Raw genomic sequence first — 119,000 nt, forward strand, 5'->3', positions numbered from 1 at the left:
CTGGACGTTCCCTCCCTGGGCAGCGTGGGCGTTTGCCAGCTGCTGATACTGAGCTGCTGCATGGAGTACAATGCTTATCAGCTTGTAGCGCGGGCTGTGAGCTGCGACTCCCTAGGGAGGAACCTACACTCCCGAGCAATTCCCAGAACAGGCTGCTGACAGGCTGCAATCTGCTTCTCACAGGCTGTGGTGCCAAAACAGGGTGAGCTACTCTTTTTAAGGTTTAACATAAGCACAAGCATCTGTTGAACTCCTTATGCAGATGCCAACGGCATTCTTATAACTGCGTTGCCATCCTGAGGTACACATATCACATCAGGGGTGAGGTTAAAGGATTCTTTCTACAGTGCTCCAAGCAGCACCTGACAGCCTGATCTAACTGCCATTGTAATTTCTCACCCTGACCCAAACATAGCGTCACTCTGGCATTCTGGGAAATTAAAACGGCACACGCACACACACCCAGCCCCCTGGCACTATTTGGAGTGTCATGGCTTCCAGGCAAGTCCATCAAGGCCCATCAAGAGAGGAGGGGCCCTATGCCTTGTCGATGGCCCCCACGAACCTGGAGGCAGCCCCCACTTGAGAGCCAGTGAGGTATAGTGGTTAGAGGGTTGGACTGAGATTGGGGAGACCCGGGTTGTAGTCCCCACTCAGCCATGAAGGTCACTGGGAGACTTTGGGCCTGTCATTGACTCTCAGCCTAGCCTACCTCACAGGGCTGTTGTGAGGATGAAATGGAGAGGAGGAGGACCATGTGCGCTGCCTTGGGTTCCTTGCAAGAGGAAAAAAGGTGACATAGATAACCATCTGTGAGTATTTGCAGCCTTGCCTCATTGGGGTGTCCCAGTGGCTCTGTTCCTTCCTAAAGGGTCAGTCCCAGAAGGTGATGCTAGGGGCCTGTAGTTCCACCCCATAGCCATTTTCCTGGGACGGGGGGGGGGGGCATCTTTATAACATCTACATAAAACCCACTGGGGGAGATCATCCAGAGATCTGGGTTGACATGTCACGCATATGCTGGAGAGACGGTCATGAGCCCTGGTCCCTGGACCTTCCTATGTACAGCAAAGAACTCTGATGAGGCACAGGCTGCTTCCTTGGGGGTAGAACAATAAATTCAGGGCCCTCCTGGCCACAGGATACAGCCCTACCGCCTTCCTTGGACTCTGAGAAAGAGTCCCCACAGAACTTCCATCTCCCAGCCTCACACAAGTCTAAAACTGCAAAATCAGGCGAGGGTCTCTAGGCAGATGGGCTCTGTGGACTGAGCTTCATGGACCAAGGGCTGACTCAGTATAAGTCAGTTTCCTATGTCCCTCTCCAAATTCATAAGTCAAAGCAATATAACAGGAAAGCAAGCAACAATAAAAGATGTATCACACATTATTGGTTTCAATGAGAAAAGCAGCAACAGAGTACTCCAAACGCTTTTTGAAAGAGCAGGAGCCCTGGAAAGTTTTTTCAAAGTGGGGTGTGTGTGTGTGTGTGTGTGTGTAGCTTGAGGTGATCAGGGTCTGATGAACATGGCCTACTTTTCAGGCAGGTTTTGACATCTGTGTATTTAATGGTCAAATAATCAAGTTATAAGCTGTAGCATCCAATATTGTTGAAATGGGTTTCTCACATTCACAATCGTATATATACTTGAATAAAGACAGACAGTAATCAATACAAGAGCAACTAATTGGTCAAAGGGAAAATAACAGTGTATCAGTCAGACTTGATTACAACAGCACTCTTTTGTTCTTGCCGCCCTTGCACAGTCAGCCCTGGTGGGGGGCACCGCTAGGAATGCTCTAGGATTATGTTTGGTAAGTGAGTTGAGCTGGTTTACCCTTCCCAGATGAAGGGCGCAATCCTATGCATGTTTAGACAGGGGCATGGAGGGAGTCGTAGAATCTTTTTCTGTCTAAACATGCATAGGATTGCACTCTAATGTGCAGATCAGAATACACATTAATCCTTCAGTTTTTGCACTTCTCTGAATTTTGCAACGCAGTTCTCCACTCAAAAAACATACGTGTATTAAAATGAGCTATTTTAGGATAAAATACATACAAGAATATATATTTTCGGGTAAAACGCATACAACAATATAGATTTTGCAAAAAAAGAAGAAAAAAGATCAAGTGTGAATTTTGTCTGCGTTAAAAAGACTCCAGAGATAGATGCGGAAACAGGATGGAAAAGATGGATGAATGAACAGATATGACATTGACATGGACTGGAAACAGAATGTTCCATCTACACATAGACACAGTCCCTCCCACCCCCAAGGCAATTGTAGGGTGGTCTCCAACCTCTTCTGCCCCTCCCCGCCTTCTGTAATCCAAGTGAAAGAGGAATGGTTTTACAGTCTTCCAAGTTTCCAAGCTACACAAGAGATTGAACCAAATGGACCAGAGATGATGGCACATGGAGAAAAACATTCCCAGAGTCTTGGGGTGAGTTACATGGAAATAGAATAAGAAGCGCTTCCGGTATTATATGGATTTCCATGAAATCGCTTTTGGTCCATCTGAGGCACATGAAGCAAAAAATGCAGAGTAAATGCTACCTTAAAACCCGCTTTTCACAGGTCAAACTGCACTTTAATCCGCCTTACCTTGCGGTTGGATGGGCGGGGTCCCGCTATTTATTTATTTATTTATTTATTTCTATTTCATTTCTATACCGCCCAATAGCCGAAGCTGTCTGGGCGGTACAGACGCTAGCTGGGCGGTATTCCACCGCTAGTAGAAGTGAACGTCATCCACCCCATAGATGCCGCTCAGCCAATGAGAGAGGCTTGCTCCCGCCCCTGTCCGTGCTCCACCACTCAGGGACGTTTAATGGAAGAGATGAGTAACGTGGGATGGTTTACCCTACACCTCTCCCCCTCACATCCACCGACTGCAAACCCGCAACGTTGAAGCCCAGGGACAGACCGATGGGCAGGCAGGCAGGAGGCACCTGGGTCCTGCACAGAGGGAAGGGCTGGAATTGCCTCCCTCCGCTAGCGCTCTGGAGTCAGCAGCGGGGGCTCCTGCTGCTGCCCCCTCCACTATCCCGACTGGAACTACGCCTCCTCCTCCCCGCAAACTCACAGGGAGATCACACACACAGGGGACTATTCTGAAGGGGAGACATGAATGAATCAGAGGCTGCTATTCGTGAATGGAAACCGTAAACTGCTGCATTACTCTGAAGGGGCGCCCTGGAGGGATTCCACGATTGGGGCAGCTTGTTCCCAGCCCCGTCCATGCTCCCTTGCTGCACTGGCAGCCCTTTCTCCTTCCTGTCGGGGTATTCCTTAGTTGAAGGTGTATCGCGCGACCGCAAAGTTGCGGGTCTATCGCAACTGCGAAATACTGAGGCTGGCCGCCCTCTCTCCGTCACTTCTGGACATTCCTTAGTTGTAGGTGTTTCGCCACTGCGAAGTTGTAGTGTATCGCAATAATGCACTGTGAAATACTTCGGCTGCATGCTCCTGCTCCTAGCTGCCCTTTCTCCTCCTGCTCTGTGTATTCTTTATTGTGCACTACATATAAACAGGCTTCTCCACTATTGTGAATGAAACAGAGCTACTGCTATTATGAATGGGAAAAGGAGGCTACTTATTGTGAAAGCAGCACTACTGCAAATGGGGAAAAAACAGGAATGGGGGAGAGGGGAGGACCTACCTCTTGACCACGTCAGTGGCAGGTCACAGCCAGGTCACAGAGGCATGCCCAGGATTTAATGCGGGGGGATGGAGCACACTGCTATGGAACCACTCTGGAGCCACCTTTAAGGAAAACCACAGAGTAAAAAGACTTTCTGAAAATGCACATTTGGGAAATGGATGCTGCGGGATGGTGGCAGATTGCTGACAGCGTCATCTGTCGCAAACAACCCCAATGTGATCTCCCGCCTCATTAAATGGGCCATATAGATTGGCTCTTGGAAAGGAGCAAACTATATGTTTGTGTGAACATCACTACAGTGGAGCCGTTCAGATTCCACTGAAGATGTGGCCAGAGTTTGTACTGGGTACAATTCTGGCCACTGTATTTTAAAAAGGATATTGTAGAGTTGGAAAAAGTGCAGAAAAGGGCAACTAAAATGATCAAGGGGCTGGAGCAACACCCCTACGAGGAAAGGCTGCAACATCTGGGGCTGTTTAGCTTAGAAAAAAGGTGAGTGAGGGGAGTCATGATAGAGGTATATAAAATTATGCACGGTGTGGAGAAAGTGGATAGGAAGACATTTTTCTCCCTCCCGCATAATACTAGAGCCCAATGGGGTCCTCCCATGAAGCTGATGGGTGGGAGATTCAGGACAGATAAAAAGGAGGGCTTCTTCACACAGTGCATAATTAAACTATGGAATTCACTTCCACGTGGTATAGTGATGGACACCCATTTGGATGGCTTTAAAAGGGGATTGGACAAATTCATGAATTGCAGGCCATGGTTTCATGGAAATTCAGGCCAGCAATAGCTACTAGTCTTGATGGCTATGTGTTACCTCTAGCAGTGCCTATGTACATCAGTTGCTGGGAACATGGGTGGGAGGGAGCTGTTGCACTCATGTCCTGCTTGTGGGTGTCTCACAAGCAGCTGGTTGGCCACTGTGTAAAGAGAATGCTGAACAAAATGGAGCCTTGGTCTGATCCAGCAGGGCTCGTCCGATGTTCTTATGCCTCCCCCCCGCCAATTCCAGCCAGTTCATGGCAAGATGTATTTGCTGACAAGAATGAGGACCACACCATGAGAATGGAATGGCCTTGTTTCTCTGTCTCTCTTTTAAGTAAAAGAAATAAGAGATGAATCGGCGGTGAACAAGTAATAAAAGATTATGCTCGTAATATTAACACAAAGCTTGCAGGGAACTGAAACAGCTTCCCGGAATTAGAAGCTGTCAGTAATTATAACCTAGCTCAATGTGGGTGCTATTTAAAGATAATATGTTAAAAGTGCCTTTGATAGAAATCACTTGATTGTGCAATTGGGGCCCCCAGGAGGCCTGCTCCATGTAGAAGCCACGAGCCTTGCTTTGGTGGCAGCGTGGCATGCATTTTCTTAAGGAAACAGTTGGGTAAGATTATCAGCAGATTTGGATTGTCCTATGATTAGCCCCCTGGGTCAGTGTTTGCCAGCCATCTGACTGCTGGGACGCCCTATTTGTCTGAGTTAAAATTGGGCAAACACTTCCATTCTGACACATAGGTGTGCAGGGATAGTTGACTTCTTCAGGAGTAAAAAGAATTACTCGGGGGAGTCCACTCCTGATGTTTCTTTGTGAATCACTGGTTACGCACAGCAAGATGGCCTCCCCCCAAGCTGAGGCCAATTTGAAGGAGGTATGGTGTGGTGTAGTGGTTAGAGTGTTGGACTGCGACTTGGAAATGCCTATTCACTACCAGGCCAGGTTTAAGATATTAATACTAGTGTACAGTGCCCTAAACAACTTGGGACCAGGATACCTAAGAGAGCACCTTCTCCCTTACCAACCTGCCTGGTCACTGAGGTCATCAGAAGGCATGTTCCTGGTGGTTCCACATGGAGCTATGGCCTGGCTGGAGTCCACCAGGAAGAGAGCCTTAAGTGTAGTGGCCCCTTTCCTGTGGAATTCCCTGCCTTTGGCAGTCAGGCAGCTGCCAATGTTGTGTTGCTTTCAGTGCCTCCTGAAGACATTGTTATTTCTAGAGCTTTTCCCTGAGTGACCAGCCACAGTTTATTATGTTTAAAATCTGTTCTTTTAAAAGGTTTTAATTTGGGCTTTTTATTCTTTTATCTTGTTGTTCACCACTCTGAAATCTTTGACGCGGAGCAGTATATAAATATCATCAATCCATCAATCAATCTAGGTTCTAGTCCCCGTTCAGCCATGAAGCTTGACTCAGCCTAATTGACTCAGCCTAACCTACCTCACAGGGCTGCAGTGAGGATAAAATGGGCAGGAGGAGAACCATGGAAGCTGCCTTGGGTTCCACACAGTGGAAGCTGGCAGTGTCACCTAGCAAACCCCCTCAATGACCACCTCTGGATGGGAGACCATCTTTGAATCCCTGCGTAAGCCACCTTGGGTTCCATCAAAGAAAAAAGGGGGGACGTACCTGTAATAAGTAGGCGCTACCTCTTTCAGCTTGAGGGCTAAATTCAGATTTGGAGAAGTCCTCGGGTGCTGCATTCCAGTGATGGAAGTGGACAAGGGTAAAAGTGGACAAAGGTAAAAGGGTATTGTTTCCCTCCTGCACACCCCACTCCTGAGAGGGGTGAACTTGCAGGAGCTTCACGCTGGCACAGACTTCAGTTTTCTGGAAGGAGGGCTCTGGAGACTTGTGGTGTTTCTTTTATAAAGGTTTATTGACACTCTCCTTGGGATGAAGGCCTACAACATCTCTCCCTTTGTCTACGAGTCATCCTTCCCCCAGATTCATATCCTCCTACCCCCTCAGGCCTTGTAGGACAAACAGACTTTAACAGTTTGAGAGTCAGAGTTGTTGGGGAGAAACCCTCAGTATCTTTGCACTCAGCAGCACTGAATTGTAAGGTATCCCTGGAGGTAATTTAGACTGACCCCAAACACGCAACAATGTTTTAGCTTAAAGCTCTTACCACCGGCAACTAAGCTTTAGGAGAGACGTTTCAACCTTTTAGTATTGGGGGTGGGGGACTTGCAAAAGCCAGAAAACTGCCTAATGATTGGCAGTTGAGGGGAAGGGGTGGGGCCAGAAGAAGAGGCGTGGCCATCTGGTAAATCCTGAAGGGCTGGATGGGGACCCCAGGAAGGCAGGTTTTGGCCTGCAGACCTGAGATTCGGCACCCCTGTATTAAAGATACAGCACGCATTTCTTTTTCTTGCAACTGTTCAAGTCACCCTAGCATTGTTGCATTTTTTTTTAAATGTCCATGGCAGGACTGCCTAGTTGCTTCCTTTCAACGTTGAACTTGGGATAATTTATTTAAAAATCACTTTTGCACTTAAAGGCTTTTTCAAAAGGTTAGGACTTCCCTCTCTCCCTCCCCCTGCCCCCTCCACACACACACACCCTGTGCTTTCTCAATTTCCATGTAACCCCTCCCTGCCCCCCCCCCCAGTCTCTTAAAAGCTCCTGAACCTGAGAGATATGGCTGTTAGCAATGATGGATGGTGGAGGAGGCTGAAAATATAATTTCAGCAAAAGAGGCTGCGTAGGAAACATGTTTGCTTCAAAGCCTAGGTGTGTAGGAGCTGGATAATGCCGCATGCCAAACTGGTAGGTTTGTTCAGTAGCTGCAGGCAAGGATTTGCGGGTGGTGCGGGGGGTGCAGGGAGCAAACTTGCTGGCTTAGGTGCGAGTCGGAAAAGTGTGACAGAAGCAAACGGCAAGAGCCATTGATTAGTGTGAGAGGCTGACTTCACATTACATGTGGCTACTTTTCTTGTGCTGAGTGTAAGCTGGGTTCTTTGAGTATTCCCCCAGAGACAGGCAATGGGAGTTGGGGCTCTACCACTGTAGGTCAGTGGTAGAGCCCCTGTTTTGTATGCAGAAGGTTCCCTGGCATCTCCAGGTAGGGCTGGAAAAAGCCCTGTCTGAAACTTTGGAGTTTGCTGCCTTTCTGTGTACACAATGCTACCCAAGGTGGACGGATGCTCTGACTTGGTTTAAGGCAGCGCCCTATGTTGCTGGTCTCGCAGCCTTAGTTGTCAGAAGACAGGTGAAGGGGAAAGGTTGGGGCTGTCTTGTCTTGTTTTGAATCTGATCAACTCGGCTTTCTCTATAGTTACACATTTCCCCCCGTTCCCTATCACAGTAACATGGCAGAACCAAAACAGCTTTTGAAAATAAGTGTGCATCTCTCCCACCCCCTAACCCCCAGACCTGATTAAAACTGGCCATCAGCAGTTATTCAATTAACATTTTTGGAGGGGAGAAGCTGTGCACTCCACCGCAAAACTCCCATGAAAAAGGACTATGTGCATACTTCTGTTGCTATCGTCCAGCTAAATCATTTTTACATTCTGATCATATGCATGTTTCAGTGGCCAACTATGATGATGGGAGGTGGGGGCCTCTCTGACAATGGAGGAATTCAAGCAGAGACTGGACAGCCTTGTGACAGCAATGCCTGAAACTGGATCCCTGCACTGAGGAGTGGGTTCGACTCCATGACCTCAGTGGACCCTTACAACTCTAGGATTCTATGGCGTTTACTTGGAAATACAGCCTCACCTACACATGAAGGATGTACGCCTGTCAGTGTAACAACATTGCACCTGTGGTTGATTAATTATCAGCTTTTACCAGGTAATCGACTCAATTTAATGATTGATTTCCAATTTAAATAATTTTGCATATAACCAAGTTTTCAGTGTAATGTCTTGTGTTTACCACTTTTGGCTAGCAAATCAGCACCACCCACCGCTCCAATGGCCTTGGCCAAAGTGGCAGCCATTCAGTGTCTCCTCTTTATTTGGCTAGCAACCTCTGATAGAAATTACCACCAACCTCCTCCAGCCATCTGCTCCAGTTTCTTCCCTTCTCCTTGGGTCCTTACAAGGAGAAGGAGGCTATATGCTGAGAACAAGAGAGATGCGCCCACTCGCTCTGAGTAACCGCTGTCAAATTGGATCCTGCCACATTGAGACAATAAATAACATATCTTCCACGCAAGTTGCTATGGACATAGCTCAGTCTTTGCTTAATTACTCCTTTGGATTCTTAAGCCTTCTCCCTCCATTTCCCAAATCTTGGGGCAGTTACAATCCTTTCAGAGTCATTGGCTCTCCCTTTCCTTATCAGCAGAAAATTCTGGACAGAATTTAGGAAAGAACTGTGACGTACCAGTAGAGCATGACAAAGGTCACAGGTTCAATCCTGGCATCTCCAGGTAGGGCTTGAAAAGACCCTTGTCTGAAATCCTAGAAAGTTGCTGCCAGTCAGTGGAGAAAATACTGGGGTGGATAGATTAATGGTCCAACCTGGACTAAGGAAGCATCCTATGTTCCTAAAACAGGGGTCCCCAATCTTTTTGGTCCTGTAGGCACATCTGGGAATTTGAGAAACTGCTGTGGGCACCACCACAAAATGGCTTCCATGGAGGATGTGGCTAGTCACATAATGGATGCTGTTGGGGCCTGGCTAGTCAAATGAGGTGATGGAGAGGGGGAGAGAATTAGTGAGGCTAGAGACTGGGAGGGAGGGGGAAATAGCAAAGCAAAGGGGAAGAGGGGAGAGAAAGAGCAAGGCTAGAGGCTGGGAGTGAGGAGAAACAGAAAGATAATGCTGTGAGAGAGAAAGAGTAAGGCTAGGGTCTTGGAAGGGAGAGAAAGAAGGAAGGTAGGGATGGGGGAGAAAGAGCGAGGAAATGGGTTGGGAGAGAGAAGTAGAAAGGCTAGAGGTTGGGGGTGGAGAGAAAGAGAGAGAGAGCAAAGGGGAAAGGTCTGTGTGGACAGAAGAAGATTGGGTGGAGCCAGGAAGCAACTCTTTCCTTCTCTTCCTCCTTGCTGAAGGGCTTTGGCTATTGGGCGGTATAGAAATGAAATAATAAATAAATAAATACATTTTCAAGTTTTTTTTTATTGAATACAATTGTTTGAAGGCAGCATGGAGTGGAGAGCTTCACGGGCACTGTTGGAGGTCCCCATGGGGGTCACCCTGGGGACCCCTATCCTACCACATCATTTTTCTTAATGGGGAGAGAGCACCAGAGATGTATGGCACCTTTGCAATGACCCATGTATTTACAAAGGTACAGGCTGAGCAGGTATTACAGAGGTGCTGGAACCAAGCATGCTGGTGGTGCCAAATTCACAGCAATATCAGCAGTGTCCCACAAGTCCAGATCCCAAACCGCCTCTCTCCAGCTCTCCTTGTGCACACTGCCTGGCAGAATGGACTTGTGGGCTCCTACACTGCCAGGGGAGTGTAGTAGGCATTTCAGGCGTTTGGAGCAGCCATTAGTGTGAGCAGTTCCGTTGTTCCCAATCAACTTGCAATCCAATCATCCAAAGCCCAAGAACAGAGTCGCTTCTCCCCTTTGCATAACTGTGCAGGACAGAATGACTCATAACGCAATTAAGTTGAACGCTTATGTAATTTTATTTTTTTCAATAATTCGCTGAAACAAACATTGAAAACAACACAAAACATCCCACTCACTCCCAGGCTTAAAAGGTTTGCCTGAGCAGGATAACCTTACCAGAGAGCTCCTCTATCTAGAAAATTTGTGTAGAAGAAAAAATTTTGACAGGGTCATGCAAGGGGACAAAAAGGTGAGGGGAAATCTACATGACCCTTAGAGGGGCTGGCAGCTCTCAGCCTTCTTGCTGTGTGCACATGTCCCCCGCCCAGCGCCCCTGGCATCTCCTGTTCCTTTCCTTAATACCCACACAGGCAGTGGTCACAGTCCGGAGAGGGAACAGAAAGCGAAGAGAGGCAGGGGCATACATATCTGTGTGTGTGTGCATGCATAAAAGAATGAATGGAGGATGGATGGATGTGGATGGGGGGGCTGTGTGTGTGTGTGTGTGTGTGTGTGTGTGAATGAATGAATGAATGAATGAATGAATGCATGAATGGGGTGTGGGGTTTGTGTTTGTGAGAAAGAGCAAATTAATGAATGAATCACAACAAGGCAGAGGCCCTGTGCATATGTGGTTCTCATGCTTGGGAGTTGTGTGTCTGTTCCAGATGGGATTGCACCCATGGGATTGTACCCAAGAGCTGATGCGTAGCTTGGGGGTGCTCCTCGATCCAATCTTGTCACTTGAGGCCTCTGTGGCTAGGGGTATTGATCAATGATTGTAATAATAATTGTCTGTCTGTCTGTCTCTGTGGCTAGGAGTGCCTCCTACCAGTTCTTGCTGGTCCTCCAGCTACCACTATTACTGGACAGGGATAGTCTGGCCACGGTGGTTCATGCTCTGGTCACCTCCTGACTGGATTACTGTAAATGAAGCGTTACACATGGGGCTGCCTTTGAGGATGACCCAGAAGCTTCAGCTAGTGCCAAATGTGGCAGCCAGTGCAGTTGCATCGCGCCCCTTCTAAAAGAGCTGCCCTGGATGCCCCATTCACTTCTAAGACCCATTCAAGGGGCTGGTGCTTACCTTTAAAGCCCCAAATGGCATGGGACCCCAATCTCTGAAGGAGTGCCTCTCCCTAAAGCAGTGTGGCTGTGATTTATGATGGTCAACTCGAGGCATCTCTTCTCTGAGCACTGTTGGTACATTATGTGACAGCAAGGGAAAGAATCTTCTCTGACGACAGCATGCTCTCCTTGTCGACATGCGACGGATGCCGCATGACATTCTTTTCGGTGACACTTCAAGATCGATTTGTTTGCCTGGGTATTTTAAGCTGGTTTACTGATTGATGAGAGCTGTCTATTTTATGTATTTCTTGCTTTTGAATTGTTGTAGTTGATGCAATTTAAAATAAAAACAGCAAAACAACAGCATTAGGATTTTTTATTTTACTAAGTAGACTGCCCTAGTATTGTAAGATAAAGGACATATAAAATTACTTTAAAAAAAATAAATGATGAAAGAGAGAGAGAAGGAAAGTGTGGAAGCACCTTGGAGAGCTCCTTTAGAGTTCTGACTGATTCTGACTGAAACCCGGAGCGGATGCACTGCCCCACTGACATCAGAGCCACCAGTCTCCACTGAGGTGTAAAGAGGGAGAGAGAAAAACTGGGTATCTTGCCCACTGTTGGCCCCACCCCACTCACCACCAGTCTGCGTGGCCCCAACCACTTTCCTCTGAGGAAATGTGGCCCTCAGCTTCAAAACGGTTGTCCACCTCTGCCCTATAATACGTAAACAACATGCATTGCTTTCGGAAGTTCTTCTCAGGGCTGCTGGCAAACCATTCCTCTGCCCAGTGGATTAGTAGCTAATAGTCCAGAATGGTGGTTGATCTTTCATTAGTGAAAGTGAATGACAGGAGATGGTCTCCTGACAGCTGGCCTTCTCTTTCCTGTTTTTGGAATGTGATACTCATCAAAGCACCGAGAAGGTGTCAGCCCTCCAGCTGAAGAGAAGGAGAAAAAAGGCAGTGCCTGTGGGTGTGAGGGAGGGAGTACTTTGTAATGTTAAATGGAAAGAAACAGAGAGGAAGGAAGGAAGGAAGGAAGGAAGGAAGGAAGGAAGGAAGGAAGGATATACGGTTTCAGGAATTGTCACAGCAACCCTGTATGGTAGGACTGTATTGCTACCATATCATGGATTGTGAGGGGAGGCGGGGAGGCGGGGGGGGGGGGGAGGGAGAACAGCCAAGACAGCAGTTGTTTGCCTAAGGATGAGACTGCAGGTTATCTCAGCAAAAGCATACTCCACCTTTGTTGGAGATCATGTAAATGCAGGGGCAGGGTGCATCTGTAGGAGAGAAAAAGAGGGGGTGCTTAATCCTTCCCAAGCCTGCTACTTCTCCTCTGCAACTGTCCCCCTCCTCATACCTTTTCCCCTAGCTGGGCTTACTTCTAGTCATGGCGTCCAGCTAGGGAGTCATGTACTAAAAACAACTGAGGGGCATTTGCAGGGGGAAAGTGGAAGGCAGGAGAAGGGTTAAACATGTCCTCCCTGCCACTGTTTTTCCCCTGCAAATGTCCCTCAGCTCCGGCATGAGCAGCAGACCCAGGGTTGGGAACCCCATATATCTTTGGTAACATGTAGTTCCACCCTGAGGCGATCTAGTAAGGTTGTGGCCAAGATGTGAACCAGGAACTCACAGCTGATACCCATGGGTCCTGATCCTCTGCAAAAGAACATAAGAAGAGCCATGCTAGATCAGACCAAAGGCCCACCTCATCCACCATTCTGTTCCCACAGCAAACCCCCAAGCAGGACACAAGTGCGATAGCACCCCCCCATCCATGTTCCCCGGAGGCTGGTGTACATAGGCATCGTGCCTCTGGTACTGGAGGTAGCACAGAGCCATCAAGACTAGTAGCCATTGCTAGCCATTTCCTCCAGGAATTTGTCTAACCCCCTTTTAAAGCCATCCATCTAAACTGCATTTGCCATTTTGATGCTATGGCTGGCTGGGGAATGCTAGGAGTTGTAGCACTTCTTTTCTGTCTAAACACGCATAGGATTGCACCCTAAGTTTACTACATGCAGGGAAGTTTTGGGGTTTGTTTGTTTTTACAAAGGGGAGCATTCAAAATTATGAGCACATTTTGTTCAAAGCACTTCTGAAACATTGTCTCAGGTATCTTTACAGTAGCCTTGTAAGGTAAGGCTGTACTACTGTACTGAAAAATTGGGGGGGGGGTCACTCCAGAGTGTGCTCTCGCACTCTCTCTCTCTCTCTCTCTCTCTCACACACACACACACACACACACACACAGCTGTTTACTACCTCTCTGTGTGTAATGCAGACTTCCCCAATGTGGTGCCCCCCAGCTGTGTTGGATTCCAACTGCAGAGTTGATGGGAATTGTAGTCCAACACATCTGGAGGGTGCCAGGTTGGAGAAGACTGGTGTGTGGTCTGATATGGCTACAAGGCCCAATGCAAAGATATCTCTACGGCTGCCTCTGTCTGGTTGCAAAGAAGAACCGCTCAGCAAGTGAGCCCATCTCAGCCTGGGCCTCTAAGGCTCCACAACGCCTACAAATCTCCTTGTGCTTGAGGAAAACAGAGCCAACTCAAAAGCCACATTTGGCAAAATTGCATCAACAAGCAGATTTCCAGCCAGGGCATTGTTCCAAGGGGTAGATATTTCTAAAGAACTGCTGGGCCATGTGCTAAATCTGGCGCCTTTCTCGCTTGGACTCGCTGGGATCCCACGGCAGGAGGCCCTCGCCCAGTGGCTCAAAAGCACTGATCCGTCCAGCTTTCTGGTGTCAGTGCTACAATATGCAGAGGATGGACAGGCTGATTTGTTAGGAGCAGCTCCTGCAGAAGGAGAACTTTGGCTCTCTGCAGAAGGCTCTGTGGGTGTGGGAGACTTAAGCTCTGTCTGGATAAGAAGCAGGACTGGTGGAAGTAACCCTGGGGCTGATCCAGGGGGCCCAATCCAGAGGCAGTGGCAAATGCAGGCAGACGTCCATCTGAAGTGGAGCTGGAAGGATGGAGGACGCGAACAGAGATCAGGCAGAAGGGCAAGCAAGCTGGCTGGCCTTAGGTGCTGAAATTCATCCTGAGCTGTGTCAAAAAGTATTCTTTTTTCTTTGGGTCATAGAATCATAGAATCATAGAATAGTAGGGTTGGAAGGGGCCTACAAGGCCATCGAGTCCAACCCCCTGCTCAATGCAGGAATCCAAGTCAGAGTATCCCTGACAAATGGCTGTCCAGCCTCGTCTTGAAGGCCTCCAGTGTGGGAGAGCCCACCACCTCCCCAGGTAATTGGTTCCATTGCCGTATTGCTCTGACACTCAGGAAGTTTTTCCTGATGTTCAGTCGGAATCTGGCTTCCTGTAACTTGAGCCCATTATTCCGTGTCCTGCACTCTGGGATGATCAAGAAGAGATCCTGGCCTTCTTCTCTGTGACAACCTTTCAAGTACTTGAAGAGTGCTATCATATCTCCCCTCAGTCTTCTCTTCTCAAGGCTAAACATGCCCAGTTCTTTCAGTCTCTCTTCATAGGGCTTTGTTTCCAGTCCCCTGATCATCTTTGTTGCCCTCCTTTGAACCCTCTCTAGCTTGTCTGCATCCTTCTTAGGCTGAAAGAGGTTCAACACCCCTGATGCAAGGGTCGTCTGTCCTGAATCTACTATCTACTGCTAGTCAAATGTATACACATATGCAGGATTTGCAAAAGAATTACAGGTGGCAGAATGAAGTGCTCAACACACAGAATCCGGTCTATGTTGTTGCAGAATTTTGACACTTGTTTGCAGTTCCCAGCTATTAGGGTGTAAACCAAATGTTTAGATACATGACATTGCTTTTCCTATAGATGCTAAATGAGAACTCTGCAGTTTCAGATAACAAGAATATTCAGAGGGCTTTATTTGGGAAACAGGAACGGTCATCTGCACGTCCATAATATATGTGTGTGTGTGTGTGTGTGTGTGTGTGTGTGTGTGAGAGAGAGAGAGAGAGAGAGAGAGCATATGCCATCATGTAAGGCAGGGTGTTGAACCTCAGGCCCACCTCGGGTCTCACTCTGGCCCTCTTTCCATGTTTTGTACGGTTTCCCCCATTCTAAAAGATTGAAATGCCTCTTAGGCTGAAAGAGGTTCAACACCCCTGATGCAAGGAATACTTGTGTATGTCCTGGTGAGTAATGACGATAACTGCATCTCCAAGCCAGCATTTTGCTTACGCCCAGTGAAGGCTGCAGGGCCAACCCAGCTGTTGCGCATTTGGAACATCTGTATACAGGCACCATAGGCACAGATTGAAGGCTGCAGCCTGGTCCCCTACAGGCCAAGGGGATGGGGTGGGGGGTAGCCGACTCTGGCATTCCTGTCAAATTACTCCTGGAGGGATCATGTGGCTGAGCCACATGGTGGTATCCTAGCAACCCTCTAAGGTGCTTCTTGGAGGTTGGATCTATTAATGACTCTTAGTCATGATAGCTATAGGAAGCCTCCAACTTCAGTGGAAGTATGTCTATGATTTGCAGGGAGTAATAGAAGAGAGCTATTGCTCTGGTGTCCTGTTTGTGGACTTCCCAGTGGGAAATAGAATGTGGGAAATAGAATGCTGGACTACATGTTTGGTCTAATCCAAGGGGAGTGGCTGTGTGGCCCAGTGGTAGATCACACGCTCTGCATGCAGAAGGTTTCAGTCCCCGCCTTCTCCAGGTAAGGCTGGGAAAGAATCTAGCCTGAGACCCTGGAGAGCCGCTGCTGCCAGTCAGTGTTGACAATACTGGGATAGATGGACCAAGGGTCTCACTCAGAATAAGGCAGCTTCCAATGTTCCTATGGCTCTTCATATATTCTTGACCTGCAAATGGATCGTGATATTCTGAGAGCATGTGATTGTATAATTATTCTGAATATTGCTGGGCACGATTAGTGGGTTGCATTTCCTATTTAAACCTTGTCTCTATAGCAGCAAATGTATCAGATTATTCGTGGGAGATGGGAAAGCAGTCAGAGAAACAGAGCCACCAGAGACAGATGGATTCACACAGGTTGCACAAGCTTACGAGTCTATTGTGCTGCCCAGTTTGATTTTTAGTTCTCTAATTTAAATGTTTTAAGTGAGAATGGTTTTTTTCTTGTTGTTTTTAATGTTTTTAACTGGGACATTTTGTATTCTGTTTGTGAATGTTTTAACTGTGGACGTTTTGTATTTGAAACATTTTGTTGTAAACCCCTTTGAGATGTCGTTTTAGATATAGTCAAGCAGTCTATAAATAAATGCATGTAGATGAAATGATTTGTATGGGGCATAACCCCACACTCCGTCCCACAAATAAGCATTCAGCTTGTTGCCCCAGAGGTACAACAAAATCCCTTCAAGTCAACTCTGCCTAAAATTCCAATGAGTGGCTACTTTGGTTCAGCAAATGTTAGGAGCATTTTATGTACAATTATCTTAGGACAGAGAGAAATAATGATCTCCCCTCTCAGAATGCTAGAATGTGGGATCACCCAGTGACGTCTGATTGGCAGTCACTGACAAAAGAAAGGACTGTTCCACACTATGCATAATTAACATTAATTGTCATGGCCACGAGCTTTGGTGACTTTTTAAAAAAGTACCGGAGAAAATTCATGGAGAGAATGGGTTAAACAGCATCTAATAGCCGTGGGATAGAACTCCCACATCCACTTGTTCCATGTTTGATTGAACCTCCATGTTCAGAAGAAGCATATCTCTGATGACCAGTTTCTGGGGACAAACAGGGAAGCTTGCCGCCTTCCTGTCCTGATCTGATCCAATGCTTCCCAGTGACATTCTATCTCCAGCCAACCATACGCCACGGGAAGCTCCCAGGTGGAGTGGAATGAAAGCGTCATCTCTGTTGTGCTCGCAGCCTCCCCCCCCCCCCAATCAGGGTTGTTGTTGTTCAGTTGTCCATCTTCTAATCCAGCCTTCCCGAAATAGATGTGCAGTTGGACTACAACTCCCATCATTCCCAGCCACTTGCAGTCCAACACATCTGGAGGGCACCAGGCTTCCGTAAAGAAAGCAAAACCCATCTAAACTAACTGGCTGTCACCATGGTGAGACACTGGAGTTCATAAAGACATTAAGAAGGTGCCCTACTGGATCAGACCAAAAGACCACCCACGCCAGCACCGGATTGATTGACTGGTTTTTAGGGATTTATACCTCGCCTTTCAGCACGCTGCTTCCCAGGGTGGTTCATGAAACGTTAAAATCCCAATAAGAACGCATTCAGGCAAAAAACGAAGCGCGCCACCATTTAAAAGAGCAGCAGAAAAGCAGCGTGCAAGAACACAATCCAACCGGATGCCGCATGGAAGCATTAAGATGATAGGCCTCACCTGTCGTTTGACTGGGGCACATATGCCCCAGCAACTGGCACTCAGCACCACACTGCTTCTAAACTTGGAAGGCCCATGTAGCCATCTTCTACAGGAACAAGGCCAGTGAGGTGCAGTGGTGAGAGGGCTGGGCTGGGGCTGGGGAGGTCTCGGTTCCAGTCCGTGAAGTTCACTGGCTGAAGTTGGCCCAGTCGCTGACTCTCAGCCTGACCTACCTCACAGGGTTGTTGTGAGGATAAAACGGAGAGGAGGAGGAGGACCACGTGAGCCATCTTGGGTTCCTTGGGAAAGGAAAAAAGGCGGGATATAAACGTAACAATAAACAAACAATAAGCATCAGAAGCTGCTTTATACCGAGTCAGGCCATTGGTCCATCTAGCCCAGTATCGTCAACACTGATTGGCAGAATCTCTCCAGGGTTTGAGGCAGGGTTCTCTCTTTCCTACGCCTACCTAGAGGTTTAAATCTGGGCCCTTCTACTTGCAAAGCACGTGCCCTCCCACTGTGTGAAGAAGGCCCTCTTTTGGTCTCTCCTCAACCTCCCACCGTTCAGTTTCATTGGGTGGTCCTGGGTTCTAATAGCGTGTGCAAGATGCAGCAGAATGAGATCGACGGCCGAATCCTGAGGAAAGAGAGTGGATTCGACCGCCTCAGACAGCAGGTGACATGTGTGAGAGAAAGAAAGAAAGATGGACCCCCATGTAAAAAAAAAAAAAACGCTTTTAAAAACCAGCAACACTAGCATATCAAAGGGACAAATCTAGCTTATTTGGCTAGATTTCTACTTGCAGGGAGGGCTTGAAAGATGTGGGTGAGCCTCCAAAACTGTGAACACCACCATCACCTGCGTAGCCCATCCTCCTCCTCCTCCTCCTCCTCCTCCTCCTCCTCCTCCTCCTCCTCCTCCTCCTCCTCCTCCTCCTCCTCCTCCTCCTCCTCCTCCTCCTCCTCCTCCTCCTCCTCCTCCTCCTCCTCCTCCTCCTCCTCCTCCTCCTCTTGCACGTGTAGACCTCCCCCCGCGCCCCCACCTGCATGCTGGACAGCCGGCGGTTGGAACGGTGCGGGGAGGGAAGAGTTAAAAGCACAGGCGCCCCGCCCTCCCCCTGGATCCCGCCCGCGGATAGGCTGAGGCAGGACCAGGGGGCGTGGCCGGGGGCGGGCCGGCGTTTGCCGCAAGAGAAGGGGCCAGACGCGTGTCTGCGAGCGCGCGCGTGTGCATCGGTGACGCCGGGCGAGGCGCCGGCCCGCCTGCAGCGGCGCCCCCTCGCAAAGCCCCGCCGAGCGCCGGGCCGGCTTGGGAGTTGTCGGGCGCGGGGGAAGGAGTCGGTGCGTGATTCCTCGGGCTACACCGAGGGAGAGGAGACCCTCCCAGGACCTGCTGCTCCCGCCGGGCCCCGGGCCGTTCCGGCAAAAGAGGACTTAAAGCCGGGACGTCCCCGGGCTGAAGCCGCCTTCAGGAGCCCCGCCGCTGCTGCGTTCCTGCAAAGAGTAAGGCCGGGGGGGGAGGCGAGGGGGTACCTCTTTTCGACGCCCCCGGAGGGGTCGGGGCTGCCGGGGTGGTAGGGGCGAGGGGGAGGAGAGGGGGCGCTTGGGGGCGGGAGGAGGGGGCAGGGCGGAAACCGGGGTGCGTTGCACTGCTGTGCAGAATTGCATAGGATTCCGGAGTGAGGGATGCATGCTTGCGGGGGGGGAGTAAAATGTGTCTCGGGGGGTGGGGGGGCTCCTTGCAATTAAAATGTGCACGGTGGAGAATTGTCATCCTGAGGAGGGGGCGGGGGGGCGAAGAGAAGCCTTGCAGCCTCTTGCGATTTTGATACCCCCCCCCCCTTTTTCGTGTGCATGCTTCACGTTGGAGGTCCATAGCTATCTGCGATGCTTCTTTCTGAGGCACGGATGGAAAGGAGTTGCATTTGGGGCACTTCTTTGGAAATGAAACCTTTCGCTGTGTACCTGGGGAGGGATCAGCCTTTTCTCCCCACCTCCGTCTTAGGCAGTGTTGCGTGCCAGGAAAAAATGAAACAGCCGCCCTTTGATAAAGGAGGAGGTGTGTGTGTGTGTGTACACAACCATAAACCCCTGGCAGGTAATCAGTGGTGGTTGATGTCAGGGTTGGGTGATTTTTCTTTTGGGGTTGTGTGTGTGTGTGTGTGTGTGTGTTTTGGAGATGATGTCATAAATGGGGTGTCATCCAGAGCGTGAGGTGAGGTACTGGCGTTTGGGTGATTAACAGGGGATGGCTGCAAATTATGTCATCTGCTTTTTGGGAGGCTGGTGCTGCTGCTGCATGCCATTTCAGTGGCAAACTCCAGGGAGGGAATCTGGTCTCATTTTTAGGCAAAGCAAAGATGTAGAAATAGGGGGCGGGGGGGGGGAGAGAGAGAGAAACTAGCTATATAATGCTTTCTGTCTTTAAAAAAAAAATGTTGGTAACATTATCTGTAAATATAACGAATATAAACTCCTTTTATCAAGGTGACATCTTGTACAGTTGAACCGAGGGATTAGAGGTCCCTTCTCCAGCAATTTTTAAAAGAACAAATCTTTTTTGCCTCTTGTAGCCTCCCCAGATTTGTGTGTGTGTATATATAGCCTTTATATACACATGCATGACTATTTATGATTAAGTGTTTCTTTGCTGTGCATTGGTCACAACGTTTGCCAGAGATCCCTCTTTTTTTTTTTTAGCCTGGGACCTTTAGTTTAAGGGCTTGCTTCTCATTTCATTCCAGCTCCATTGTTGATTGGCCCTTTCCTTCAGATCCAGTGGCTTTGGCAGAGCCTTTATTTTGGACATCAACATCTGGTCGGTGTAGCCATAACCTCTCCATTTCCCATAGCTGCTGCTAGGCTTTCCAGAGAGAGAGAGAGAGAGAGAGAGAGGGGGGTATATGCATCGTATGTCTTCCAGACCTATCAGGCATCCTTTCTGAATCAATCCTCACACATGCACACACCCCCTTGCCCCTGCCACCATGACCATCCCCCTCCTATGCTCCGGAGAGCCATCCAACAGCCCTACGTTGACTGGTGCCCAGGGACAGACAGGAGGGGCATGAATTCCGTCACCATATCAAGGTGGGGGTGGGGATGGGGAAAGGTGGCTTGCTGCTGCGCTGAAGCAATTTCTTACTGATCATCTTTGGGGTTGGCCCACTGGATAATTGGGTCATCATGCATAGAAATTATATATATATATATATATATATATATTTCCTGAAGCATGATGTCTACTCTGAGCTGCTTTAGTAAGGATTTTTTTTTTTTTGCCAGCTCCCTAGAAGAGAGCTGATAACTGCAGTGCAGCAGAGACAGGAGAGCGAACAAGCGCTCTCTCGCTTTCTCTCTCCCATCTCTGCTGCCCCTTGCCATTGGGCACTCATACTTATTTTCACACCGGCTCAGTTGTGCATGATGGAAGCACGTTGGCAGGGACACACGCGCACCTCGGTCCCGTTTCTCCTGCAAGCGGAACCTTTGCGCTGGGGTGAACTGAATCGCGAGCTGCAACTCCTCCAGTTGCTTCTAGTTTTCTGGCATAAGGAGAGAGGGAGAAGGCCCCTCTTGAGTAAGCTCCTAGCAGAAATTCTCATGCATCCCCTTGGTTGAAGCTGCTTCTCTCCCGATCCACGGGGCAGCGGTGTCGTGTAGGGGTTTCACTGTCGGTGCAGGCGAGACGGCCGTTTGTCAGGAGGAGTGCCTTTCTCTTGCTGCTGCGCAGTGTCCTTGCACCCGTGTCTGGGATTTAGGGGAGGGCCTGAGCCTCTGTATCTGCTTTATCCCAACCCTCACATTTGCACCTCTGGATAGATATATGAGAGAGAGAGAGAGAGAGAGGCGGGGGGAGAACAGCTCAGGAAGGTGGCACCACTGAAAGGAGACTGTGCTGTGTGGCTTGTCTTGGAGAGTCGTTTCTGCATCATGCAAAAAAAAAAAAGCCCTGGCAGTGCCATGGTGGGTCACACCAGCGGCCCATTTAGCTCACTGGCCAGATAGATGCCCTAAAAGAGGGCCACATTGGAGCAGGAAGGCCACATGGCCATCCACTGTTAATCTCCAAAATGGAATACAAATCTGGTGTATAGTCTCTGCCCATGGAAGGGACAGGTGTGGCCTGGTGGCTAGAGGCCCCTGTTACCCCTGGCCTGCATGTTCTTATTCAGCTCTTCCTTTCATATACCAGCTGGCCAGCGTGACATACTCTGGCAGTTGGTTCCAAAGGTGAGTTTCTCCCCCAACCCCACCCTCACACCCCAACCCGCACATGACGCCCTTTAAAACTGTTACTGTTGCTGAATCCTGTCATTTTGGGCAAATGACTTCTTCCATTAGCTATATTCGATATCAAGCCGTCCATGTACGCGGTCTGGCTTTCAAACAGTGGAGAAGATGGAGGGAGGGAAAGGCAATAGTAATAGGGAATGAATGAGATCTAATGTAATTACACCTACTGGTCCCCAATCTGTATGGTGACACTTGGTTGCATGTGTTCTTACATTACGTTAAGCAGAAGTCCGGTATGGGGGGCAGTGTTCTTAACCCTTCCCCTAATGCCAAGTGGAGGGAGGGAAGGCACGTGCTTTGATAGATTGATTGATTGATTGCATTGATATCCTGCCTTTTTTCCTCTTGCAAGAAACCCAAGGTAGCTTACATTATCCTCCTCCTCTTCTCCATTTTATCCTCACAACAACAACCCTGTGAGGTGGGTTGGACTGAGAGTCTGTGGCTGGCCCAAAGTCACCCAGTGAGCTTCCATGGCTGAGTGGGGACTAGAACCCGGATCTCCCAACTCCCAGTCCAGCACCTTCACCGCTACACCACGCTGACCCTTTTCACGTGGTGGGTCCCAGGCACAGTCTCTGGCATATCTAATTAAAAGAGTTGGGCATCAGGTGATCAGACAGGCCTCTAGCTGTGACCCTGGAGCACCTCTCACAGGAAACAAGAGTGGGCTAGATATAAGGGTCGAAGGAGGCTTCATATATGTTCATTTAAAAAAGCAAAGGTAGCCGTCCTTGTCCATGAGGGGGAAAAATCCACAGTTGGGCGATACCTTTATTGAGGCCGACCAAAATTCCACAAACATGTGCAAGCTTTCGAGTTCTCCAGAACTCTTCATCGGGCTAGATGGTACACAAGTAGGGGAAGTAGCAGGAAAGCCCCCAAACCTAAAATTAAAACTAACCCTAATTAAAAACAAAACAAAAACCCGAATATTAAACCTAAAATTAAAGCCACCTATTATTGATCTCTGCCTTTGCTAATATAAGGGCTGTCATTTTTCTCTGCACTTCTGCTCTGTGCTGACCCGGGAACCTGAGTGTTTTGCCCAAGGCAGAGGCAGATCTGAGTTACAAATGGTCTTTGTGTTTTCAGAAATGGAGCTCCACCGTTGCTTCCCAAAATGCATTGCTAGGTGTAATTTGATACCAGCAACACCTACTACTGACCAAGGGCACAATCCTGTGGTCCCTGGAGAGCATCCCAAGGACCATAGGATTTTTCAGATTTCCCCCTCCAGAAGCTCTAGACACTGCTACAAGTTTGGGAGGGGGAATTTCAAGATCTGATCCTCCCCCCTGCCCCCACCCCACATCTGCCATGAAAAGAACTGCAGTGCTTGCTTTCTGAGGTTGCAAAAGCAGCCTTGGATGACCTCGTAAAGGTAAAAAAAACGAGGCGTTCCAGTGGGCAGGGAGAGGAGAGGCCAGGATACGCAAAGTCCTATGGCTTCTCCAGCCCCGGCAATGTGACTGCGCTAGACAGGCTCAGAGGCCTGTCTAGAGGAAAAGTTCATAAAAGGAGGATAGAGAGGTGAAAATTGCCTCCGTTGCTCCTCCTGCCCTGTCAGCAGCAGCAGTGGGGCACTGGATACTTGGAAGCCTCCGAGGTCAAAGGTTTCCTTCTAACATGTGGCAACGTGATAGAAAGAACTGAATTCTTCAGTCTGCAGTCTCCATTTTGAGACTGGGTATATCTAAACTGCAGACCTCATGGGCTTCACATCTGGCCAAATATTTGGACTTTTCTATTTCTTCACCACCCCACGCTTTTTCTCTTCATCTAACCTGATGAAGAGTTCTGGAGAACTTGAAAGCTTGCACATTTTTGTGGAATTTTGATTGGTCCTGATACTATTGCCGAATATTGCCCAACTGTGGGTCATAGATGATCGTTCACATGCAAGCACATGCACGCACCCAGCCACCGGTGGTCTTCTGTTTTCATTTGCAGCCTCTGTGGCTGCATCATCTAAAATAAGAGACAAAAGGAAGTTGTATGTAGTTTAGCCCTCTAGGGTTTGCTCTATTTAGGGATGATGTCTACAGCTGACTTCACACATGCCACTTTAAGCGCTTTTGAGCCTCCCTCCTACTGTTGGTTTGTATGTGTGAAAGATGAATGCAATTTTTAAAGTGCTTTTGTCAGGTTTTAAATAAATCCTTTTCCTAGCCTGGCTGTCCATTGCATCTTAGCCTTGCCACATCTTTTGTGCCACCTGTGAACAAGTGCTTTCTATCAGAAGTGGGTTTTTAGTCCTCTGCCTGCTGTTCTTTTCCTAGAATTTGTACATGTTTCGGCATGGCCTTTTTCACATTTTAGCCTCTCTTCTGGACCTACTGTTTGTTTCATACTATTAAACAGGAATTCCATACATAATTCTTCCTTTTCCATGATCCATCACAAGCTGAATATGAGTCAGCAATGAGATGTGGCGGCAAAAAAGGCAAATGCAATTCTAGGTTGCATCAATAAAAGTATAATTTCACAAGAAGTAATAGTTCCACTCTACTCTGTGCTGGTCAAACCTCACCCCAAATACTGTGTCCAGGTCTGGACCCAACACTTTAAGAAGGATTGAGATAAATTGGAAAGATGGTCAGGGGACTAGAAACTAAGTCCTGTGAGGAAAGATTGAAGGACCTGGGTATGTTTAGCCTTGAGAAGAGAAGACTGAGGGGGGAATACAGTAGCACTCTTAGAGTACCTAAAGGGTTCTCACACAGAAGAGTTCCATAAACTGTTCTCTATCATCCGAGACTGTTGGACGCAAAATAACAGGCTTCAGTTACAGGAAGGCAGATTTTGGTTGAACATCAGGAAAAACTTCCTTGCTGTCTGAGTAGTCAGACAATGGAACCAACTGCCTCTGGAGGTGGTGGGCTGTCCAGCACTGGAGGTATTCAAGCAGAGACTGGCCAGCCATCTGTCAGAGGTGCTTTAAACTGGGTCCCTGCATTGAGCAGCAGGTTGGACTCCATGGCTCAATGGCTTCTTCCAACTCTAGGATTCTGTGATTCAGTGACGCTTGGCATCTAAGGCAAGGCCACTTTTTTCCATTGTCTCCACCCCAGGCTCCAGTGAAACAGACGTGGTTCAGGTTGGGAGGAAAGCCTGGTTGGTTTCTTTCTTTGTTTTTAAGGGCATGACTGTCTGCACAGGAGCTCCTATGCCCTTTGAAGCATGGAGGAGTGGGGATGGTGGAAACAAACCCATGCTAGTGAACTCAACCAGGGATTTCCCTAACCTTGCTGGTTCTACCAGAGTGGCAGTGAAGCAAGGAACAGCCGGGCAGCTAGATGAGGTTACAGTGGAAGGAGACCGACCCCAAAGATTCAGAACATTGTCTTATATGTAAAAACAGCATATGTAAGCGCAACATTTACCAAAGAAAACCATGCTTCGGTTCACAGACTGTATGTGGTTTATTGATTTAACATACTTCTGAACCGCCCTTCATCCAGTTGGATTCCAGGGCAGTGCACAATGTGCATGAATAACACCATTCGTACCCAATACGATAGAACAGCAACATTCATAACAAACGAACAACATAAGAAGCAGCAATAAAACCTTAATACTGAAGCAGACGAAACAACATAACTATTCAAATACCTGGCCAAATAAAAATGTTTTAACCTGGTGCCAAAATAATTGCAATGTTATTGCCAGTCATTCCAAAGTCAGGGTGCCGTTGTTATGCTAGGTGTCAAACAGAATAAAAAAGCAATAGAATAACTTTCTGAAAAGTACTATAAGCATATTATTTATACAGATATAGATATGTAGATTAACCACAGAATAATTTCAAAACATATGGGGAGAGCCATCCTATGGCCCCTAGGCAGCATCTGGGGAGGGGGGTGGCATAGGATAGTTTGGATTCCGGGATCCGAGATCGGAGACAGCGCTCTGACCTTGGACCCAGGAGTCCGAGCTCCCCTCCCCCTTGCAGCCGTCGTGGAAAGAACCATGCCAGCTGCCCCTCTAAGTTTGCAAAGGTGACCTCAGAGAGGAGGGAAAGGGTGTGGTTCTGGGGGGGGGGAAGGGGAGGGGACTGGGGAGGCCGGCTTATTGTTCCACAGCACCTCAGCTAGATGGGCAGAAAAGCCCGTCTAGCAAAAATACAGAGCGGGAGGAGCACGGAAGCAGAGTTCGCCTCTGTGCTCCTCCCGCTCTGTATGGGATGCCCGTCATCCTCCGAGTTCAGAAGCTGACGGGCATCCTGCTAGGATTGCGCCCAAAGAGCTAAATATTTAGGCTTCCGCCCTCATCAGGATCTGTGATGTTAAATGGATACCAAGAGTGGCTGTTTGGAATGCTGGGAAATTAAAATTTCTAAGGAGGAAAAAATGGAGGTGTGGCTGGTATAAAGCTTTTGAATTGCACAAAATATTTGTAAATCAGTATAACAATTTACCCATTATATATTAAATGTCCTCCGATGGCTTTTGTGTAAATTTTCATAAGAGAGTAAAATTCTAATCCTAGACACCAAGCGTGGGCAATTACAGCTCCCATCACACATCACCATTGGCTATGTTGGCTAGGGTGGATGGGCGTTGTAGGCCAAAATATTTGGAGGGCCACAAGTTGACCACTGCTGCTGTACACCATCTTTCCCCAACCTGATGCCCTCCAGATGTTTTGGACTACCACTCCCAGCATTCTGGATCATGCTGACTGGGGCTGATGGGAATTGAAGTTCAAGACATCTGGAGGGCACCAGGCTGGAAAAGGCTGCTAATACATGCATACCTTTGAGTGAGTCTTACTGAATGCTGTGAGGCTTACTTCTGAGTAGACACATATAATATTGCACTGTAAATTACCCTCCTTCAGACTATAAATGGGGAGGGGTGGGGGTAAAAGTCCAAAACATTGTTTGTAAAGAATAGAATCTGCTTCAGTCGTTCATGTACACAGGCCAAATTCATCTGCCATAGTATCTAGTCTTCAACTTGTGAGGGTTTACATTGCCCTGAATATTAGGGGGGTCTCATAAAAGTCTCTTTAGAGGCAGGTAGTGATGTTGCTAGTCCATAATTATCTGGTTCAGATTGTAATTTACCCAACTCAAATGCATTACAAAGTGATGATAATTCCATTAAGACATACCGGTGCACTTTGGAATATAAAATGGGATCCTGCACAGAGTCAGAGGATATGTTTTGAAGTCTATTCTTTTTTGTCCAAGTCCTGGACACTCATAATCTGGAGCTAAGCAAATATGCTAAAGCAGCTTTGGGCAGTTTTGAGAAGTCTGAGGGCCATTTTGATCCCCCCCCAGGCTTCCCCATGGGTCACCCTTCCCCCTGCCAGTGTCAAAAAAATTAAATAGTAATAATTTTTTAAATGGTATCCAGAGCAGCTACGGAGTGCCCAAAGGGTCAAAATTAGTTTGTTGGGAACATCACTACCAGCCTCTAATGAGACTTTTGATCCACTAAAAGAGTAAAAAAGGCGTCAAAATGGCCACTCTGGACGTCACTTTTTTAAAGATACAATTTCAGGGTTCAGCTGCATCTTGCCCACCCCTGTGCTAAAGGATGATTTTAAGGCTCAAGGGAGTTGTGGGCAAGCCCAAGAAAGCTCTGAAGCCTCAGGTGGGAGAAGAGATGTGCTTAGGAAACTAGGAATTTTCTTTAGGTCCACATTTTTAAGCGAACTAATGTAAATTCTGCTTCCTCGACAAATATACAGATCATAACACAGTTACCCTTCGGATTTTTCACTTCTCTGAATTCTGATACGCCATTCTCAGCTCCAGAGTAATGTACAAAAGTGTATTTTAGGAAAACCAGCATACAAAAATGCATGTATTAGGGAAAGTTGTATAGAAAACACATATTAGGGAAAGTTGCACAGAAAATACATGCATATTTTCCTGTGTGGGGTTTTAAAAACATTCTCAGAATGATGCCAAAATTAGATGGAACATATGATTGAATATTAATTTATAAACGTATTAGCCTTTCAGCCCAAAGAGGGCCCCCAAGGTGACTTACAATTAAAATTTTAAAACAATTTCAAAACTTCAAAACATTAAGAGCAGGAGGAAAATCTTAAGGACTGAGTGCGGAGCTAATACATTTAAAATGCTAAAAAGCCATGCAGAATTTTTTTTTTAGTTTTCCTTTCTTAGGGCGAGATTTCACCAAGCAGAGTCCTGCCACAGAGAAGCCCTGCCCCATGGTCCCACCAGCCTAGTGTCTCTTGGTGGTGGCACATACGGAAGGGCCTCCAAAGAAGATCTTAAACTATAGGCAGGTTCATATGCGATGAGACATTCTTTCAGATATCCTGGCACCATATGAAACTGACACAGACCAGATATGGGGAGGGTTCGCACATCACGCTAAGCCACCCTGCAAATAAGCCACCATAGGTTGGTTGTTTGCTTGCTAACCCGACAGATGATTGGGCTTGCCGTGGCTTCTTTCCCACTGCATTCCCCCTCAGTTCTCCCACCCGCTCTGGCATGTATCCTAGACGCCTTTGTGGCAGAAATCTTCATTTCTTCAGTCCCTACCTCAGCTTTTGCTGCTCTGGCCAGCCCGCGATGTGGCCATTCCTGACACAACAAACCACCATGGGTACCAACAACCCTAAAACAAGCCAGGGGTTCTCAGGGTGGCTTGTTCATGAAAAATAAGCCACCCTGCAGAAACTCTGCTGGGTTCACACAACAAGCCACCATGGGTGATCAACCATGCTGGGTTGTTTTGTTGTGCGAACCAGGTCAAAGACTGAGTCATACATCTCTGTGTCCAACCAAACACAGGGAAATTCCCCAGCCTGAATGACTAGGTCCTCTTATATGCTCTGTTAAAGCTTCTCCTACATTGCAGGGGCAGCAGGGGGAGGAGAAGGGAAGAAGGACTATAGGTCAGTGGTGGGGCACATGGCTTGTATGGCATCTCCAGGCAAGACGGGGGAAGATTCAGTTCTGAAACCCTAGAGAGCCACCAAAAGCAGGCTGTAGACCAGTGTTCCCCAGTCCGTCAGTGTCCAGATGTGTTGGACTACAATTCTCATCATCCCACTGGCTGTGGGATGATAGGAGATGTAGGCCAACACATCTGGAAGGAGTTGGGTTGGGGAAGGCTACTGTAGGCAGTAGATGGACCGGTGTCCTGTCCTCATAAAGCAGCGTTCTGATCTTTATAGTTTTATGGTGAGACTAAAATGTTTCCACCCCGCAGCCTCTGTCTAAATGCAAATTTAGTTGCTTTTAGTACAGCTAGAATTTAAATCACACCCACCCTGTGGTGATCCGTTCATGCACACCTTGTAGCAGGTGCAGGATTTGGTTTTGGCACACATTTGTGAAGTGCTACTGCAGGGCTGGCTAGCTTCCTCTCAAGAAGCTACTCTGTTCTCCATGCAGCCTCCCACTGGGTCAGACTAAGTGGCCAAGTTGCAGACACACTTTGAAAAAAATACTTAAGAGAAGCCATGCTTAATCAGACCAAAGGCCTATCTACTCCAGTATTCCCTTCCCATGGAGGCCAAAGAGATGTCTGTAAGAAGCCCACAAGCAGGACATGAGTCCAACAGCATCCTCCCACTCCTATTTCCCAGCATAGTGCCTCTGAAACTGGAGGTAATATGTAGCCATCATGACTAGTAACTATTGATAACCCATTGATAACCTTTCATGAACTTGTCTTATCCTCCTTTAAAGCCATCCAAGCTGGTGGCCATCACTACATCCTGGGGTAGCAAATTCCATAATTTAATGATGCAGTGTGTGAAGAACAGGGATGTGCAACACTGGGAATTCTATTCTGTTTAAGCCCGATGGGATTCCACGGTGTTTCCATTCTGGGAAGGAGCAGCAGATTGTAGCAGATTTTTCCCCAATTCCGAAAATGTTTTGTGGATTGTTTTTTCAGGCCCTGCAATTTGCGCAAATGGTAATTTGTGCAAATTGGATGGCAGGGTCTTGAAATTTGCGCAAAGGGGGTGTAATTTTTTAAAAAAATTGTTGGTGATCTTGCTCAAGTGCACACAATCGCAAGTCCGCCTGTCCACTATGTATCCCTGCAGAGGCATATTCCCCTCTTGTCAATATCCTTGTCAGTTTCATCCTTGTGACACATTACTTTGTTTATTCCAGCAGAGCCATATTCCATACTTGTCAAAGAGCCTGTCAATTTCATCCTAGGCTTCCTGAGCAAGGGGGGAGGGGGATTGACAAAAATATATATATTTTTAAAAATCACAACCCCATTTTTGAACATTTCAAGATCCCTGCCCCAAACTCTTCGATTTGCACAAATTGCTGGCATAAAAAAACCACCCGGAATCTTATATTGGATTGACTCACTACTGATCAAGTCAACACCAGCAGGGGAAACAGAACAAAATCCGCCAGGGCTAAACTGGAAAAATCCGTCGAGTTTTCACCCCCCAAACAGAATTCTCATACCTCCCTAGTGAAAGAGTTCCTTTTATCTGTCCTGAAACTCCCACCACTCAGCTTTATGGGATGACTGCATTGGATTCTAGTATTATGAGGGGGAGGGGGGAGAAAAGAATGATATAATAAGGTGTGAAATGTCAATATTTCTTACAATTTGAAAATTGTTTTTCTGACATGAGTTATTTTTTATTAATCAAAATTATTTGTAGGCCACCTTTAAGGGTAGAACCCTCTCAAGGTGGCATGTAGGCAAATTTCTCATCACACCTTGAAAATCAGGGTTAGGTTGCAAGGAGCCAGACAGAATTGCTTCAGGGACTGTTGCATTAGAAAATTGATACTTACTAATGAAAATGTTTATCGAGAGTCAGATTCTGTGCATGGCAGTGACTTCACACAATGGGTCTACTGTGTGCTTGGATATTCCCAGATGGTCTCATGAACAGGACCTCAAATGTATGGTTTTTGCAGCCACTTAGCTTCCTTTCCATTCTGCCTGATGAAGGGTTCTGTGTAAGTCAAAAGTTTACATATTCTTATACCAATGTAACAAAGAAATATCACTTTTTTCGTATGTACAATCTCAGGCTGCTGTTCACACTGGTTGGCTTGTCTTTTATTGTCTCGTGTGGTTGGCTTGTCATCCCTTCCTCTGATCAAAACATAGCCCTGTGAAAAATTTCATAACAAAGAAGGGTGCTTCCAGGTGGACAGCTCTTAGCCACAAAGATCAAAAGATATTGTGCAGCTATGTTTTCTTTCCCTCCTTAACAGATTTTATGTGCTAAGGAAAAAGATGGAAGTAACAGTGGGAAAACACTGGAGAGTTCCAAATGGAAGACCACATTTTGACTATCAGAGAAATGCCATGAATGAAGCCTGGTGCTAGCACTGTAAAAGCTTCATCTAGAAGCACGTTGAAGCCCCTGGTTGGATTTGGGGGTTGAAAAATAGTGATTTCAACAGGGAAGAAATACATCCAGAAAAACTTTCTAGCTGTGACCATTTCCAGAGGGGTAGCCGTAAAAACAAGTGGCATCAGATGCATGTAGACTTTTGCCTGCAAAAGCTCATGCCATCCTTCTGCAACCTGGTGCTGTCCAGATGTGTTGGATTAAACGCCCATCATCCTGAGCCAGCTTGGTCAGAAGTTATGGGAGTTGTAGCCCAAAACATCTAGAGGGCCCCAGGTTGGGAAAGTTTCGTCTAGTGGTTCCTTGACAATAAATTAGAGTTATTAAGGACACAATCTTATGTATGTTTATACAGAAAAAGGTCCTACAATTCCCAGCATTCCCCAGCCAGCACGGCTGGGTGGGGAATGCTGGGAGTTATAGAACTTCTTTCTGTCTAAACATGCATATGATTGTGCCCTAAAGCAGGAATCTGGCTGGATCCAGTAAGTTGCCTCCCTCCCCCCCTCTTTCTTTTTCATGGCTTGATTGGAGTTAGCTGGCAGTGAATATGCAGCACTTAACGAAGCTTTTGGAGTGGAATTTTAGCAGCAGATTAAAAGATTATTAAGAAGCCAGGCTGGATTTGGTGCCATACTTCCAGTAAAGGCTATTTAGAGAAGAATGTTTTGGTCATCTTCCTCTGTCCGGGCTGACCTTAATGTTAGCTTGAAAATCAACACAACAATGACAATCCAGAAAAGGAGAGAGGAGGCCTGGGACTCTGGAGCTGGCTGATATTAGGCTTTCTGATGCCAACTTTGCAAGGAGGGGAGAGGAGGCCTGGGACTCTGGAGCTGGCTGATATTAGGCTTTCTGATGCCAACTTTGCAAGGAGGGGAGAGAGAGAGAGAGAGAGAGAGAGAGAGAGTAAGGCTGGCACAATCTTCTTGCCTAGGAAGACAACCTGTGCCTGACAGGCAGAAATCCAACAGATGCAACTTCCCCTAACATAGAGGTGGAATGCTGGGGGAAGGTGCACCTGTTGAATTTGTGCCTGTCTGTTTCTTACACAGTTGTTGAAAAGGACAGGAACCCTTTTGGATTGGGAGCGGGGGAGGAAATACAACCATGTTACGTGGACAAGGGCTTCAAAGCATGACTAAAGCCACGGAGACTCTCTAAAGCAGCCTTCCTCAACTTGGTGCCCTCCAGATGTTTGGTTCTAGAGCTCCCATGAGCCCCAGCCAGCATCGCCCATGGTCAAGGATGCCGGGAATTGTAATCCAAACATCTGGAAGGAACCGGTTGGGACAGCTGCTCTAAAGACACATTTGCGGTCTTCCCATTTGCCTGATTATCTCCTGATTGAGATTCCTTCTTCTAGCCCTTCTCAGCCCCCATGAAATTCTCACACTTGTAGTAGGCAGGTAGGTAGCTGCTTATTTCAAGCCAGACAACTAGCCCATCCAGCTCAGCATTATATACACCACGGGTAGGCCACTGATGGCCCACCAGATATTTTGGCCTATAACTCCCAGCATTCCTTGCCACTGGCTATGCTAAACATCTGGAGAACCACGGGTTGCCACCACTGGTTTACAAACACCTTCTCCAATGTGATCCCCATCCAGTTGTCAGACTATAACCCCCATCAGCCCCAGCCAGCATGCCCAGTGGCCAGGGATGGTAGGAGTCGTCATCTCAAATTTCTGGCAGGCACCATGTTGGGGAAGGTGGGGCCACACTGACTGGCAGTGGCCCTCCAGGGGTTGTTCCCAGTCTTGCCTGAAGATGCCAGGGATTGCACCCGGGGCCTTCTTCAGGCAAAATGTGCCCTCTGGCACTGAGCTTCAGCCCTTCCTTGAACCTGTACACCTGAGCTCATCACGGCTTCAGTTTCTGCCAGGTTTTCCTTTTGTGGCCCCATTTGTCTTTGCTTCCTCTATACTGTAGGGTAGGAGTTGGAGCAGAAAAGTGGGGAGGAAAAGTAGGGGACCCTGAAGCCTGTGACTGTGGGGAGGGGTGCACATGAACACCCTGACGGTGCTGTGTGCTCTTTTTGTCCGTGATGGCACTTGCTTGTGACAAATGAGCTAAGGGTGCAGGAGTTACCTTTGCTGGGGTCCCTCTAGCTATCCATTGTGTTTTCTAGCAGATGGTCAGACACCTGCAGGTGCTCCATAAGTCAGGGCTGTGAGAACCTTAGACACGGGGGCCAAATTTGGACCTCCAGGGTCCCAATCCAGCCATCTGGGCTTCACCAGAAGGCCACGCCCCGGCCCCGGCCCTGGCCCTGGCCCCACCACCAGTCTTTTGGTGGCTTCCCAGCTTTTGTGGAGTAGAAGCCATTGGGGTCATCTCATGGAGCTGATTGGTGGGAGATTCAGGGCAGATAAAAGGAAAAAAGGGGAGACATGACAGAGGTATGCGAAACTATGTGTAGTGTGGAGATTGTCGATAGGGAGACATTTCTCTCCCTCTCTCAAAATACTAGAACCCAGTGGGGTCATCCCATGGAGCTGATTGGTGGGAGATTCAAGGCAGATAAAAGGAAGGGCTTCATCACACAGTGTAGAGTTAGACTGTGAAATTCACTTCCACAAGACGTAGTGATGGCCACCAACTTGGATGGCTTTACAAGGGGATCGGACAAATTCCTGGAGGAGAAGGCCATCAATGGCTACTAGTCCTGATGGCTGTATGCTACCTCCAGTCTCAGAGGCAGTGAGCCTATGTACACCAGTTGCTGGGGAAGATGGGTGGGAGGGTGCTGTTGCACTCATGTCCTGCTTGTGGGTTTCCTGTGGGCAGCTGGCTGGCCACTGTGTGAACAGAATGCTGGACTAGATGGGGCCTTGGTCTGATCCAGTAGGGCTCTTCTTATGTTCTTATGCTGGGAGATGGTGTGCACCGTCCTTGTGGTTCATCCATCCACTTCTGGCTGATGCAGTCCACAATGTGGGATGAGTAGAGCCCATGTCATGCAGTTATGTGATCTGCCGGGAAAACAACCTTTTTTTTCTTTTTATCACCATCCATGCCAGGCTGGAAAGGTGTTTGATGACGCCCTTTTCTTTCTTTCTTTCTTTCTTTCTTTCTTTCTTTCTTTCTTTCTTCCTTCCTTCCTTCCTTCCTTCCTTCCTTCCTTCCTTCCTTCCTTCCATTCATTCCTATACCGCCCAATAGCTGAACCTCTCTGGGCAGTTCAAAAAATTAAAGTCACAGAGTGCAGCATAAAACAATATAAAATATAAAAGCTTAAAATCACAATATAACAATACAGCCAGAATAAAACCTAGCAGCAATGCATACCAGAAAAATGAGTCTGCATTTTCCCTCTGCAGTGTTTGGACAACAAAAGCATTGTGCCTATGCAGGAGAAACAGGAAGTAAAAGTAATTAGACTTTAATTCCCAGACTGGAACAGTCACCATTGTTTTGGAGGCTGAGGTGTTGCTACAGTCAAGGGAGTGGAGGTTGGGTTAGGGATGCTGGAGAAATTCCAGATGGATTAAAATGAGCTTGGATTTCTAAGAATCCGACCTGCGGAATGTACTGCGGAGCGCCCCCCTCAGGCCGCGCAGAATCTGTGGACTTTCGGATGCTGCTTTTACTTACCCGAAATTTACGCATATAAATCCGTAGAAAAATACTTAAGTTTCTGCTGAGGAAACATTGAATGGAATGGGGGACAATACGCTGCGTGTTACATACTGAGGTAAATTATGTAAATAATTGCGTAAATACTTATTTACGTAATTATTTATGTATTTTTCTGCTTGACGAAAAAGCAGTTATTTGCATCCGTCTGTGGGCGGATGACAGAGTGAAAGGTGCCTGACAATCCGCAAAACACGGACGGAGTGGATTTTACACAGTCCGCACATCCCTAGGTTGGGTAGGGTGAGCCCCTGCTTTGCATGCAGAAGGTTCCAGGTTCGCTCCCGGCATCTCCAGGTAGGTCAGAAAAAACTCCTGCCTGAAAATCTGGAGAGCTGCTGCCAGTCAGTGTGGACAATACTGGGCCAGATGGACCAAGGGTCTGGCTCAGTATAAGGCAGCTTCCGGTGTTCATATGGAGGATTGCTCGTCTAATGAAGCATTTCTGTGGCGGGGTGGGCAACTTGTGGCCCTCCAGATGTTGCTGGACTACAGCTCCCATCATACCCCACCATTGGCTATGCTAGCTATGGCTGATGGGAGTCGCAGTCCAATAGAATAATTTACCCACCCCTGACCTATGGGCTGCTAGCATAGCTACTAAAATGTGACCTCCCCACTGGGATGAACAATCAAGAATTCAAGATGAAAGCTAAGGGTACTTCCAGAATAGTTTGTGAGCCTGGCCTGGGATTATTTGGGTCAACAATGCATTGTTGTGTTGGCACGTGTAATGAAATCACCATGGCTTTCCCTGGATTTGGTGCATATCCTGCTTGAGTAGAAGAGCTATTAAACTGTTTGTGCGTTTTAAGGCTACAAAGCCAGCAATGCAGTCCCAACCATCCACAAAAGACACCTGTGTGGAAGCTAGGCAAGAAAGCCCAAGATGCAGTGCGTGACAGGGTGAGATACACAAGAACTAGAGGTTAGAGCTGGTTGTGTGCATTTAAGACTATAAAGCCAATGATGCAGCGTCGCTGTAGGCAAAATGCTCTTTCTTATTTATTTATATTTCATTTCTATACCGCCCAATAGCCGAAGCTCTCATATGCTGCTCTACTATCTATGAAGCCTTCAGATAAAAACAAAAACCCAGGATACAGTGTTATTTTGAGTATGAGGCCTATAAATGAAGCAAGAATTGTGAATACCTGCCATATGTCAATGCAAATGGGACCAGCCAAAATCGCCAGGGCTCACACTTTTTTATGTAGTAGTTTGGCAGTGAAGGGGGGAAAAATAACTCTTGCTGTGAGCTGTTTGTTTGTTTATTTATTTATTTATTTCTATACTGCCCAATAGCCAAAGCTCTCTGGGCGGTTCACAAAAATTGAAACCACAAAGTGCAGCATAAAACAATATAAAGCTTAAAACCACAATATAACAGTACTCCAGAATAAAACCTAGCAGCAATGCAGAGATTTAAAATACAGATTTAAAACATCAAGAGCTAAAAGACTAGGAAGCTACAATGCTAAAATACTGGGAGAATAAACAGGACTTCACTTGGTACCGGAAGGAGTACAACATAGGCCCCAGGCGAACCTCTCTAGGGAGCTCATTGCACAGCTGGGGTGCCACAGCAGAAAAGGCCCTTTTCCTGTTAGCCACCCGGTTTAGCCTCTTCCATTAGGCTGCAACAGCTCTGGACTGAATGTTGCTCGGGCACCTAGCAGGAAAAGAGGGTGCTAGCAGGCAGCCCAGTAAAAACAGAACAAACAACAAAAACCTATAATGCAGGAAGTACATGTAGCTCTTCCACTTCTGTGGGTAGACAGAGGCCTAGTCCACTGGTCTGAGCTGTGCCATTTCACTTTTCAGGATTGGGATTGCATGACAAAGCTCCTCCGCTTTGAAGTCTAAACAAATAAATACATCGTTGCATATAGAGAGCTAGCATGTCCAGGAGGCAGGTTTGAGCTGAGCCTACATGCAGGAATTTACTTGTTTATTGTGTGAAGGAGCAGTCTGTCTCATGAAGTCTCCCCCCCATCCTTCAGGCATTCTGAACTGATACAGCCCAGACATAGGGTGTCCGTATCAGTGAGAGTGAGGACCACAGCCCGCCTTGACTTTGAGCTGGAGGTTTGTTGGTCATGGTGCCTTGAGAGCCATTGCCTTGGTAGAAAGCTGGGGCATAACCCAAGTCAGTCAATAAATTAAATGAATGGAGGGGGGGATCTAAACCTATGAGGGAAATATCTACTAATGGCATAATGAATTTTGCCTTTTTGCACCACACACTTAAAACACGGGTTATTGTGCATGGTTGGAATAGCTACTGATGACCAGCAGTAATGGATGAGTTAGCAGGCCTGTGGAAGTTGGGCCAGATCAGTGGAGGCTGGTGGCTCCAATGTCAGTGGGGCAGTGAATCCGCTTTGGGTTTCGGTCAGAACTCTAAAGGAGCTCTCCAAGGTGCTTTGCCATGGAATGCACCCATCAGTGCCTTGTGGCTGAAGTAGAATGCTAAGGTAGTTGTGTCTTCATTTTCCCAGTCTTCTAACTGAGGGACCAATGATGATGATGTATTTATTTCATTTCTGGGCCACCCCGTAGCCAAGGCTCTCTGGGCAGTTTACAAAGATTAAAAACCATTAAAATACACTATACACAGTGTAAAACCATTTACATAAAGGCATTGAAACAGACAGCACACACACAGAGTGTTGGACTGGGAGCCAGGGGATCCGGGTTCTAGCCCCCACTCGGCCATGAAGCTCCCTGGGTGACTTTGGGCCAGTCACAGACGCTCAGCCCAGCCCACCTCACAGGGTTGTTGCTGTGAGGATAAAATGGAGAGGAGGAGGATAATGTACGCCGCCTTGGGTTCCTTGCGAGAGGGAAAAAGGCAGGCCATAAATGTAATAAACAATAAACAAACAATTTAAGACAATTTAAGACAAATTCAGGACCTGATTAAAAACTCATCATATGCTGCCAAATGCCTGCAAGAAGAGAAAGGCCTTAACCTGGCACCGAAAGATAACAATGTTGGCACCAGGCAGGCCTCGTTGGGGAGAGCATTCCATAATTGGGGGCCACCACCAAGAAGGCCCTCTTCCTTGTTGCTGCCTTCTGAGCCTCCCTCGGAGGAGGCACCCAGAGGTGGGCCTTAGATGCTGAACATATTGTATGGGTTAGTTCCTGTCAGGAGAGGAACTCCGTCGTGATAACTAGTGATGGACGCCAACAGAAATTGTAATTTGCTCACAAGGTTCCGAATTCCTCTGTCCTATCTCAGAGGAAAGTTCTCCATTATTCCGAATACTTGTTTTGTATATATGGACTGCTACAGAAGCACAGATCTCCCCAGGCTGCATCGCTCACCTCCCAACCTCCTCTCCCTTGAAACGCCGTGCGCATGCGCTACTAGCAAGTGCCACTGCCTTCAGAGATCGTGGTTCAACCTGGCAGCACTTTCTGGAATGGTCACATGGCCATGCATCACATGGGGTGGTCACATGGCCATGACAGGGTGTGCCCTTTGGCTGAAATGCTATTTTCCTTTTGAAAAAACAAAAACAGACAGACAGCTAGAAAGATGAAAGGCTGTTTTCTAAAGCAGTAGGAACTTTAGAAAAGCTCCTTGCTCGTAATCCATCTCAATTTGAATAGTGAAGTTTGTTAGATAGCCATCCAAGCTCGGTATACATTTGAGCACCACGAATATAGCAGATTTGACTTCCGAGCCACATAATGAGTTTCGCTGCCATCGCTAATGATAACCTTCCAAGGAGCTCCAAGGTTCCTAGGAACAAAGCTTTCAAACCACTGTGCTGCAAGGAAAGAGAAGTTTGTGTACTCCTGCCAATATCTATCTATCTAAAATTATTTCTAGGCCGCTGCTAAGGGTCTAACCCCCTTCAATTTGTGTTTTTGCTTGCTTTTTTAGCCTCTTGTTTTCGGTGGTGTTATATAACCCCTTTCGGGGTGAGGTTGCCCTGTCAAAAGCCCTTCGTGGCTAGCTTCTGCAGTCCCTTTCTCTCTTCCACCCCCCCGCCCCTCCCTCGTTTTCTCTCTCCTCTTTTTTCCCTTCGAGTCACCTAAGGACTGCCCTTGGAAGCCCACACGTAGGAAGGCTGGAGAAGCTTGCGAAGAGAGATGAGGTTAAAGAGACCTGACATCTTGGCAGGGCGCCTTGGAACATTGTCTCTGAAAGGCAAGCGGAGGAGGCTCTCGGGCGACCTTCGCCTGGCAGAACAGGCCATGAGGCCCCACTGCCGTGGAGGGGGCTTTTGTGAAGGAGAAAGCGAGCAAAATAGAGATGTTGGGCAGCCTGCCAGCTTGGCGGCCAGCAGCAAGGGGGTGGGGGTTGTTTCACTGTTTGTTATTAGATTTCAGTTACACTCCGTGGGATCCAGAGCGTGGGTTTCTGTTTGTCACTGTCGTGGCTCCGTGGCTTGCATAGGGACGCCTGGCGCGGGGCTTGGAACAGGCAGATGGGAAGGGGGTGTAAGCAGTTGGCTTTGGCTACAAGGCGAGGAAAGAATGTACTCCTTACTCTCCTGCTATGAGCCAGGGACCGATTGGCTTAGCTCACACAGTTACATCTGAATTTGGAGCAGCAGCACCTGGCCTGGATGCTGTTCTCCAGTCCCAGGACAGGTGAGACGTGCCATCTGTATCATCTCGATACGTATCTGCACAGTCAAAGCCACCTTCGGGGAATCTTTTAAGGCATTTGCTATGAGCACGCGAGGTTAAAGCACATATCAGGTAGATTTGCAGAGAAATAGTGTGAGGTTTGCGGGACAGTTTACTCTTAATATAAATGTAATAAAAAGAGAGGGAGGGGACCCCTCTGGCATCAGTCTCTGAAACCTTCATATCTATTGTCTGGGAGAATTCTGGCTTCACCTGATGGAAATTAGCCCTCCCTCATCACCAGCTCAGTTGCTGAAATGTTACAGAATGTTAACATTTCAATGTCTTGATTGATTTTTTTAAACCTGCAGCCCATAAGGCCCAGGGGCTGAGCGCTGTTGGCCAAAAGGGATTCGGGAGAGAAAAGAGCTGGTGCCTTTAGAATGTGTGTGAGACTGGCACATGTGTAGGTAGGTATTATGTGTGAGACAGTGAAACGGGAATAGATTCAAAGGTAGTTTTGTTACAGGTTTGGGGGTTGGTCAAGATGACCTCACAGGACCCCTCCCAACTCTCTTGTTCTTGGCTCTAAGATTTCTGCAAGCAGAGCTGTCACTGTGGGTGCCCTGACACAATTTCTCTTCAGACCTGACAAAAGACAGCTGACAGCCAGTAACATTCAGGTGATGGGTTTCAACGGGAGCTCGGCTGGCTTGAGAAGCCACAAGTGATGGGCGGGGGTGACTCCCCTTTCCCCCCACCCCTGCAAAGAAGGGCCGAGTGATGTCTGTGTGTAGCAGGAAGTTATGGAACTGGGCCTGAAAAGGAAGCAGAGAGGTGACTGTGCTCTCTGCAGGAAGTCCTCTGGCACTATGGGTTCCCCTAGACATCTGATGGGGAACAGGAACCTGCTGGAGCTCTGATGATGTGAACCCTCATCTTATGCTCCTCCTATATATCCTATATATGTGTGTGAAAATAACCCTCTTATCAAAGAAACACCCATAAGCAATGGAGGTTGGTGGCTCCAATGTCAATGGGGCGGTGAATCCTCTCCGGGTTTCAGTCAGAACTCTAAATTTATTTAATTTTATTTAAACATTTCTTGGCTGCCTTTCAGGGCAGAAGCCCTCCCAAGGCGGCTCACATCAGTAAAATACATAAAAACTGTTAAACTATTGGAAGTGATAAAAACAATAAAAACAACAATAAAAGCCAACAATAAAACCAGCAACAGTGTTAACAGCAGTAACAGCAACAATAGCAGTCATATCAAAAGAAGACCACAGTAAAATAATATGTTTTCAAGGCTATCTTAAACGCCTGCAATGACAGAGCATGGCGGACCTCCAGTGGCAGCTTGTTCCAAAGGTGTGGGGCTACTGCAGAGAAGGCCCTCTCCCGTGTGATCACCCACCTGACTGCTCTCACGGGTGGGCAAAGAGAAGGGCCTCTCTTTCTGATCTTAAAGTGTGGGCAGGCTGATATGGGTGTTGGCGGTCCCAAGTAACTTGGTCCCAAACCGTTTCAGGCTTTAAAGGTCAAACTTGCACTTTGAAAGGAGCTGTCCGAGGTGCAAAATCTCCTGTAACCTCCATCCATGGAAACTGAACCCTGGGTCAGCACTAGAACCTGTGAAAATTCTCATCTCTTGGAAGCAGGGTGCATGCGTGTAATAGTATTATCTATGTATGTACATGGGTTTCCTGTTGTTCCTGATTTTATTTATTTATTTGTTACATTTCTAACCTGCCTTTCATCCAAGGAGCCCAAGGCAGCCCACATGGTCCTTCTCTCAATTTTATCCTCAAAACACACCTATGAGGTGGGCCAAGAGTCGGTGACTGGCCCAAAGTCACCCAGTGAGCTTCATGGCTGAGTGGGGACTAGAACCCGGGTCTCCCCAGTCCAACACTCTAACCACTACACCACAATGGCACTCAGTTGACATCGTACTTTTAAGAATATGCCCTTTATCTTGTTCTCCCCCAATTCCCATGATGTAGGCTTTCAGTACTCCCATTTTACAGAGAAGGAGCTGAGGCTGAAAGGCAGTGACTTGCTCAGTTCTTACACAGAATTAGAACTCCAGGAGAAACACACAATTTGCTTTCCACACTGCTCAAGCAACCATCATCTCCTGAGGTTAGCTGATGTGACCATAACTGCAGCCCGAAAATGGCTTCACCTGAAGCGTTTATGGGCACTGCTGCTGCAGAGCTATGCAAGGTCTCCCTAAGACACTTGGGGAAGTCAGACCTGCCACAAATGAATGTACCAACCGTGTGATGTGGACAGCCGCACTTGGTGACACTATCCGGACTATGGAAACTCCTTCTGTTCTGGGCCAAGCAAGACCCCAGCCCACTTGGCTCCCCCATCCAGCCCAAAGGCCTCTGGGGTTCCCTCAGGGGGTGGGGGCGTGGCCTTCAAGGCTCACCCCTAGAGGAAGCCCCCCTGGAGGAAATCCCTCCTGTTAAGAACATAAGAAGAGCCCTGCTGGATCAGACCAAGGGTCCATCTAGTCCAGCATTCTCTTCCCACAGTGGCCAACCAGCTGCCCAGGGGAAACCCACCATCAGGACAGGAGTGCAACATCACCCTCCCACCCATGTTCCCCAGCGACTTGTGTACATAGACTCACTGCCTCTGATACTGGAGGTAGCACATGGCCATCAGGACTAGTAGCCATTGGTAGCCTTTTCCAGGAATTTATCTTAACCCCCTTTTAAAGCCATCCAAATTGGTGGCCATCACTACATCCTGTCGTAGCGAGTTCCATAGTTTAACTATGTGCGGTGTGAAGAAGTCCTTCCTTTTATTTGTCCTGAATCTCCCACCAGTCAGCTTCATGGATGACCCCCAGGTTCTAGTATTATGAGTGAGGGAGAAAAATGTCTCCCCATCCACTTTCTCCACCTGTGCATAATTTTGTACACCTCTGTCATGTCTCCCCTTACTGGCCTTTTCTCCAAGCTGAACAAGCCCAGATGCTTCAGCCTTCCGTCATAGGGGAGATGCCCCAGCCCCTTGGTCGTTTTAGTTGCCCTTTTCTGTTATTTCTGAGTTGAAAGTGCACAAGCTCCCTCTGGGTTGAGGATGTGGCAAGGCAGCCTGTGGGTGCACAACGAGCGATGGTGATGTGCCTCTTAGGGATCCCATCTGATGTATGTACATATCTGAGCCCCAAGGGAAGCTGCCTGGAAAAGAGCTATTTCTTCCAGCTGGCCTTTGGTGGCTAGAGACCCGGTAGCCAGCGTAATTGTCCCCTACCCTGGACCCTTTTGGGACAGGGTAGACCGTAAGCCCAATGCAAGACCAAATGCCTTGAGTCTGCACCCTTCCCCTCTGGATCATAAATCAATCTGCTCTCCAGCATGTTGATTTGTAGCTTCACCAGAGCATTTGCAGGCTGGGAGTGGAGTTTATGGGCTGTGTACAGCCCTCTGATGATTTCTTGTTGTCCAACATTCCCTTCTGTTCTCCTGGAGCAGATTTTGGAGGGGGTGAAGTTGCACATGCGCAGTGTAGCCGCTCACCGCCATCCTATTTATGTCCCTCTTTCTTCCTTGTTCTTGAGGAGGCCGCCCTTGAAGATCCATTCTTGCAAGCGCTATTTTTTGTTTTATCTTCCATGGAAACGTATTTTACTTTGAAATAAAGTTTAAAAAAACAAAGGCTACAGAAGAGCACATCTGTGATGATATAACAAGATCACTAATATAGAGAAACTCACTAATTGTGATTCTTAGCCCATTGCCAATAAGCTTTTGTGGAACAGGTAGAGTAAAACAGCCTACATAGAGGTTTAGTGTGTGTGTGTGTGTGTGTGTGTGTGTGTGTGTGTGTGTATTAGTCAGGAAAAATATAGACAACTGTACTTGGTTGGAACCGGACCAAATATTTGAATGGCTTCCACATAGGAAATGAACGGAAACGGTGGTACTGTAATAAATATCTTGCTTAAAGTTAGGATTCCCTGTTTGCAGCACTTGCTAAGTTTATACATAATCACAGTTTCCCAAATTTTATCAACCCCCTGCTGCTTAGTTGGTTGCTTTAGAGACTTCCAATTACACGCTGTACATGACTTTGCAGTGTATACAATTGCTTAAGGAGGTCTTTATACAGGAATCTGGGGTCATTGGCTTCAAAATGATGAAGCAGCATAGTTTTAAGAGTTACCAGTGGTCTAATGTGGAGAAATTCCTGACAGTAATCAGCAATCATGATTACTGCACTGTTGACTGTCCTGCTCTGTTTCTTTCCCTGCCCTACATGTATGAGAAGTGATTATGGCTACTTAGTGCACTGGGAAGGCCGCTCAATATATGCTCAGAGGGACTGTCTTCATTCTTCCTACTTTTTATTCTCCAAGGCCGGGGAAGGACTGTTTGTGTTTTGCTTTATCTAGGGTGCATGTAGTTGACATTGGCCAATAGCGAGGCCTGCATCCCAGCTCTTTGTGTAAACTTTGCGTAAACTCTTTGTGTAAACTCTTTGTGTAAGTCAAAAGAGGAGCCTGGTCAGATGTGGGAACGATTCCTTAGAAAGCTTAATTAAAGGCCAGTGCTCTCATGAGTCCGGCACGGTGGGGATGGAATATAAAGTGTCATGGTACTGATCTGAATACAATCTTCCTCCGGCTTGTGCTCATGTTTGGGGCTGACAGTACTGTCGGAAATAAGCAAGAATGGCTCCAGCTTGTCGCTGCTTTTTCTGCATGGGCGTTCAGGAGAGTTTGGGCCTGTTTGGTGACACTTTTCATAGTTCTCAGGTTTCCGTCTTCAGTTCCAGCTGTAGGGCCTAACACAGTGGACTTGATTTGGCAAAACATCCCTCCTAAAATGTCCAGTCCCAGAAATGTGGAGCTTTGGTTCACTTTGTATTTGTTTCATCCTGCTTAGGGAATGGTGACTTGTCTAAATTGACCTAGCAGTAAGCACTGAACACTCATCTTTTCCGTCTCTTAGCCGCCATGTTACCCTAGCTCATACATTAGATTGCTGCCTCTTATGCTGAACTGCTCCAGCATCTGCCCTGTCTGTTGACAGAGTTACTTCATTTGAGTTGATCTTGTTTGCTCATTAGCTGATTGTAGCAATTTGGAATAAATTACTCTACGATGACAGAAAGTTCAAGTAAATCTCTGGTGGCTGGAAGGGGAAATGTCAGCTGTCTTTGTTTCCAGCTTGGGTTACAGCTATGACCCCAAAACACTCTACAGGCCATCATGATAATATCAGGGGAATGTGTAAATACAAAGATGGCACCAACACACAGAAGTATGTGCAGAAACACTTTTGCATACAGTTTATTTATAGAATTTTATGAGTCACATTTTCTCCTCATCGGGAATCTTCAGAGTGAATGGGTAGCATTTAAAACCAAAAAAACACAATGGCCTAAAAACAGTAAAACACATGACAGCAGCAGAAATCCAGCAAAGGTCAGCAGAAATCAGCAAGAACCAGCCAATGTAATAATAAAAATAAATAAAAATAAAATGAGAGCAGTTCTCTAGGTGGTGTGTAGGTAAATTAGAAATATCAAATACAAAACAACAGTAAAAGAGGGATTAAAAGACAGCACATATAAAGCCAGGAAAAACCCAGCAGCAAGGTGTAAAAGCAACACACCACATAATAAAACCAAAGTCGGCCCCAGGTGAGCCACTCTGCATCTGGGGAGGTCATTCTGTGAGTGGGGCATGACCACAGAAAAGACCTCCTCTCTAGTAATCCCCAGCCTCACCTCATTTGGTGGGGGCACCCCAAGGAGAGCCTTGGACAATTATCTTAGGGTCCGGGTAGGTAAATGCAGGAGGAGACACTCCTGCAGGTAACCTGACCCCAAGCCGTTTAGGGCTTTAAAGGTTAAAACCAGCACTTTGAATTGGGCCTGCAAATGGACTGGTAACCAGTGCAGATGGCAAAGCACTGGCATAACAGGATTGTATTGGCCCATCCCAGTTAACAGTCTCGTCTAGCTACCCTGCTTTTGGACTAACTGAAGTTCTGGACAGTTTCCAAAGGCAGCCCCACATATAATGCATTGCAATAAGCCAGATGGGAGGTTACCAGAATGTGAATAACTGTTGCAAGATTATCTCTGCTTAGGTAGGGTCGTAGCTGGTATATTACCCTAACTTGATATAAAAAAACACCATCGAGGTGATCTGCTGTGCCTCTAGTAACAGTGATGGGTGCAAGAGCATTCCCCAAATGGCGAACACGGCCCTTTAGGGCCGTGTTTCTCACCAGTGGGCCTCAGTCAGCCGTCAGGTGGGTCTCAGTGCTGCAGAGAGCCCAGTGCATCTTTGGCTGCCCGCCTTGTGCCATGGCTGCACTAGGCATAGTGCATAGGCAGGTGTGGCAGTGGGAGCTGGTTAGAGAGCAAGGCTAATATTTCTAAAAAATAATAATAATAAACTGGGAATAAAGAGACAAGAGAAGGAAGCTGTTACAGCAGGAAGTGAATGTAAAAGCAAGGGGAGGGAGAGATGAAAGCAGCTGGCAATTGGGCACAGGGTACAAGTTAAGTGTGAAAGAAAAAGGAGCGAAGCAATGACAGGAGATGGTAAGAAGACTTTGGGAGCCATGTGGGGTGGGGGAGGAGAAAGCCAATATAAAACAAACAGTCTTCTCTACTTTAAGCAGGGGTCCCCAACCTTTTTGGGTCAGTGGGCACATTTGGAATTTTGAGAACGTCTTGTGGGCACTCTCACAAAATGGCTGCATGGAGGGGCTTGGTCATTCATAAAATGGCTGCTGTGGTGGGCATGGCCAGTCACAAAACATTTCCCAGAAGGCAAACCTGGTGAGACGAGCCCAAGAACCTAAGTACAGAGATGTCACCATTGTCCAGCAAAAGCGTAGTCCCGTCTCTGGCTGGATTGAGCACTAGCAGCTAAACTAGACAAGATGCCAGGCTGGGCATAAGGAATGGGGAGAAACTGATTCAGTTCGCTTGATTTATTTATTCGCAATATTTATATACTGCTCCACATCAACGATTTCGGAGCAGTGAACAAGATAAAACAACAAAACCCCATAATTAAAACAACTAAAACATTTTAAAAGAACAGATTTTGAATGTAATAAATTGCGGCTGGTCACTCAGGCAAGGCTTCTCGAAATAGCAGTGCCTCTTCAGGAGGCACCAAAAGCAACACAACGTTGGTGCCTGCCTGACCTCCAAAGGCAGCGAATTCCACAGGGAGGGGGCCACCATGCTGGAGGCTCTTTTCCAGGTGGACTCCTACTGGGCCATGGGTCCATGTGGAACCACCAGGAACATGCCCTCCGAAGACCTCAGTGAGCGGGCAGGTTGGTAAGGGAGAAGGCGCTCTCTCAGGTATCCTGGTCCCAAGTTGTTTAGGGCTCTGTACACTAGTATTAGTACCTTAAACCTGGCCTGGTAGCGAATAGGCAGCCAGTGCAGTTCCCTCTGCAGAGGAGTTGCATGCTGTAGAGGGGTAGCTCCCAACAACAACCGAGCTGCTGCGCTCTGCACTAGCAGAGCAGAGGCCTCCAGAGCAGCCTCAAGGGCAGCCCCACATAGCGCGCATTGCAGTAATCCAGTCTTGAGGTTACTAGTGCCTGTAACACTGTGGCCAAGCTAACTCCATTGTAGAAGGCCATAGGATCTCCCCCACTAATTCCTATACTTACATGTGAACCTTCCTCTTTCGCAGCAAGTCAGATCCATTTGACCCAGTACTCTATGCAGAACCTCAGGCCTGGAGGCCAAATCCGGCCCTCTAAGGGTTCCAATCCGGCTCTCCAGGGTTCCCCGCAAAGCCATTTGCCTTCCTCCAGCCACTGATGGTTTGGTGGTTTCTTCGCTTTTGTGTGTTTTTTCCCCACATCCTAAAAGGTTGAAATGCCTTTCTGAAGGCTGAGTTATTGGCAGTGAGAGCTTTAAGCTGAAATATGCTGGGGTGGTGGTGGCCCCGCCCTTTTTGGCCATGGCCCCCAATGGCTTCTCCAAAATTGAATTTGGCCCTGGGGCTGGAAGAGATCCAGCCCCCCCGCAGTTCTGCCTTCTCTGATTGGCAGTGGCGCCTTTCCCATCACCCACCCCATGATCCTCTTGGGTGGAGGTGCCAGGCATTGAACCTGGATCCGTAAGCATTCAAAGCGTGTGTTCTCCCACTGAGCTGTGGCGCTCCCTGATTCTGGCTTCACTTTGAGCACTGCCTCCTCCCTCATCTTCTGAAGTCGGCCTTGAGACGCTCGCGATTTTAAAAAATATCACACCTTTCACATTCCTGGCCACGCTTTAATTGCCCTTTTATCTTTCTCAGCCAGGGGAAGGAAGACAGGGCAGGCCTGGCCTCCTGGCTCCCCGTTGGCTGCGTCAGCAAACTTAGCATGCAAAATTCATAAGGGCCACATTATGCGCGTGGGGATTTGTCGGTTGTGCTATGCTGGAAATCGTGTATTCTCCTCAGGGTTTCTTGCTGTATCGTCAGAGCTTCAAGGAGGAAATGTCTGATGTGACGTCAAGCATTTTGTGCATGTTTGGTTCTGGTTTTGTTGTTGATGTTGCAAGGCTTGGAGAGAATTTGCTAAGTGCCGGTGAGTGAAGGCAAAGAAGCACCCTTTTAAACTGGATGGAGATTGCAGACTGGTTCTTTGGCAACTTCCGAAGCACAATTGAGACGTGTGCTAGATTTGAGATGTAGGACTATGCAGCCAACCTCGCCACTTGATTTCAGAGCTGATGGCAATTGGAGGCTTGCGATTGCCATAAAACTGCGAATAGCGTGTTTCCCTTCATAAGCCCAGCATGTAGAGCTGGGCAAACTAGTGAGCTGGAGTGGGGTTGGGGGGGCTGATTAGGTAGAGTCTCAGTACAGCCCCCTCCACAGTGCCTCAAATTCTACAGGTCCTGGCACAGAAGGGAGTTGGGAGTCTAAGACTGCTTCCATGCTAGGCATTTAGCAGTGGAGGCTGGTGGTGCCAATGTCAGTGGGGCGGTGCATCTGCTCTGGGTTTCAGTCAGGACCCTAAAGGAGCTCTCCAAGGTGCTGAACCTATTTTGGGGATAGGGTTCAGCACTTTGATGAGCTCCTTTAGAGTTCTGACTGAGCCCCGGAGCGGATACCCCGCCCCACTGACATAGGGACCACCAGCCTCCACTGGCATTTAGTGTGCGTTTGCCATGACTTGTTCATGCACATTTGACCAGGGGGCCACACAACGTGATCACCCATTTGTAACCCTCCTGTCTTTCCCCAGTGCTTCCTCCATCTTTTTCCTTACCACGGAAAGCCTGACTCTTTGACAAGGACAGAAGAGTAGGGTCATCTCCACAGGTGTAGATGCCCTTAGCACAACTCACCTGTCTGGTTTAAAGAGCCATGGTTTTGAAGCCCAGTTTTTAAGATCTTTGGGGGAGGCCCTTTTCTTGGTCCAAACACCATCACAGCCATGTTTGCTGGGGACCAAGAGATGGCCTTCTTGGTGGCTGCTCCCAGGCTCTGGAACACCCTGCTGAGGGAGGCTGGGTTGTCCTTCCACCAGCAAGCAAGCAAAGATGTTTTTATTCAGGCACGCCTTTGGCATACAAGCCAGTCTGCTGCTGAAGGTTTTTGTAGAATTGGTTGGTGCTGCTTATCTTTTATTGTTGTGTTTTAATTGTGGTTTTTAACTTATTTTTAATGCTATATTTTGATGAAGACTTTGTTTTAAAACATTTCACTGTTGGCCACCTTGAGCACCATACTTTGGCAGAAATGCAAGATGATTAATTAATTAAAATAAGCAGGCAATGATTTATCGGGCAGATGAACTTACTAAAGCTCAGTACACATTCACGAAATCCTTTGTGTTGGGCATAATTTTATAACCCTGTTAATTTTTTTTTTAATAAATATCCATCTTTTAACTACTGGTAAAATGCTTTTGTGGCTGTACCTATATTAATGAAAAACTGCTTAAATGAAACAGTGTTTAGCACCAGCAGTCTGGTTCCATTTTGTTTCAAGTGGAGCCTATCCCTCTTGTTCAGGCCTGGCTTGCCCCAAAATATGCCCCAGTGCCTAACAAATGTGAACCCCTCCTCCCCACACCACCATCTCACCCATGCATTAAGACTCCTTAGCTTCACCTGTCTAGCTGGTCCTGTGTGTGGAACAGGTAGCATTTCAGAGGAAGCCACTTGGGTTTGTCCTGGCTTTCAACCTCTGACCTAGCAACCTGAATTTGGCTTCCAGGACCTCATGGCTACATTACATTTCCCTAGAACCTATGGTACCAGTATGCACCATGGCCACTGACTCCACCCCAACACTATCTACAAAGCTATCTGGAGGGCATGAACCTTCGCGTCAGGTAGGCAGTTTACCATGCGGTCTACAGCCCAGATCTGACATGCTCAGAAGCCCTATGCAGTCATTCGCCAACATCATGTGTGCAGCTTGACGGGGGAAGGGGTCGTGTGCAAGCACGTTGAGAGGTCTGCAAAGGGGCTTGTAAGCATGTTCAGCTGAATGAGCTTGCACAATTCCCACAACTAAGGGCCCCACCCATGCTGACTGGGGATGGTGGGAGCTGCAGTCCAAGCCACCTGGAAGGCACTGGATTCATGAAGGCTGGTTTAGCGCATGGGGGGCTAACCTGTGCCAGACGGAGGGAATGGCAGACTTTGGCAAGGAGCATGAAGATTTGCGGACTTGGTGGTGGCATAGACTTAGGAGCAGGCCTGCTCTGCTTTCTGCCTCTGCTCTGGCACGTTCCTGCCTGCTTTGTAGCTGAGCAAGCTAGAAGCAAAACCTCCCAAGGCAAGGGGGCAGACTGCATATGCACCATTGTGCTGGATTCTAGCGTCTGACGGTGGACGAAATTTGATGTCTCCTTTTCAGCTTGGTAGTTTTATTGCTGAAGAGCTTTGGGGCGGCGGTGGAGGGAAAGACCCCAGGGACAGGGCAAGCAACTTTCCACTGGCGAGACGGGGGCAGGATGTGTATGCGGGCTGGGCGGTTAAAACATCAAATCATTTGGTAAAGTGGAAGGGCTCTGGAGTTTAATTGGTGAGGGAGAAAGCAAATTGATTTATTGTTGGCAATTTGCTCTGACAGATTTATTGCTGGAGCAGCGGGATGTGCATGTTGCCAGCTGCTTTGCCAGGCCTGTTTGGACATAACACTCCAATTCATGTGTGTGTGTGGGGATGATGCAAGAGCAGCCTCCCTCAACCTAGTGTCCTCCAGATGTTTTGGACCGCAACTCCCATCAGCCCCAGCAAGCATGGCAAGTGGTCAGGAATGCTGGGAGTTGTAGTGCAAAACATCTGGAACACAGGAAGCTGCTTTATACTGGGTCAGACTCTTGGTCCATCTAGCCTGGTGTTCTTGAGACTAATTGACAGCAGCTCTCCAGGGCTTCAGGCAGGTATTTTTCCAGCCCTACCTGGAGATGCTGCCAGGGATCGAACCTCGGACTATGGAATTCGCTACCACTGGATGTAGTACCAATTTGGATGGCTTTAAAAGGGGGTTGGACAAATTCCTGGAGGAGAAGGCTATCAATGGCTACTAGTCCTGATGGCCATGTGCTACCTCCTGTACCAGAGGCAGTGAGCCTATGTACACCAGTTGCTGGGGAACATGGGTGGGAGGGTGCTGTTACGCTCATGCCCTGCTTGTGGGTTCCCGGTCGACAGCTGGTTGGCCATTGTGTGAACAGGATGCTGGACTAGATGGACCCAGTCCTATCTCCAGGTAGAGCTGGAAAAGGTCTTTCCTGAAACCCTGGAGATCCGCTGCTGCCAGTCAGTGTTGACGGTACTGGGCCAGATGGACCCAGGGTCTGACTCAGTAAGGCAGCTTCCTATGTTCCTATGTACTCCCTTACAGGGTGAGGTTTCCTCACCTGACCTGCCACCACTGATGACTCTTGGCCTTGAGAAATGGTGTGAAGATGTATCTTTTCAATTTAGTCTTTTAAATTTGTAGTTTTAATACTGCTTTTAATGTTCTTGTTTTTATCATTTTAAGGGGTTATGGTTTTAAATTGTACACCGCCTTGATGGGGTTTTTAGCAGATAAGGTGGTATATAAATGTTAATAATAAATAAATATCACATTGAGATAACTGTAATCTATGTTGACACATTGGATTGCACTCTGTATTACATAATTCCTTCCCTTCTGCAAAGGGGTGTGTGTGTGTGTGTGTGTGTGTGTGTGAAAGAGAGAGAGAGAGAGAGAGAGAGATTGGCATTTGAAGTGTGGAAGAAAATGCAAAATACAGACCAGCGTGATATGACTCCCTTAACAATTCAGATGCGGAATTTAAAGTCGATGTGCACATTCTGGACAAAGTTCTGTGTTTGAAAGATATACTTCCAGTCACCCCCTCCACCCATTTTCAAACTTTTTAAAAGCAGAGCTGTGCTTTGAATGTATCTACCAATTTTCATTCCGATACTTTAGTGTTCACGGCCGGACCAAGACATTTTGCTGCCCTGTGGCGAAGAACAAGATGGCACCCCCTCCCATTCCTTGTACAAAAGCCTGCCTCAGTCTGCCTAATGGTAGGGATGGCCCAGTCAGTGTTCAACTGAGATATTCTGCTGCTGCTGCTGCTGCTGCTGCTGTTGTTGTTGTTGTTCAGTCGTGTCCGACTCTTCGTGACCCCATGGACCATAGCATGCTGGGCCTTCCTGTCCTCCGCTCTCTCCCGGAGTGTGCTCAAGTTCATATTCATGGCATCGGTGATGCCATCTAGCCATCTCATCCCCTGCCGTCCCCTTCTCCTTTTGCCTTCAGTCTTTCCCAGCATCAGCTACATACAAACAAATGGAATACAGAGCTGGTGAGTTAAACCAGTGGCCTAAAGCACACATTTGCATAAATCATGTTGCATTGCATGATCTGTGTTGAGCAGAGAATTTCAACTTTCTTAGCTTGTAAGCAGCCCTAGAATCAGTTTTGATGAAGTGGAGGTATAAAATGTCTTAAATAAATACCTCCCTGTGCATGTTGGAAGAGCGATGATGGGATCACACCAAATAAAGCTGTAGGGTAAGAGTTTATTTGTTCTTGGGGATTTTAAAGCAGTTATAAGGTGCTTTTTTTTATGCTGGAGGAAAATTCTGAGAGTGCCTTGGACTGCAAGAAGATCAAACCAGTCCATACTCCAGGAAATAAAGCCAGACTGCTCACTTGAGGTAATGATATTAAAGGCAAAACTGAAGTACTTTGGCCACATCATGAGAAGACAGGATACCCTGGAGAAGATGCTGATGCTAGGGAAAGTGGAAGGCAAAAGGAAGAGGGGCCGACTAAGGGCAAGATGGATGGATGATATTCTGGAGGTGACGGACTCGACCTTGGGGGAGCTGGGGGTGGCGACGGCTGACAGGAAGCTCTGGCGTGGGATGGTCCATGAAGTCACAAAGAGTCGGAAGCGATTGAGCGAATAAACAACCACAACAAAAAGGTGCAGTGACAGGGATCACTTAGGTTGCAGAGGTAATTAACAGCTCTGGGTGCATCAGGGATCTGTGGGTGCAAACCGGGGTCACATGGGAGTGGTTCTAGCAGCCAGGTGGAGCAAAATAACTTTCCCTTTTAGCCTGTTTTGTGTATGAAAAAAAGACTAGCATGTTCAGTATGTCCCATGGTAGTAGTGGTTTCATTCTGTTAGCAGCCTGCCCTGATTTGTTCTACTGTTTTATCCTGGCTTAGCCAGGGGATTATCCGTTGAGGTCAAATCAGTCAGTCCTAAAGGAAATCAACCCTGACTGCTCATTGGAAGGACAGATACTGAAGCTGAAGCTCAAATATTTTTGCCACCTAATGTGAAGAGAAAACTCCCTGGAAAAGACCCTGATGCTGGGAAGGATTGAAGGCAAAAGGAGAAGGGGACGGCAGAGGATGAGATGGCTAGATAGCATCACCGATGCAATGAATATGAACTTGAGCACGCTCCGGGAGAGAGTGGAGGACAGGAAGGCCCGGCGTGCTATGGTCCATGGGGTCACAAAGAGTCGGACACGACTTAACGACTAACAACAAAAAAGCTTGCCTAGCCCATCACTTTCTGGATTCCGTCTGCTTTATTCAGCCACTTGTGCAGCAGTGCATATGCATGTTTTGTGGTGTCTATCTTATCCTAATCAGGGCTGCTATAATTCAGTTATCCTTCTGGAATTCAAAGCTGGACTAAGTCACAGGTTTAAGGATCAGTGCCATGCTTGGTGCTTTGGGGAATATCCTCTGATTTTTGTAGCCCATTTTGATGCATAGGTTAAATAAGCAGGATAAAAATCTTGTAAATAAGTTCACTGAAAGTAGGCAGCTGGCTACTCTTTAGCACTGGGGTCCCCAATGCAGTGGCGACCCAAGACCTTTGGCTGCCTGAGGCAAAGGACAAGATGGCGCCCACTCCAATTCCATGTGCAAAAGCTGACTGGATGGGCAGATGGACCTGTCTTCAACACGGACAATGGGACAGTATCCTCCACTGCCCCCGAAGGCTGCAGGCTAACTTAGGGGGCACAGAGCAGGCCACATGGCCCACAGCTCTCTCCTTCAACACCTTCCTGCTGCCTCCCAGCATCTGCCTCCTGAGGTGACTGCTTCACTCTGGCTAATGATAGGGCCAGCCCTGCCCCAGTGTGGTGCCCATGGGCTCCAGTTTACCTTTGGACACCTCTCTTGGCACTCACCAGGCTCCCTGCCCCTCCCAATTTTAATTTTATTCAAAATCTTTTAATTTGTTTTTAATTGGAAGGTTGCCATGCTGCAAAGCAAAGTACTGCCCTCCAGCACTGTCCTTATTTGGGTTCAACAAAATGGTTTTATGTTTTGGAGCTCAGAACCCACCTCTGCCTTGTACTTAGGTTCATAGGTGAGTAGCACCAGTTTGCCTTCTGGGAAATATGTCTTTTGTGACTGACCATGCCCACCAGGGCAGCCATTTTGTGAGAGTGCCCACTGATCCAAAAAGCAGGGGATGCCTGCTTCAGTAAAATCCCCCAAAGATTTCTGTTTACCCCCATCCTATCTCTCCCCTTCTGTGCTGTTTATAGGGACTACAGAGAGATGCAAGGTTTGAAAATGACTGCTCTAAGTCATTGGTGTTCAGACAGTAGTTCAGACTCATAAATAGGTCTTGCCCCACCCTTACATTGAGCTGTATCTGTGACACAGCTACCACGTTCTTTAAGACAAAGGACAACATTTAAACGTGTCTCCCTTATTTTAGACTATGCTTAAAGGTGGGCCTAGGGAGTGTGAAAAGTTTGAAGGCTTCATACAGGATAGCTTGTCATTAAGCAAGCTTAGACTACATGAAAACATTCATCCCATCCCATTTTTTCTTTGTAATTCTGTGCCTACTTCCTGAACTGCTGCTGTTCAGAGCAAAGTGCGTCTGTGAGAGGGATGGGTGGAGAGAGCGGGTTTTGAAAGGGGTTATTTTTGTCCCCACCTGTCTCTCCCTGCAAACGTCTGCATTTTGTCGTGGTCTGCAGTCTACAATATTAAATTATTCACAGCCTCACGATCCATATTTTAAAAGTGCACACTTGTACTCTGGTGTTGCACTTTTTATTAATGTCTATTTCTTCCTCCCCTGCTGAAGATGTACGTGGTTCATCAAAGGCCAGCGTGCTTAGCTTTGAAATGACAAAAAATAGAAACGGAGGGAACTTCCAGATGAGGCTTTAATTTTGCAAACGCCGTGCCTCAGATGGTGAATTTTATTGGGGGTGGGGAGACGTCATCATCTCCCATTTGTAACTCTTTTGTGTTCCCCCACTGCTTCTTCTGTCTTCCCCCGCCCCCCATCTGTCAAGGAAGGGGAAATGGAATAACAGCACAATGTCTTTTGACTGGTAGTACTAGGGGAGCCCTCCATCTGGAAGCACCCAGAAACTTTTTGCCTAGTGATAAAAACCTGTCCTGCAGCACAAGCTGGGCAGTGGGAGGGCGAGACCCTTTTCCTTCTTGCATGGGTAACTAGACTGAGATACTCTGATAAACCAGCTCTGCTCTTCTGCCTTGGATCGTCACGCATTAAGACCCCAGCTACTCAATGCGAACCTTGTGGTTATCATGGCGTACCGGTGGAAACTTGAAACGGACCTCGTTTTCACTGGTGATCAAGACATTGCCTTCCATCTGAGTTCGATCGGTCAGCTTGAATTCCCAGCGGGATTCTCAGTTTCTGCGGAAACCAAAGGATCAAGCCATTGCCTATTGCATTGCATGCAGGGCAAACAAATTTGTTAGTGCTGAGCTTGAGACCCTGGGTGCAAATAGGGGGTCTTGATGGGGAAACAAGAAGCATGCCAGCCTCCAGTTTTGTCTAATGGCTGGAACCCTGCAGTTTGCAGGCAAGTACCTTCGCTCAGTGATAGAACGCAAGGTTTGCAGGTCTTCAGTTTGGTCCCGTGCACCTCCGGGTAGGAGGACCTGGGAGAAGGCAATGGGAAAGGCCCCTCCCTCTGCCTGAGCACCTGGAGAACAACTGTCAGTACAGAGTAGACAAACCATCTCCAAGCCGGCACCCTCCGGAAGGGTTGGACTACAGTCTCCATCATCCCCAGCCATGCTAGCTGGAAGTGATGGGAGTTGTAGTCCAACCCTTCTGGAGGACACCAGGTTGGAGAAGGCCAGAGTAGATGATACTTCACACACACACTCACGCACACGCACTGCCTTAAATCCAACTGAGAATCTTTGGAGGAGGGAGAATTTAAAATTAGACTATAAATAAGCTATGCTTTGTCAAAAGTCACCTGCCCACAGCCCGGCCCGCGTGATCCTGCAGGTTGTGTGAATTGAGCAGAGAAGCTGGAGCGACTCGACAGTTCAGTAGTTTGCTGCTCCAGCCAGGAATGGCGAGCGGGAGGTGGCGCTCCCTGAAGCAGCTTCCACGATGACTTATTCATACGCAGAGGGCACGGAGGCAATGCAGCCAAGCGCCTGATGCTGAGTGGGCAACTGGCAAGCACCTGTGCTGGATGCTGCTAAGTGAGGCTTCACATACACACCTGCATGAGAAATCCTTCAGTGAATCTTCTTTTCCTTTGCATGCGCATGTGAACACACACACACACGGTCCCGGGCATGACAGCATTACAGCTTTGAAGCCAAGCCACTCCTTTGAGCTTGAGCACATCTATTAATTCAGTGGCACAATTATTCAATAATGCTACAACACCATTTAATCAGAACTGGGGGTAAGGAGTGCCTTACGGTCAGTGCAAGGACGTGTTCTTCTTTGTCGTCGCTGTGCATCACACATATGGGCTCTGTGCCTGCACTGAGCCTCACTCGGGAAGCTTGTATAGCTGAGGAACGTTTTGGCGGGAACCCTCCCCCACCGTCCACTGTGCATGTCCTAGCGGGTTCCCGCCCGTTCCCTCAGTTCTCTTTCAACCGCCATAGTGGATAGTCTTGTTTGGAGCTTCCTCTGTGAGAGAGAGAATTGCTAGCATTTTTTAGCTGCTGCTAAGGACTTGTTCTTGTTATTCTTGTTTGTTTTTTCCCCTGTCTTTGTCATCTCCACACACACACAAAATCCTTTGTTGTTGGTCTGTTTTTGTCGCATACTGCGGCTGCGGTGTCACTTATGGCCACAAAGACACCTTTTCGAAAGTGTGTCAAGTGTGGGAGTAAGTTGCCCCCCACTGACCCTCATTCCCTTTTCCTTTTTTGTTTGGGTGAAGGCCATTTACCCGATGCCTGCTCCTTGTGCCGATGGTTTACTAAACAGGCATGGAAAAATGGATCGTACAGGCTCAAGGAAGAGCTGCGGAGAACAGCATTGTTGGCCACCGATCCAAAGAATGCTGCAGGGTCTTCTGCTAAGGACAAAGCAAGGGTGACTATGTCTTCGTCCAAGCCGATGTCCCCTCGCCCGACAACTTCTGTCGAACAGGCTGATCCTCCGTCTCCGGGGCACTCCTTAGCACTCTCGGTCGTGAGAAAGATCACAAGAAAGGCAAAGATTCCAAAGTCGGGATCGAATGGCCTTAAAAAGCAGAAGAAAAAGAAGGTTGCTGAAAAAGCTTCCAAACCAAAGATTCCAGCACCTCCTCCCTTGCTGGATTCACCAGTTCATGTACTGTCGCCGGTGCGGCCTGCTCCCATCACCGAGCCAGTGTCTACAATGTCTGAGGGTGAGAGCTTGGATTTTTCTCCACCACCGGTCTCTCGAGACCAAGAGTTTTCTCCATCTGGAGATTGTCAGTCACCAGTAAGGCAGAAAGCCTCAAGTTGTCGTCTCCCGTCTCCTCCTCGGGACCGAGAGCAGCAGTTTCACCCTAACCTGCCTCGTTCTCCCTATGGCGATCATCGTTTCAAGTCCCGCTATCGGGAGAGGTCAAGATCTCCTCAAGATGACTGGGAGAGGAGTTCAGAATGGTCTTGGCCTCCGTAGAGACCTTACCATTTCGACGACTGGCATACCTAGTGGGACAGAGAGTACTTTAATGGATCTAGATATCTGGGGTCAGCTTCACCTTGGTATCGACTGCAGGCATCAGCAACTGTGATGAGTTCCTTGTGTCTCCACCCATGCCACCTTGTTCCTCTTCCCCACTGCAGAGCCAGTTAGATGCCCCTAAATGGGTTCACTCGACTCCGCTGTCAGTGCCACAGTTGATCCCACCTGCAGCTACTGTCCCATGAACAGACTCGCACCATGACTTGGCTGATGATTACTAGTCCAACTCTTCCTCATACTCATCCGTCCCACCTTCCATCCCATCTCCGGATGACATAGTGGGGTCCCAGGAGGGAGCATTCCCTTTGGAGGACATGTTCAACTTCGCTGAGCAAGTCAGCAGGATGGCCCATTCATTGGGCATTGAAGTACAGCATATACAGGATCCTGTCTTCGCCGCCATTCATACTGAGTCATTGAAACTAGTGTCGGTTCCCTTCTCCCAATCCTGCTCCAGACCATTCAACAGTCTTGGAAGGCTCCATCCTCCATGGCCCCAACATCTAAATGGCTTGAGTCCCTTTATCGTGTGCAAGAAAACGATGCACCGTTCCTATATTTACACCCGTGGCCCAACTCCATTATTGTAGAGTCAGCACAGGGAAGGTTGCAAAAGCTTCATGCATCACTGGTTGACAAGGAGGGGAGAAGGTTGGATCTTTTAGGTCAGAGGATGTATTCTTCGGCTGCCTTCTGACTCCGTGTGGCCAATTGCCAGGCCATGTAGGCCAGATATCAGTTATTCCTGTGGGAAAAGCTGGATTCCCTTTGTGCCTATCTCCTAGAGGACCAAAAAGGTCTCGCCAGGGTCTTCCATGTGGAGGCTGTCAAGCTGTCAAGACAACAAATAAATAGTTCTCGGCACGAGCTGAACTGTAGCGTCAAATCGATGGTTGGTGCCATCGTGCTCAGGAGGCATGCCGTGCTGAGTTCTGCGGGCTTGACTCCAGAAGCCCAGTCCTGAATAGAAGACCTGCCCTTTGATGACGAAGGGCTCTTCAATGCCGAGATGGATGAGCAGATGGACTCTGTCCAGAAAGCAAAGACTACAGCCCGCAAGATGAGCTTCGACCCTCAGCCCATGCAGCAGAAATACAAGGGTCGCAAGTGGTTGAGTCCATCCCTCAACCGTATGGACCTAAACAACAATTTGACTGATAGCAGAGGGCTTCGGCTATTAGGCGGTATAGAAAATAAATAAATAAATAAATAAATACCAACGCTACCAGCCTTCCAAACACCAGAAAAAGCAGACCGCCCCATCTTTAAAGTTCCATCAAGGTCATGGCAGGCCTGAGCCATCCTCAAAGCATCAACTTTGACTTCCTGGCATTTGTCGCCTCCAACCTCCCCAGTCAACCTGTCTTCGGGTCCATCCTGTCATGGTGCCTGCTGGCCTGGAAGGCAATAACATTGGACACCTGGGTGTTAGATATAATTGGTCGGGGTTACATGATAGAATTTCACACTCTTCCCGCTCTAGGAACTGTTCACGTTACTCCATCATCGCAAGCCCTCCTTCTGGTGATGTCCACTCTGCTTCAAAAAGGAGCTATCCAGAGAGTCCTTCCATTCCAGCCGAAAGACGGCTTTTTTCTTGGTATTTCACCATACTGAAGCAGAACGGAGGCCTCCGCCCCATGGTCTAAAGGGACTTAAACAAGTTAATCACCCCCAGAAGGTTCAGAATGATCACGTTGGCTACAATTCTCCCTCTTCTTCAAAGGAATGTTTGGTTTGCCACCATAGACCTGAAGGATGCATATTTTCATATAGCAATTGCAGACACCCACCACCGGTACCTACGTTTCATCATTGGCACCGACATGTTCCAGTTTCAGGGCCTGCCCTTTGGCTTGGCAACCGCCTCGACAGTTTTTACAAAGTGTATGGTGATGGTGTGCACGTATCTGAGACTACAGGGAATCAAGGTTTATTCTTATCTGTATTCCAGAAAGGATCTTCACCATGCCATTGAGATTGTTCCGAACCTTCTGGGTGCACTGGGCCTGTATGTCAACAGGGAGAAATCAACTCTGGAGCCTACTCAATGTCTCCAGTTTATAGGGGCGCTGCTAGATTCAACAGTTGCACGCGCTTACCTTCCTCGAAACTGGCAGATTCAGCTGGTTACTCTAGTTGAGACCATCGTCCTTCATCGATGGGTCACCACTTGCACCATCCAAGTTTTTCTGGGACACATGGCAGCTACGGTCACAGTTGTTTGATGGGCGAAGCTTTGGATGCGACCACTGCAGAACTGGTTGCTCCAAAATTTCGATTCCACCTCAGATGCTCGGCGTTCTCGACTCACAATCCCAGAAGTGTTGACATCCCTTCTCTGGTGGATGCAACTGTGCAACTTGGACCAAGGCATGCCTTTCATCCAACTGTCTCCTACACAAATCCTGACAACGGATGTGTCTCTCTTTGGATGGGGAGCCCTCTATGGCCCGTTGCGGACTCAGGGCATCTGGTCTGCGAAAGAAAAGGGAGTGCCACATTAATTTCCTAGAGTTTCTTGTGGCTTGGAAAGCGATGTGCGCTTTTGAACTTTACCTTCAAGGACGACATGTGCAAATCCTGACTGACAATACAACAGTTTTGTGGCACATTCAGAAGCAAGGTGGTACGCATTCCTCCCAGCTTGTCAGCCTCACTCTTGACGTCTTCCAGTGGGCAATTCAGCAGGACATTGTCTTGAGTGCTCTTCACATTGCTGGACTAGACAAGGTTCTGGCGGATACCCTAAGTCGGGTGTGCCATTTGTCTCACGAGTGGGGGATGTCAGCTCCTGTCTTGGATCATCTGTTCCTGGAATGGGGTCATCCCACGATGGACCTGTTCGCAACACCAACGAATGCGGTCTGCGCTCACTTCTGCACAAGAGCGGGGATTGGGTGATAGCCTGTGGGCGATGTGTTCCAGATACAGTGACAAGGGAAACTTTTTAAATCTGTTCCCTCCCTTTCCCCTCCTCTCCAAGGTGCTGCAGAACATGGCACACGACAAAACGGACTGCATTCTAATTGCTCCTTGGTGGTCGAGGCAACCATGGTTCCCAACCCTACTGTGTCTGTCAGTGAGGCAGTTTTTGCGTCTTCGAGAGTTCCAGACCTGATCTCTCGGGACCGAGGCAGGATTCGACATGTGGATCTCGACACTCTGCAACTAACAGCTTGATGGATTCAACAATGAATACCGTTCCTTGAGTTCCACCCGGAATTCAGACAGTTCTGGATGTGGCTCGGAAGCCAGCTACACATCGATCCTATGCTGCAAAGTGGTAGTCTTTTCTGAAGTTCGCTCATCTTCATGCTTTTGATCCTCTTCAGGCATCAGTTGAGAATGTTCTTCTCTTTTTGCAGTTTGTTCCAAAAAGGTTTGAAACTTTCATCCGTAAGAGTGTATTTGGCAGCTCTTTCTTGTTACAAGGGGTCAGTTCAAGGTTTTTCCCTCTTTACTCACCCTACCACTCTCCAGGTTCTGAGGGGTCTAAAGGCCCCTCAGCACCTCCAGTGCGAACTCTGGTTCCTCAGTGGAGTCTCTCTGTTGTCTTGCATGCCCTCCTCTCGAAACCCTTCGAGCCTCTGGCCACAATGGAGCTTCATTTACTATTGTAGAAAGTGGTCTTCTTGGTCACCATCACTTCCTCTCGGCGTGTTAGTGAGATCTCTGCCTCTTGAGTGGATCATCCCTACATACTTTTCCACAAGGATAAGGTTGACCTGAGGCCGGACATTGACTTTTTGCCTAAGGTAGTCTCTGATTTTCACATCAACCAAACCATATCACTACCAACTTTCTTCCCGAACCCTTCTTCTGACCTGGAGAGAAAACTGCATGCCCTTGATGTCAAGAGGGCATCGGCCTTTTACGAGTCCAGGACAGCGTCATTCTGTACCACACAGCGCCTTTTTGTTTGCTGTGGAGGTCCCAAGAAGGGCTCTCCTGTCTTCTCCCAGAGACTGGCTTCATGGATTGTGCGAACCATCGGTCTGGCCTATGATTTCTCTGGGTTGGAACACCCTTCTCACATTGAAGTGCATTCCACTCGAGGAGTGGCCATGTCTACAGCTTTTACCAAAGTCTTACCACTGTTGGACTTATGCAGGGCAGCGACGTGGTTGAAACCGTTGATGTTCATAAAACAGTACAAACTCAGTGTCAAGGCATGTGCAGACTGTGCATTTGGGCGAGCCGTACTGTCATCAGTCTTGATGTTAGACACCTACCCACCACCGGTAAATGAGCTTGTTAATTGCCCATATGTGTGATGCACAGAGACCACGAAGAAGAAATGCAGGATGCTTACCTGTAACTGTAGTTCTTCGAGTGGTCATCTGTGCATTCACACAACCCACCCACCATCCCTGCTTCAGTGTCAGTGTCAGATTCGATGCTGGTACTGAGGTGTGATTGTTTTTTCCCTCGGATCCAAGGCCACACTAGGCAGTCTCAAGGAACTGAGGGAACAGACGGGAACCCACTAGGACATGCGCAGTGGACGGTAGGGGAGGGTTCCTGCCGAAACGTTCCTCAGTTATAGAAGCTTCCCGAATGAGGCTCAGCACAGGCGCAGAGCCCATATGTGTGGTGCACAGGTGACTACTCAAAGGTCTACAGTTACCGGTAAGCAACCTGCATTTCCCAGCTGCGCAATCTCTTCCGTTGCATCCAGAATGGCCGGGATACATCGCGTCAAGGTCCATCGAGGCCAGGTGTGTGTGTGTGTGTGTGTGTGTGTGTGTGTGTGAACAACACCTCTTTTAGCTCGATGAATACCACTTCAGAGGAGCTCCTGGGGCCACGATCCAGAGGTGGGCTGGGCTGAAGGCAAAAGAGGTGGCCCAAAAATACCAGGATATTTGTGCTTAAAACTCTTATTGACATCACAACCTTTTGGAATGTGGGAGGAAGCTGCATTTCCCGTGGGCAGCTGGCTGGCCACTGTGTGAACAAAATGCTGGACTGGATGGGCCTTGGTCTGATCCAGCAGGGCTCTTCTGATGTTCTTAAACACCGAAGCTGGGAAACCACCCAATGATCAGTGGCTGGGGGGAAAGGGGTGGGGCCAGGAGAAGGGGCGTGGCTGTCTGGGGAACCCTGGATTGGGCCAACAAGCGGGCCAAATCTGGCCCTTGAGCCTGAGGTTCTGCACCCCTGAGCTAGGCCAGGGTTGTATTCACTATAGCACCTCACAAGATGCTTCTGGATGCTCCTAAACTGGGCATGGAGGTGATGGCCACCATTACTGAGGGTGGTGGTGGCTGGTGAAGAATAGGTCTGGGAGTGCAGCGGGTGGGCAACTGGCAGAGGCGGAGTCAAGGGGTCACCATGGGCGGAGCCAAGGGGTTGCCATAGTCTAGCAAAGCATCTCCCTTCCCCCGCACCCCCACTTCCCCGGAACACAGAGTGAAGGCAGGCAGAACTGCTTCAGAAAGCATAACTGTTGGCATGGCTGGGCAGCAGAGCATATTCAAAAATTTTGAATATTTTTCAAAATATTATATGGTGCCAGAACACAGCATAAAGGTGGGCAGAGGAGCTTTGGAAGGAAAAAACAGTGGCAAGGCCATGTGTGGCACAGCGGTTTCTCAACACATTACGTGGTGCATTTTGTTAAACCAACCTGGGCCCGCTTTGGGAAAACACAGTGGATGGAATCATTATTTAAAACTCATAGGCTACATGTGCTCTTGAGCAAAGCCAGCTAGGACACCTTTGTTTTACCACCACTGGGAATCCATAGAGAAGGAAACAGTCCAGAAAGAATTCTTAGGCTGCAATCCTATACCCACTTATCTAGGAGTAAGTCCCTTTGAACTCAATAGGGCTTTCTTTTACGTAGTCATGTAGGACTGCACTGTTAAAAAACACACAATGGGATGGGATCACATATGCAGGCCAAAAGCCTTTATTTAAAGAAGTAGAATTCATGATGAAGATTACCCACTCCGCAAACCAGGTGCAGGACTAAATTCATTTCTATAAAGTAGAAATCCAGGAAAGCAGTATTATAATAAATTCTTCCACCAAGGAAATCCATTGAATTTTTTAAGTAATCAGTGAACTTGGATGCATTTTCATCAAGATAATTAACCCAGCAATGATCTAGACATATAGACACCCCCACCACCGCACGCACGCACACAGTGGCAGATGGAATTCTTTTTAAACAACCCCCAAAGGACCTTAGCACATAGCATAGCAAAGCAATCCACTCCCATATAATTTATTTTCCCCATATAATTTTCCCTCTATCTCCAAGCGAGTCCATTTCATTCTTATCAACATAATTCCATTCCCAGGGTGTCTCTAGACCTGTTTTTTGTGTGTTTGTCATTCCTCAAGCACGATATTTTCCAGGTGCTTATCATGATGTCATTGTCCTCCAGTGGGTTTCTCGCACTTTCCCCCTGCTTATCCTGTGCTATTTCAGAACAGAGAAAATGTGGTATTTCGCTGGTCGCACCATGGAAGTGCCAGCCCTTGTACTTGCACCACGGAGAAATTAGCCACTATGTGTGGGTGGTTGTGGGGAGTGCGGTTATGATGATGACGGCAGTAACAACGACGGGGTGGGAGTGTCACCCTGCCACACCTGCCCTCTTCCGCCTCCTCGTCATTGCGTATTGTTTGCGAGCACAATACAACACGGTGAGAGTCTGTCAGAGCAGCATGCCGCCATGCTGTGATCACGAAACAGCACAACATGGAATGGCCAGCACGGTGGCATTCTGGTGGTCTACTGGGCAACCGAAAGCCATGTCTGGGGGGGGGGGGTTCGGTGGGGTTGTTGTCCATCCATATTGCGCGGCTGTGGCAATCACAACCCATTGACCAGTAATCTGTGTCGGGAGGGAAAGGGGAAGCTACCGCAGAGGAGATTGTGTGATGCCCCCGCCACATGTAAGGGTTTGTCTCGCAAGGGTAGCAATGTTTACAAGAGGCTCCCCCCCCCATGAAAAGATAATCAGTGGACTGTAGCAAGATAAAAACAACCAGTGTACAGAGCCCATGCTTGAACAGGAATTAGAAACAGTGGTACAGTGGTGGGATAAACTGGTCATGTGGAGAAGCCCCCAGCCATTATTTAGGCATACGAACCCCCACCCCACAGCCAGAGAATCAGAGATACTGAATTATTTTTAAAACAAAAACAAACCATAGCATAGAACATAGCAAAGAAACCCCACTTTCCACCAAATCCCTCCATAAAGCCCCCCCCCCCTTTAATATGAAGTACGAAATTGTGGTACCTGGCTGGGCTGACTCCTGGGTCCTTGCTGTCTGGTCTGGTTTTGAAAGGGGCACACATGCTGTTCCGTTTCGCCATTGCTCTTGCTCTCGCCTTCCCCTTTATTGTACTCTTCTGCAATAAAGTACAGGGATCTGTCAGCTGCTCTGAAAACAGATCGAAATCTGCTGCTGCCCTGCGCTGGCTGCAGTGCAACCACATGGGTTTTTTCCATCCTCCTGCTGCCTCTTCCCTCTCCCTGGCGGGTTTGGTCATGTGGGATCTGTGACTGTGCAACCTGGGCGCCCCTTAGCAGCGCTCATTACACACCTCTGAGGGAGGCGTTCCGCTCTCTGTATTGGGAGCGCGTGCTCTGGCACAGCCTTTAATGCTCCTGGGGACCGTTTCCCGAGGACGCCCTGCAGGAAATCGGCTATCTCACCTGCTGTGATCTGTGCACACTGTACACAAAATGTACAGCTTGCACAGGCTAATTCTAGAAGAGCACAGCAGCAATGCACCGCACTAGAGAGACCGAGGCAATCGGAGAGGAGCTTGGAATTCACTGTAATGGGGACCCATGGGGGTTGACCAGGTGGGTTGGGAGTGACAGAGCAGTGCCCAGAAGCACCCCCTCTGACCAGCGTGCAGCCACTGTGAAAAAGGCAAACTCCACGTTAGGCGTAATTAGAAAAGGAATTGAGAATAAAACTGCCAAGATCGTACTGCCCCTATACAAATCTGTGGTGCAGCCACACTTGGAATACTGTGTACAGTTCTGGTCACCACACCTAAAGAAAGATATTGTAGAGCTGGAAGAAGTGCAGAAAGGGGCAACTAAAATGACAAAGGGGCTGGAGCATCTCCCTGTGGGAGAAGGTTACAACAGCTGGGATTGTTTCGCTTGGAAAAAAGGAGGGTAAGGGGAGACATGATAGAGGTCTACAAAATTCTGCATGGTGTGGAGAGTGTGGAGATGGAGACATTTCCCAAAATACTAGAGCTCTGGGTCATCCCATGAAGCTGATTGGTGGGAGATTCAAGACAGATAAAAGGAAGGGCTTCTTCACACAGCACATAGTTAAACTGGAATTCACTGCCACAGGGTGTAGTGATGGCCACCAATGTAAATGGCTTTAAAAGGGGGTTGGACAAATTCCTAGAGGAAATGGCTATCAATGGCTACTAGTCCTGATGGCCATGTGCTACCTCCAGTACCAGAGGCAGTGAGCCTATGTCCACCAGTTGCTGGGGAACATGGGTGGGAGGGTGCCCTTGCACTCATTCCCTGCTTGTGGGTTCCCAGTCAACAGCTGGTTGGCCATTGTGTGAACAGAGTGCTGGACTAGATGGACCCTTGGTCTGTCCCAGCATGGCTCTTCTTATGTTCTTGTGTTGTTATGTATTATCTCAGAGACTATATGCCCCCATATTGACCTGGCCAGCCTTTAAGATCAATTGCAGATGCCCTGCTTTCTGTCCCATGTGTCTGTGATGCTAGGTGGGTGTGAACAAGAGATGGGGCCTTTTCGATAGTGGCACTACGACTGCAGAACTGTCTCCCTCTGTAGATTTATCAGGCTCCCTCTTTGTTTTTCACCAGCATATTAAAATGTTTCTTTTTAAGATGGCTCTTAAATTGTGATCTGTGTTTTTACTGAGACTTGCCTTGCTGTTTGTTCCGTTGTTCTGCTGCTTTATTTTGTTGTGATTTCATAATTTTAAATTATATTTTAATCCACTGTGTAATTTTATTGCTTGGTTTTCTTGCCTTTTGAAGCCTAAGCTGCTTTGATTATTTTTTAATAGAACAGCAGGATATATATTCTTCTGAGCTAAACTAAACTGGTGTTGTTCTTAGAATCTGGGACTTTTGGCTCTAATGTCTCCAAACACGGAGCTATTATAGGTACTAGCTGGAGATAAAGCAATCCTTGTTTTTTAATTTATTAGAGACAGCTGCCAGGGTGGCTAGCAGTTTCATAATAAAGAAAGTCAATTCAAAATAAACATTCCAAAACCAATAAAAATAAACAATTAACAACAGGGAAAATGAACAGCAAAGCAATAAAAAAACACACCAGCAGGGGTAGGGGGTGGAGGGGGATTAACAATTAGAATCAACTAGTTGACATTCTGTAAAGCAGGATTAGGAAACTTCAGGCCCTCCTGGGGTCCCCTGATGGCCACACACCCTTTCCCCCAATCGTTTCATAGTTTCCCAGCTTTTGTTCAGCTTTTTCCCCCATTCTTAAAGGTTGGAATGCCTCTCCTAAGGCATAGGGCTTCTCCACATGGGGATTTTATCCTATGATTGAGATTGGTTACTCACAGAAGTTCGCAGGCCCGTCGTCAGCCTCCAGCGCCTCTTTCTGACCATTTCCATGGCTTAATTTGATGTGGAAATAATGAGGTAGTAAAAAGAAGTGCTTTGAATCGGGGTGAATTTGTCCATGTAAAGAGGAAGTGGCACTATAACAACACTGCCATCTAGTAGCAGTATAATGAAACATATAGTATTCGCAAATAAAGGGGGGAAAGGGGGGGGAAGGGAAGAGCATGTAAAGGACCAATCTTAATCCCACAAAGAATCCGGAAGCAGAAGCCCTGGTGAAATCATGGTATAAAAACCCTCTGTGTGAAGAAGCCTTTAGTTACTTTAGTAAGTGTTAAACAATGATATACTGGTACTTTTTTGCATTTTGACCTCACCCCTTTTCCTTTCGTCCCCTGGAATGCAGCCCCTGAGAGCTTCTCCAAAATGGAATGTGGACTTTGGGCTAAAAGAGGTTCAGCACCCCTACTCTAAAGCTGGGGGGGGGATTAAAAAAGAAGAAAATATCTCTTCCTGATGCTGAGTCTCTGGCAATATAAAAATCTTACATTTAAACCAGAATGAAACCAAAGCAAAAGAGTAAATGGAAAAAGTAAAAGCCAGCAGCAGGGCAAATATCTACAAATGCACTGATGCCATTTTTAAAACTAAAGGACTAAAAAGCCTGGGGAAATAAAAAGCCTGGCACCAAAACATCCGCAACATAGACACCAGGCGAGCCTCTCTGGAAAGGGCATTCCACAACTGGGTGTCATTACTTCTTGTGGTCTGGACACTATATTTTTGTGGATGCAGCTTCACTGGTGGACAGTTTATGGTTAAGCTTTCCGTTAGCCATAACCTAGTGGGATCTGGCTTCTGACAGAATGAAGACTTGTGCATAGATTGAATAAGGACGTAACCCTATGCATGTTTAGACAGAAAAAAAGACCTACAACTCCCAGCATGCCCCAGCCAGCCATTACAGTATACCTGGGTCTCTTTCCTGTTTCTCAGGTGACTGAACACACAGGAGGGAATTTAGGCAAGGGGCTTTTCTTTTCTTTTTTTCATGCAGAGTGTGCCTGCCAAAATACTTTCTGTGCAAAGGTTGAAAGTAACAAGAGATTTGTCTGCCTTTGCATCTGGTCATTCTCCAGGAAGAAACTGGGAACAATTAGTAATGGAGAAATTGATATGTTAATTGAGAACTTCTAAACAGACAAAACAAATTGCAAGAGTTTTTAACACAAAAGCCGCCTCCCTTTTTTAAAACCCACACACACAATTTGGGGGGGAGACAATTTGACATGCCATAGCAGAAATCTTGGCTACTTTCAAACAAGCTGTTATCATAACCTTACCAATGCTGTTTGATTTCTTTTAAAATACGTTTTGCTTTAGTAGCTGTGGCTGAAAGCTGGGGAGGGACTATATAGCTCAGGTGGTAGAGCACCTGGTTGGCCTGCCAAAGGTCCCAGGTTTGATTCATGGTTTCTCCAGGTAGGGCTAGGAAAGAATCCTGCGTGAAACCCTGGAGAGCTGCTGCTGCCTGTAAGTGGTGATAATACTGGGCTAGAAGGCAGTTTCCAATGTTCCTGAGACCTAATACAGTACTGCAGCATTCCCCACACTGATGCCCTCCAGATGTGTTGGACTACAACTTCCATCATTCCCAGCCACCACAGGCTGGGGAAGGCTGCCAACATGAAAAGCTGCCTTCTACTGAGTCAGACAATCGATCCATCTAGCCCAGTATTGTTGACACTGACTGGCAGCAGCGGCTCTCCCAGGGTTCAAGCAGGATTCCTTCCTAGCCTATCTGGAGATGCCAGGGATCGAACCTGAGACCTTCTGCCTACAAAACATGTGCTCTACCACTGAGTTATGGGCACCCCATCTCTTTGAATAGGTTATGTTTTGTTTTGTTTGTTTTTATCATTCCTTTGTCTTGTTGTATTGCTATTGCATTGTGTCTTGTAGTCAAGATTAAAAATGTTCTTTAAAAAGAGAGAGAAAGAAAATCATGGCTCTGCCCTCTTCAACATCCATTTTCACACCATTTATTAAACGGGTCCGGTAAAAATCTCCGTCTTGCCAGGGAAGAGTTAATGGAACTTGGCATCAGAGAGCTTCCTGGTATGGGCCAATCCCAGCGAACAAAGGTTTGGCTCTGAGTTTCCACTAAGGCAACAGGTGGGGGAAAGTGTTTACTCCAGGTAGTAGTTTTCTTTTTTTTTCTCAAGCGTCCCCACAGGCAAGGAAGCAGCTAAAGCCCAAAGGAGGCAAGGCGTGGGGCGGGGGGGGGACATGCCAGCGAGATCTCCTGGTGCATAGAGGTAAATGTCCCAAGAAACTGCTGCCAGCGTTTAAAAAGTGCTCCGTCGCCCTTCTTTTATTTTTTATGCCTTCGTTCTTTTTTTCTGAGTCTGCTGGGGAATATGAAACTCTCCTTCTCTCACTGAGCTGGACCTTCCCAGCCTGGGTGAAGTGAGCAGGGAAGCTGAAAACAAACAGGCTCAAGCAGCAGACGGGCAAGTCCTTGCTAGCTGAGAAAGGAGGCTTTGGGTTTCTCCAGGTGGAGAGGTGAGGAGATGGTATCTTCGTAGTCCTGTTGTTGCTTTGTTTGAAGTCAGGATAGAAAGTATTTTTCCCCTGTCCAGCTGTTGTCTTTGTGTTCCCACTGGAGTTGTGATGCATTGCTGAAGTCAGGTTCGTTCCTGAGCCCCTGCATCCATCTGTTTAGATGGAAGCCACACTGTTGGACATATAGGGGGCCATGCTATAGAACTGTAGAATTTTGGAATTGGAAGGTAACGTAGAGGCCATCTAGTCCAGCCCTCTGTTCAGTGCTGGAATCTTGCAATATAGAATCACAGAATTTTAGAGGTGAAGCTACATGTTACATTTAAAAGCATCTTAAAAGCTCTGCTGGCTAGGGAATGCTGGGGCTTGCAGAACTTGTTCTGTCTAAATGTGCATAGGATTGCACCCTTAAACTGATGTACTTAGAACTGACAATGACTTTTTTCCCCTTTTATTTTAGAGAAAGCAGCCCACGGGGGGCGGGGAGACACACCCACCCACCAGATTGGGATTGTGGCACAGGGGGAGGGGGTTAACAAACACACCCCGCATGCTGTTTTGCCAAAATGTGCACCCCACACTGCCACTTATCTCCAAAGATGCTATTAGCAGCAAATATATCCGACGAGGTTGCAATTACTCTGGGGTGAGTGGGTTGCACATTACATATGCCCCGAGAGCCATTCTTCTTCAGTTGATTCTTCTGCTCTGGCATTCAGGACAGGTTTCAGAGTTGGATTTTGCCCCGGTTGCAAGTGGAGCTCCAATTCAAGCGTTAGATATAGTATGATCAGACAGCTGATGGTCTCTACCCCATAAGTAAGACCGCCTGGTTTGTTTTCTAGGAGAACTCCTGTGCCTTTAGAAGCTGTGCAGCAAAGTAAGCAAGTAATGTGTTTGCTATCACTGCATTTCTGTTGACCTGCTGAATTTCTGCTTGTTATGGAGCTGTTATAGGATCCTTGCCAGAAAAAAAGCTGGCAATGCTAACTATGAAGGTCTTACTTCTGAGTAGTGGTAGGTATGAGAATCAAGGAATCCATATTCCCCCCTCCCAATAATTTTTGTGTTCATACTAGTACAGGCTTAATGTTGGAACAGCCACTGGAACAGCCATTGGAGCGCTCGCACTATACCGATACTAGTTCAGCACTTCAGACTATGATCCTATGCCCATTTACTTGGGGGTAAGTCCTGTTGAACTTGGTGGATCTCTTTGTGTTGGCTCAGACTGCACCTCTTTTACATAGGCTGCGATTCCCTTCTAAGCAGGAAGACCTGCTATGACTTTCGAAGGTGGCAAAAGTTTACATTTACTTGAATGCACTGAGCAGGGGGTTGGACTCGATGGCCTTGTAGGCCCCTTCCAACCCTACTATGCTATGATTCTATGAATGGGCTCTATGTGGGACTGCCTTCAAAAAGCATTCAGAAACATTAGCTGGTCCAGAAAATGGCTGCCAGGCTGATGGTGACTGGAACTAGCTACGGAGAGAGTCGATAACACCCATTCTCCAAGAGTTAATGGTGGCTTCCAGTTAGTACCCAGCCCTGGTTTAGGGGCCAGGATATCTCAAGTATTTTCTTCTCCCATATATATTCCCAAAGGCTCTGAGATCATTGGAGATCACTGTCCTTGCCTTCTGCATTAGGCTGGGAAGTTACAAAGAATGGGTCTACTTTGTGGTGGCCTCTACCTTTTTGGAGTGGGCTCCCCGGAAAATCCTACCAGCCTGCTACTTAATGTTTTAGGAGACTGATCCTTTGATTTTTCAATGGACTTTTAGATAGATTAATGTACTGCTGGAAGACTGCTGGAGGATAAGGCAATCAATGGCTGCTAGTCAGGATGGCTATATGTTATCTCCACTATAAGAGACCGCATGCCTCTGATACGAATTGCTGGGGGATACGCTGTTTCACTCCTGTCGTGCTTGTGGGCTTCCCATAGGGGCATCTGGCTGGCCTCTGTGTGGTCTAGATAGGCCTTTCGTCTGATCCAACCCAGCTCTTCCTGTGTTCTTACAGTTGTTTTTTTTTTAAGATTGTGTTTACAATTGTGTTTTCATTACGCATTGAACCATTTTGAGAGAATTATAGGAGGGGTATAATTTGTTAAAGCGGGGACAGCTCTGAGGCTATGCTGTTTCTGCAGCTCCGGGGTGGAATAATTGGTTAGATTTTCCTGTACCCAACATAAAACCTTCACTTTAAAGGAGAGCGAGAGAGTTATTCCCAGCAGGAAAGGTGAAGCAAAATGGTAAACAATTGCATCAGGAGTAGTGACAGCGTGTGTACAAAACAGAAGAGAAGTCATTTTTCCCAGGAGCAGAGCTGAGAAAGGGGAGAGGCATGCATAAGGCCTCCAGTTCAACTATATCCATCTTTGGCATCTCGTGCCAAAAAGGATTTGGTCAACAGGTGATGGGAAGCACCACTGCTTGAGACCCTGGACAGCCATTGCCAGTTAGAGTGGTCCGTACTAGTCTAGATTGACCTTTAGACTGGGTTAGCACAACACGCTAACCCACACTGAGTGGTTGAGTGTGGGTTGTTTTTGAATTGTGGGTTGTTTGTTGAACCGTGGGTTAGCGTGTTGTCTGAACCCAGGACATTTTCCACAGGGTGACTTATTAACGATGCAGTGTGGCTTATTTTTCTCGAGCAAGCCACCTTGAGCACCCATGGTTTGGTGCTGAGTTGTTCAGGGTGTGTTAACAAGCCACACTGCATGGAGCAGAGTGCCTTACCTAAGAAGCCACTTTATACAAAGTCAGGCCGTTGGTCCATCTAGGTCAGTGTCGTTGACACCAACTAGCAACAGCCAGGGATATTGAAGAAATCCTCAATGGCTTCAAATGAGTTCGGATTGCTATTAATCTGAACTGCAGGTTCCGCAGTGGCCCTGCTTTTTTTGAGGCACATGGATTCCACAGAATTGCAGACCATTTCTTCACTGCGGGGGGGGCGGGATTTGCACTAATTAACTAATGCGAATTAGCACTGATGTGGTTTAACACAAGTATAACAAAACTCTGGTTTTAAAAATCCAATTTTTAAAATCCAGTTCCGTCAATAAGTAGATTGAAAGAAAGACACTTGACAATCTGTGAAGCACAGATGGAACAGATTTAACAAAATCCATACGTCCTTAGCATCAACTCTCCAACTCTTCAGCTATTGGGCGGTATAGAAATGTAATTAATTAAAGTTTTCATGCAGGGGTTCCTCCCAGACCTACCTGGAGATGCTGGGGATTGAACCTGGTACCTTCTGCATGCAAAGCAAGGGCTCTACCGCTGAGCTATTGTCTTCTCCAAGATGGTGGAACACATACCCTGTGTGCAGAAGTTTCCAGATTCAATCCCCAGCATCTCCAGTTTAAAAAGTTCTCATGTAGCAGTATATCTGCTTGACTGGCAATATTTCTCCAGAAAAGGCAATACTGGGGCCAGATGGATCAGTTGTCAGACTCTGTGTAAGGCAAGCCTCACATTTATTGATTGATTGATTTACAATATTTATATACCGCTCCACATCAGAAGATTTTGGAGCGGTGAACAGCAAAGATAAAAGAATAAAACACCAGGTCAAAACAGTTAAAACATTTTTTAAAGGATAAATTCCAATTTAAGCACAATATAAATGTGTGTCATTGATGTTCAATAGACTGAGCCATTCCTTCCTTTCATTGGGAACCCTGGGAATAGTCCAAATGGTTGCAAATTCTGGCAGAGGGGTAATTTGCATAAGATAAGGACATGGATGCAAACATGTTCAATTTGCATCATTCACTCAGGCTGCAAGAATATGGTGATGATTTGTTGTAACTAAAAATGGGTTTGGGTTTAAAGCACTGACAGTGCACACATCTCCTGACTATAGCACACCACCAACCAGGAGCAAGGGTGAGCATGCCTGGAAATGATCATGGTAGTGCTGTGCCGTTTCCAAGTAGTATGGCTGTGAGAGCTGGACTATAAGGAAGGCTGAGCGCCGAAGAATTGATGCTTTCGAACTGTGGTGCTGGAGAAGACTCTTACGAGTCCCCTGGACTGCAAGGAGGTCAAATCAGTCCATCCTAAAGGAAATCAACCCTGAGTGCTCATTGGAAGGACAGATACTGAAGCTGCAGCTCCAATATTTTGGCCACCTAATGCGAAGAGAAAACTCCCTGGAAAAGACCCTGATGCTGGGAAAGACTGAAGGCAAAAGGAGAAGGGGACGGCAGAGGATGAGATGGCTAGATAGCATCACGGATGCAATGAATATGAACTTGAGCACGCTCCGGGAGAGAGCGCAGGACAGGAAGGCCTGGCGTGCTATGGTCCATGGGGTCACGAAGAGTCGGACACGACTGAACGACTGAACAACAACAACAACGACGACAGTGCTGTGCCGAAAATTTCTCCCACGTCTTTTTCGACCGCTCTCATTCAACTTGACAGAAAAGAAATGGCTTTCGAAAAGAGATTCAAAGGAGGAGAAATTCTTCTGGGTCAGGTTCAGGGTCCTTGTGCTTACTTTACGTTAAGAGGTGGCTGAGGAGTGTGTATGAGTGTCCTGTCTTTCATTGTACAATCATCTCTCTGCACCTGCATTAGAGGCAAGATGTATAATCACCCCTCAGAATGTTTATTCATTTGAAAGACTCTGGGGAAGGTGCTGCACCCTAAAGAATGACAACTAGAGCAGAGCCAAAATTTCTCAGAAGACATTTTTCTCAGAAATATCCTGAGATTTTTCTTTTCTTACCCCACTAAAAATAAAAGGCCAGTTTGCAGAATTTCCCCAAATTTTCATCCTTTTTTTGGAGGGGTTTGCCTTACTTCTCCCCCCCCCCGCCCCACCCTGGAACAATGCTACATATAGGGTATTGTGGGGAATGCAAAATGGGGTTCCGGCTGTTGCCACTTGCAGGGACAGTGCAACCCCCGCAAAAAAAACCCTTACAAAAAAAGAAAGAAGCTGTGCTACAACCCTTAGCATTGGTGAGCCCTACCTGTGAGAAATTGTTGGAGAATTTCTCTCACCCCTAGAGAAATCCGATGAAATTCCCCCCCCCCCAATTTCTCTGCTTACAGATAGGGTGGAGAATTTCGAGAGGTCATTTGTGCACAGCTCTAGTTCTTGGTACACATGCTGGCTTCTGGTTGGCTGCTCTGGTTAATGCCGAATGCACTACTAGCTAGGCTTTTGGCCTGGTTCAGCGCGGCTCTTCTTATGCTCTTCTGTCAGGGATGTCGAAGCTCTTTCAGCCAGAGGGCCGAATTCCATTTTGGAGATGCTCTCGGGGGCCGCATACCAGTGGTGGGTGGGGCCAAAGGCAAAAGAGGCAGGGCCCCAAATACCAGCATATTGTAGCTGAAAGCTCTTACTGGCAGGAACGAAGCCTTAGGCGAGGCATTTCAAGTTTTAGAATAGAGGGAAAACTGCACAAAAGCTGGGAAACCACCAAAAAGTCGGTGGTCAGGAGAAAGTGGAAGACGGCCTTCTGGGGAGCCTCAGAGGGCCGGATTTGGCCCCTGGGCCTGAGCTTCTGTACCCATGTCATGTAATCCAGCTCTAGCTGCGTTTATCTGGTGGCCCTTGATGATGGACAACCTGGGGGGGGGGGATAGCTGAGTGTGATAGAGCACATGCTCTGCATGCAAAAGGTCCCAGGTTCGATCCTTGGCTTCTCCAGGTAAGGTGAAGGAAGATTCCTGCCTAAAACCCTGGAGAGCCACTGGTGCCCACCAGTGTTGACAGTACCGGGTCTGACTCGATATAAGGCAGCTTCCTATGTTCCTGTGTCGCTTGCGTCAACAAGGGCAACCACCCAGTTCAAGGGCCCACAAATAAGCATCACAGTCCCAGTGGGGAAGTCCTTCCAGTTGTACATTTTCACTGGCTGCATTTGCAGACACCTGCGTCCCTTTTTTTGTAAGCAGGGAATGGGGGGTTCATCTTATCTTGCTCTAGCTTTGGACAAGAGCTTTGACTTCTTTGTAGCTCTTTCCTTACCATGCTACGGATTTACTGAAACCTCTGCTTTGGTACTCAGACCATAATTACCACGTTAATGACAGGCTTTGTGATAAAATATTGATTTTTCTCTAATGCAAGTCTGAGAGGGACGGTGGCTCAGTGGTAGAGCACCTGCTTGGCATGCAGAAGATCCCAGGTTCGATCCCCGCCTTCTCCAGGCAGGGCTAGGAAAGAATCTAGCCTGAAACCCTGGAGAGCTGCTGCTACCAATCAGTGTTGACAATACCGGGCTAGATGGACCAAGGCAGCTTCTAATGTTCCTGTGCTGTTTAAACAAGTTGGAAGGAAAAACTATTCAATAGGTGACTTTGAAAGAAAGACATGTAAAATTACATTTTTATTTGTCTGTCCCACCTATGTCAAAATTAGCTATGCACAATTTTTGAATAACCCCAGTAAAAAACAAAAGCAAAACCCAATGTCTTCTCTGTCAGGCAACAGGTGGGAGGCGAGGAAGGAAGGCCTGGAACGTTTCTCCATGAGGGATCAGTTCTCTGTCTTCAGGGAGCTTCTGCATCAGCTTTCCCCAACCTGGTGCCCTCCAGATGTGTTGGACCACAATTCCCAGCATCCCCCAGCCAGCCATGCTGGCTTGGGGAAAGCTGTCCTACATCATTTATTTTAAAAAAAATGGCTTTCCCACTTGCAGTCTGTGGTGGTGCAGTTCATTCTTTTTCATAGTCTTTGTGCATCACAAATACGGATTCCGCACCTGTGCAGAGCCTCATCCGGAACTTTCTAGAGCTGATTCTGAGATTTGCCCAGAATCTAAGCTGCTGGCTTGAAGTGATATAATTTTAGGGTTTAAACCAGCCTTTCCCAACTCTGAGGCCCTTCAGGTGTGTTGGACTACAACTCCCATCTTCCCTGCTGGGGGATGGGAGTTGTAGTCTAACACATCTGGAGGTGGCAACTCTGGGAAGGGCTCTGAATGTCATTTCCCCTGACCCTTTGCACTGGGGCAAGGTTCCTTAAATCCCAGTAAATTCAACAGATCCTATTTCAGTTGCAGAGAAGCCATTGATCCATTGATTATTATAACAATTTATGATGCATTACCATTACACACACGCACAACATATTGCTATTTCTCTGTGCTGTTGAGCAGTATCTGAAATATTTAGATCTAAGGAAAAAATGCTTACATTTTGACTAGGGGTTACAGAAGTGGGGGTGGGAAGGGAAGGACTTCAGACAGATTACCAGGAGAATTACATGGCTACCAATATCTGAACTCGTGGTGTGAACGAGGGGCTCTGATTCCCGGCTTCTCCCCTTAATTCATGGTTTCAGACTCACTTCACGGTCTCATACTTCTAGAATTGGGCTTCACCCCCACCAATGAATAACTAGCCTATTTTCTTTTGTCAGTGGCATACTGGGAGGCTGTGGGTGGGAGCCGTCTCGCTGCCCTTGAAATTCTTTTTGCCGAGTTAATAACAAACCTGCTGAACATTCACAGTACAGGGCAGCTGGAGCTGCTCTGGGGAAACCTGAGTTTCTTAAAGTGGGTATGATTTGCAAATTAACTGCTCTCCACTGCAGAGTGTTGGGAACTGGGGGTGGACATCTTTCCTTTTTGAGCAGGTGCCTGTGGCTTGTGTCACCCACGCCTTTCTCGTGCTAGCCTGGGGCTGTTGACCCTCTTTCAGCCAGAGGGCTGCATCCCATTTTGTCAAAGCTGTCGGGGGCTGCGTTCCAAGGGTGGGCAACCAGAGTGGGGCCAAAACACCAAAAATGATTATCGTGTCCTGTATGGTTGGAGGCTTCTGTGAAACACCCTCTGGTTCACGTCAGGGAGCGAGAGATAGAGGACGTCACGCAGGCCCATGGAATGATCAGCCCACACACAATGCACACACCCTTGCCTCTCATTGGAGAGCCACAGATCCGCACCCCAAAACAGGGCCCAACGTGAGCGAACCGTAATGTGTCTGTTGAGCTGCAGCCTTCATCAAAATGGCTAGGGGAGCCCTCGAAGACATAGGAATCTGGGGCCAATCTATTGCAAGTCGTAGAGCTTTTCCTGAGGTGTGCCACCTCAGACTGCAGCTGGTATGTGTGTGTGTAAAGGGGGGGGTAGGTTTACCCAAACTCCCTGCACACTGAAGACTAGTAGGGCAGTGAGGAGGCTAGACTGAACCTTTCTCGCCAGTAGGCCCAGTTCTCTATATGCAGGGGATTTCTTTCGTGGGAGAGCATTCAAACCAGAAATCACCATGCCCACACTGCCTGCACCCTGAAGTGGTATAGTCTAGAGAAAGCATCACCTGTTGATTCTGTGGCGCAGTCCAGAAACGGTGTTACTGTTGCTTCTGCCATATAAACTGACCTTCGTTATGGTGCACATAGGAGCCTCACACCTGTTCTCAGTATCCGGATGCAAGACCCCCCTGTGGTAACAGGATGAGGAATTTTTAAGACCTTGCTTTCATTTCCCCCCTCCCCCTAGTGTAAAATCTTGGTCCCATTGATTTATGTTGTGCTAAAGTATACCTGTAGTTCAACACAACACAAGTCACAAATATAACCTGTGTGTTAGTGATTTTCACATGTTCTGTACTGCATAATGTCAGCTGTCTTGATAAGATATTCAGCTGTGGTGTATTGAGGTAGCACCTCTGAATATTTGCACATAGTTCCTATCTCCCAGTGAGAGTGCGTGTTTCCTGGCACACGTCCCTGGAAAACCCAGCCCCTATTTTTCTGCTTGGAAGAGATTTGGGGGTATGTGTTCTGTATTAACAAAACCTAAGAGTGATGCTTCATAGAATCATAGGGTTGGAAGGGGCCTACAAGACCATCAAGTCCAACCCGCTGCTCAGTGCAGGAAGCCTGATTCCCAGGTGGTTCCCCAACCAATACTAACCAGGGCTGACCCTGCTTAGCTTCCGACATCAGACGAGATCAGGCACATCCAGCCCTTTGCTCATGTTTCAGCTTTCTCTTCAGAGCTCTCTGGAGCAACCTTCCTCAACTTGGTGCCATCCAGATACATTGGATTACAACTCACACCATCCCCAGGATGTGGGTTCAGGATGATGGGGTTTGTAGTCCCAACACATCTGGAGGATAGCAGGTTGGGGAAGGGTGGTCTAAAAAATAGAATCTCCTCATACAGGGGTTTATCGCATCTCCAGGCCCCCTCAATAGGCCCCTTTACTCAGGGAGTCTCCCTTCTCACTGCCATTTTCACCAGCTGCTCTTCTGCCTCATCCTCTTTCTCATCGTTCTGCCCATTTGCTTGCCAGACAGGTGAAGAACCTGGCGAAGAGGAGCGGCAAGTCCTCTTGTCAGTGGGCCCCTGCTGGGGTGTGGGCCCTTGGCAGGTGCCTAACCATGCCTGTCCTTGACAACAGCCCTGCAGCCTGCTACTTCCCACTCAGTAGTTGCTAAGGTCGGCACTGCAAACATAACACAACGTCATGAATTGCAGCATTGCCATCTTTTTCCCTGGCTTTGCTCCTATGCCTTTAGCAACATCCTGGTGCACATTCACACACATTTAGCTGACACAGAGAGAGAAAGTGAGGGGAAAACATTCACCTGCTTTCTGTCCAGGGCTTGAACCAGAGGTTTGAAGGCCAGAGTGTGTAACCTTAGTCTAGTGAGTAGGGACAGGTGGGAAATTTGTTCAAACTTCTCAAATTCACCCCTCCCGAGCCAAAAAGGGAGCTGAGATAAGAGTTGCATGCTGAAACTGCACTTTTCTGAACTTGGCAACACAGTCGGTCAGAGGAAAAGCATGCACAGTGAATGTGCAGATTAGTGGAAAGTGTGCAGAAAATGTGTGCATTAGAGAAAGGTGTGTACAAAACGGCATTACATCAATGGGAAAAATTGTATAGAAAAGTGCAAATTTCCAGGCAGATATTTTAAAAAACCAACAACACGCAAACTTAGATGGAAAAAGAACAGAATGGGTTTAAGCGTGAAAATCCAACAGCCCCAACGAGAATGAAATTAATAAACCTGTCCATCTCTACTAGTGAATTACTATGGACTATGTGTTTATAGTCAAACCTAAGTGCTAAAACAAACATTAGTTTAAAACTGGGTCTAGCAGCTCCATTTTTCTTTCTTTTTTTTTCATTTTTACTATAGAGTAGGTGCAGGGATCCAGTTATGGATCCATAAAGTAAAAGCCCCCTGCCTCCCACACTAGGGTCCCAGTCTGGATCAAGAGACTTGCGCCTACTATAGAGTAAAAATGCACAAAAGATGCAGCTGCTCACAGATTTAAACTAACGTTCTGTTCTGGCCCTAAGAGTCTGCCCTCTTCAGGCACAGAAGGGAATTAAGGGAATGCAGCATTGGTAGACATGGGGACGCCAAATTTGCCAAGCCTGGTATAAATACTGAGCACCAGGCCTTCTGCCCTTCATCATGCAGTTTCGGCAGGATTGATTCCCTACCCCCCTCCACCCTAAACAATAAAAGCATGGATTTTTGCAAAGATTCTGCTTTTTAATAATGCTCAGCGATGTGGTCTCCCCTGGCTGTTCTGCTTTCTCCTTCTAACATTAGTCAAATGAGGGAATCCCACCCAACTGAGGATCATACAAAGGTAACCGGGATGATGTCATTACAGCCAGTGGGGTGATGTCAACAGTCATTAAAATTATTAGGGTGAACAGAATCAGAGTGGTCTGCCTGATGATATCACTGAAGGCAAAGGAGGTCAATCAGAAGTGAGGGCAATATCAACCAATACACACTTCTTTGGTTTTTTTGCAAGCAGTGCTGCAAAATGAAACTGGTGAAAGGGGAGGCATTTTTTGTCGCTGCTGTAAAGGTTTGCAGAAAAAGATGGGTAGTTTCAGCTCATCGTCTGAAATCGAAACCACCGTGAAGAACTGCAACCGTGGAATCAGCAACAATATTAGCAAAAGTTAGCATGAATAAGACCTGTATTACAAGCACTATATAAACTTACCTGGGAGTAAGTCCAACTGGACTCAAGGGGATTTGCTTCTGAGTAGACATGCATAAGATTGTGCTTTTAAAAACCAACAAACCCAGACCAACACTTGTCTATCCATCCTTATTTGCCTGCTTTGCGTGGCACTAAGTAGGTAGTCCTGCTCCGTGATGGATGGGCTTTGGGACTACGGAATAATGTCATTGTCCCTCTTGTTTGTGTGTTGTGTTTGTCACTCAGCCACTTGCTCTGAGCAGTTCATCTCTGTCTTTTGTCTTGTGATTATTTATGCAAATGGCTGTTGCAGCCCCCATAATGGCGATGTTGTTTTCCAAAACAGAGAAGCCTACAATTATCTTATTATAGGGATGAAAGGAAGAAAAAGAAGCCCGTTTGTTCTGCTTTCCCTGTTTCTTTTCCTGCAAAAATCGGAGAGGCTTACGTGTAGCTTACCTAGCTACTGCATTTCAAAACTAAGAGTTTATATTTTATAGTTCCCTGAGATGCCACAGACATCCACTTGAAATATCGAGGTCCAGCAGCAGTACTCATCTTCCAGGGATATCGCATTGTTCCTGCTGTCAGGCTTTCATACATGGCATGAAAAAAAGGACAGACGTTCTCCTCTGGCTGATTGGAAGTTCCCATCTTCCTTGACGATTGACCATACTGGCTGGAGCTGATAGGAGCTGGAGTTCAACAGCATCTGGAAGGCCCACCGGTTCCCCTTCCCTGGTCTGCAGTATACCCAAGAATTATTATTCCCTAATGCTGTAGATCAGGGATGTGGAACTTCCAGGCCAGCAAGCCTGATCTGGCCGAAGAAGATTCGGCTTCCAGCCTGCGGAGCCCCTAGAGGAACTCCCACTTGGAAGATATCGCTGATCTCAGATTGGCAATAACAGTAGGGATGAAGGCTCAGCCGGCGTAGGGAGGAGCAGGTCCTCTTCGCGGTGCTGGGCGAGGTGACAACCATCAGTGGGTGTAGCCATGCACACTGGCATCATCCAGGCCATGGAGGGCCCAGTGGGGGGCATTTGCCCCTCTTCATCTTAAGTTGGTTCTGCACCCCTGCTACAGATTGTCTTACATAACTATCTTCATACTGCACACTTTGAGTGAGTAAAACCTTGTCTTGAAAAGCACTTCACTCATTGCAAAATAACATATTTTGTAGGAGTTACCCCTACCCACCGCCCACCAAGGTCGTCACATCGCTACCAGTGTTCAGAGTTATTGGCAGGACAGCAGATGCTCTGGAGGAGGACAGCTCCCACCTATGCTTTCCCCCCCAGTGTCTGAACCGAGTCCCAAACTACAATATATAATCATTGAGAGTGACTTTAGCTTGTGTCTGTATAAGATATGAATGATTTGGTAGCGAGAGCAGTTGACAGAGGGCAGCCAAGAGTGGACTACCCTAGGAGACTTTTGCGAATGGCTCACATCAGCCTCGGATGGCCTTCTCTCTGTCCCATCAGCCAGGACAGCTAGGCTGGTGAGGACGAGGGAGAGGGCCTTCTCTGTGGTGGCCCCCACTCTGTGGAACTCCCTCCTTAGGGAACTCCGCCATGCCCCCTCTTTAATGAGCTTACGCCACGCATTAAAAACGTGGTTGTTCCGGCAGGCATTTGGGGTGGGCTAGGGTAATTTTAGAAATGTGATGCTTTTAATGTTGAATTTTATTGTTTTGAACTGTTTTTATTGTTGTACCTCACCCAGAGTGGCTGGGTGACCGGCCAGATGGGCGACCAGCGAATTTAATAAGCAAACAAACAAAGAAGTGGCTCTCCAGTGTTCAAGAAGCTTCCCCCACATTTCCACAATCTCTCCCCCCCACACACACACACACGTTTCCACTTGCCATAAATGACAGATAAATAAAACTGGAATTCTTTCCTCTGGTTGCTTGAATTGCACTGATTGAGTTGTACTGCGGATTGGAATGATGCCCGGGGATTTCTCACGCTGCCGCTTGCTAACATGACATTAATGATTAACCTACCAGACCCAAAATGGGCTTATTTTACATTCTTATCTGAATGGCATTTTATTTTCAAATAGTTACCAGGTTTAGCCAACTGAGAGCTGATTCACATGACCCTCCTTTTGAGCCCCCCCCCCCCCCCCGGGTGAGCATGGGCATGAAATTCAGCTTAAAGAGAAAAAGGGAATGCTAACCTCCCAGTTCCTATATGTCAGGGGTAGGCAACCTGAGGCCTACCAGATGGTTTCAGTGTTTATTGTACTGGCTACAGGCTATGACAAAACCTACCAGATGTTTTGGACTATAACTCCCATAAGCCACAGCCAGCATGGCCAAAGATCAGGGAATCTAACCCTGCTATACAGGGACATTAATGGTGACCTATCTTGGAAGTTTGTTGTAAGAATCACAGGAAGTTTAATGTGTGTGATGTGCTTTGAGCTCTTCGCAAAGTCCTTAAAAAACCTACATGTTAGTATTTTCACCTACAGGGTTGTTGGCTGGCCAGCAATCCAGGGGCCCAATGTTTAGCAGTACTTAACTATGAAAGACTGTCCATTACTTTCAGGAAAGAGAGTAACTAGCATAGCCAACTGGCCAGAAGTTGTTCAAAATCTCATTTGTACAAGGCCCATAGCGAAGTGGTAGAGCAGCTGCTGTGCAGGCAGAAGGTCCAAGGGTCAGTCCCTGGCAACTCCAGGTACAGCTGGGAAAGACCCCTGCCTGAGACCCCAGAGAGCTGCTGCTAGTCAGTGTAAACCAAGGATGGAGAACCTCAAGCCTAGGGTCCCAATCCAGCCCTCTGGGGTTCTCCAGAAGACCACTCCCCTTTTCCCAGTCACTGATGGTTTGCTGGTTTCCCAGTTTTTGCCAGTTTTTCCCACATTCTAAATGGTTGAAATGCCTCTCCTAAAGCTTGGTTATTGGCGGGAAGAGCCCACACTAAAATTTGCTGGTGTTTTTTGTTTTCTGGACCCATCCCTTTTGCCTTTGGCCCTGCCCACCACTGGAATGTGGCTCCCAAGAGCTTCTCTGGAATGGAGCTTGGCCATTGGGCTGAACGTTCTCTGCACCCTTGGCGTGCACAATCCTGAGCTAGGTAGACCTGCAGTCTGACTTGGTTTGGGGCAGGAAGACCTGTGTTCCTAGGTCTTGTAACCTTGGTTGTCAGAAGACAGGTGAAGGGGAAAGGGTGAGGGTGTCTTGTTCTGAATCCGGTCAAGTTGGCTTCTCTGTTGCTCTGTGTTATTAATCCCATAAACAGAGGTATATCTCCATCGCAAGTGGGGAGAAGTGGAAGACAATTATAGGTACGTTAAAGGCTGTTGTGTTGCAGGACAGAAACAAGAACTAAAGCTAGATGGAGAGACAGGTAGAAAAGACTACCTTCTTCCATGAAAGATGTCTAGGCCTCCTAGGGTGGCCACATGTCCTAGTTTACACAGGCCCGACCTCTATTTGAAGGACCATCTTATGCAAATCCAACCTGCACCCTCTTTTTTGCTGATGCGTTCCCTCTCTTTTTGGTGATGCGTAAGTGCACACTGTACTCACGCCCCCCACCCCCACCATTCCATTGTGGTTTGAGAACTTCTTCTGGGGTTGGAACTTCTCTTTCTTTCAACTGGTTAATGCTATAATAAGAGTAGGTAGACCTGATTTGTACAGGAAGTCTCCTTTTACTATAATCCTACGGAAACAAAGGGATTCTTTTCCGACTCATTTGAACATGGGAGAAAAAAGGAATTGGGTAAACAAATAACTCTGATTCAGCCCCCCGGAAATAGAAAGCTACATCAGCATCAACAATGGAAAAGTTCTCTTTGTCTTCCCTTTTGTAGTTGCTTGAAATCTCTTAATACATGTTTTCAGCTGAGGAAACCAAATACCTTTGGAGCGCCAAGGGAGGAGTTGGTTAAATATTGACTGTTGGCTTAGTTGAGTTTTGTAGACTAAATCCTGCCCGTGTTCAGCCAAACATAACAAATGCATTCCGGATGGGGGTAGTAATAAAGATGGAAAACTTCTCTCTCTCTTGCAGAAATGAGGAGGAAATGGGGCTTCCACCCTGCACAGCTAGAGCTGTCTGGAAATGTCGCTTGAATCCGTTCCACTGTGATTGTCACATATGATCTCTAATTCAAAATTTGATCATCATGCAGCAGTCAGTATCCAAATAATCTGGTGGTTCCTAATTAATAGAACAGAAAAACAAGCAAAATGCCAGTCCTTGTGATTTGAGAGAAGAATCTTAAGGCCTGTAAGCCATTTCCGCTGTTTGTGCTACATAGTTAAAAAGTAAGAGTGGGACTTCCAATAGGTAGGAAATAGTGGTACATCTTTACCCAGCGGTGTTGCAGTGAAGTTCTCTCTCTTTTTAACATCTTCCTTCCAACCCTATCTCTATACACTTAGGGTGCAATCCTATGCATGCTTAGACAGAAAAAAGTCCTACAGCTCCCAGCATTCCCCAGCCAGCAATGCTGGCTGGGGAATGCTGGGAGCTGTAGGACTTTTTTCTGTCTAAGCATGCATAGGATTGCACCCTTAATGACCCTAATATCCTCCAGTTTCCACACCCTATGTCTCACGTGTCCCATTATGGGGTGGGAAAGGGTTGGTGGCAATTGCAAATAATGGCTTACTGGTCATATCAATGGGAGAAAAATGGGAATGTCCCCTCACCCACCTCAGTCTGTAGATGGAACTCCCTACTTCAAAACTACCTGCATCTCCCTTAGCAGGACTGCCTTGCCCTTTGAGAAGCCTGGCTTTATCATAAGTAACATCTGGCCACCCAACTCCCTTAGCAGCACCTGGGGATCATGCCAGACTATTGTTAGCTAGTGTAATAGCAACTGCCAATTCTCTCTTCAGTGGCTGGCAGTCTTTTCCTCTCCTTTATAGCTTCCCGAAATAGTTCCGTCTCCTTAGCCAAACAGTAGGGAAAATGGCAACACAGCTTCAGGAAGCAAGGCTGGGTCAAATTCAGGCAGTATTTTGGGAGGTAAGCAAAGAAAAACGTGCGTTTTAGTTTAGAAAAAAAAGGCAAGTAAGGGAGCATATGAGATGTAGAAAATTATACATGGTTTGGACAGAAGTCCCTGTCTCATCATACTAGATCCCATAAAGCGGAGTGGTGGGAGATTCAGGACAGGCAAAAGGAAAGCCTTCTTCACACAGCGCAGAGTTGAACTATGAATTCACTACCACAAGATGTAGTGATGGCCACCAATTTGGGTGGCTTTAAAAGGGGGCTGGACAAATTCATGAAAGCGAAGGCTATCAAAGGCTACTAGTCCTGATGGCTCTATATTACCTCCAGTATCAAAGCCAGGATGCCTGTGTACACCAGTCGGTGGGCAACTAACAGAAAGGAAGTTTGCCTGGTAGCGTGTGCGTGCGTGTGTGTGACTGACAGGAAGGGTTAATGGGACCAGAATGACTGAAATAATCCATTTTTTGGCAAGCCAAGTTGCCAAACACAGCTTTTGCAGGGGAGATTTATAGGTAAATGACCAACAGGTGCTCTCTCAATAAGTAGGAGATAGCTAGAAGGTCATGGCACATTCTAAATGGGGGAATACCTTTCTCTCCCCACCCCCACCCCACCCCAGCTAAGGATTATGTAGTCTCAGAGTGGCTCTGTTCCATTTTAAATATATTGTAAGCCACCTTGAGACCACTGACAATGTTTGCTAGGGCCAGGGGCGGCTGGTGACTCCAGTTCTGGAGGGGTAATGATTCCATTCTGGGATTTAGTTACCGCCAACCAAACCTCTAAAGGTGCTATCCAAGGTTCTGAAACTATTTTGTGGATAAGGTTCCACACCTTCGATAGCATGTTTAGACATTTGGCTGGTGGTAACTAAGACCCAGAGTGGAATCACTGCCCCTCCAGAACTAGAGTCACCAGCCTCCATTGCCTAGGGCTGCTGGGAGATGTAGACCAACTTTGGAGGGCTACAGTTTGCCCATCCCTGACTGATAGACTGTCTAAACCCATTAATCTATGCTATATAGGACCTGAATGAAATCATGAGGAGAAACTGGGAAGTGGGGGAAAAATAGAATCATAGGGTTGGAAGGGGCCTACAAGACCATCAACTCCAACCCCCTGCTCTGTGCAGGAAGCCTACAGCACCCGGTATTCCCAGGTAGTCTCCTATCCAAGTATTAACCAGGCTTGACCCTGCTTAGCTTCCGAGATCAGACGAGTGCCTGCTATCCCATCCTACCCATTGCAGTCATCCCTAAGCCCACTGGAAGCAGGAAGAGACAAGTTAGATCAGCAGTGGGCAAAATTATCCACATGCTTGCGGTATTTGATTTTATGCACTCCTGCTATCAAATTCCCAGCTCTGTCCATTTTTCCCCCTTTGTGTAATCGTCCAAATGTCATGAAATGTGAGTCTGAGCAACAAAATATGCACGCACACGGGGAATATACACAGGTGTGATGTAGTAGCGCTCTACATGTCCAAAAGGAGATCATGCGCCACTGTACAGTTTTAATTTTTCCTTAGGAAACCCCCTGAACATAGTTTTCTTTGACTGTGTATGTGTGCGTGCATGGACATGTGCGTTCGCAAAAGTCATGGGTCAGTTTAGTGCCTGGGGCAAGCTAGCTGCTAGCCCATGTCCCATCCTGGCCTTCATCTGATCCTGGTGGGAGTAGGAACTAATTCTTCTCTGGCTCGGATTAAAATCTAAGCCTGAAAAGAACTCAGCCTTAATGCTTACTTTGTAGCAAAACCGGCATGATGTGTCATTGAGATTCATATTTAGAGCGAAGAAATTATGGATTTCAGCAAACCACTAATTCTTAGTGTAGAAGGGCATTGGGCTTATTGGCCTAAACCTTGGGTTTGGTGGTTTACCTGGAGATGGGTTACATTAGGGCTCCTTTTGTCATTTGTGGTGGTTTCTGTTCTTGTGTATCACTGGGAAAGGTCCAGACTGTGACAATGGCATAAACTGTGTGGCTTTGGTGTGTCGAGAGGCGTCTCATGGGAGGGAGGCTCATGCTACACACCAGCTTAAGAGGGCAGAATGCGATTTCATTAAAAATATATATAATAAAACAATATCCAAATGAGAGTCCTTGTCTTAACCTGTTTATCTTCTTCCATTCCATTTTTTAGCACCAATAACCAGGCCCGTGAATGAAAGGGGAACGTTTGGGAGCCTAGAAGGTGCTGTGTCGCAGCCGGCGTTTTATACCTGAACTGGCTCATTCAAGTAAATAAAACCACTGTCCTGTCTTGTGTGAGGGACGGCTAAGGCCGTGATGAGCATGCTCACGAGAAGGCCTGAGGCCATCCTGCCAGCCCAGGAGACCGCCATATTCTGACCCAATTCCCCCCCACCCTTCAATTTCTCCCTAGTAGGACTGGCACTTCCTTAACAAGGTGTCCCACTCTAGGTTCTTGAGTAGGATGCAATACTTCTTTAAATAAAAACAGCAACATAAATGTCTGACCAGAAGGGGAGAAGCCCGGCACTCGTCTGTGGTTACTTGTTCTTAGCAATGTGTCACTACGTGGTAAAATAGGGTGGATTCAGAGGAACACGGAGACACATGGCAGCCAGCTATGTTTTATTTTAATTGATTTATAGCCTTCCCTATCCCAAGGGCTTGGGAAATTTGCCAACATGTTAAACATGGTGACTATAGTATTTGATAACTGGCGTATTTTAGCATGTCTTAGCTAAAAGCTCTTACAGGCAGCAGCTAAGCCATAGGAGAAGCATTTCAACTTTTTAGAATTGGTGGGGGGTGGGGGCTGTGCAAAAGCCAGAAAACAACCACAAGGATTGGGACCCCAAGTAACCCTGTTTGACACTCCTGTTCTCACATATACAAAATAAACAGCAGTGCCTCCTTTCCTTCTCACTATGGAGGCCCCATTTGTTTATTTTATTATTTATTTTATTATTATTTTATTTATTACATTTCTATATCGCAGTAGCCAAACCTCTCTGGGCTGTTCACAGCTGGCTGGGCGACATCACTGTTTTGTTGTAGCATGCTTTTTATCAAATACTGCCTCTTTTATAAATGGCTAAACTGCTGCTGTTTCAATAATTTACTGTTGGTTTATTCTGTAGTGCAGTGGTAAATTTTTTAATGCAGGCGTTCATCATGAGAGTCCCCATAGCACCCCCCCCCCAGTGTCCAAAAATTCCATCAGCTGTGTAGATCCATATCAACACACCAGTTCTAGCAGTTTCCTCTCCACCAGGAGCAGGTCTGTTGTAAAGCTAACGGGGACTTCATTGCATATTCCAGACTAGGCCACTGCAAAATACTTTGCGTTACAAGAGGGAACAACATATGAGAGCCAGTGTGGTGTAGTGGTTAGAGTGTTGGACTGGGACTCCAGAGATCCAGATTCTAGTCCCCACTTGGCCATGAAGCTCACTGCGTGACTTTGGGTCAGTCACTGACTCTCAGCCTAACCTACCGTTCCAGGTTGTTGTGGGGATAAAATGGGGAGGAAGGGGGCCGTGTTAGGTTCCTCGCAAGAGAGAAAAAAGGCAGGATATAAATGTAATAATAAATAAAATAAGTAGATAAAATATAGTGTTGCCGGGGCAATTAATTTCCCCCCAGTTACTGTGAGGATTGCAGCTCGGTTCAGAGGGAACAGGGAATCCCGAGGGGGGTGGCAGGTGACGCCAGCCTCCCTGCTAATCAAAAAGTGCCCGTGCTGCCTCCCTGCAAGGCCTGGCTCCATGACACCACTGGATACATCCAGCATGGAGGTTTAATTTACAGCTGAGCAAAAATGGCCTCTTAAAATTCTCCACTCTATTCATTTGTGGTAAAACCAAACTGGGAGTGAGGATCATTTCCCTGAATATTCTCTGTGGGTTGGGGGACAGGGAGAGAATTCTACAACAGTTTGGAGGGGAGTGAAATCTACCATTCTCAGAATTTCTCAGAAGAATGTCATCTGAGGAATTTTGTCTCAGTTAATACCAGTGGAGGCTGGTGGCTCCGATGTTAGTGGGGTGGTGAATCCACTCCGCGTTTCAGTCAAAACCCTAAAGGAGCTATCCAAGGTGCAAAGCAGGAAGACCAAGATTCCAAGGAGGGAAGGACCTTGGATAGCTCCTTTAGAGTTCTGATTGGTTCTGACTGAAATCCAGAGTGGATTCACCGCCCCACGGACATCAGAGCCACCAGCCTCCACTGGTTAATACTGAATGAAACATGGACCTATGGCCCGATTGGAGTAAACCCGGAGAAGAGCCTTCAGTGTGGTGGCCCCCTTTCTTTGGAACTCCCTGCCCCTGGAGGTCAGGCAGGCTCCAACACTGTGTTGCCTTCGGCATCTCCTGAAAACACTTCTGTTCCAGGAAGCATTCCTTAAATGACCAGCCACAGTTTTTATTGGCATTCTGTTTTTAATAATTTTAATATGGTGTTATAATATTTTATCTTGTTTTACTATTGTACCTCTTGTGTTCACTGCTCCAGAATCTGTTTTGGATGGGGAGCGGTATACAATTGTTGTAAGTAAGAAAGAAAGAAAGAAAGAAAAAAAGAAAGAAAGAAAGAAAGAAAATTGTTATATTGTGGATGATGGAAGTGATGGGCTAAGCAAGGAGGACTGGAAGGAGGAGCCCGTTGCTTCCTTCAACAATATTAAAATAACTTTAAACTTTATTAAAACCAAATATACAGTTGTACCTGAAATTCTCACCCCATTCACAAGCAAAGACGTTGCAGGGCAGTTGGGGGGGGGGTGTGCATTTTGTTGAATATTTGTGGGAGGGAGCCCAAAGAAGAAAATTCTGAGAATTTTTTTTAAAAAAGCCTTTTCTGAGAGATTCCAATCTTCCTTTCCGCAGCCCCTTTCACAGCACCCCAGAACATTTTCCCCATTTGGGAATTGCTGGGCTACTTTGTGACTCCTGGTCATCCGAATCCAGTCCCAGAGTTTTAAAAAATGTTCATTGAAATGCAAGTCCATGCTTGTATTTGCGCACAGCAAGCAGGAGTGGAGTACAATCTGTTGGAACGCTTTGTGTGGTTTTCTCACGGACTAACACATTTACGGAGGAGCACAGCACACTGAACGCATATGCTGCTCTTCGCAGGCTCATGAACTTAGGGAAATTATTTTGAGAACATTCTGTGCTTGCTTTCCTTATGAGCATTTTTACCTATCTGCCTGATAACAGAGAAATCACACAAGCAGGCGTTCTTTGAAAATCACCAGTCCACCATATCTCTAAGAACCAGTAAGAAATCAAACACCAAAGGAATGCGGGGCATTGGGGTTATGGTGTCCACATGCCCTGCTTTACAGAAGAGAGTCCTCAGTCCAGTCCAAGTCCAGGTTAAAGAGAAAGAACCCTAAGAAGGACGAGTGGCAGGGGCCTTGAAGTCGCACATCCAGAGTTAGCAGCAGCGGGACAGCAGGTGAGCAGGCACAGCGCACAGGTCACCTGCTCACCATCTTCCCTGCTAGGGTGAGATTTATCATATTTCCATTTAAATTATAGTAACTCTTTCTAAATTTGCTTCTATACATATCAATATTGCACATGCAAGTTTTATGCAGATCTGTGTCCTCTTTTGTCTTCTGTTTTGGTGATGCATTGCGTCATTTCTGATAATGCATGTGGCCACCCTAGTAGGGGTGAAAAGTCCCTGTAAAAAATGTTCATGCTGTTCCTATGAGCTCAGTGGTTAGGGAGAAGCCAGGACGGGGGGTTTCCTCTTCCTTCTTCCCCATTTTGGTATCATGTGCCCCCAGCAGCCTCAGCTCTCCCAGTCTTTCTTCACATGGAGCTTTTATCCTGCGATTGAGATCACTCCTTCACGGAAGTTGGCGGACTCTTTAGATGCCGCCATGAACCTCCAAGGTGTCTCCTGCAGTAAATGCCCTTTGTTCCATTTCAGAATGCAGATAATGAGCTATCACATTACCCCACTGTGTTCGGATTGAGTTCCCTCCATGAAAAGAGGAAAAGTGGCGAGAAGAGGAGCGAGATCAATGAAGGATCATGGAAGACTCAGATACGGGAAGAAGGAGGGGGGAAGGGGAGAGGGGGAAGGAAGCACGTGAAAAGGGGAGTCGTTGTGATCCCGCATGTAAAACAGAAGCAGAAAGCCCCGATTTAAATGCAGGATTTTAGGCTGGCGTAGAGATGCCCCCAGAGTTGCAGGTGGGGTTCTTGTTTCTCAGTGTAAGAAGGGGGAAGAACAACAGCTGCAGCAGCAGTAGTCTAGGGCACGGACAAAACAGCAGGTAATGCTCAACTGAAAGAGAAAAGCAGGACGAAGCTGTATGAATGAATGTCTCTTGGGAGCAGGCTCCATGACATCGGAGTTGCTCCATCATAATTAGCCTCCCCATGTGATGGAATATGGAGCAGGGCCTTGTCAGAAGACCTTGGGTGCCAGAGAAGGGGAGAGTCCCTGATAGAGCCAGGACCCAAGCCATTTAGGGCACAATTGGCCTTGTACAAGGCGATGGCCTTGTAGGCCCCTTCCAAGCCTACTATTCTATGATGCTGTGATAAGTGGGGAACGTGTGGCTCTCCAGATTCTGTTGGCCTGTAACTCCCATCAGCCATAGTCAGCATAGCCAATGGTGAGGGCTTTATTACTCCTTACGGTATGCAAGGTGCCTTACCTTCCTCACAGCAACCCTGAGAGAGAGGTTGATGCTATTTTTCAGGTGGGGGAACAGAAGTATGGAGGAAAGTGATTTTGGCCACAGCCGTCCACTGACTTTTCATGGTTAAGGTGAAATCTGAACCAGGGCCAAGGTCTACCAGTCTGACCGTGGGACCAGCCCATCTCACTTTGGCTTAGACTTTCTCGATTTCACCCGGGACAGAACTCCTGCTCCTCTTAAAAACTGTAAAGCAGGGCACCGTTTGCTGGGTGCAGTTTTTCCCATCCCCTTGCAGTTGTGTGCTTGAAGAGGCTACACCTGTGGAATGGCGCCTTTGGGCCAAATCAGACGTGTCTTTACATTTAAGGCATGTGTTTTTAAAAATGCAAATAGCCTAAGGCAGGGCTGATAATTTCTGGGATTGTTAGCAGATGGGGAGAGGGAGTTTAACTCTTTTCTTCCGGGCTGCAGGCCTGATTAAAACGTTCCTCCACAGATGGTATTTGCATTGGGAGCAAAGCTCCCCTCCTCACTGTCCTTAATGGAACAGAAGCCCTATCTGGCCTAAATGAAATGGGTACAAGACTTGTTATGTAGGGAGAGGAGTTAAGCTGAAATGGCTCCACTTAATGTGGTGAAAGGAATAGATAGCTCAGTAAGCTGAGTTTTAACCAGCAACTTCAAAGGTGCTGCTTGAATTCTTGTCGGCATCATCAATTCTCAAACCGCCCATTTGAGGATTACCAAGGGTGTGCAAAACACTGTCCACTTCACACAATTTATCCCGCTTTGTATTGTGGTAGCGAATCTTTGTGGAATGTCAGGAGCTCCCCTGCCGCTTTGTTTTTGCGCACAACCTTGGGTCACTACCTTTCTTCTGGCACATGGCTCGTGCATTTTTAACAGCTACATGATGGGGAGAGCATCAGCAGGTGATGATGCTTTCCCAAACTCTGCATCCCTGCGCTGGGGAAACATGCACAGATTGATTTCTCCCCCCCCCCCCCCGCTGCCCCCTTTACAGACTGCTCTTAAAAGGCACAGTAAAAGGGCGGGAGTCAACAGTACCACCAACTCCCCTGACGTTAAGTGCTTTGTGTAGTCGTGGTTGCAATGGTGTTGTGTGCTGTGTATAATGTTTTGCAGCTGCATATGCGTGTAGCTATAATGGTGAGAGTTTTCTGCTCTGTAAAAGTGTGTGTGTGTATGTGTGTATGTCTGTGTAGAGTCAGTATTGTAGCAGTAAATTTTGTACTGCCGGCACTCATCATAACAGCCCCTCTGCCATGCCCCAAGGAGAGTCCAAAAATGCAGACAGTTGTGTAGATCCATATCAACAAACCTGTTCTAACCGTCTACATCTCCGCTAAGAGCAGGTCTTTCCTAAAGCTAATGGGTCTTTAATTGCCCACTCAAGAACCGCCCAGAGATCTTGGGCTATTGGGCGATAATGAAATGAATGAATGAATGAATGAATAAATAAATAAGACCCGACTACCCCAAAATACTTTGCATTTCAACAGAGATAGCTCACAATAATGTATTCTTGCGGGGAACATCTATCTCCCCACCCCAGATTGCAGCAGAGGAAACAGAACTCCGATGGACAGGTGATGTCAGCATCCCTGTTAATCAAAAAGTCCTGGCGCTTTGACCCTGTGCGCCCTGGCTCCACTATTACACTGTGGAGTGTACACGGTGCATACAGTATACACAACGTTGTGTACAATTACACAGTGTAGTTCCTCTGAACACACATCTTTGCCGTGCAATGATGGTGTGTGCGCGCGCGCGTGTGTGTTGGAAAGAAGGCAGGAGGATGGAGGTAGCTGTGTTCAGCTGTACGTGCGACATTGTAATTGTATTCTCGCTGCATTTGCGTTGTGCGAGGCTGGCTGTTGTACTCTTATCTGTTGTTTCTGTGTGAGGGCTGTTGCATTGCACTCGCTTGTAGCTGTCGCCTTTTCAGACTGGCTCAGCTCACCTTGCTTGCTGCCCCATTTATAAGGGATCTGATTCATACACCTTGTACGCTGGAATGTCCTCTGAAAGCAGCCTTCAGCCCTAGAATAAGTGAAGTAATCTTGAAGAGGAGAGTGCCTCTGACCATGTGCAGAGTTCTTTGCCTTCACCACTGCACGCCTTCCCCCTCTAATCAAGGCCCTTGGAACTGGAGACTTTGAGGCCGTGGCCGAGGGGCCATAACACGGTGGCGGAGCATGTCCTTTGCGAGCAGACAGTGTCAGCTTCATTTCCTGGTATCTCCAGCGAAAACGTTCAGGAGCATAGGAAGCGGCCTTCTGCCCAGTGGAGGCTGATGACTCCGGCATCAGTGGGGCGGTGAATCCACTCCGGGTTTCAGTCAGAACCCTAAAGGGGCTAGCTAACGTTCAGAGCAAGTGACTGGAAAGACATCTCTCTCCCAGAGAGCTGCTTAGCAGCAGCATGTAAGTGGTTAAGGGTGAACTGGCACATTGCTTCCTTATTTTCAGAGGCGTTCTGTCCCTGCTCTTGGCCTGACCAGGAGTATTCTTACCGTTCAATCCCCGGCTCTTGCACCTCATGCACCGCGCTTCCCTTCTGCTCCTGGCTGCTTTTTGCTGAACAGTTAGGAAGCCATGACATCTTTTTCATGCTTCTTTCTGCTCCCCGCTTCTCTCTTCCAGTGCCACTGACTTGTGCCTCAACTTCCACATCTTACCATGGCCAAATTGGAGACCCTCTCCGTCCTTAGTGACCCCAGCTACCACAGCCAGGAGACATTCCACTCCTTCGAGCCCAGGTGCTCTGAACCCGCCTCCCAGGGCACGATGGGGAGCGTTGGCAGTGGCGTCGCCAACGAACAAGAGTTTGCCATGAAAAGCGTAGGCACCAGGACGCAGAACAGCAGCCGGCAGGTCGACGGGTCTCGGAACAGCTACTCCACGAGAGAGGTCTCCAACCGCTATTCTGGGGAGGAGAAGACCTACAAGTTGGAAAAGACCTCCAACGCCATATACATCAACGGGGACCTGCGCAAGAGTGAGAAAGTGAAGACGGACCTTTGCGGGAACGTGGCAGCCAACAATGAGAAGAACATGCCTCCGCCTCCCCAGTATAGAGAACCCAGTAACCCACCAAAGATATTGCCAATCTCTGGTAAACTAGACCAGGTGAGAGTCCATGTATCTTCTCAAATGATGTTGACCTTCCTGTGTTGTTCAGAAGGCGTCGCCAATGTGGAAGTCACTGTATAAAGAGGAAAGGAGAATGAATTGTCGTTGGAGAAGCGTGGAGGAGAGGGAACCTGACTTGGGATGGCATGTTTTTTAATGGCTGGCACAGGTCAACTCAATGCAGCCTCCCCCAATCTGGTGCCCTTCAGGTGTCTTAGGCTACAACCCCATCTTGCTGGAGCATGCTGGGAGCTGTAGTCCGACACATCAGGAGGGCACCCAGATGGGGGAAGGCTGACTGAAAGAGATGTCCCCGTGCCTGAGAAGGGAAGGGCAGATTACTCCATGCTCACCTGAAGGTGCAGAGGACAAAGTGGCCCCTGGGTGCTAGGGAAAAAATGGGTACTAGTGCTAGGGAACATGGAGGGCAGAAAAAGCAAGTCCTGGTCAGGATGGAAGGTTGTCCTAGAGGGTCCAGGCACAGCCTACAGAGCACATTTGCATCAAGGCAATACAGGAGGTCCAAGTAGAGGCAGTTGCACACCAGGGTTAAGCCGAGGAGTCCAGTTGAAGAGGGCTGGAATAAGGATGGGTGGGCAACTTCCGGTGGTCTGGCAGCTGCACTCCACCCCTGCCGAATTTGCCACAGCCACTTTCTTTTGCACAGCAATTTCGGTATGACATGGGCCACAAAAATGGCTGGGGCACATGCAGCCCTCAGACCACTGGTGCTCACCCCTGATGTAAAGAAATGGCAAACAGGAGGGGAGGCAGGTGGATACAGGGGCCGGCAGACTGGGAGGGCAGGGAGGCTAACAGCCCAGCTATTTAGAACCTAAGGAGCCAACCAGGTAAGGCCACAGTTGGGCACTTGTTTGGGCAAAGTCCCAGGCCTGGCCTGGAAGCATTGACGGACCAGGAATTTCCTCAGTGGAGACGGTGGTGATGTAGGAGGGTGCAGCCAAGCTGGAAACCAGAAGGACAACACTGCTTCTCCTCCATCCACTCTACAGCCTCAAAGTGCTTGTTATGGTGCATGGGCGAGGAGAGTCCGGGTAAATTGGTTGAAAGCCTTATAAAAGATAAAATTAGTAAGCATATAGAAGGACAAGCCCTGCTGAAAAATAATTGGCATGGCTTCCACAACGGTAAGTCCTGTCTCGCTAACCTTTTAGAGTTCTTTGAGAGTGTCAATAAACATGCGGACAGGGGTGATCCGGTAGACAATCCAAAAGGCTTCTGACAAAGTCCCTCACCAAAGACTCCTGAGCAAACTCAGAAGTCATGGAATAAGAGGAGAGGTCCTCTTATGGATCAGTAACTGGTTAAAGAACAGAAAACAGAGAGTAGGAAGAAATGGTAAACTCTCCCAATGGAGGAATATAAACAGAGGGGTCCCATGGGGCTCTGTAGTGGGACCAGTGCTTTTCAACTTGTTCATAAATTATCTGGAAGCAGGAGTGAGCAGTGAACTGGCCGCGTTTGCTAATGATATCAAATTATCTAGAGTGATTAAAACAAAAAGGGATTGCAAAGAGCTCCAGAAGGAAATTTCCAAACTGGGCATCAAAATGGCAAATGCGGTTCAACGTAAGCAAGTGTGAAGTGATGCATGTTGGGGCAGAAAATCCCAATTTCATGTATATGCTGATGGGATCTGAGCTAGAAGCGAGTGAGCAGTCCAATACATCTGGAGGGCAACAGGTTGGGGAAGGCTGGGTCAAGGCTAGGCATTGTTGGACAGGTGCCCAGGGCCCACACCCCAGCAGGAGCCCACGGACAAGAGCCCCCTGGACTTGCTCCTCCTCTTCACCCTTGAAACCTGTTTATTCGCCTGCCTCTTATTCTGGCTCAGACAATGGTGATGGTGAGAATCATAGAACAGTAGAGTTGGAAGGGGCCTGTAAGACCATCGAGTCCACCTCCTGCTCAATGCAGGGAGGAGCAGGAGATCCCACTGCCTACTTGCTCACTCACTTTCTGCCTGTCGAGTAAGCAAGTGGTAGCACCGATGAGAAAGGAGATGAGGCTCAAGAGCAGCTGGTGACAGTGGCGGTGAGAAGGTAGCTTCACCGAGGGAAGGGGGCCCATGGGGGGTGCTTTGCCCAAGGGCCCTCAGAATCCTGGAGCCAGCACTGGCTGGGTTAAACAGTGGGAATTACCATGTTTATGACTAACTTTACCAGGTTAATTTACATGTGGGTGGAGACTAAACTAGGGGGCCTTTTGCAGACACCTGTTTAGCTACAAAAGTACAGGTTGAGCCATACAGGTTGACCAGATGGAAACACGTATATAATTAGTACCAGGGTGCTTCTAGATGAAGGGCTTCTAACGCTACCAATCAAAAGACATTGTGCAGCTATTCCATCTTTCCCTCATTAACATATTTTTTGTGCACGTATATAACATATACGTATTAACATATTTTTTGTGCACGTATATAATTAGTACCAGGGTGCTTCTAGATGAAGGGCTTCTAACGCTACCAATCAAAAGACATTGTGCAGCTATTCCATCTTTCCCTCATTAACATATTTTTTTCTTGTAAGAAAAAAGGATGGAAGAAGCAGTGAGAAAGCACAGGAAGGCTACGAACGAATGTCTGGAGCCCCTGTAAAATTCTGTGAAAGAGGCAGTGTGACTGCACAATAAAAGCATCATCTGGCAGCACCTCTGGCCCCCAAACAATATCAATCCAGCTCCCTAGTATCCTAGAACAGCTTTCCCCAACCTGGTGCCCTTTGAATGTATTGGACTATAACTGGCTGATGGGAGGTGTAGTTCAACACATCCAGAAGGCACCAAGCTGGGGAAGGCTGCCCGAGAAACTACTTCTGCCTCTTAGCATCCTTTTCCAGCAGGCTTCGAACCCAGACTGGGATTTTAAACTTTGTTTCCCTGCAACCAGCATCAGCCATTGGGCGTAACACACATTCCAATGGCTTGGAGCAACCATTCAGCTCAATTAGCTATGACAGCTAAATGGAATCTCCATCCATGTGTCAGATGCTGAGGACAAATACTAGGGAAAGGCTGTTGCCTCCATTGCCCCGATTATGCACTGCCTGGAGGCATCTGGTTGGATGCCGTTAGAAGCAGGAGACGAGGCTAGATGAATCTCTGGTATGCCACACAGAGGCAATTTTTATGACCATCAAAAGGTATTAAGAAGGATAGTCCAATACTTCAGTACCAGGCCATACAAGAGAGAGCCATTTTGTATGATCAAGGAGCACGTCTACAACACTGTGTTTCATCTACTGTCCTGTGTTTTTTTTCCCTACTCGCAGAGCAACGAGCCCTTAGTTAGACCGTCAGCCTTTAAACCAGTAGTTCCTAAAAACTTCCATTCCATGCAGAATCTGTGCCCACCGCAGAACAATGGAATATCAGAGAACCGCAAGACACTGATCCACACCAACAGCAATAGCCCTTCCACTGTCAAAAGTGGCCTCGAGAAGCCCAGCCTTAACAGGACTACCAACCAAGCCGGAGGCCTCTCCGATTCTGGCCGCAACTCTTTGACAAGCTTGCCAACTTATGGCACAGGCTACAGCCAGCATGTCGGCCCAATGAGTGCTTCAACCAGTCATATAAACCGCATCGGGACGACCTACGCGGACAAAAACATTGTGGGATACAACGGGATATCTACCTCAGACAGTGGACGGTCTTCCAGTAAGAGCACATCTTCATTCAGTAGACTCAACCATCTCAACGAAACCATGCCTTTTCACTCTCCTTCAACGGACGACATCATCCAAGACTTGGAAGACAGGCTGTGGGAGAAAGAGCAGGAGGTCCTCCAGATGAGGAGAAACCTGGACAAGAGTGAGGCAGCCATTTACCAGGTCTTTGAGGAGAAGCAGAAGATCTGGGAGCGTGAGATGGAGGATCTCCGGCAAAACTATGCCAATAAACTGCAGCAGGTCTCCAAGAAGGCCCAGAGGGCCCAACAGGCTCTGCAGCTCCAGATCTTTAAGCTCCAGCAAGAGAAGAAGAAGCTCCAGGATGATATGGGACAGCTCCTTCAGCAGCGGGAAGAGCTGGAGAAGAAATTTGTCGCTTTCAAGAAAGAGCAGGCTGAGTTTCTTCCCAAGATTGAGGAAACCAAGTGGGAGGTGAGAGCCAAACGCGGTTGATACCATGCAAGCTATACAAACAATTTTAGGGAAGAGAGTCTTGGTTTTGCAATAGTGCTTACCAATGGAATTCTAGAATTGGAAGAGTCCCCAAGTAGACTAATGGTGCACTCAGAATGTCACTTCCACTTCCTGCACGCTCACATTGGTACTTATGCCACGGGTCGCCAAAACTTTTGGGTGGGTGGGCACTTTTGGAATTTTGAGAGAGTGCCATGGGCACTCTCACAAAACGGCTGCCATGGGGGTGCTTCGACATTCATAAAATGGCTGCCATAGTGGGCATGGCCAGCCACAAAATATTCATTTCCCAGAGGGCAAACAGATGAGACAAAAAGAAAAATCCCTTGCCTGAGAACCAAACTACAAGGCAGAGGTGGAGTCTGAGCTCCAAAACACACAATCAGTCTGTTGAACCCCAATAAAGATGGCACTGAAGGGAAGCACTTTGCTTTGCAGTATGGCTGCATCCCAGTTTTACTTTAAGAAATAAAATAAATGTCAGGAGGAGCAAGACGCCTGGCGGGCACCGAGAGAGGTGTCTGCATGCACACTGGCGCCCATGGGCACCACGCACTAAAGACCTGAGAAACTGGTGGGTACCCCTTAATGCAGGCTCAAATTTAATGGGGGGGGCATGAGTAAGGACAAGGGTCCTGGGACGTTCTCTGTTTATCTTTTAAGATGATGCCACATCTTAAACTAACCTAAAGCAAATGGTGTCCATGTGATCTCGTGACAATGCCTCTCACGTGTCTTCCAGGTGTGCCAAAAGGCAGGCGAGATCTCTCTGCTGAAGCAGCAGTTGAAGGACTCCCAAGCGGACATCTCCCAGAAGCTCAACGAGATTGTTGGGCTGCGGACCCAGCTGAAGGAGGGCAAGAGCTTCCTCAGGGAAAAGGAAGAGCAGATCTTAACCCTGAAGGACTCCTTCAGCACCAAAAGCGTCAGCTTAGAGATCTGCGAGAGCGAACTGCAGCGGAAGATGGGCGAGGTGCAGATGCTGCGGGAGAAACTTGGCCAATGCGAGCTGGAGGTCTCCAGCCTGAAGCAGACCTTGACCAGCCTGGGCGGCCACCACAGCCACTTCAGTGCTGAGCTGACAGAGAAGCTTGCGAGGGACACCTTGGCCTGCGAGAGCGACGAGGCGAAGGTGAAACGGCAGAGCGAGGAGAGCCTCAGCGCCCTCAGGAAGGAGGTGGAGCGGCTCCAGGCAGAGCTGAAGGCGGAGCGCCAGCAACGGGAGCAACAGGTTGTGGACTTTGAGGAGGAACGGCGCACGTGGCAGGAGGAGAAGGAGAAGGTCATCAAGTATCAGAAGCAGCTTCAGCTGAACTATGTGGAGATGTACCAGAAGAACCAAATGCTGGAGCACAAGGTCAGCGAAATGACCAGCAGCAAGGTCACCAGCCCGCCGCACACCGACGAGAAGAAGACGTGGACTCCATCCAGGTTGGAGAGGATAGAGTCCACCGAGATCTGAGGATAGAACCAAGGCATTGACAGTACGTTGTTGTTTTTTCTCATTACTGTGCATGTACTCCAGCCGGTGATCCTTCCAAAAGGAGAATAGGATATGTGATATAACCAGCAGTATATGTTTGTTTGCACTGGGCCCCTCTCAACATGTTTGGTGCTCTACAGGTTACTAAAAGAAAATAGCCACAGGTGTGCATTTTGTGCCAGAGATGGTTCTGACAGCAAGGATATTCATGGTTGTTTGCAGGGCAAGGGGGGGCGTTGTTTGTCTTTTTTCCTAGCTCCATTGACCCCAGATCTCTATCTGCCATTAATGTCACCTTCTCCCTTCACCAGCTCTTTTATGTTCTTCTAATGCAGGCAGCCAAAAAAGCTCTTCTTTTGTCAGGGCATTTTTAGCCGTATTGGCCGGGAGAGTTTTAAAGCTCATGAAGTCATGCCACATGCAAGCTTGCCTCACCTTTGCTGCAGCCTAGGAGAGCCATCTGCAATTCTGTGCCCTCTAGAGCTTTTGGACTACAACTCTCATTATTCCCAGTTGGGAATGATGGGAGTTGCAGTCCAACACCTCTGGAGGGCCCCAGGTTGGGGAAGGTTACATCTCTGCATCACAAACTGTGGGTTAGTAGTTGTTCCTTCTCTCCAGGGAATCCTGGGTTACTGTAGTTCTGGGGGGAGATCTCCAATAGAGAAAAATTAGCACCTTGAGGAAACTACAATTCCCAAGATTCTTTGGAGGAAGCCATGACAGTTGACCCAGAATAAAGGCGATATAAATTTGTAGCGTAGATATGCCCTACTCTTTTTTCTTTTCTTCTTAAAAATCTTGTCTGTCATGCCAGTTTTCAACCTATAATGATGCACTTCATTTCTGCCACATTCAGTGGAGGTTGGTAGCCCCGTTGTCAGTGGGGCGGCAAATCCACTCTGGGTTTCGGTCAGAAGGTGCTTGGAGAGCTCCTTTAAAGTTCTGACTGGTTCTGGCTGAAACCCGGAGCGGATCCACTGCCCCACTGACATTGGACCCACCAGCCTCCACTGCTTCAGGAACAGCCTGGGTAGACTCCAGTCTGTGGTTGTTTGGCCTCTTCAGATTCCTCAGCCAGGTATAACCCTGATTCCACTCTTCTCTTTTCAGAGGGAGTTGTTGATTCTTCCAGTTGTCAGGACATTTGCCAGTCTTGGGTTTTGACTTGAGCAGGACACTAAGCTTATGACCTTGGTCTCTGTGTCAAAGTGGAAAGTGGCCATTGCACCGAATAATCCTCTTAGAACTTTCTGCATGTTAGAGAGCTCCTTTAGAGTTCTGTCTAGTTCTAACTGAAACCCGGAGCGGATGTACCGCCCCACTGACATCAGAGCCACCGGCCTCCACTGAGCCCTATCCTAATTCTATGTATTTTGAAGCAAGTTGCACTTATTTCAGTGGAACTTCCTTCCAGGTATGTTCTGGCTCGCACTTCACTCTAGTATGTAGGGTGTACATGCAGTGAGCAGCTTGTGAGTTACTTGGTTGTGCAAGTGTAGTGTCCTTACCCAGGCATTTTCACAGCCAGGTCAGTTACTACTAGAGCAGGGGCAAAGTCCGTGTGGCCTTCCAGATGCTGTTGGAGTAAGAAACAGGAATTATTCAAAGGGGTGCGTTGCTTTAAGGACTAAACTTGTTCAAAATAATAAACATATTGGGTGGGAGGTGCCCAGGAGAGACAGAGAACAATTTTCAGTGCAATCCGCAACTTCGTTGAACCAAACTGCTTGGATTCTGTTCCCATTGATTTTAATGGGACGTAAACCAGCTTAAATTCCAGTGCTTTATCTCAGCCACATTGTTGAGCAGACTGTTGGTTGGCTAGTACAACAAATCATTTTTTAAATAAACAACTAAGCACCCTGGATTTCTGTTCAGAGACATAAGTCAGCAAGCCTGGAGATCTTATGAACATAGGAGTATTGGAAGCTGCCTTATACTGATTCAGACCCTTGGTCCGTCTAGCTCAGTATTGTCAACACTGACTGGCAGCAGCGGCTCTCCAGGGTTTCAGGAAAGAGTTTTTCCTGTCCTACCTGGAGTTGCTGCTGGGGATTGAACCAGGGACCTTCTGCTTGCAAAACAGGGCCTCTGCCACTGAAGGAAAACCTAGCAATTATAGCCAAACTGGGGCAGCCATGTTTTTTATTCATGCATCTTCTCCACTTGCCTATAAAGCAGGGGAGAGGGCCTACTTTGTTCACCAAAATGAGATCTTTTCCATCTTCCTCTCCCAGCCTGTGTTGCTTTAGGAAGATTTCACCCTAGTCCAGATCACCTCTGATATCGGAGCTTAGCTGGGAGAAAAGAGCCTGAAGCAAAAAGGCGGGGGGAGGTATGGGGAGGCCCCAGCTCCCCTCACCCACCCTCCTGCTTTGGTGTAAAATGTGGAAATCCCTCCCCCCCACACACAAACATCCTTTATGCACCTTTCTGCCTCGTTCACATATAAACAAACGTGGATGCCCTGTCACGTCTCGTTTGGCCCTCACGTTTGTGCCCTTCGTTGGAACGGGTGAGAAGTCTGTTCAAGATCCTGGCCTGTTCAAAATCAAGCTGCTGTCAGCTTGAGGTTACTGAAGGGCTTCTAGTTTGCCTTGGGCCAAGGGTTCTACAGCAGCAGGCCCAGCATAATCAAACAACCAGGAAAAAGGGGCACAACAGAATTCACAGTTAGGAACTGACAAGAAATATGCCAAAATACTTCAGGGGTTCAGAACCTAAGGGCTGGGGCCCAAACCTGGCCACATAGGGTCCCAATCCGACCCTCCAGAGTTCCCCAGATGGCCATGCCCCTTTTTCCTGGCCCCACCCCTTTCCCATGCCCACTGATCAGTTAGTGGCTCCCAGCTTTTGCTCAGTTTTCCCCCCATTCTGAAAGGTTGAAATGCGCCTCCTAATGGCAGTAAGAGGTTTAAGCTAAAATATGCTGGTCTTTTTGGCCCCACCCCTTTTGCCTTTGGCCCCACCCACCACTGGAATGTAGCTCTCTAAATGCTTCTAAGCACCCCTGATATGCATCCATGAAGCTCGGTAGCATCCACGCTGACTGACAGGCCCTCTCCACAGTTTCAGGCAGAGGTCTTTTCCAGCCCTACCTGAAGATGCTGGGGACCGAACTTTGGCTGTTTTGCATGCAAAGCAGCTGCTTTGCATGCAGTGTTTCATTTAAATGCTCCTCTTCTCTTGCAAATGAGCTCCTGCTGTCAGGTGTCCCAGTTTCCTGTTGCAGCAGCTGCATAGACAAATGTGCCATCTTGGATTGGGCAGGCACTTAAGTCTATGGTTAGGTCCCAGCCACTTTACTTGGGCACGCATATCTGTGGCAGAGTTTCTGAGCAACCAGATTTGCTCTCTTAAGACTGAGGCCACATGTTGGTAGCAATATAAATTTGTAGCGTTTGTATAGCAATACAAACATGGCCAGCAATATAAATTTGTAGTGTAGATATGCCCTATTCTTTTCTTCTTCTTCTTAAAAAATGTGTCTATAATGCCAATTTTCAACCCATAATGATGCACTTCATTTCTGCCACATTCCGTGGAGCCTGGTGGTGGCTCTGATGTCAGTGGGGTGGTGCATCCACTCCAGGTTTCGCTCCTCCACTGAGCCCTATCGTAATCCTATGTATTTCGAAGCAAGTTTCATTTATTTCAGTGGAACTTTCTTCCAACTATGTTCTGGCTCGCGCTCCACTCTGGTATGTAGGGTCTACATGCAGTGATGGACCCACCCTCCGTAATGGACCTTCTTATCTGCCCCAAGTTAGGAAAGAAATGAATGCTATGCACGTTTTATTGAAACCCAATGAGTCATAGAAGGGAGATGGCATTCAAATTACTTCAAGTAATGAGGAGCCACCCAAAACAGCTGCTCAGGTCTAATCCTGATGTGCTAGTTGGGAAGGGGATGGTACTTCTCCGGGAGCAAACTGTTGCTGACTTAGTGCTGGGAAAATGCGACATCCCTGCCGTAGAAGTGCTACCTGGAGACAAGGTATTTGGAGCCTGTCAGCTTTACAAAGCTAATCCTATTTCAAGCCCATGAAACTCCTTTGGCTTTCAGCTAACTAAGGGGAACCCATAAAAGCCCTGCCTGATCAGCCCAAGAGTCCAGCTAGTCCTGTATCCTCCTCCTGATAGTGGCCAGCCAGATGCCACCAGGAAGCCCACAAGATGCCACCAGGAAGCCCACAAGAAGAGTTTGAGGGAAACACCTGTTGTACATGAACATCCGATTAGCTGTTGTAGCCAGGGCTGGCGTCAAGGATAGGCATGGATGGGCACCTGCCGAGGGCCCACACCCCAGCAGGAGCCTACTGACAAGACTTGCTTCACCTCTTGACCATTGCAACCTGCTTGCTCCCCTGCCTCTCGCTGTGATGCAGACAATGGTGGTGGTGAGGAGGAGCAGGAGATGTCACTGCCTACTTCCTTCCTGGCTCTCTGCCTGTCAAGTAAGTAAGTGGCAGCAATGATGAGAAAGAGGAGGAGGGGCAAGAGCAGCTGGTGACAATGGCGGTGAGAAGGTGGATTCACTGAGGGAAAGGGGCCCATTGAGGGCGTTTTGCCCAAGGGCCCTCAAAAAACCTGGAGCCAGCACTGATTGTAGCCTTCCCCAGGATTTAAGGGGAAGTCATGACAGCCCACTTTCAAACTGCTCTATATTTGTAGCGTAGACGTGACCTTGGATCTCCCACAGCAAATGTACTGCTAAAAGTCGATTGGCTATAAGGTATCGCTTCATAATCCATGGTTTGGCTTGCCCCTACAATATGAAATGCCTTCATTGGAGATTAAAAAAAGCAAAAACATGGTGCTTTTTGAACCTGGACAGATAACAGAGAACAGCCATTTCCCTTCCACAAATCCTCCCAAACTGTTGCCACCACAGTGAGACGCAGGGCCAACCCTATGACATTTTGGTGCCTGGGGCTGAAGTTACAAATGGCACACAGAGAAACATACACAGCATATGAATAGATTTAAAACCAACAGACAATTTCCCACTCCTTAATGGTGCCCAGAAACTTCCATCTGAGAAGGTTGCTTCCTTCTGCCTAATGGCAGAGCCGACCATTGCGAGTAAACAAGGCTGTTGCCAGCTTCAAACTAGGAGAATCACTGCCGGGTTGTCTGTATGTGAAAGTGCTCATTAACTGAAACAGAAAGCAAATCATTTACTTATATGCTGCTATGTTATACATAGACAAGTGTACTTGGATGTAAATAGCTGTTCCGTATATGTATATTATTATTAAAGCAAAATTCGTGGACAAAAAGAGAGAGAAAGAAATCTCTCTTAGTAACTGGGTTTTACAGTAAGAGCAGACGTTTACTGTCTAGAACTGAGTTTCTGGCAAGGAGACACAATCTTGGAGAGTTCTCAAAAGCCCTACTGATTTCATATGGTGTTGAGGTCACTGTGTACCTTCCCAGGGTTACAAGATGGTGGTTGTGTTTTGGTGTGTGTTTCGTCTACCTGTTGCTAGTCTAGTGGGGGACCTGAGGATTTGAGCCAGACTTTCCAAACATGGTGCCCTCCAGGTGTGTTGGACAACAACTTCTATCATCTCATCATTGCTGGCTGGGGGATGATGGGCATTGCTGTCCAACACACCTGGAGGACACCAGGTTGGGGAAGGCTGGTTTAAGCTACTCTGAAATGTTGTTGTATTGTTACTTAGATTTGTTACTTGAAACGAAGCTCACTTGAATAAGGCCATGTAGATATTTCAGCCCTCCTTCAGAGACATTTGTGCCTCAGTGGAATTCCTGACGAGAGACGACCACTTCCTGCAGGTGTGTCGTTGACTGAAGCGGCCAAGAAAAATGACCCAAGAGGATCCGCTAGTTCCCTCTGTCGAAAAAGCACTTTATAATCTTTGCTTCCGATTCCTGGCCAATGTGACCAAAGACCTGATATATGAGGACTCTGCAGGATACATTCACAACCATTGCCCTGTTTTTATGATGTTGCTGTGGAGTTGGCAGGTCTAAAATTCCAAAATAAGAGACACTGTGGTGCAAGGAACAGATGTTGAGTGTTGTCTATGGTTTCTGGGCTGTAAGGCCTTACTGATTGATGGAAGAGTTGTTGACTTGTGCACCCTATGAGTTAACCTTGGAGGGCAATCACTTAGCTCCCTTGATTTCCAAGACTTGGGCCGTTGCTGCCTGCACATTTTCAGTTGCTTCTCTTCGCAACCATGAGGGCTACTTGCTTGCTCCTCTTTAAAGCAAAAGCTGAGAGTCTCAGGTAGCCAGATGCTCTTCTGGGTCTAGTCTGTCAGAATCATTTGTCACAATCCTAAACCACTTTTTGGCATTCTCCATGTTTCTGATGTTTTTATACCAAATGGCAAATTGGGTTTATGACAAATGCCTCATTCAGATTACCTGTTTTGCCACATGCACCGCATTCTCTGGGCTGGGGTGGGGGTGGGGGGACATAATAGCAAGCCCTGAGCTAGTCCAGGGTGTAACAAGCAGACACTTCCTAGATTAAACAGCAAGGGGAAACTGCTAGACCTGGGTACTACAAGTATGACAGTTTTAATATACCAGTTTCCAGGGAATAACCACTGTGATTTGGATGAGTGGATAACAAGCCTTTTACTACTACATCGCAGACAAGCTGATGCAGTTGTATGAGAAATTTGGGAGCAGGGGTGGGGCAAGATACCTTTTTTCACTACTTTTCTTGTAAACCTTTCTGCTCTTGATCAAAGGAGATCAGATTAATTTTTTTAATATAAATTCAACATTTTTAACGTTCCAGAAGTGATTGAACCTGAGCTTTCCCTTAGGGCAGAAGTGGGCAACTTAAGGCAGCCTGAGGGCCAGTTTCCAGATCCTGGACTCCCCCGTGTGTCCTACTCATGCTACCACACTGCCCACAGCGATTAAAAAAAAGGCAGTTTGATGAAAGGCCGAAATTCAGAAACAAACCACTATAGTCTCAGAAGGGCCACATTTAGCTCAAACACACACTAAATTTGGCAGTTTTGAGTTTCTAGAGTTGATTTTTCATGTTCAGAGAGCTGTTTAAGCAAAATTGAGTGGGTGGGTGCCCTGACCTGGAAGAAGCTCCTGCAGAAAGTGCTAGAAAGAAATAAAAATTTGGGAATAAAAATAGAAAACCTGCAGTTCCCCCCCCCACCCCCCCATGGGTCAGGAGGGGATCAGCAACTGCAGCCCTGGTCCTAAATATAGCCCTCTATGGCACAATCTCCAGTTTCTCGCTGCAAACCAGAAGGAAGAGATACACATAAATAGAACACTCTGTGTGGCCCTGAAAGTTTCCTGCCGTCCCGTTCCAGGAGGTGAGGTGAGACCGTAGCTCACCACCTCGAACCCCTCCTTCAAAATGGCCCCCCAATTAAACTGTTGGCTGACCAAGAGGATTTGAAAATGAGAGAACAAAACTGGTCTACAACTGCTAGCTTGCAATTAGAGCTTCCTCAAAGGGCCAGTATGTGGTAGATCAAAAATTTAATCACAGTCAGTGGTGTGTTAGGCATTCTTACATATAGGCTGCACCACACACACTCTGCAGATGTCTGGCAGCAGGTGCACGCATGTATACCGTATGTCCCGCAGCTGAAGTTGCTGTGCAAATATCACATGCAGAAAGGGATAAAACATGCATGACAGAGTACCAGCTGCTCCAATGGGGCAGTAAGGTGCCTGTCTCCCAGAGTCCTTCATTTGGAGCAATTAAATACAAATGCACACCAGGGCATCAAAATCATAGAAGAATGCAACTGGGGAGGGAGCCACAGTTCTGTGGTCAACCAGGGAACTGGAGGAGTTTTTTGTTTACTTGCTGTCCATTTTAAGTCTCACATGGCTCTAGGTACACAACTGTTTGTACATACAATTGGCCTGTGTACCGTTGCCCAGTTTGTGGTCACAGTTCATAGCAAGCAATGCATGCTGGGTTCCAATCCATGCTGCCTTGTGAGCATGTCACCAAAGAGGAAAAGAGCTGGAAAGGAGGCCACAGCTGATGACTTATTTCTTGCCAGCCCGGAATTCGTTTGCACAGGAAGGCTTACGGTTGGAACATCAGAACCAAGGATTTTTGGATGTCAGAAAGTTGAACCTGCCACAACGGGCTTCATCTAAGCTTGCACTCAAGCTTTGGTTGGCTTTAAGGGAACTCACTGAATAGATGCACCCTGCTAATTTCAGGGGTGGGGGTGCATGTTACATTTATTCCAGGGAAGATGAACGGGGCTCGGATATCAACTGGTAGATGGCCAGCAAAATTATTTGGCTTGCTTTAAGCTGGGGCAGGCCAAAATGTTTTAGCATCTGAGGTAAAAAACAAACAAACATTCCAGTGGCACCCCCTGAGGTAGAAAGTATAGGAGAATTAAATGTGATCATGAAATAATTGGCAATTTTGTCTCCTTTAATGGCTTCCAAAATCTATCTCCTGAGACAGCTGCCTGACTGTGTTTCATGGTCAGGCCGCAAAAGAGGATGGGAATTTTTTTTCTGGTTCCTAGAAGCAGGGAAGGCCATCAAACTTTGCAAATGGGAATCACAGCTTCCCTTAAGCATAATTGCATCATTTAGACAACAGCGAAGCAAACTCCCACAGGCATGGAACGGGATGTAATACGATTACTCTCTAGAAAAAAAGGTAAGAAGGAATGTATGTGAAGTTGCAGCATTTTCAGTTAGTGGATGGGATAGCCCAGTGTGGTGGTTGATTTCACCAGCAATAATAACTGCCAGTCTACATGTTTCAGATTTTACTGAATGGTATATTTAAAAAAACAAACAGACCTTAGACTGGCCCTGGGTCAGCAGTTTGGAAGCAAAACTGCCTTGTTCTTAATTTTAATTTTTTTAAACAAGCCTCGATCTCTTTAATTTATCTGCTCTTACTGTGAATTTAAGCCGGAAGTGTACTGAATCAAAACTGTTAATCTTTTGTCAAGCGTTGACTGTTGATGATTCTTTGAACTATGTCTGAGATTTGCAAAAAACGGGGGGATCTGCACACACATTAAAGGGGGGGGGCTTCAAAATTAAATTGCTAAGGATTTGGGTACATCTCTCTATTTCTTGCATTCAAACATTGTTCTATCAACTTTTCCTCGCTGGTTGTTGTATTTAATATAATAAAGTAAAAGAAAGTCATGTTCTTTTTGTACAGCAGAGACATAATCATTTTTTTAAATGGTTGTTTAAACCTATGGCACATTTCACAGTCCCCTTCTATCCTCTTGTATAACTTCATTGGGTTGTAAAAACGAGAACAGCTATTGCCTTTGGAGTTTTTTTTAATAGTGTAAATATACATATCTATATAGAGGTATGTGTATATATGTGTGTGTACATATATAAATATATATATATAAATACCTTATACATGTATCTATCTGTCTATATCTCCATCTGACTGTGAAGGGTTTTTATTCAAGCAAAAATAAAAAATGGAGAAAGATCCCCTTTAAAAATTTGAAAGCTGTTGCAGTCTTTTTTGCTGATGGAAATAGGAGTAAATTGGGGGGGGAGTTATGGATGCCAAAATACCCATTGTTTTGGCAAAGGGGGTAGGTGGGCTTGTGTGGAGGGAGGATTTGTGTATTGCAAGAGTCCATGGTTGGGCTGGGGGTGGAATATATCTTTGCATTCTCTGTGGGGAGAGATGTGTTGTGTGCATACAGGTTTGGTGTCAGGCCTTGATGGGATGCTGTTGTGTGAATGCAGTTAATGTGCATATTCCTTTTCTCTTTTTTTTAATGTAAATAGCAGCTGCAGAGAAGACAGAAACAGCAGGAACAGGCGGAGGAGAGTTTAACATACACACATCATGATCCCAGCAAAATTGCCCTCTGGTGGCCATGTGTCCTATATTACATAGGACAGCCCTGTATTTGAAGGCATCCTCTGTTTGAAGGGGCTGTCCAGTCCAAGTCTGGTTTAAGGGTAAAGCTCCATAATAAGGGAGAGCAGCAGGGGCCTTGAAGTTGCCCATCGACGGTTAGCAGCAGACTGAGCAGACACACACAAGCTACCTGTTCAGTCTTAGCGCCACCGCCACCCGCCTGGCAAGATTTATTGTATTTCTATTTAAATTCCACTATTCCTAAAAGTGCACCTATTGTTTACATATACATTAACATATGTAACCTGGTGTCATCTTTGGTCCTCTTTTTTGGTGATGCCTAAGGAAGCCACCCTAATCGGGGCGAAGCCTCCATTGGCCCCAAGAGACAGGTCTGGCATCAGCATCTGGCATGGTGGGGCAAATGTTGGGTCACATGACCCCTGAAAGCCTCGCCTGATGCTGCCTTCTCTCTCTCTCTCTCTCTCTCTCTCTCTCTCTCTCTATATATATATATATATATATATCTTGGGGGGGGGGGGTGTCCAGCTCAGTGTTCAACAGAGAAGCACCAAGCAAAGCAGGTGCAGCTGCCATCTTTGTTGACCCAGAATTTTGCTGGGCCCCTACAAATATAGGGCCCTGAGGCCTTCTGGGTTAATGAAGACCATAGCGGTTGCAGCCATTTTGCTCAACGTTTCACTGTTTCCCTGCTGTCCTGGTCTGCTTGCAGCCGGGGGGGGGGGAGGGATACAGGCAAGGAGCTGCTGTCAATATCTTTATTCACCTGGCGGAGGCAGGGGGCTAGCTAATGCTGGGGGAGGCCAGAGGGCAGCTTGGCCAGGTCCCTCTCAAACCTGGCCCTTTTAACGACTTCCAAGACTTCTCCCCAAATGCAAATAGATTTAGGGAGGTGATTTTCATTAGGCACACAGGAGAGGGAAGGGTTAAACTTTCCCTCCCCGCCCCCTATGTAAGGTGGGCATGTGTCCTATAACACAAAGGACAATCCTCTACTTGAAGGGCTGCCAGAGTGCAGAGTCCTCTACATTGAAGGTGTCCTCTATTTGAAGGGCTGTCTAGTCCAAGTCTGGTTTAAAGATCAAGAGCCCCCAGAAGAATAGAATAGAATAAAACTTTATTATAGTCAAAGACGAGCTCAAAGAGCCCTCAGAAGGAAGGGTGGCCGGGCCTTGAAGTTGCCCATCAACAGCACCTAGCAGCAGACTGAACAGGCAGGGTCACAGGCCACCTGGTCAGAATCTTCCACACTATGGTGAAATGTACTGTATTTCCATTTAAATTACAATATTTTTTCCTAAATATATGCCTAGAGAGAGAGAGATGGCGCCGCGGTGGCTTAGTGGTTAAGACGCTGAACTGCAGACTGGAAGGTCGGCAGGACAGCAGTTCGAGACCCGAGTGCTGCGTGACGGAGTGAGCTCCTGTCTTCAGTCCCAGCTTCTGCCAACCTAGCAGTTCGAAAGCAAGAAATTGCAAGTAGATAAATAGGTACCGCCTCGGCGGGAAAGGTAACAGCGTTCTGTGCACCTCGGTGTTCAGTCATGCTGGCCACATGACCACGGAAGCGTCTTCGGACAGCGCTGGCTCTTCGGCTTAGAAACGGGGATGAGCACCGCACCCTAGAGTCGGACACGACTGGTTGGGGACACCTTTACCTTTTGAGAGAGAGAGAGAGAGAAATTAGCACATGCAAATGTTATGCAAATCAGTCCTCTGTTGTCCTTTTTTTGGCAATTCACAAGTGGCCACTCCACCTATTGTGTCTTGGCTGTTAATTTTTTCAGAATGTTCACATTCATGCAGCTCACATCACGGGTCATCAAGCATAGGTTTGATTTTTTCCCATAGGGATAAATGGTGACCATTCCCATATAGGAGTGAAAGAAAAGGGTTTCATTTGAGGACACCATTGGTGTACGGTACTATCCCTTGGTCACATGATAGTGTGATGGAAAGTTGGGAACTGTTATGAATATAGATCATATTAGATTAGCAATCTCTTTCTGCAAGAAGCTCAGAGTATCATATTGTATCGTATTGGGAGTATAACTCATTCAAGTTAATGCAGACCTTCTGGCCTGACTGTTTACCATTCTCCCCAGCAGCAGTACCATATGTACTATATAAAAACCATAATACTCCAGGCATCTGATGAAGTGGGATGCAGTCCATGAAAGCTTGTGCAGAATAAATGTGTTCGTCCTGGCGGAAGCAATCCTATGGCCACTAGACACTGTCTAGAGGGCCATAGGATAATTCAGTTTCTGGGATCCAAGTCCCTGCCCCCTCATAGCCCATGTGGTTCCGTGCCGGCTATGTCTCTGTGCTCGGAAAGGGAGCATGGAGACGGGGAAAAGGGGGTGGTCCTGTGGGTGGTCCCCGGAGGAGGTTGCGCAAGCCACGTTACACAACATCCTATGTACGTCCCAGCCTTCTTCCCTCCCCAAAGGCGTGGCTAGACAGGCAAAATTGCCCCTCTAGCCAAAAATGCAAGGCGGCTGGAGCACAGAGGCAAGGATCGCTTCCGTGCCCCAGCTGCCCTGCATTGGATACTTGCCAGCCTCTGATTATCTTGGACTCGATGGTCTTGTAGACCCCTTCCAACCCTACTATTCTATGATTCTATTCTATCTCAATAGGATTGCACCCTAAGGTGCCACAAAACTCTGTTGGTCTTGCGCAGATAGGCAGTTTGCAGCCTCAAGGATCTGGCTCCACAGAAGAAGTGGCAGTTAATAAGAACAACAGACGAGGTATAAATTCTCTCATCAGAATTGTTCCGGGAGCTTGTCATAGCCCAATTAAGGCCTTTGCTGAACAGCTGATTTAATTAACGGATCTGCCTGGGCATTTCCATGGCATTTAGTCGTGGTCATGTTCGAACGCCTTCACAGATTTGGACTGGGATAATAATCAGTGAGCAACTTGACTGTAAGTGACAGCCTTAAGTGCTTCTAAACTGAAATGGAAAGGTGGGGTATATAAATGTTTTTAATAAGTGCACAATTAATAAACTATTGAACCAGAACAATTCCTCAATTGCTGGAATATTATTGGTGCTTGTAAATGTCCTTTTAAATTTAGGGTGCTTCCAGACGGAGGGCTCCTAGCGCTAACAAGCAAAAGCACAGCTGTCTTGTCTTTTCTTCCTTCAAGGATTCTTTTCTTGGAAGAAAAAAAGACAGAAGCAGCAACAGGAAAACACAGGAGAGCTACAAATGGTAGACATCATCTGTACCCCCCCCCATTAAAATGTCGTGAATGGGTCAGTGCAAATGCACAATAAAAGTTTTGTCTGGAAAGCACCCCTAGTAAAAAGGTTCTCTGTCCCTGAAATTCAGTCTGGTGTCTGGATGCGCAGCTACATGAGTCTCGTGGAATATTTGCTCTGCTGAAGCAAATACGGTAACATGATTTAAATGGTTTCTTTTTAGCTTGGCAAATTCCCTACTTTTGCTACCTCCTGAGGTTTAAATGTACAGAAAGCTTAAAAAGTTAAGTCAATAAATATTTTGCGAATACTTGGATTTTCCAGGTGGGGGAGGCCTACCACATACTGCATATCTGAGGAAAGTTTTCTTTGCTGAATTGTTTTGCCTGTCGTGCAAATGCTAAAGGCAAACGCTAAATCCTTGCCCAAACAAGTGTGAAACCCTAAGACACACCATTGTCATATTTACAAGGGAGCGGGGGGCGGGGTGCTGCCATGATGACTAGTAACTTTCTAATTTGTAGGTAATACCAAATTATTCAAATGGTGACCTTGCTTGCTGACTGTAATGGACCTCCAAAAGACTTCTCTAACCTGGCTGAAAGGATAACAAAATGGGTCAATGAAGGTAGAATGGCAAGACTTCCCATCCTCCCCCACTGTGTCTCAGCTGAAAATCATGTCCTGCCAGGAATGCTATTCAACAAAAATTGGTCATTGGGGTTTTCTCACATGAGATTGCATGTACCATCATTTGGCCCTCAGTACAAAGTGATGTTGACTGGGGCAAAACTACCCACATTTGATATATAGTGATGGGGTCTGAACTGGCTCCGGGGGAGAGATATTGCAGTCATAATGAGAAGACAGAAGACAGGCACAGAGAAGACATCAGTGGTGTACAGTAACAGTGAAAGGGGCGAATTCCATGTGACGTATTACTTGCTGTCTGCTTTCCAACGATCATAAAGCCTTTTATTCAGAGCGATGGTGCAGCCATATTTGGAAGATGACATACACTTGTGGTTACCCTGTCTCGAAAAGGATATTCTAAAGCTAGGAAAAGGGAGGGTCCCGAGAGGTTGAATACCATCTCTATGACGACATGTGTGCCTTCTTCGAATACAAATAAAGATGAGTAACGGGGTGGGGTGGGGGAGACATACACACATGCTAAGGGATTATAAAATTACTAGCAAGCAGACCCGGCTTCGCATGGGTTGGAACTTAGTTTGATGCAGCAAAGCGTTCAAGCAAAGTTATGCAGCAGTCAGAGTTGGACACATTCTGCCTGCCCCTAGGCATAGCCCCTGCCGTGGTACTCCCCTAAAATCCCCTGAGGGAGGGGTCTGTCCACTCCATTTTCCTGACGGGGGGCTGCCCAAAGCAGGGGAGAGGGGGCAGCCACATAACTGTTATTCAGATTACTCCCCTCTAGCTTCAAACTGCATCAACTGCAAAGCTATATGCTGCCACCTAGGGACTGACATTGGAATTGCAGGATTCAAACATGTAGACACATTTAAATTAATTAAAATTAATGTATTTTAAAAGCCAAATAACCATGAGGTGTGTACCCCCAGGGTCCCCTTAGTATGCATGCCAAGTTTTGGGTGCCTAGGTTTCACCATCTTGGCGCTGTGGAACTGACAGACAGACACACACACACACACACATCCTCTTTCATTATTATGGAACTGGGTGTGCAATACATGCCCAGCAGGCTGCGTGCACCACCACCACCCCGTGGCTGTTGTTGCAACCGCCTGCCTACTGATATGCTGCGGTGATGGCCAAAAAGCAGCGATTTTGCAAGGAAACAAGGCGTGCGTTGACCATGCCTTGTTTGGAAGCACAACTACGGTCCTGGAAGTGCGATTCTGCTTATAAACAAGGCATGTACTCCTTGCACACCTTGTTTCCTTGCAAAATTGGCACTTTTTTGGGCACCACCACTGCAGGGGCAAAGTCAGCAGCAATTGTGGCAGCAATGATTTCAGCAGTGGGGTGTGGCCCTCGGAGGACACTGCTCACCCTTGTGAAAGAAGATGAAATGGGTGGAAAGAGTAGACAGAGAAGTTCTTGTTCCTCTCCCGTAGTACTAGAATTAATTACAGGCTCCCCAGACAAATGGATCCACAGTAGATTGAGGGCTGACAAAAGGAAGTACTTCTTCACACAGCGGATGGTTATGTTAAAGGAATTCATAGCCACTGGATAGTTTTATGTGGGGATTAAACGAATTCATTTAGTCATGAGTTGGGAAGACTGAGGGGAGATATGATAGCGTTCTTCAAGAACTTGAACGGTTGTCACAGAGAGGAAGGCCAGGATCTCTTCTTCTGCACCAGAGTGGAGGACACAGAATAATGGGCTCAAGTTACAGGAGGCCAGATTCTGGCTGAACATCAGGAAAAACTTCCTGACTGTAAGAGCAATATGACAATGGAACCAATTACCTGGGGAGGTGGTGGGCTCTGGAGGCATTCAAGATGAAGCTGGACAGCCATCTGTCAGGGATGCTTTGACTTGGATACCTGTATTGTGCAGGGGGTTGGACCCCGATGGTCTTATAGGCCCCTTCCAGCCCTACTATTCTATGGTTCTATGATAGCTAAATTAAGTCTCCATGTTCATATAGCTCCATATAGCTTTGTTGGCAAATACTAAACATTGGGGATAAACAGTAGAGAGCTGTTGTCTTCAGGTCTGTTTGTTTGTTTATTTATTTATTTCATTTCTATACCGCCCAATAGCCGAAGCTCTCTGGGCAGTTCACAAAAACTAAAACCAAACAACACACAATAAAACAATTTAAAATATATAGAACATTAAAACCACAACTGTTTCTGGTCTTCCCAGGGGTATCTGGTTGGCAACTTCTGAAAACAGGATGCTATACCAGATGAGAACATAAGAAGAGCCCTGCTGGATCAGACCAAAGGTCCAGCCAGTCCAGCATTCTGTTCACACAGTAGCCAACCAGCCACCCATAGAAACCCACAAACAGGACATGAGTGCAATAGCACCCCCCACCCATGTTCCCCAGCATACCTAGGCATACTGCCTCTGATACTGGAGGTAGCACATAGCCATCAGGACTAGTAGCCATTGATAGCTTTCTCCTCCATGGTTTTGGCCAATCTATGAGCCTGCCCCTTCAGCCTGCACTTTGCCTTTGCCAGCGGGGTCATAGACCCTCTTTTGGGAGAAGACTGAGCCAAAGTAGGAATTGAGCACCTCTGCCTTTTCTTTGTCATCTGTTATCGTTTTGCCTTCCTTATTTAATAGCTGAACCACCATTTCTTTCCTCTGCCTTTTACTATGCACATAGCTGAAGAAAGCCATTTCGTTGTTTTTAGCATCCCTCGCTAGCCTCAGCTCGTTCTCAGCTTTAGCCTTCCTGACGCCATCCCTGCAATTCTGTGCTACCTGCCTGTACTCTTCCTTTATTACTTGGCCTTCTTTCCACTTCCTGTATGTGTCCTTTTTTGTTTTCAGGTCATCCCTAAGCTTTTTGTGAAGCCACATTGGCTTCTTCTGTTGTCTTCCACCTTTTCTTCTTGTTGGAATTGTTTGTGATTGTGCCTTGAGAATTTCCTTTTTTAAAAGCTCCCACCCATCTTGGACTCCTTTTCTCATTAGCGTCGCTTGCCATGGGACCTTACTGATCATTGTTCTGAGTTTATTAAAATCAGCTTTCCTAAAATCCAGGGTACGCGTTTGACTACATTCAGCTTTTGCTTCCCTTAGAACCAAGAACTCAAGTGCAACATGGTCGCTTTCCCCCAGAGTTCCTGTAACTGCTACTTTATCCACTAAGTCATCTCTGTTGGTTAGGATCAAGTCAAGGATAGCCGATCCTCTAGTTCCTTCTTCTACTTTCTGTAGGAGGAAGTTATCCGCCACACAAGTCAGGAATTTCCTGGAGGGGCCATGTTTTGCAGAATTTGTCTCCCAACAAATATCGGGGAAATTGAAGTCCCCCATTACTACTACATCATGCTTCCTTAAAACATTGGCTATTTGCTTTTCAAAAGTTTCATCCTCGTCTTCTCCTTGGTTGGGTGGCCGGTAGTAGACTCCGACCACCAGGTTCCTTTTATTCTTTGCTCCATTTATTTCAACCCAGATGCTCTCGATGGGGCTACCAAGCTCCTCCTCCTGTATTTCTGTGCAGAGATATGTATTTTTCACATACAGTGCAACCCCACCTCCCTTTCTGTTCCTCCTGTTCTTTTTGAACAAGTTATATCCTTCAATTGCTGTATTCCAGTCATGAGAGTCATCCCACCAAGTCTCAGTTACACCTATCAAGTCATAATTTCCCTCCCGTATTAAGAGTTCAAGTTCGTTCTGTTTGTTTCCCATACTCTGGGCATTAGTATATAGACATCGAAGACCATGTGCTTCATAGTCTGGCTTTCTTCCTGCATGTGTCTGAAGACTATTATTGGGCGCTATCAGAGCTGTTCTCTCTGTTGCAGTGCATGCACCTATGTCCATTGTTACCCCCAACATTACATCTCCCTCCCCCGTAGGATTCAGTTTAAAGCCCTCCTGATGAAGTTCTTCATGCTGTGGCCAAACACATTCTTCCCATCCTTTGTGAGGTGCAACCCGTCCCTTGCCAACAGCCCATATTCCAGGAAGCATAGCCCGTGATCCCAGAATCCAAATCTCTCTCGTCGGCACCACC

At 47.3% G+C, this 119,000-nt stretch overlaps 1 protein-coding gene across 4 annotated transcripts; it reads left to right on the forward strand.

Moving 5' to 3' along the window:
• The first annotated feature begins 18,528 nt into the window (after positions 1-18,528).
• LZTS3 (leucine zipper tumor suppressor family member 3) lies at positions 18,529-108,321 on the forward strand. Of its 4 annotated transcripts, XM_084855313.1 has the most exons (6): positions 18,534-18,859; positions 87,919-88,015; positions 90,635-91,258; positions 95,079-95,564; positions 98,861-99,691; positions 100,476-108,321. In XM_084855313.1, the coding sequence occupies exons 4-6, from the start codon at positions 95,115-95,117 to the stop codon at positions 101,193-101,195; spliced, it is 2,001 nt and encodes a 666-aa protein (XP_084711439.1). In that variant the 5' UTR covers positions 18,534-18,859; positions 87,919-88,015; positions 90,635-91,258; positions 95,079-95,114; the 3' UTR covers positions 101,196-108,321. The 4 variants fall into 4 exon arrangements, with proteins under 4 accessions (XP_084711442.1, XP_084711439.1, XP_084711441.1 ...); XM_084855316.1 differs by lacking the exons at positions 87,919-88,015; positions 90,635-91,258 and having other exon boundaries at positions 18,529-18,859; XM_084855315.1 differs by lacking the exons at positions 18,534-18,859; positions 90,635-91,258.
• Positions 108,322-119,000: the final 10,679 nt, after the last annotated feature.

The sequence above is a fragment of the Heloderma suspectum genome, chromosome 5, assembly GCF_057233095.1.
Source record: "Heloderma suspectum isolate Gila_16-S chromosome 5, 16-S_ref, whole genome shotgun sequence".
Taxonomy (NCBI): Eukaryota; Metazoa; Chordata; class Lepidosauria; order Squamata; family Helodermatidae; genus Heloderma; species Heloderma suspectum.

Excerpts from the sequence above, each read along its gene's own strand:
- LZTS3 (XM_084855316.1), top strand. The coding sequence starts at position 95,115 with ATGGCCAAATTGGAGACCCTCTCCGTCCTTAGTGACCCCAGCTACCAC. Across the intron at positions 95,565-98,860 it reads TCTCTGGTAAACTAGACCAG|AGCAACGAGCCCTTAGTTAG; the intron begins GTGAGAGTCCAT and ends CCCTACTCGCAG. Across the intron at positions 99,692-100,475 it reads TTGAGGAAACCAAGTGGGAG|GTGTGCCAAAAGGCAGGCGA; the intron begins GTGAGAGCCAAA and ends CGTGTCTTCCAG.